The sequence below is a fragment of the Leptosomus discolor genome, chromosome Z (assembly GCF_034619465.1).
Source record: "Leptosomus discolor isolate bLepDis1 chromosome Z, bLepDis1.hap2, whole genome shotgun sequence".
NCBI lineage: Eukaryota > Metazoa > Chordata > Aves > Leptosomiformes > Leptosomidae > Leptosomus > Leptosomus discolor.
The window spans coordinates 68,079,692-68,223,870 of NC_141419.1; the positions used below are offsets into that span (position 1 = coordinate 68,079,692).

The 144,179-nt window shown below is 41.3% G+C and overlaps 2 protein-coding genes across 6 annotated transcripts; both read left to right on the forward strand.

The window, feature by feature from the left end:
* The first annotated feature begins 16,163 nt into the window (after window positions 1-16,163).
* TENT2 (terminal nucleotidyltransferase 2) lies at window positions 16,164-63,759 on the forward strand. 4 transcript variants are annotated; one of them, XM_086480556.1, is made up of 14 exons: window positions 16,164-16,330; window positions 16,939-17,064; window positions 19,279-19,528; window positions 20,248-20,362; window positions 20,482-20,573; window positions 21,384-21,450; window positions 28,560-28,629; window positions 36,656-36,732; window positions 40,334-40,462; window positions 44,464-44,507; window positions 50,984-51,120; window positions 56,588-56,679; window positions 61,118-61,197; window positions 62,535-63,759. In XM_086480556.1, exons 1-14 carry the CDS (start codon window positions 16,170-16,172, stop codon window positions 62,607-62,609), a joined length of 1,515 nt encoding a protein of 504 aa, XP_086336682.1. In that variant the 5' UTR covers window positions 16,164-16,169; the 3' UTR covers window positions 62,610-63,759. The 4 variants fall into 4 exon arrangements, with proteins under 4 accessions (XP_086336682.1, XP_086336683.1, XP_086336684.1 ...); XM_086480557.1 differs by having other exon boundaries at window positions 16,948-17,064; XM_086480558.1 differs by lacking the exon at window positions 16,939-17,064 and having other exon boundaries at window positions 21,345-21,450.
* Window positions 63,760-69,557: 5,798 nt separating this feature from the next.
* CMYA5 (cardiomyopathy associated 5) lies at window positions 69,558-115,983 on the forward strand. Of its 2 annotated transcripts, none has more exons than XM_086479976.1 (15): window positions 69,558-69,721; window positions 77,536-79,777; window positions 79,910-83,885; window positions 84,672-88,921; window positions 91,198-91,293; window positions 91,981-92,214; window positions 93,913-93,935; window positions 95,202-95,323; window positions 100,467-100,616; window positions 101,635-101,781; window positions 105,109-105,253; window positions 112,550-112,683; window positions 113,469-113,568; window positions 114,619-114,795; window positions 115,731-115,983. In XM_086479976.1, exons 1-15 carry the CDS (start codon window positions 69,558-69,560, stop codon window positions 115,981-115,983), a joined length of 12,213 nt encoding a protein of 4,070 aa, XP_086336102.1. The 2 variants fall into 2 exon arrangements, with proteins under 2 accessions (XP_086336102.1, XP_086336101.1); XM_086479975.1 differs by having other exon boundaries at window positions 77,536-79,740; window positions 79,873-83,895; window positions 84,679-88,921.
* The last annotated feature ends 28,196 nt before the right edge of the window (window positions 115,984-144,179 follow it).

The following is a 144,179-nucleotide window of genomic DNA, read 5'->3' on the forward strand; positions in this document are numbered from 1 at the left end:
GTAATACTTACTGTCTCTATAAAATGCTTAGTTCAAAAGAGAAAAAAAAGTTGGCATCTGTCTGTACCCCAATTTGGGGATGTTAATATATGCACAAACTTAAGTTAATGACTAAGTATTGCCTCCATATCCATTAACCGTATATCATTTTTTCTCAGCCACGGATAAAAACTGGGCCACAGTGAAATATCTACTAGACCTTTGTAACAATATTCAAATTCCTTCTTAAATATCAATAACCTTCAGGAACTGACATATCAGGCAAAGCCTTCAAAAACTTTACTCACTAATTTAGGACTTGGGGAACATGAATATACTTCCAAAAATACAATGGATTAAAAAAAAACTAAGTGAAAAAAAACAGTTTTGTAGAGTTGTGCGGAATTAATTGGCATCATCCACGGCTTTCAATCAAAATTCATGACCCTATTTATTTATTTTAAAACTTGTCTTTATTCACACAAAAAAGAAAATACTAAAATTTGGGAAAACCTAGAACTTAGACCTTCCTTTTAAAAAGTTGTATTTAAAGGAGTTTAATTACAAAATTTACAAACCCAAAGCATTAAAGTAATGAAATTACTAGCAAATATATTCATTAATCTAACCACTGCACAGCATTAACCGTTTATCACAACAGCCTTAATTCTCATCAAAACCAAATAGTGTATTTTCAACAGTACTCTAAAATGGCACAGGACAAACAACTAATTTGAAAAAGATAAAGGTATAATTCATATGTAGACATTCTTTTAGATCATGCCAAATAAAGATAACTGTAAATATATTTTTTGCTATAAATCAGCACAATAGATTTATAAAATCTGTATTTTGTAATTTTAAGTTGGAATTCATAGGTACAACATGCATGTTTGCATAGACACTTAACATTTTCATATTAATGCCTACGATACACTAATTATGTTTCATACTGTACAGTATACTACGTGATATGTAGTTACATATATAAAAATAGCATATTGAACTTAATAAATATATCAAGTGCTCTCTCATTTAAAAGCACTAAAGAAAGCATATAAAGGCATACATGAACATCACTGAACCTGGCTAAACATTGAACGTCAGAACTAGGATGCTGCACTGCGGGAAAAAAAAATACTGAATTTGTTTAATTAGGAACTTTATTATTTTTGCCTTCAGTATTTACTTGCTAAATTTTTGAATATTGCTTTTAATGTGGTGGATATTTACATGGACACTTGCCAGTCTTCAGCAATTGATTTGCACGTTTTTAATATTGTTTCTTAATGTATATCTAATTTAAGTTCTTTGTATTATTATTAAAATCTTGTATTGTTTTCCTGAGGAAAGCTGCTTTTTGCCTGGCACATAAAATTTATTTTAGACCTAAGTCTCTGGTTTGGCTTCAATCCCAGAATATCCTGATCTCTAAGTAAAATGCAAAGCATATCATACGGGTATCATGATTAAAAAGCTGCAGTCTTCATTGTGGAACCTGCACTGTATTAATCCCTGTTACAGCTCCATTTATTTCATTGCAATTACATTTCTTATTTTAATATACTAGCCATGTTTGCTCTCAGTTCAAAATATGAAAATGACATACTTAAACTGAAGCACTGTACTGATAGAAGTTTCATTATTTCAGACCTGGTCCTGGAGAGTAATAACATCATAAACGATCATCTATTACAGCTGGTTTTGAAACAGAAAAATGTTTCCAGAAAGTTATTTCCCAGTAGGGAAAGGATGAGTCCATGAGTCCATGTTTTTAATCACTCTCAATCAGGTAACACTTTTAAAAGCAGTAGTATCAACTGCTCTTTCATAAGGCTGTTTGCTATGGTAAAACACATTCTAACATACACCTAAACATAGGCCATATCTGGTGACAAGAGATGGAGAAAAGAGCCTATAGGCTTTTTTAGATTAGACAAAGATTTCCATAGAGTAATAGGGGGTTTTCCTTCATTTCTTCTCATTGAGTTGCTTTGACCAAACTTTCCAGCACTATTTATCTTCAGGCAGCAACTATAACCGGAGCACTTGAGCTCTAAAAGTTTCAGAAAATTGCAAAAAGCACCAAACAGGAACTTTAATGTTGCATAATTGTTTCCATTCTATGAGAGAAATTGCAGCTGGTTTATCAGACACCTCATTGCTAATGACTTCTGGAAACCACTTTCTTTTCTATCTATCAGAACTAAATATTATTTACAGTTTTTAGAGGCTGAATTCTGCCTCTGCTTCTATTATAGACCATAAATTTCCTTCATTGGTCATTCGGTTTCTTTGTTGTTGTTCCAATAAATTAGTTTCACAAACTCTTCTGTTACAAAAAGTACACGATTTTTATTCTAAAGCAGTATTTCTCTTTAGAGGCAGAAAAACAGTACTGGTCCTAATCCTGTTCTATTTTGGTGGCTCTGGAGAAATCTCTAGTGCTAGTTCTCAAATTCTTTGTTGTACAGTTGTTCAGTTGAGTATCTGTTGACCAGTGGTCTGATTCTTTGCTTGAGTGACTAAAACTAGAAGTAAGGCGTTGTAGGCCTTTTCTGACAGAAAAGAATCTAACCTGTCAACTTTCTGAGATCACAGTCAGAGTCAGGAAGTAAGAAGGCACATGCTGAAAAAAATAGAACAGCTCTCAGCATGTCAAAGCACAGAGATTTGTCTCAGAAGGCTGTTGGCGATTTGTAAAACATCAGGTTATTTCAGGTGCCTCACTGAAATGTGTAGCTATTTTGACAAGTGGATGCAGGTAGGACATGGGGAAAAAATCCTTAAGAATGAGCAGTCTGTGACAAAAAATTGGTTAGATTTAGTATCTAGATTAAGGCAAACACAAAATATCAGAGTGATTTGTGCCAAGGAATGGAGGAGAAGGAGACAAGGAAAAACACAGCAACACAAGTTACTTTAATCAGATAAAGGCATTCCTAAATCTTTTTTTTTTTTCCTTTTTGCTATATAGAAAATGTTGACAATACATTTCTATAAAGATTGCTTGCTACCAGGTATATGGATTGTATTAGGTGATATTTATTGTAGGTCCCATGGCAAATGTGAGAATCCTCAAAGAGTGACATGTTACTGGTTCATGGATAGACTATGGTGAGAAGAGTGGTCAAATCGTCCGGAGAACACCATTTGAATGGGCCAAATGGGGAACTCCAGCTATCAGAAGTTGTATCACTGACTTTAACAGTTAAGACACAAAGTTTCTGCTTTTAGCAGGCATTTAGCATGCACCGGAAAGTTAAGTTTTTGTCCTGGTTTGGCTGGGATAGAATCATAGGCCAGCCATGATAGGTAGGCTCAACCCAGGCAGGGCGGCTGACCTGAGTTAGTGACAGATGCAGCCCATACCATAATGTCAGGTCATTAGAAAGGGGGAAGGTTTGCTGAGGAAGGGTTGCTCCTCTGGGGGTCCTGCTGAGGTTCCTCCTGCTCCTCCTCTGGCTTCTCCCTGCTCCTGAGGATTGCTCTCCTGTTGATTGTGACTGCTGCATATTCATTTGGCTGAGTATAGTTTTGTATACCTCTGTTGGTATTGGTGCTCTTTCATTAAATCTGTTTTCAATTCAGCCCATGGGTCTCCTCACCTTTTCCCAGTTCCATTCCTGGCTGGTGAAGGGTCATCAGGTGACAGAGCAACTGTTATAGTTTAGCCCCAGGTACAGGCTAAATGCTGACAGTTCACTTGGCACCCCAACATTTTTCTGGGACCCAACTTGAATAGCTTACCCAGGAGAGTTGTAAACATTTAAGAGTCTCCAAGGGCTGAATTTTCAACAGATTTTGACTGAGTCATTACAAGCATTCATCATGTTGTGATGTGGGCAGGATGGTCACTGGGTGGAATCCTCTGGTACTTGTTTTTAGAATTGCTGTTGGAGCTGTTGGCAGCTTTACAACTGGCTTATCACTTTTGGGCGTAGGGGTAGAGGTGCCACTTTGCTGGGTAGTTTGTTGTTTGGTTATGGTATTATAAATTCTTTTGTAGTTACACCAATTTCTGATTTTTATGGCATGGTAATGGACAAATGGAAGTGGGAATACTCTTGGGATGCTTCCACTGCCATGCTCATATTATCAGTCCTTTTGAGTATCTTTCAGTTCTTGCTTGTGCTTAAAGTAAAACATTAGTATAAAGGAGGGTGCTGTGCAGCTACCTCAGCCCCTATGGGAAGCACTGAGGCTACCTCAGCCCCTGTGTAAAGCATTGCAGCTACTCAGCCCCTGGTGATAGGTGATGCAGGGACTCAACCAGTGGCAGTATCAGTTGCCCCTGTAGAGAAGACAAAATACAAGAAAAGAGCAGGTCCTGCAGGGACATTTTTGGCAGCGGAAGAAGAGGTGACAACTCTATCCCTGGGTGAATTGAAAGATAACCATACGGATTATGGCTGGGATGAAGGAAAGCCACTTGTTACATGGTTGCTCCAATGCTGGGATAATGGAGGCCATGGTGTTGACTCAAGTGGTAGAGATGCCAAAGAGGTGGGACCAATGTCAAGAGAAATGTGTATTGACAGAGGCCTTGGGAAAGAGGCCTGTGCTCTCTCTCTCTCTGGAGGCAACTCCTGTTAAGTGTAAGGAATAGGTATCCCTTTAGAGATGATGTCATATACCACCTGAGCAAGTGGACAACCACTGAGAGAGGTATGAGAGAGGTATGAACTATCTGAGAGAAACAGCTGTGTGGGAGCTGACTTCTTTCCCACCTGGACAACCTGCAGTCACCAGTAGATCCAAATGAACTCAGGCTCACCAGACCCATGTGGCGCAAGCGGGTCCTGAGCGTGCCACCCTTATATACCAACACATTGGCATTATTTAGTCGGAAGGATGAGGAGGCGTGGGTGAAATGGGACTGGCTGCAGCAATATGAAGAGAATCTCACTGCCTCCCTGTAGGCTGGTATCTTAACTGTAGAACAGACATCTGATAAATCCATGGAATTGCTTGGTGAAGTGTTAGAAAGATTGTCCCAGTTGGAGGATAAGTCCCACTCTATCTGTACCGACATGTGTCTCAGCTGTCAGAAGAAAGTGTTTTCCTATAAGGCCTACTCAGGAGAAATGGCACACCTCACGAGGTACCCTGTGGTTTTTCCTGCAGAACCATGGGGAAGACATGAGAAGACGGGATGGAAAACCTACCTTGGTCTTGCAGGCATGTGTGAATGAATTGCAAGGTAAAATAACCACAAAAAGGGGCCCTTACAGGAGAAGTGCTGCTCCAGTTTCCAGAGGGCAGCCCCCCAGAAGGCATAGATGGGCTTCGGATCCTGATATAAGAGATGTGAGTAACAGTGATGACAGTATAGTCCACACGAGCTGCTCGCAAGCAAATGTTGATGATGGACACCAGGGGAGGAAAGGGACAACCATGTGTATTGGATTGTGTAGGTTTGATGGCCTGACATATTAGAACCACAGAAATATAAGGCTTTAGTTGACACCGGTGCACAATGCACCTTAATGCCGTCAAATTACAAAGAAACAGATTCCATTTGTATTTCCAGAGTGATGGGAGGATCACAGCAACTGACAGTAGTGGAAGCAGAGATGAATCTGACTGGACAGGGGTGGAAGAGGCACCCTATTTTGTCTGGCCCAGATGCCCCATGTATTTTTGGTGTAGACTATTTCAAGAGAGGGTATTTCAAGGACCCAAGAGGGTACCAATGGGTGTTTGGTGTAGCAGTGGTGGAGACGGAGGAAACTAAATCACTGTCGACCCTGCCTGGGTTATCAGAGGACCTTTCTGTTGTAGGGCTGCTGAGAGTCAAGGAAAAAAGGTGCCCATTGCCACTACAACAGCGCACTGGTGACAACACCGTACTAATAGAGACTCCCTGATCCCCGTTCATGAGCTGGTCCATCAACTGGAGAACAAAGGTGTGATCAGCAAGACACGCTCATTCTTTAACAGTCCCGTATGGCCAGTGCAGAAGTCCAATAGAGAATGGAGACTGACAGTGGACTATCACAGCCTGAATGAAGTCACGCCTCCACAGTGTGCTGCTGTGCTGGACACGTAAAAACTTCAGTATGAATTGGAGTTGAAGGTAGTGGAGTGGTATGCCACTGTTGATATTGCCAATGCGTTTTTCTCTATTCCTGTGGTGGTGGAGTGCAGGCTGCAGTTTGCATTTACCTGGAGGGGTGTCCAGTACACCTAGAATCAACTAGGCCCCAAGGGTAGAAGCACAGTCACACAATTCGTCATAGACTGATTCAGTCTTCACTAGAAAAGGGTGGAGCTCCTGAACACTTGCAATATATTGATGACATTTTTGTATGGGGTGATGCAGCAGCAGAAGTTGTTGAGAAAGGGAAGAGAATAATTCACACTTTTCTGGAAGCTGGTTTTGCTATCAAAAGAGGCAAGGTCAAAGGGACCTGCATGGGAAATCCAGTTTCTAGGAATCAGATGGCAAGATGGGTGTCAACAGATCCAAATGGATGTGACTGACAAAATAATAGCTATGTTGCTACCAAATAAGAAAACTTGTGTCTCCTTGTTAGGTGTTGTGGGTTTCTAGCAAATGCACATTCCTGGTTACAGTCAGATTGTGAGACCTCTCTATGAAGTGACCCAAAAGAAAAACAGTTTTGACTGGGGCCTTTGAACAAATCAAATGAGAAATTGTACATCCAGTAGCCCTTGGGCCAGTCTGAAGAGGACAGGACATTAAAAATGTGCTGTATATCGCAACTGAGGATAGTGGTCCTGCCTGGAGTTTGTGGCAGACAGCACCAGGGGAGACTTGAGGTAAACTGCTAGGATTTTGGAGTCAAGGATAGCAAAGGCTCCAAGGCCAACTACACTCGAACAGAAAAAGAAATACTGGCAGCATATGAGTGAGTTAGAGCTGCTTTGGACATGATTGGTATTGAAGCACAGCTCCTCCTGGTGCCATGATTACCAGTACTAGGCTGGATGTTTAAGTGTAAGGTTCCTTCTACTCATCATGCCACCAATGCTACATGGAGTAAATGGATCATATTAATCACATAGCAGGCCCAAACAGGATATCCCAATTGTCCAGGAATCTTAGAGGTCATTACAGATTGGCCAGAAGGCAAAGACTTCATAATGTCACCAGAAGAGTGGTAATGCGTCCCACAGAAGCCCCACCATATAATCAACTACCAGATGACAAAAAGCAATATGCCTTATTTACTGATGGATCCTGTTGTCTGGTAGGGAATCATTGCAAGTGTAAGGCTGCTGTATGGAGTCCCACATGATGAGTCACAGAAGTGCCTAAGGGAGAAGGTGAAACGAGTCAATTTGCTGAAGTAAAAGCCATCTGGCTGGCCTTGGACATCGCTGAAAGAGAAAAGTGGCCAGTACTCTATACTGGCTCATGGATGGCAGCAAATGCCTTGTGGGGGTGGTTGAAACAGTGGAAGCTGAATAACTGGCAGCACAGAGATTAAACCAAATTGGGCTGCCACATTGTGGAAAGATATTGCTGCTCAGTTGGAGAAACTAGTTGTAAAGGTATGTCATGTAGATGCTCATGTATCTAGAAGTCAGACCACTGAGAAATATGGAAACAACCAGCAAGTGGATCAGGCTGCACAAGTGTTCCAAACAGACTTAGACTGGGAACACAAGGGTGAACTATTTCTACCCCAGTGGGCCCATGACACCTCAAGCCATCAAGGAAAAGATGTGACATACAAGTGGGCTTGTGACCGAGGGGTGGATTTAACTATGGACGTTACTGCACAGGTTATCCACACCTGTGAAACACGTGTTGCAATCAAGCAAGCTAAGTGGTATGGAGGATGATGGTCAACGTATGAGAGGCCTGGCAGATCAGTTATATCACACTCCTTCAAACCGCCAGAGTAAGTGTTATGTTCTTGTCATGGTAGAAGCAACCACCGGCTGGCTGGAAACATATCCTGTACCTCATGCCACTGCCTGGAACACTATCTTGGGCCTTAAAAAGCAAATCCTTTGGTACTCTGCAAAGAATTGAGTTGGACAATGGGATTAATTTCAAAAATGTCTTGTAGACAACTGGACTAAGGAACATGGCATTGAGTGGGTGTATAATATTCCCTATCATACACCAGCGTCTGGAAAAATTGAACGATACAATGGGCTATTAAAAGCTACTCTGAAAGCAATGGGTGATGGAACTTTTAAAGGCTGGGACAAGCATTTAGCACAAGCCACCTGGTTAGTTAACACCAGAGAATCTATCAATCAAGGTGGTCCTGCCCAATCTGACCTTTTACATGCAGTAGAAGGGTATGATAAAAGTCACTGTGGTGTGTGAAGGAATTTGTTGGGGAAAACTGTGTGGGTATTCCCTGCTTCAGGCAAAGGCAAACCCATTCGTGGGGTTGCTTTTGCTCGAGGACCTGGATATACTTCATAGATAATGATGAAAGATGGTGAAATTCAATGTGTACCTCACGAATATTTAGCTCTAGGTGAGAACACTCAATGCTGAGCTGTCTGATGTCAATTGTTACATAACACCAACAGTGTTCAATAAGTGTCTTTCAGGATAACGTAGTGATGATGACTGGAGGCTAGCCTCATTGAATGACATCCAACAACTTCCTTGAAATGGACTTGCAATCTGTGGGCATGAACTATGATGAATTTCATACCGTCTTTCCTGCCCTGAGAGCCTGCATTGATACATGGAATCGACAGTTCTGGACTGAATTAATTCAATGAACCTTTTGGAGAAATAACCCATGAACAGGGGGTGTATGTATGTATTGACAAGCAGGAAAGAGTAGTAGTGACTTGGGCATGATGTAAATGGTATGGGCTAAGGGGTGGAATGCTGTCCTGGTTCCGCTGGGACAGAATCACAGCCCAGCCATGCTAATCCGGCTGTTAGCAGTTTCAAGTCAGCCAGGGCAGCTGACCTGAGTTAGCTACAGGTGTAGCCCACATCATAATGTCAGGTCATTAGAAAGCAGGAAGGTTTGCTGAGGAGAGAGAGAGCTCCTGTGGGGTTCCTGCTGGGGTTCCTCCTGCTCCTCCCCCTGCTCCTCAGGATTGCCCTCCTGTTGATTGTGATGGCTGCATATAGCTTTGTATACCCCTATTGGTATTGGTGTTGTTTCATTAAATCTGTTTTGACTTTGGCCCATGGATCTTAACATCTTTTCCCAATTCCCCTTCCTGGCTGGTGAGAGGTCATCGTGTGATAGAGTAACTGTTAGAGTTTAGCCCCAGATATGGGCTAAACATAAACAGTTTTGTTTCCAAACAAATAGCATCTAAAAAGGGCTGAGTTACAGATGAAAAAGTCCTGCATAATAACTGAGCACTCATAGGATTCTCATGAAACTAAAGATTTATTATGCTACTCATCCTCTGTTTAAGCTCTCTCAAGACTGAACTCCTACACAGGGAGAATGCTTCCTTCATCTCAATACTTTCAATTTCAAATCCTTATCAACATTTCCTGCCCCCTGCCACCCCCGACAACTTACACTGGGACTTTGTAACATTTATAAACCATGTGCCTTACCCTAGCCCTAATCTTAACTATAGGATCACCTTAGCCAAGGACCCCAAATCGTGGCCAAGATTGAAAGGCTCTCAGGGGAGAACCCTTTGTCATGCACAAACCTGCCCTTGGTAGCCCTTTTGCAGCCTCACCACAAGAGGACCCTTCGGTTTTGTCTCTCTTTTAATCCTAAACCAAATCCCTGAAGTGGCCAGGTAGCCCTTAAGCCCAGAAAATCCAAACCATAGCACAGATGATAAAGTTCTCAGGAGAGAACTGGTTTGGCATCCCACACCTTCCCTTGGCAGTCTCTCTGCAACCCTGCTTCATCTAGGTCCCTAGGCTTTGTCCCTCTTTGAACCTTAATGCTAGAAGTGTGTAGAGCTTTAACACCAGACAGCCCTAAACTTAGCCCAGATAAAAAAGGCCCTAGAGAATTCCTTCTGCAACCCAGACCTTCCCTCACCAGCCTCAATCCAGCTAGACCCCTAGGGACTGTCGTCTTCTCATCCTAAATGTGCCCAGGGCCTTAACCCCAGGCAAACCCAAACAGAGCCCTGATTGAAGTCTTTGAGGGTAATCCTTCTGCAGACCCAACTGTCCCTATGCAGACCCTTTGCAGCCCCACCACAACTAGAACCCTAGGAACCGTCTCCCTTCTAACCCAAAAATTGCCCAGAACCTGCTTTCTGCAGCCCAAACCTTCCCTGGGCAGCTTCTCCACAGTCTCACTCCACCTAGTTGTCTAGGCTTTGTCTCCATCTGAACTCAGACTGTGGCCTTAACCCAAGCCATGTACAGAGCCTTACCCTAACACCTCAAATAAATAAAAATAAATAATAATAACTTTAAAAATGGCCCAAATAAAAAACAATTAAAGGAAATTTCTTTATGGGTGAACTTTCCTTGGCACTACCTTTGCAGCTTCACACCATATATGCTGCTTGGGTTTGTCTCTCATAAACGTAATATTAACCATAGCCATGGGCTGACTCTTATATCAGGATCCCAAGCCATGGCCACAATGAAAAACTCCTGAGGGAAGGATTTTTTGCAGCCCAGAACTTCCCTTGCCAATCCATTTGCAGGCCCACTTCACCTGGGCCCCTGTACTTTGTCTCTTTCTTATCCATGAAGTCCATCTATGAGTGGCTAGAGCCTTAAGCTGTGACAACTCCATGATCTATAGATCTTGGAAGGAGGGGACAGCCACTTGGGAGGAATATAAGACTGTTGTCAGAGGATGTAGGGAGGCAACTAGGAAAGCTAAGGCCTCCTTGGAGTTAAGCCTTGCAAGGGAGGTCAAGGACAACAGAAAGGGCTTCTTCAGATACACTGCAGGCAAAACTAACACTAGAGGCGATGTAGGCCCACTGTTGAGTGAGGCGGGTGCCCTGGTGACAGAGGACACAAAGAAGGCAGAGTTACTTGATGCCTTCTTTGCCTCTGTCTATACTGCTGGAGACTGTCCTCAGGAGCCCCAGATCCCTGAGGCCCCAGAGGAAGCCAGGGTAAAGGAGGGGTTTGCCTGGGTTGTTGAGGACTGGGTCAGGGATCAGTTAAGCAAGCGGGACATACATAAATCCATGGGCCCTGGTGGGATGCACCCGCAGGTGCTGAGGGAGCTGGTGGGAGTCATTGCTAGACCACTCTCCATCATCTTTGGTAAGTCGTGGGGAACAGGAGAGGTGCCTGAGGACTGGAGGAAAGCAAATGTCACTCCAGTCTTCATAAACGGCAAGAAGGAGGACCCGAGTAACTACAGACCTGTCAGCCTCACCTCCATCCCTAGAAAGGTGATGGAACATCTTATCCTCGGCGCTATCTCTAGGCATATCAAGGATAAGAGAGTCACTAGGAGCAGTCAGTGTGGCTTCACCAAGGGGAAGTCATGTTTGACCAACCTGATAGCCTTTTATGAAGACATAACCAGGTGGATAGATGATGGTAGTGCAGTGCATGTAGTTTATCTTGATTTCAGTAAAGCATTTGACACCATCTCCCACAGCATCCTCACAACTAAACTGAGGAAGTGTTGTCTGGGTGATCAGGTAGTGAGGTGGATTGTGAATTGGTTGAAGGAAAGAAGTCAGAGAGTTGTGGTCAGTAGGACGGAGTCTAGCTGGAGGCCTGTATCTTGTGGAGTCCCTCAGGGGTCGGTACCGGGACCAGTACTATTCAATATATTCACCCATGACCTGGACGAGGGAACAGAGTGCACTGTCAGCAAGTTTGCTGATGACACAAAACTGGGAGGAGTGGCTGACATGCCAGAAGGCTGTGCTGCCATTCAGGGGGACCTGGACAGGCTGGAGAGCTGGGCAGGGAGAAATTCAATGAAATACAACAAGAGCAAGTGTAGAGTCTTGCCTCTGGGAAAGACCAACCCTATGTACCTGTATAGGTTGGGGACTGAGCTGTTTGAGAGTAGCGTAGGGAAAAGGGACCTGGTGGTCCTGGTGGACAGCAGGATGGCCATGAGCCAGCAAGGTGCCCTTGTGGCCAAGAAGGCCAGTGGCATCCTGGGCTGTATTAGAAGGGGGGTGGTCAGTAGGTTGAGAGAGGTTCTCCTCCCCCTCCACTCTGCCCCGGTGAGACCACATCTGGAATAGTGTGTCCAGTTCTGGGCCCCCCAGTTCAAGGACAGGGAACTGCTTGAAAGGGTCCAGCACAGAGCCACAAAGGTGATCAAGGGGGTGGAACATCTCCCTTCTGATGAAAGGCTGAGGGAGCTGGGTCTCTTTAACTTGGAGGAGACTGAGGGGTGACCTCATAATGTTTGTAAATATGGAAAGGGCGAGTGTCAGGAGGATGGAGTTGGGCTCTTCTTGGTGATGGCCAATGACAGGACAAGGGGCAACGGGTGCAAGCTGGAGCATGGGAGTTCCACATTAACATAAGGAAAAACTTTTTCACTGTGAGGGTGGCAGAACACTGGAAGAGGCTGCCCAGAGACGCTGTGGAGTCTCCTTCTCTGGAGACATTCAAAACCCACCTGGACGCGTTCCGGTGTAACCTACTCCAGGTGGTCCTGCTCTGGCAGGGAGGTTGGACTAGATGATCTTTCCTTCCAACCCCTAAAATTCTGTGATACTGTGAATTCCAGCTGTCACCTGCTCTTAGCTGAGCAAGCCCTCAAGCAAGAAGCTCTCAGTTGACCCAAGCCCTCAACTTACCCCTTCTCTCTCTAAGGTGGAAGCTTCAACGGTTTGCCTGTGTGTGCACAAACTCATTGCTGCAGTACCTGCTCAATGCCAAGAGTTTACTTACAGCAATTGTCCTTCTCCAGAAGAAGAAATCAAACCTTGAGTTGGCTCCTATCTTCTGAGCTCTTGATCCTTCAGGGTGCAAGCATTTTAGCCCGCTCTTGACTTAGGATTCATAAGCACACCTACCATCTCTGGTGGCCAAATCCTAACCTATTTATTCAAATACTACCTTCTTGAGACACTTCTGAACAGTAGTTCAATTACAATCGGTCAATAACTTCAGAAAGCAAAATACCTGCGCTGTTGTTTCTATCTTTTGGCCTCAGTCGGAACGGCTTGTCAGTGAAGCACCGTGAGCCGTAACCTCTGCCTTTATTCCTCCGTCAGCACAGAAAGGCCGCCAGAGCTTTGTCAGACAAGCCGCTAGCGAATCACGACAGCCGGGGACAGCGACAAGACAGGCCGTGAGGCCGGGCTTTCGGCTTCCGCGTTTACAGGGACGCGATGCCATAGCAGCCAGAGCATACCGGCCGAGCCCGTACCTCCGCAGCCTCACAGGGCCACTCTCCGTCCAGCTCCCGCCCCTCCCCGCAGCGCGCAGCGCGCAGCGCACACCGCCTCTCCGCACCCCCAGCACCCCGGCGGGCACCTGCCCCGGCCGCGGGCCTGCCCGCCGCCGCTGGGCCGGCCGCCGGTAACCACAACCAGCCGCAGCGCATGCGCCGCGCCGGCCGCGCCCCGCCGCGAGGGGGGTGGGCCCCCAGAGAAAAGGGCGCCGCTGCCAGACGTAGCCGTTCTTTCCTGCCGGCGTTTCTGCATCCGGGTGAGAGGGGAGCGTCCAGCTGGAGGAGCCGCTGCCCACTTCCGGCACGCGCCGCCGCGGGTAGTCTGCCGGTCCGCCGCGCCCTGCCCGCCTCCCACCAGACGCGGTGTGAGTCTCCCGGCGCGGCGCGGGGCTCCGCTGTTGCTGTGGGGAGAGGTGCCGGGGGGGGGGGAAGTCCGGGGCCGAGGGGTGGAGGGTGGCCTCGGCCGCCTCCCGCTGGGCCGCCGGGCTCTGGGGCTGGGTGCTGGCGAGGCTCCGGCCGCCGCGGGAGCGGCGGGTGCGCTTGGGCTGGTCTACGCTGGAAGTGTACTGGCGTGTGCTTGCGTGCTTCCCCGAAAAGCACACGCCTGGTTGGAAAAAGCGCCCGCCCGCCCTTAGGGGCGAGCGTACCTGAGTTGTGACGGCTATGAAACTTTTTTTTGGAGAGCCTGGCAATTTCTGCCAACGTAATCGCTGTCTCAGTGGAGTCAGGGTAAACGCCGCTCTAGCTACGGTGAGACAGCGGTGTCATTACACTGTTTTGGTTTGGTGTTGGAAAGGTAACTCGCTCGTTGCCTTCCTTTCTGCTGTTTACAACTTCAGAGACTGAAACGAACGCGTGACTTTCGCATCTTCAGTTCTGACGCACGGTTCTGTTGCTGGTGAATGGTCTCCATAAACTGCTTGTGTGTGCTGTGTGTGGTGCTGAGAGTGCCTGTGCTGCTTAGAGGTGCATGAGCCGTCTTAACAGTTGTTACGTCGGCTGTCTGTACTGGAAATGGGAAGGTTTAAACTGCACCTAAATAGAATTCAGTTTAAATGTAAATGTTAGGTAACTTCATTGTCATGCGATTCGGTTTTAGTTTTTTTCAGTAGAATTGAAAGTAAACATCCCAGAAAACCTCTTTCATTAATACATAATACTTCCTCTCTCTCCCCTGCCCCCCCCCCCCCCCCCCCCCCAAAAAAAAAAAAAAAAGGAAGAGCCCGTGAGAGCGTTAATCTTGACGCTGTTCTTGGAGCTAGTGCAACAATGTCCATGTAGGTAGTACCAGGTTTTCACTAGTGCGGGTTGTCATCACAGGAAGTAAGGAATGAAGTCGAACCTGAGCAAATAAACTCGTTGGTGTTTATCTATGATCCGTGCTAGTGCTGCCTGCAGTGACAGTCACAGCTGTCTGAGGAGGTTAAAACATGACAACTGTCCGTAGTGGTAGGTGAAAGAAGACTTCAAGGCTGTGGTAACAGTGAGACTTCACTACAGTAAAGTTATAACTGATTTATTTCAGTGTATGAGAGAATGTTTATTAATGTAACTATTAATACAATGGTTATATATATGTGTATATATATATATTTAGTTTGGTAATTGAGAGAACCGAAAAGTGATACTTTAATTTTATTCCAAAGTTCGACTACTGTATGGTGATAGGTCCATGCATGCCCTGGCATGGAAATCCTATCGGCACTTTTTCTAATTGTACTACTGTAGCGTTGTGTTGATAAAGAGGCTTTTATGTAGTAATTAGGGAAATACTGCCATTGCTTTTATGACTTCTAAATGTTCCAGTTAAAAGTTGTTTGAAAGAACTTCTTCCTATTGTATTTGAATCCCTGTGTTGCACTAATTGGATACTTATATGCAGACTATTGACATCAGTCGTGCACCTCTGTATATGTCAGTGAGAGATCTTCTTTGCTTGCAGGGTTCTTATTTAAAACTGTAGTAAAAAAACAGATGAAGAAACTTTAAAATGTCAGGTTTTCACTGAAGCTAAGAGGTATATGCAGTACTGATAACTGGTTTTAAAAATCTTCTGATATGGTTTTTCCAGTGTAAAATCCAAACTCTTATTGTTTCCAACATGTAAGTTGAGGTTAAGGTAAAATACTGATGATTTGCAAAATAAATGCGGAACACACTTAACCTATTGTAGAGGCAAAGATTTTCTTTTTCATCCAACCTTTCTGTTGGTGTGTAGTGCCTATAATGATACAAGATCAAAAAGCAGTTGTGCCAGAATAATTTTTAAATTTAAAACACCCACATTTTTCTATCATAGAGTACATTCAGTAAGTACAAACATAAAATAACACTATATATATATGATATTCTTAAAGCATGAGTAGATTACTTTCCAATTGCTGTCAGCACTTGGCTGCTCCTTTGCATATCATGTAATGAAAAAAATTAATTTTACTTAGAGCTCATGATCAGCTGCATCTTCGTGTTCTTATGATGTAGTCAAGTGTTTCTTCTCATATATTGTAAGCCTCATTGTGGAACATTTGAAATAAGAAACATATTGCACTGTAATGTGTTACTTTTCCTTGAGATGAAAACTCTGATGTCTTGTGTCATGTAATTTTTCTAAAATTAAACTTAAAATGGAGGGGAGCAAATAAAAATTCACTTTTAAACATAAAATAAGTAGTAATTGTGTAACTTAAGAGTGTATAGTATTTTTATTTAGTATCTTTTCCTTAAAGGAAATAAAACTAGCCCACAATCACAATTCTTTTAAGCAATTTCTGTAAATGTATTCTAGATTATTTGAATTTTTAAACCAACACTTTAAAAGGTAACTAGTATTTCTTGTTGCCTAATTTCGATTTCTTTTTTTTTTTTCCCTAATGTAGGTAAAGGGGTGTATGTTCAATTCGACTGAAAATGAGCATGTTCCCAAATCACTCCGACTTGGGTCGTCCACATTTCCCTCCAAAACATCAACAACAGAATGGCTTCTTCAATAAGCTTCCTCTAGATATACCACCTACTCTTCTGTCTCAGCAGCAAATTGTTGGTACTGAGTTTAGGTTTCAAAACACAGTGTAAGTACAGTAAGATTCGATAGTGGAGACTGGGTTGAAAAAGGAGTTAACTGTCTTTTGAAAGAAGTATTTCTGTTTGTCAAGGATGTTTTTCATTGTTTTTAACATTAAACTTTGAAAACTAGGAATGTGTCATATGTAAAACACAGCTGTATCATTTCTCTTGGTGACCTGCAGATTTTAATGCTCTCTTGCCTTGTGCATAATGCATGGGATGCCATTGTACCGATTAGGGTTAATAATCCACAGTATTTGTTTACTGAGGAAAATAGGCATTAGATTAGATGGGGAAGAAACATTTATTCTTGGGGATAGATTTGAAGACACCATAATGTTCTTTAGGCTTTTAAATTTAACAGTACCTTAGGTTAATTTCTTTGCTAACCTTTTCTTACACGTGTGCTGTGAAGAGTGACTGTCTTCTATTTTTTTAATGAAAAATATATTATATACTGAAATGTCTCTTCATTTTGAATAGAAAAGACAGATGCTTATTGCTTTTAAGAAAAAAAATGACAGGACTTGCTGAGATTGATATTTACTTAAGAAAAACCTCAACCCATAAAAAGCATTTTAGTTATCGTATGAATAACAGTTATGGATGGTAGTCTTTCCAGGACTGTCTTGAGTGGGAACCTTGCAACTCTTCCGACTATTGCACTGCATCCAACAACTTATGGAAATGGCAGTCCGGTACATATATCTCATGCCCGCACGTCATTCCAAGGAAGAAAGTAAGTTCTTTGTGTGTGTGTGTGATTAATTCTGGTTGTAATGTACCCATGGTGAAGTGGTGAAGCATGTCTAATATCAATTGCTTGTGCAACTTGATTTTTGTTAGAAATTGCAATACTGAATAAAATGGTTTTTGATGAAACAGGCCATTGTGGCTCTTTAAAACGTTCATGTACCTGCTTTTGAGAATTTTAGTATTCATCAGTGACTTAGTATGTGTAGTTTTTCTCTTCCAACAGCTGTAGCCTTACAGTACTGTGATTTACATGTTTTAGTTTAATACTGTAATTGATCGTACTCTGTGTGTGCTTGACTATAAGAAGGTTTGTGTCAATAAACTGAGTGTTCTTTTCCTGTCAGTTTGTCCAGTTAAGACTGCACTCAATGTTTTATGGGAATTGTAATGTTTTTCTGATGACACACAAGGAGTTTCTCCCAATGTTCTTAATTATGTGATGCTTTATTTTTCAAATACAAAGTGCTAAATTCACGCATATTTAAGTTCTTTTTTTTTAAGGGGAATTTTATGGAAACATAGTTTTCCTACTTTTCAGAAAAACTAACCTACTTGAATTTACATAACTGCCTTTATTACTTTAGTTGCAACAGAAAGAAGAATTTCAGGTGAACATATGGTTTTATTTTCTTTTAACATTCTAGAAAAAAATCACTTATCAGTTCAGAAATACTAGTTGATATGTTTGTAATAATTCTGTGAATCAGCTGATAGAGAGGAAGCTTTATGTAATCTGTTTTCAGAACTATTTCCTGTATGCTGTTTCTCTTCCAGATTTAACAGATGAGAAATTAAGTCTGATTAAATATATGGTATTAAGTTATAGTTATAGTTGAGTAAATAATTATCACATGAACTAAAGAAGTTCCTGGTTTCATGCTGCATGCATGTTTTCCTTCTGACCAGTCTGGTTTGTGGAAAGCTGTGCTGTGTTACGAGGTTTGGAGTCAAGTAGTTATCCTTAGACCTTGATTCGACTCTTCTTAATGTATTTTTGCTGAATGTGAGTTTTTGCAAGTTGTTCTTGGTCAAAATAGGCTGAAATGACATTATGAGTTCCTTTAAGATTACAGGTAGGTGATGTTATCAGAAGTTCTCTCAGACTTGAAAACTGAAATGATGACTTGGGGTCTCTTTGGTTAAATTTTTATTATTAATAATACTATCTGTCCAGGTCCCCAGACTACTTTGATGCCAGCTTTTCGACTACAAGAACTGACTGTAGTTTTATTAATAGTTGGAACATTTGATTTCAAGCTTTTTAATTAAAAAAATGTGTGAATACCCCCATACTGGATAATTTTATGCAGTACTTGATGTATAAACAAAACATGAGTGTCCTTTCTTATTCTTTACTGTGGATGAACCACAGTATTCAACCACTGGTCAGCTTTCAGTCCAACTTCTTAATGAAGAGTTCAGATGCCAAGGGGCTGTCTCTAAGATCACTATATCTCTTCAAATACATTTGAATTCCTGTGACAAATGACTTAATGAGGAGATACAGACTAGTGTTCGAAAATGAGACATTAGGTTTATGGCCTGTGTAGCTTAATACAATCGTTAGTTTGATTTGTCAAATGAATAGTGTTTCTTTTTTGCCCAGATGACACAGTTTACTGTCTGTACAATCTAAGACACAAACAAATCCTATGTTTTGCATGGCTATTGTGATGAGCTGCTTTTTCTCACCTCCCCACTATGGAATTTCTTTTATTCATCACTGGGTATTCAGAACTCACAAAACTTCTCACTGCACTTAAACTGATTTGAAAGAAAAGTACCCTAACATAGTCTGTATGTATCTTTTTTTTAAAAAAAGTGTGTTGTCACCAAACTAGTATGACCGGTTTTCCAGGCTGTCCTGCTTAACTGAACTTGCCATTTGTGTTTCAATTGGTCAATACAGGTGCTCTTGTAAAGTAGTTGCATTAATTCACTTCAAGGCTAGCTGCACTTTTGCGGTTGTCTGTTCTCATTTCCCTTTCCAGGTTTATTTCACCTAATATCTAGGATGGACATGCCTTTTGTGCTGTAGAATCCCTGCTTTTAGTGAAATAGTCATGTAATTAAGCTTTAGTATTTGTACTTTATGGCAACTATCTCTTTAGTCGTAGGTCGGAGCTTGCAAACTAGATGAATATCTGAGTCGTTTGCTCTCTGCCCCTCACTCCCCCCTTTTTTTTTTTCTCTTTAGGAGGCTAAGTGGACAAAGAGTTCCATATGATGTCAAACGGCAGCGGCTTCATTCACATTGTTCTAAAACAACTGTAGTTAACCAGGCAGTGCCTTTACCAGAAGAACGTAGATACTCCTTCCCAGGATCAATTCAATCTCCACTGTTGCATGCACATTACATACCAGATTTAACTGGATGTCTCCCTCCATTGCCAGATACTTTATTTCCAGACCCTGTAGAAATCACTCTTCCTGTGGCCAAAGATAAGGTAATACCTTTCTGTGCCTGTGCTTTACATCTGCCTTCTGAGTAGGCATGGTCCAATGGTGCTGTGGGAGACCACAGAAATTTCGGCGAGGTTCTTTGGCAATGTCATGGGGTCTCTATCACTGAGCTGTCATTAGAAGGAATATCAATAAATGTAGCTGCCACTATGGTCCTATGTAGCCTCCTTGTGTGTTTGTTTGGGTTTGGAGCGTTTTTGGGGCATAGGGAAGATTGCCTGTTGATTATAGCGTGTAACAGTATTGTGAAAGAGAAACAGTTAACCTTCCATCCAAGATCTGACTACTTCTTTAATAGTTTATCTGGGATAAAAAAAGAAAGCTAACATACCAGTTTTAAGACTCATTTTTCTCCCTATTACTGGTAGGCAAATTGTTGACATTGGAGTCAGCAGAAGGTAATTCTGGTCTTTCACTGCCTGTTCCCTGAAAGGCTGCAGATACTCATGAGGCAAAGATTATTTTATGTGGATAGACATTCCGTAACAGATTGAACAAATTTAAAACTTTGCAGAAATTTCTTCCAGGGAGTTATTCAATATGAATTCAAGTGCAGTAAAACTATAGACAATGCAATAGGTCGTGGAAAATGATGCTGGATTTTTTTTTTTAATGAAGTCTTCTATGTTTGATGTAATTGTATCTCTGGCAGGAAAGAATGCTCACTTCACTGTATGTTTACTTTTTTAATATTTGTGTCAAGTTAAGTCAGCAGATTTTAGAGTTGTTTCAAGCATGTCAGCAACAGGCCTGTGATTTGAACAGAAAAGAGGTCTGCAGAACAGAACTTCAGAGAGAAATTCAGCGAATTTTTCCAAGTAAGTTTTGAATGTTATTACTCAATACCAGTTTAATGTTCTTCAGGTTTATGGTTCTTCCTTCCTCTTAAGCTATGATATGTCACATCATTTTTTGTTCTGTGATTCTTCTGTTACAGAGAGCAGACTCTTTTTGGTTGGTTCCTCACTGAATGGGTTTGGCACTCGTAGCAGTGATGGCGACTTGTGCCTGATGGTTAAAGAACAACCAGTAAGTAATTTAAAATATATATAGTTAAAATAAAGTCTAGTTTTAAAATGTATGTGCTTTTATAAGGCTGGATTCTAAAATGAGAAACAAATGGTCAGATCCTTTTAATAACATATTTGTGCACTCGTCATAGATGTGAACTGTGGCCCAATAATGTTGCGAATACAAATTTAACCCTATAAACCCTTTAAACCAATGAAACCTTCAGAAAATAAGCATTACCTTCATTCCATATGTGAAAAAAGCACAACAAAACAGAAAAGTAAATTGCCTAAAATCATGAAGAAAATTGTTTAGAGAACTCTAACTCATTTGAGATGCAGGAGCAACTTTTAATAAATACCGTTTTAAATTTCATTATTTAGATTCATAGCCACTAATTTTAGTGAGCAGGTATAAGAATGAATTTGATTTGCAAAATACCTAAGTATTTTTGGTGAGAGAAAATGTTTGAGTAGAATTTAGTTTGAGAGAAAAGATTTAACAGGAAAGAAATCCAAGTAGACCATAACTTTGAAAGAATTGAAGCATCATTGAAAAGGAAGAAAAGGACATTTTGTGAAGCGGGGCTAGATTTTCATCAAGTCCTATGATTTGTGAATGTCTTATAGTTACTTCACGTAATGAATACGAATTGTTCTATCTAGCTTTTGCTGTGTTAAATGTGTGTGTAGGCTGTGGAATATGATGATATACATGTTCATGTTGAATTCTGAGAATTAATTTTATTTGAAAAGTTAAGCACACTTACTTGGAACCTCTAAATGAGAGATAACAACTTTTTTCTTTAATTTTAATATCATATTTCAGGTAAATCAGAAGACCGAAGCAAGGCATATCCTCGGCTTAGTCCAAAAACTCTTCAGTACTAAACTCTGTAAGTTCCTGGCTACAGTTAGGTGGTAAGGTTACTGGCAATTTTGGAAAAAGAATTGATGCACAGTTGTAACTCATTTATGTGATTGCATCTTGTCTGGCTTCTAATCACAATATTGTTTGGAGAAAAGCTATAAATATTTAGTAATGTTACTTATCTTGGTGCTGATGCATAGTAATTAAAAAACCTAACAGTTGCCTTGCAAACTACTGGACTTCTAGAACAGGTAGCATCCAAAAAGACTTTTGAATTGTGGACCACAATTGCAGCGAGCGGGAAGTAATTTCTGTTTGGGAGTCCTCTGTTAGTGAACTCTTACTACTCTCTTAGATTGCAGTGCTTTCCTGGGGACAACACTCTTAAGAATTTGTAAAATCAGATATCGCTCACAGTAGACTGTGTAGAATTGATCTTATCTTTTGGGGGGGCTGGGGTGGGGGGTGGCCTTAATACCAGTGAAATAATTATCTAAGGTGCCTAGTGAAGAAAATACTAAATGTTGACAGTACCAGCACATGTAGGAGAAACGGGTCAGTTTGTAGTTCTTATAAGTTGTTGTCCAGACTCCCTTCAGGTGAAGAATTCACAGGGGTAGTTCTTGACTTAAATGTGAAAGCCTCCTACTTCAAACAGGCTTTTGTACCATCCTTTGACCTATAAAAGACCCTGTCATTTATTGATATCAATGACCATGTCCTCCTGCTTCTCAGACTCCTGATATATTCTTTAATACCGCTCCTTGTATTGCTGTTCTGAACAATCCTGCAATGGTAAATGGAACAAACCATAAATTTAAATGCAGGCTTAAAAATTTCTTCATTGGCAAGTGTGCATACCTGGATTTCAACAGCTCACTTGGAGAGAGACTTGATAGATTTGTCGCAGAATAGGCATCTGATATTTAATGTCTTATTAGTATTGTGTATTGAAATTTGTGTAAGTAGTCCAGAATTTAGTCTGGATTTGCCTAGGATGCAAGTTGTTCCAGTGCTTTCTGTGAAGCACAGTGATAAAATAGTTGTGGTTTCACGGATCAGAAAGGGAGTGTATAAACTATCACCTCTTTTCAAGAGGTTGTGTTCTGTGACTCTATTTAGACAAAATAGAGTTTGTTTGCCAGGGAAGATGAGTATCAGAAAGACATGATGGTCATGTGGGAGAGATCCCTGACTGTTTTTGTTTGTGCCATTACTCATTTTTGATGCTTTCCTAATTCTCTATTGTCTTGCAAGTGCCTTTGGTCAGCTTCATTTAGTCAAAATGTTCTTTGGAAGGTGAGGCAGGACAAAACAGTGCTGATATTACCGCTTCTGTCAGACTCTTTTAGCTGTGGTATGTAGACACCTTAGGTCATCGCTTCATAATCTTGACTTCACTATGGGCATGAATTTCTATACCTAGCCATCTGTCCTTGTGTCTGCATATGGATGTTCTGTGGACAGAACTGATAGAAAAAAGTTGTTTAAAAATGTTCACCTGATTCAAAATGAAAAGGCTTTGCCATGTAAGTCTTTCCATTTGGATTGAGTTCCTTTACAAACTGTAGCTCAACTATGCTAAGGTTCAGTACTTCTGAAACAAGGGAGTTGCCCAGTTATTTTGGTTAAGGCTTATTTAGGCAAATACAGTAGTTGTCACTCATAATTTCAGACTAGCTTGTGGGTTGATTTTTGTTGGGGGTGTGCCCGTAGGCTAGACTTCAGAAGCTAATAGATTCATATGCTTTTTCTTTGCCTCTGGGGAAACAACCATAGCAGTATGTGCTTCGGTGGTGTCCTTGACACTTCTGCAGGTTTGTGGAGTCAGGTTTACATGCTTAGAAATGGCTGTTCATTGTCAGCTCCAGATTGGCTGCTAAATTCTTTTTTAATGGAACTGCAGTTTAAGTGATTTCCTACCTTCTACTGTTTTCAGAAGTCAGCTGCTGCTTAATCATTGAGGATAGGATCTACAAGTACCTACATTTAAAGAAAAAGCCTACAGAAATTGTAATTCTTTTGAAACATTACTTCAGCTTGAACCAGAATTCTAGATTTGCAACTTTTAAAGGCTTAGCAGTGCACGTATGCTGCTGCTGTGTACAAGCAAGTGTAAGATTTGTCTGTACCAAGCTTCTTTAAGAACTGCAGTTTCATTTCTGTAAAGGGTTGAGGCTGGGCCAGCCACTACTGAATGACAGACGTTCTCTATTAACCCCTCCCCCCTCCCACAAGGGGAAGGGAGAGAGAATAGGGGAGAGAGACTTACAGGTTGGAAAAGAAAACTAAAATGGCTTTAATGAAACAATAACAATAAAAGAAAAGGTAATAAGAAAATAATGAAATGTATACAAATGTATACAAAACCGATACCGAGCCCAACTGCCCCACACCATACGTCACGACTGACACTGCAGGGCTGGCACTGGGGAAGTCCCAAGCTGGACTCGACAGCAGATGGGAAATGAATGCAGGAGCTGGACTCTGGCGCTCGATTCAGGGATGCATGGATCGGGATCCAAGACAGAGGAATGGATGGAGTCCTCCTCAGATGTTGGCCATCAAAGAAGAGGGCTTGACCCTCATGATCCCTCAGCTTTATACTGCCTATGACATATGTGGGATGGAACACTCTGTTGGTCAGGTTTGGATCACCTGTCCGGTTTGCTCTTCCCTGAAGGTGCAGCCTTTTTATGTACCTGCAACCCTTTTCACTTACAGCACCCCAACACAGAGTACAAGATCTAGCAGTGACCTTGGTGCTGTAGGAGCAAGTATAAGCAAGAGCCTTTCTGCATACCATTCCTTGGTAGTAACTATAAACATAAAGCGCTCTTGCTACTAGAAGCAGTCACTCTCTGGAAAAACATGCTGTTGACTTTAGAAAGTGCAGTTACTTAGAAGAGACTTAACTGAAAAGTAAAATCACTAAAACAGAATTAGTGCTATTTTAGCCCAAGCCAGGACAATTCCAACAGTATTCTGTATATTACTGCATGTGCTTTTTAACAACCTATGAAGCTTTATCTGATCATTGTTTTTAAGTTTTGTGCTGTCCAGTTAATACATATGGTGCTGTCCTGTAATCTTAAGGTAAATCCTCTTTAACAATACTAGTTAAGTATTTCCTTCTTTCTTCAGTAGAAGAAAGACTGCAGCATGTGGTCAATAAGTATGTGAGCTGCCTTTAAATTTATTCCTTGCTCCACAAAAGAGCAAGGAAATAAACATAGTTTGGACCACACATGAAAGCTAATCAAGTATGTGCCAATATGTAAGAGAAACAAGAAGCGGGGAGGAAAGATAAGTTATTTAAAATGAAGTTGCTGGCCTGGTTATGTGAGAATTAAAAGGCCAAAAAGAAATAAGGAAGAGATTTGTAGCATAGGTAATGTTCTAGAGCTTTTTTAACCTTTTTCTATATCACTTCTGTTCAGAAGCTTGGGAGAAGTTTTTTCTAGCTGTGTCTCTCCTAACATCTTTGTCTTTGTTCTTGTACTTTGATGTTTCTGTACATTTGAAAATAAGGGCTGTAAGAAGAGCGTGAATCTCTGCTTATTTCATCTTAATTTCATGATTGACTGATAAATTAGGAAGCATTTCAAGTGCAGATTAGATTGATCTCTTTCACAATTTGTTTTTCGAGTAAATCATCTTCAGAACTTTAAGTGCCATCTCTTTTATCCTTTATATACAGTTAACTGTGGTTGTTAGATTAGTGTTTCATTCTATGAGGTTTGGGAATAGAATTCAAAATTTATCTAAGCTCCAGCTTATTTCAGTTTCAGGCTTACAGAAGGTAACAAGTGTAAGCAAGGAATTTGAGCCCATCAGATTTACTCTTAGAGCAGAGGCTTTTCTGTGTTGTCATTTTGCTCCTAGAATGCTGATTGAAATAAAGATGTGTTCTTTTTGAGTAGTCTAGTCACACAGTAAAGTAGGAGAAAGCTGCTGATACTTATTCACTGTTTTTGTGGGACATGTTGTAGTGGTATGTACTGTATTTCTCCTGGACTAGAGAGATGTAAGGATAGCAGCAATATATCTTCTGTTTCAGAGACTAGCAGAGTACCTGTAACGTTTTGACTGACTTAGTTCAGATGCCTGCACATACCTGTTTTTTTATGATATTGGCTAAATTCCCAGAACTGTACACTTAAGCCAGTGTCTTTTAGAAATGTGAAATGTGAAACATGAATTTGGGGTGATAACGGTTACTACATGTTAAAGAGAGTATAATCCAAATGACTGAGAGTAAATGTCAAACTGATTACTCTTCAGATTTGTCTAGGCAGGATTCATTTGAAAAACAGCTTAGCAGTACTGTGTTGACTGATGTTTACCAGATGAATAAATAACAAACAGCTCATTTTCTCTTAGTTATAGAAAGAGGTGCAGTAGTGTTGAGACTAGGATACCGGAGTGGAATCTGCCTAACGGTTGTCTAGTAGGGAAAGTGCAACAGCTAGTACAAGCAAGGGAACTTGAACACAAATGAATGATCTTGAAGGGCTGTGTAGGTGGGTGAGTGAATTCCAAACATCAACAATTAATTCATCCTGTGCTGGATTGTACCCTCCTGGATTCTTCATGACTCTGGATTTAGACTTCCCTGTGGCCAGTTTCACTTTCTGTAGTATAACCCTATCAATGAAACCAAGCTACATGTGCAGGATGACAAAGATCTTTTTGGCATATACCATGTTTGGAATTAATATTTTGTACAATTGCTTAATCTTTTACTCTGTAAAAGAAAAGAGAGACTTAAATGGTTTAATCTGAAATTATGCATGAATAAGATATTTATAAAACAGTACATAGCCTTCTTTGAAGTGGTTATATTCTTTTTCACTAAAGCTGAAGTGGCATTTGTGACTTTTTTTCATAGACTTGCTCAAAACTGTGGAGCAGCTGTGTGGAATTCATTATGTGTATTTTGGTGTAACCCCTCTGGTCATAGCTTCAAGGTCAGATAGTCAGTTTACTAAGGCACTTCACTCAGTCTGTATGTATTTCAGAATTCCACACCCTGTGCTTGTGACTGTTTCTTCCCTTGTATATATGACAATCTAATGCACAATAAAGATTCTTCTAACAGTGGCACCAGTGTGAGCCAAGAAAGGGGGTACCAGCGGCAAGTTACTTCCTTCTAACATCCTCTTTGCTTTGTTTCATCCTGGGAAACAGACTGGGATTATGTTTTGGGGTTGTTTGGTTGGGGTTTTTTTCTTAGCCAACTAGTTCGTCACAAGCATCCGTCAAGTGTTGGGAGGCATTTGCAGAGAAGGTAGTGTTTGGAAGTGGATTGCCCCTAGAATGAGTTCAATTAACTTCTGAAGGGCACTTGAGGAAGGTCATAGTGAGGAAAGTTGAATTGCTGTGGCATGCAGATAGATACCAACTGTTGTCTAACCTGTGCTAATGTGCTGGGCATCTTCGTCATAAATTTGGTAGTGAAAGGAAAGGAGGCAGACACCTCTACACGCTTTATAGCTTTGCTTTGAGAAAGTTCTGGGATGCTGGAAGAGGGATGCTTGGGTGTGTCTACAGGTGCAGCTAGAAAGAGGAGATGCTTGTGTAAGTTGTACTAGATTGTACATTCAGTGAACATGGATTGGAGTTCTGTAAAGATTCTTCCTTTAAAATTAGTAAGTTAATAAGAGTATCTCTTTTTGAGTGCCAGTCTGTGTGTTGCTTAGGATCATATAATGCATTCAAATCCAGATAAAGGGTTACCTTAGGTGAAACCTGTCTAAATGTGCGTATCCATAAAATGCTTTCAGAAAGTCTCAAAAAAAAAGTAAAATGTGTTTTAATTTAATATCGCACAGTGGGGTTTTACCAAAAGTGGTCATCCAAATGCAATGGAGAGGACACTGTTTAATCAAGATTGCTATCCAAACTGGTAGAAATACCTTTTTTTTTTTCCCCAAAACCTGAAGATCAGCTTTTATTTAAGGTTATTTATAGTCTGCATTACTTCTAGCTTTGCCACTTATTTATGCTAGTTTGAGGTTAGTTTATAGAAGCAAGAGGAAAATGCGTGATAGATATGAGCAAATTCAAGTGGTCCTAGATTTTTGCAACAGAAGAACCTGCTAAAATCATGCCTTTTGCCCAAATTCATATTGTGTAACCTACGGGCTCTACTTTTCTTTGCCCTTTCCATGACTTTCTTGGGCGCATTTCTCATTCAGGATTAGTGCAACTACTAAATATAGCCTGAGGTATAGTCAGGAATAGTGAAATTGCAGATAATAGGACTGACACAACTGTTTGGGGACCCGAGTGCAAAGGTGCATTTGGTGGCATTGTATGAGTCTGGCAGAGCTTAGTATGTTTGGGTTTGGGTGGTCTGATGTTGAGCCTGTGTATTTATACTGTGTGGATAATCATCTGAGGTGCAGTCCTGTGACTGTATATATATATTGCATGTCCTATCACCATTAAAGCAAAAGGCAGATAAAGCTTATCCAATCTTTGATGGAAAGTGTTGTCCTGTTTTCAGTAACCATTTGATAGGAAATGTATTTCTTGGTATGTACTTTATCAGCCAAATAAACAGCTTTTAAAGGAAGTTTTGAGCATAATCAGTGCATAGTGAAGACACAGTTAGGTTAATATTTTTTGATCAATAAAATACATAATTTCAACTGTAAGCAAACTAGACATGATTAAAAAGTCGGTGGCTGATCATATGCCCATTGCTACAGTGTAGTGCTCGGCTTAAAGTGTCTGGCCGTCCTGGAGGGATATGTTCTTGCGCCCTTCTTTTTGAATCTTAATTGTAACTATTCAGGATTTCTATTACTACTGATCAGTGAAAGTGTTGTAGAACTGCATTCCTTATGTTAAAATATCTTGAATACACTTGCCACAGAAGAATCTTCCACTAATGTTTTTCTCTAATGTTTAGTACGGTGTGTTTTTTCCACATAGTTTCCTAGATTGTATTTTTTTTTGCAGTTGCTAAGGGTTACTTAGTTTAGCACAGTCCTTCTGAGAATATTTTTGCTAAATTTAACAAGCTACTATTTGCTATAAAACAGTGCATATGACTCCACTTTAGGATCTTTTTTTTTAAGATCAGCACCTTACATGAAACTTAATGCATCTTTTTCTCCCTTTCAGCCAACTACATTGAACGACCTCAGCTGATTCGAGCAAAAGTTCCTATAGTGAAGTTCAGGGATAAAGTCAGGCAAGTATTCTGTTCGACATCATTTTTTGCACTCTGACATGGGGAAGTACTCTACATATGTACTGTCCATATGAGTAGTCCTACTGAAGTCATGCTTTGTTTATTTGTGTTGTACTGTAGTTGTACTGCAAATTAGTACAGCTAGCATGCAGTGGCAGTCAGCTTACTACTTTGATGTCCTGAAACACCTCTTATGATTGAGATGCTGTGTAGTTTCTGTGATGTGAATTAGTAGCAGTAGATTATGTATTTCTATGGGTTATTTGTACATGGTGGCCTCCAGTTGACAAATGGCTCATGACAGAAGAATCACGGTGGGAAGATAGTTTTGCTTGCTATGCAAAATAACTATCAAGCTACTTAAGGACTAATTCACAACATTTACGCTATACAAACAGCACTAAAATGAACTTTAGTTTCTTGTGATAATGTTTTCTTGATGAAAAAAACTCTGTTAATTTTAGAAAAGTATATTCTGCTGTCTTCTAGGGAGATATTGTGTGTTTAACAAAACAGTATTGCATGTTCTATTCTCAGTGTTAGGTACTAATTCTATGGCTTTCTTTTTAGAAGAGGGAAGTAATTGGAGAGAAGTGGATGTGTTTATGTTACTGTATTCATTGTGTCTTTATTATGAAGACATGAAAAAGAATAATCAAGAGCAATGTACTAGGACAGAGCACAACGTATTATTGTGTATGATAAAAGTATCTGACAAAGGAAGAAGTTGTGCAGAGCACTCAAATTTGTTGGGAGTCTGAGTAATGTTCAAATCTTCTTAAGTTTATGGGCTTAGATTTTGCAAGACTTGTGTGTATCACCTTCATGTAATAACATAGTTTGACTATGTGTAGTCAGTGTAACTGAAACTAGCATTCAGTTGCTGAGGTGAGCAGCTCCAGTGCTGCCACAGTCTGCAGCAGAGTACTCCAGCACAGTGCACATGAGGGTTCCAGAACTGGGGGAACCTCAGGGCTAACAGAGACCCATTAGAAGCCTGCAGCTCACACCAGTGGCAGACAGGACCTGGGCAGTGCCAGGAGCAACAGTAGCCAAGCACTACCACCCCACCATGTATAAAAGAAGCCCTTAGGGAGCACTAGCAACTAGGAGCGCCACGACCAGGGTGGGCAAACAGGGCATGGCGTGTCAGCCAGGCTGTGGGGCAGCAGTTTGCGGGCACTGAAGCTCTGACAGCTTGACCAGAGAGCAATAGTATCCACCTGGCAGAAGGCTATGGCCTGTCTAAGCTCTGCACCCACCATGACTGATGCAGCTGCCCAGCCAAAGCTCTGATGGAAACATGCTGCCGCCCCAGTGTCAGGCTGCAGAGTGTGCCCTGCTCCTACGCTGGTATGGGTCAACAGCAGTAGGGAGGTGTGCCCAGCTAGAGGAGCTCCTCCACTTAGTGGCAGAGCTCTGGGAGGTGGTGAGTAGGTTGAGGAGTGTCAGGGAGGGCAAGAGAGAGAGACTACTGGAATCGCACCCTACCTTCCCTGAGACAGGCCCAACAGGCAGATGGGATGCATGATGTGGGAGATTCCCTATCCTCCCTGTCCTGCCTGGTGGAGCAGGTTTGTCTCCTTTGTGACCGCCTCACTTTCCCAGGTGCCCTTGCATAATAGCAGATATGAGGCTCTGCAAGTGGAACCGAACAGTAAAGGGGATGATGATTCATCTAGGTTGTCAAGGCTAAGTTGGCCTGTGCTGTGTGTCAAAACTGCTAAAGGAAAAAAAGACAGGTCATTGTTATAGGAGACTCCCTTCTGAAGGGAACAGAAGGCCCAATATGCAGACCAGACCCACTTCTTGAGGTGATCGGGCCCAGTCAGCATGCGTATATGAAAGGCAGGTCCTGCTTGACTAACCTCGTCTCCTTCTGTGACAAAGTGACCCATGTAGTGGATGAGGGAAAGGCTGTGGATGTTGTCTACCTAGACTTTAGTAAAGTCTTTGGCACCATTTCTCACAGCATTTCTTGGAGAAACTGACTGCTCGTGGCTTGGATGGGTGTGTTCTTTGCTGGGTTAAAAACTGGCTGGATGGCGGGGCCCAAAGAGTCGTGGTGAATGGAGTTCAATCCATTTGGTGGCCTGTTACAAGCAGTGATCCCCAGGGCTCAGTTTTTGGGCCAGTCTTGTTTAATAACTATGTTGATGATCTGGAGGAGAGGATCAAGTGCTCCCTCAGCAAGTTTGCAGACAACACTGAATTGGGTGGGAGTGTTGATCTGCTCAAGGGCAGCAAGGCTCTGCAGAGGGATCTGGACAGGCTGGATCGATGGGCTGAGGCCAGTTGTGTGAGGTTTAACAAGGCCAAGTGCCAGGTCTTGCACTTGGGTCACAACAACCCCAGGCAGCGCTACAGGCTTGGGGAGGAGTGGCTGGAGAGCTGCCCAGCAGAAAAGGACCTGGGGGTAGTGGTTGACAGCTGACTGAACATGAGCCAGCAGTGTGCCCAGGTGGCCAAGAAGGCCAACAGCACCCTGGCCTGTATCAGCAATAGTGTGGCCAGCAGGAGCAGGGAGGTGATCGTGCCCCTGTACTGGGCACTGGTGAGGCCGCACCTTGAATGCTGTGTGCAGTTTTGGGCCCCTCACTGCAAGAAGGACATTGAGGTGCTGGAGCGTGTCCAGAGAAGGGCAATGAAAGGCCTGGAGAACAGGTCTGATGAGGAGCAGCTGAGGGAACTGGGGCCGTTTATCCTGGAGAACAGGAGGCTGAGGGGAGACCTTATTGCCCTCTACAACTACCTGAAAGGAGGTGGTAGTGAGGTGGGGGTCATTCTCTTTTCCCAAGCAACAAGTGATAGGACGAGACGAAATGGCCTCAAGTTGCACCAGAAGAGGTTTAGATTGGATATTATGAAAAATGTTTTCACTGAAAGGGTTGTCAAGCACTGGAAGAGGCTGCCCAGGGAACTGGTGGAGTCACCATCCCTTGAGGTGTATATTTAAAAGGCATACACATGTGGTGCTTAGGGACATGGTTTAGTGGTGGTCTTGGCAGTGTTAGGTTAGTGGTTGGTGTCGATCTTGAGGGTCTTTTCCAACCTAAACAATTTTATGATTCTATTCTTTGTAAATAGGACTTTGAACAGCTTTCTTTTAACTATCTTGTCCTGCCTATACACTTCTAAAATTTTGCAACCCTGTCTTTGTTTTTTAAAAACAAATAAGCCCACCTCTGTGGCCTCTCTTTATAAAAGCATATCACAATATACTTTTATCACAATATACCTTTTTTATTAGGGTAGAAACATTGCTGTGTTAAAACTGAATCTGTCATGTTTACATTTTGAAGTAATAAATATCATCCATTTAAGCTTTTCTTGCATCTCTGATTATATTTCAAGAGGCTAGATTTTGAGACCTTCTAAAGAACTTGAACACCACCTGAGGAACCTGAAGGTGCACAAGTCCATGGGACCTGAGAGGTGAATGTGCGGTTCCTGAGGGAACTGACAGATGAAGTGGCTAAGCCACCATGCAGGAAGGTTTTGGGTTGAAGTTTTATTTTGTTAGATGCTGGAGGTCCAGCTGCGAGTTAGAACTTTGGTTTAGACCAATTTTTACCAATTCTGCTATTGGTACAAATACTTAATTAAACCAAACAACCCCAAACATGGTAACGAAAAGGAAAAGGGATTGCCATCATCACCGACAGCTCCTTATTGAATGAAGAGTGTGAGACTCTGTGATAGACTGTCTCTTTAGGATGGTACAATGATGCAGGTGTAAAATTGGATGAATATGGAGAAGGCTGACGTACTGAACAACTTTTTTGCCTCTGTCTTGAATGGCAAGTGCTCCAGTCACACCACCCAGGTCACAGAAAGCAAAGGCAGGGGCTGAGAGAGTGAAGAGCCACCCACTGCAGGAGAAGATCAGGTTTGAGACAATCTAAGGAACCTGAAGTCCGTGGAACCTGATGAGATGCATCCATGGGTCCTGAGGGAACTGGTGGATGAAGTGGCGAAGCCACTATCTGTAATGTTTGAGGAGTTGGAGCGGTGCGGGGAAGTTTCCACTGACTGGAAAAGAGCAACCATAACTCCCATTTTCAAACAGGGAAAAAAGGAAGACCCAGGGACTTACAGGCCAGTCAGTCTGATGTCTCTGCCTGGCAAGATCATGGGAGTGGATCCTCCTGGAAACTATGCTAGGGCACATGGAAAATAAGGAGGTGATTGGTGACAGCCAACATGACTTCACCAAGGGAAAATTGTGCCTTACAAATTTGGTGGCCTTCTACGATGGGGTTACAGCATTGGTGGCTAAGGGAAGAGCAACTGACATTGTTGACCCGGACTTGTGCAAGGCATTTGATGCTGTCCTGCACAACATTGTTGTCTCTGAATTGGAGAGACATGAATGTGATGGGTGGACCACTGTGTGGATAAGGAATTGGCTGGATGGTCACACTCAAAGAGTCATGGTTAAGGCTCGATGTCCAAGTGGAGACCAGTGATGAGTGGTGTTCCTCAGGAATTGGTATTGGGACTGGTGCTGCTCAACGTCTTTGTTGGGGACATGGACAGTGGGATTGAGTGCACCCTCAGCAAGTTTGCTGATGACACCAAGCTGTGTGGCGTGGTCGACATGCTGGAGGGAAGGGAGGCCATCCAGAGGGAGCTTGCTAGGCTGGAGAGGTGGGCCTGTGCAAAGCTCATGAAGTTCAACAAGGCCAAGTGCAAGGTGCTGCACCTGGGCTGGGGCAATCCCAAGCACAGATACAGGGTGGGTGCAGATTGAATTGAGAGCAGCCCTGGGGAGAAGGACTTGGGGGTGCTGGTGGATGCAAAACTGAACATGAGCCGGCAGTGTGCACCTGTGACCCAGAAAGCCAATTGCATCCTGGGACTCCATCAAGAGATAGGTGGCCAGCAGGCTGAGGGAGGTGGTTCTGCCCCTCTGCTCTGCCTCTGGTAAGACCCCACCTGCAGTGCTGTGTTCAGCTCTGGAGCCCCCAGCACAAGAAGGGCGTGGACCTGCTCAAGCGGGTCCAGAGGAGGGCCACAAAGATGATCGGGGGCTGGAGCACCATGCCCATGAGGACAGGCTGAGAGAGTTGTGGTTGTTCAGCCTGGAGAAGAGAAGGCTCTGGGGAGACCTTATAGGGGCCTTCCAGCACTTAAAGGGGGCCTACAGGAAAGGTGGGGAGGGACTCTTCGTCAGGGAGCATAGTGATAGGATGAGGGGTAACAGTTTTAAACTAGCTAGATTTAGATTAGGTATGAAGAAGTTCTTCACTCTGAGCAGGGTGAGACACTGGCACAGGTTGCTCAGAGAAGCTGTGGCTGTCCCTTCCCTGGCAGTGTTCAAGGCCAGGCTGGGAGGTGTCCCTGGGGTTGGAACTAGATGATTTTTAAGGTCCCTTCCAACCCAAACCATTCTATGATATAACACTTGATAGTTTTTTTTTTTTAATTTACATCTCATCCCATATTTACTTCTGTATACTTGCCTACATTTTAGAAAATGGAATTATTTTTATCCAGTAACTTTCTCCTCTAACGGTTCAGCTAGAGTTTCTGAAAGTATTAAAGTCAAGCTAAAATTTAGCTTATATGGCTTAGCTACATATAACGATGCTAGTGTTTTCATAGATACATGAAATGGTGAATTCCTGGTACAGCTATTGAATAAATAATGGGGTTATAGGAAGGATATTTTTTCCCAATTTAAAATGAGAAAATAAACTTTACAAAGAAGACTTAAGTATGAAAGTGTTATGACAGAAGATTGAACTCTTTTTGTAGGCATTTAAAATCTATACTACAGTCACTTGCCAAAAAAAAAGTAGCTGTCATTATATTCATATACCTTACAAACAGGATTTTAAAAGTTCTTTATTTTCTACTAAATCAAAGTATAATCTTAGACTAGAAGCTACCCATTACATTTTTCAAAGAAAAATACCTGACGTTCACCATCTGGTTTCCTGTGTTGTTTTTCTGGAAGAGGAAAGCGGCAGAAAATGACATGACTTTGAGTTGGGGAGGGTTTTTTGTTTGATTGTTGGGTTGGGTTTTTTTTAAATTTTGTCTCGCTTTCCAGTGTTCTTTCCTTTAGTAACCTGTTGCTTCTACCCATGTTTTGTCTTTTATTTGAGCATCTGTCTCTTTCCAATCTCTTACTGGCCTCTGTCTTTCATAGGCTCATACATATACATACATGCAGACTTGTTTATTTTTTCACAGGGGTTTTGAAAAATGGTCTGGATAATCTGTACCCAGGGCACTAAGCTTGTTTTAGCCAGAACGAGAAACTAAATATGACAAGTTTCCTGTGTAAGCCAGTCTTCTTGATGCCTGGCTGCTGGGAGAAGATGATAGAGTTCAATGGGCAGTACCCCTGCATCTGGATTCGAATGTGTTGCCAACAGTCCATATATACCTGAAAATTGCCAATTCCCACTTACTTTGATTTGGTGAAAGAGAATGCATTCAGTTTGTGTTAGTTCTCCTTTTTAATCTTAAAGGAGTTTTTTAGCACTATAGCAGTAAGGGAAGATCAATTGTACTTAAAGACTCTTGTTTTTTTCGCATTTCCTAGGAAATAGTTCCAATTCTGGCTCTGCTACCAGACAAGGCTTTGATTAATTAACAAGATTTCTGTACTATGGAGGATGCAAAAGCTTCCTCTGCTGCTACATTTGATGTGCAGTTGACTCTCTTTTCCTCTCCTTTAGTGCTTTTAGTAGAACTTGAGTCCCAAGAGTATAAAACCTTTTTCACATGCTGTAATTGCAGCATCTATTAAATGTGCATGTTAAAGTACAAAATAACTGCAATAGAACTTGTTTGATCAGCATCTGGTAAATAGTAATCTTATCAATTGGGGTTAATTAGAATTACACATGCAGCCTGACGTACTTCTTTATTATATTTGCATGTATAACTAATTCTTATTGGTGTTTATGCTTATTTTTACAACTGTCAAGCAGTAGCTCAAGCTTGTTTTTCCTCTACTATTATGTACTATGCTTTTAAAAAATCTAAAAAGACATGCTTGATATTAATCCAGATTTAAAATTATGTAATACTTTTGATGCAAAGAATGTTTTAGTGTAGTTAATGATGTCAAAAAGCTTTTGTAGGCATCAAATTAATGTGGTTTATTCAGTTTTATAAATTCCAGGTCCATCTTCCCTTTAAAATAATTCAAGAAAATCCCAAGGAATATTTAGGCAAACAAAAGCTATGTGAATGAGACTTGGATATATAAAAAGGAAATAGCTGTACATTGCAGATTGCTACTTCTTTGTCAATGATAGGCCGCTCTTGTTGCGAGTTGCAGTATTGCTATAGCTTTTGACTATGTATTTAAAATCGTTCTTGAGTACTGTGGGTAGTTAAGCTCTGTATGCAGTATGAAATTCAGACTTTGGGGCATGGTGTGATATAAATAAAGTAGGTAGTACTTGTTTGCCTTGTTCTTATTTGCTGTTAACAGCATGAAACAGTTAAAACTGTTTTATCACAATACCTGCAATGTTTACTAATAAACAGTTTTCATTTCAAAGTGCTTGCAAATTATCTCTACCCATCATTACAGAAAAGAGATTCTTACCTTTTGACCTCTTCCTATTCTCCTCAGTTCATTGGCATGATTTCCTTAACTAATACCTCAGAGAATGCTTCCTGTCATCAGAAGTTGTCCATACTAAATCATGTAGTGCAAGTCTAGTTGGGAGGAAGATCTGTTAAAAATCAAAAAAATATTTGATATGAAGTTGTCCTAAGATCTATATTTGGATCTACATGTATTCTCTGTGTAAAACAACAATTACATTTTTGTAACAATTGAATTCAAGTCTATAAGTAATTCAAGTACTATAAACAACAGAGTAGAAATCACAGCATTAAAACTGTGTTTGAAGAAAGTTTCTAGAGTATTATCTTAAAGTTACATGTTTCCACCTCTGTCACTAAGTAGGTAATTCAAATATATTTTGAATTTTAATATTGAATTGAAATTTAGTATTATGATGCTTGATACTTTTTCTTTTCTTCTCCCCAATAGCTGTGTGGAGTTTGACTTGAATGTAAACAATATTGTAGGAATAAGAAATACATTTCTTCTGAGAACCTATGCATACAGTAAGTTTTTAATGTCTTTTCTTATTTCTATAAACTTTGCTTTAAAATTCAGTTCAATGTATTAGGTTTTTATATATAATTAACTAATTAGCTGCACTAGATAGCTTTAAGATAAATTCTTGTTGCTCACTCTATATATGGAGAAAACTGATATGTCACCTATGTTTTTAATTTAATATTGTAATATTCAGAAGATAACAAAGATTCTTTATATTAAGTTCCACGCATTACTACAAGGGCTGCTTCAGTATTCTGCAGATAAGATCATCATTATACTAATGATTATCTAGTGGTACAGTCTTCAGTTTCTTTTATTTGCTTGCAGTCTCTGATAGGATGTGTAACTGATAGATAACTGTGTCTGTGTGCTGTTAGAGTCTTTCCTTGGAAAATTCAAAATACTGCTTCAGTATACTAACCTCAAAACAAAACTTTGTGTCTTCTCAAGAGTTTGCGTTTTAGGGAGAGATTGTGACACAGACTTCTGAGGGAAAGTAATAAGAACAGCACTCTTAGTGCTAAGCTAAGGTTTTCTTACTTAGCATCACAGTTTCATTTGGTGGATAAATACATAAGGAGTAGACCTCAGGCTGGTGGTTCTTGTCCATTTTTGCGGTTGTTCCTTTACCACTTTCTTTAGTTCTTGCATACAGGAATTCCTTTCTATTTAGGATAGGAAGTTAGCAGTAGAAGTTAACTTTGCTAGTTAATTTTTACTAATATTTCAGAGTAGTTTCAGTGTTTCATATTCACATTACTAGGAGAGTTTACAACTTGTCCTGAATCAGTTGATTAACTGGAATTTCTTCATGCATCCAGGAAGGCATATTCCTGTAGAAGGATTTCCTCCCAAGCTTAAAAATGTTAGGGAAATAATCTTTGTCATTCATGGCTACAGGTAAGAGGTCACTTCACTGACTAATGTTTATATAGTTGTTCCTAGCTTCTGCCACATATTTCCCTTGTTCCTCTCAGCAAATCACTGTAGGGCTGATGAGTTCAGATGTGAAAAGAGCAGTGGGAAGGGGTCATAGTATCCCACCTTTTCTTCTGCCTTGGTACCCACTTCTATAACACCAGCAAAATTACCTTTATGTCTCCTGATGAAGGATAAATAGTTATTTTCTTAAGGTCAAGGAGAGACTTAATATCTAAGGGAGGCTTGTGATTGAAAAGATCATCTCCTCAATGTGCTAGACCTTCCTAAATAGGCAAACTGTATCAAACGTAGTCAGAAAAGTCTCAGGTGACATTAGGCAAACAAAAGTAAAAGGAAACTTTTATCAGACAATCTCTTTACATACATACTCTTATAAGTCATATCAACCAGGGTGGATAGCCTGCTCACTTAAATTGGTGGGGCTTCACCCTGCATGGGAGGAAAAGATGGGGGGGGGGGGGAAGGACGGGGGGGGGGGGGAAGGCCGGGGGGGGGGGGGGGGAAGGAAGGACGGGGGGGGGGGAAAGGACGGGGGGGGGGGGAAAGGACGGGGGGGGGGGGAAAGGACGGGGGGGGGGGAAAGGACGGGGGGTGGGGGAAAGGACGGGGGGTGGGGGAAAGGACGGGGGGGGTGGGGGAAAGGACGGGGGGGGTGGGGGAAAGGACGGGGGGGGTGGGGGAAAGGACGGGAGGGGGGGGGAAAGGACGGGAGGGGGGGGGAAAGGACGGGAGGGGGGGGGAAAGGACGGGAGGGGGGGGGAAAGGACGGGAGGGGGGGGGAAAGGACGGGAGGGAGGAAGATACCAAATTACCTCTCATGTGGAAGATGTATGGGTCTCTGTTCCATTAGAACAAATTAGATGCTGAGGCAAACAAGGGACTAGTTATCTTACTGATCATGATTTTTTTAAAAAAAAACAACCTCATATATATTTCTGTGGATGCTCTTCTTTTTTTCAATCAGCCATTCTATGTTGGTGCACAAGTGCTGTAGAAAACATCAAATGTGATATGGCAAAGTGAAGCAGAATGTCCACGGAAAATGTAGGTAGATTCAGCAGAGCTAGAAACTGAAGTCTATGCTGTTATCAGTTATTTGCCTAAGGAGGCATGTCTGCAATTAAATCAGCAATTGATGGTAGATATTTTTCAGTTAGTGCAAGCCAGACCTTTTACTTTTGAGCAAATGAAATTACTGAGCATTTTCTTGAGGGGGTAGCTTGTTGACTGATGAAAGAGTATCAGGAAAAGTTTACTGGCAATGTTGCATGCTAACTTTGTCATATACTAATTACAGGCACTAGCAGACAGAAATCTTGTCTCAGAATAAGGTCAACTAAAAAAGAGATCTTTTCTACTGTCAAACACATGCACAGATAAGAGTCCTGTTTGGAATTTGAGCCTATTAGCATTTCTATCTCATGGAAAAATCCTATTTCAGTTGATGCATGTTCACATGATGTCTGTACAGTAATTCTTCTGCATCTCACAGTTAGCGTAGCAATGTATATTTTTAGTTCAGCCACCGGTGAATAATATTGGGAATGTAGTGACTGGTGGTAAGGAATTTTGTTGTTTCTAAGAGGTCTTCCAGATCTGGGACATTCATTCTGAGAAGAGTACCACTTACAGGGGCATGTGTGCTGAACCACTCTGAACAGGTTGTGAGAAAATGATATGCTAGATTGGATTTTCAGAATAATAACTGGTGCTGTTGTAGGATGTCTGTTGTTCTGGATGAAGTGATTACCTATTGATATATTGCTGTCCTGATATGCAGAATGCAAAACTTTGCACAATGATGTCAGGTTAGAAAGGATGCTCCAGAACATATGTGACATTGTAAGGCCATCATAAGGCCCTTGACTGAGCTGATGATCTGATTCCCATATCTGCAAATAATAAATTAAGTACACTGCAAGGTCCCTAAGAGGTGGTGGTGAGTGACATCTCCCTATAACATATTGCTACCTTAATTAGAAGGCTATCTGTATTCCCCAGAAAGCCAAAAGGTCATACCTGGAATATGGCTGTATTTCTGTCTTTCCTTACGGAATATTCGTCTTGATGTAATGCATTACTGTATCTAACACCTTATCTACATAAAAAGCTATTGAGGACAAGGCAAATTTAAAATGCATGTTTGTATGCAGAGGTTACTACTTTCATGCATCCTGAGGAAAACTTAAGAATGACCTCTGTGTCCTCCAACCAGGAGAATTCTTTTCCCTGACTTCAAAGTTTACATAACATAAATATATAAAAAAATAAAAATATTACATGTGGTCTGTCCTGGCAGTAAGTTAATTTAGGGAAAATTAGTACAGTGCACTGGAGAGAACTTAAAAGTAGATGTGACACTGCTACATTGACTGATGCATCCAGTTTTGTCTTATCTGCAAGTTACCTGGCATACCCCTTGTAATGTGTCTGTGGATCTTACTACTTGAAAGACTCTTTTCAAATGCAAAAAATAATTTTCTGATTTTTGTAAGATGGACAGGAATAGAATTACCAAGTAAGTTCTATAAAATGATTGCAAAAGGTAATCTTAGAATACAAGAGTGTCATGTTGATCAAGTAGGAACCAATGTTGATTGATTGCTGTCTAGTTAAATATGCCTTTTTTGAGTTTTATTAATTTATTTATTTTACTTGCAGTTGAGAATCGGGTTCGTCCATTAGTGCTTGTTGTTAAGAAGTGGGCAAGATTTCATGAGATAAATGATGCCAGTCGTGGTACTTTAAACAGCTATAGTCTGGTGTTGATGGTTTTGCACTATTTACAGAGTAAGTATGTTTTTTTACATGGTGAAACTCTCCGATTTAAGATCATATTTGTGTAGTTTTCCTCTTTTAATAAAATGAAACAGTGTCAGGACTAATTTTCCACACAGAAAAATCTGGGAATAAAGTGGGTTTACTCCATTTCCTTAGTGCTGCATTTTGCTTTAACAAGTGGATCTCTTCTCTGGAGGCAGAGTTACCAGCTTTAAAAAGGTGAAAAAACCCACCATTAAAAAAAAATTAATGTACCTGCAGGACACTGTATTACTATAAAATAAACTCAAGCACTAGTTAATAAAAAAAATCTGTCTTTTTACAAAGGGGAAAACCTAAACAACAGTTTCAATGGTTTGGGCTCTTTTTTTGGTTGTTGATGGTTTTGGTTTTTTTTTAATTTGGGAACTTCCAAAAAAATTCAAAGGGACAGCGAATGCTATGGTGTCATTTTTCTGTCTTCTGATGAGCGAAGGACTGAACACGGGGGATGCACTACCATGTGGTTAGATTTTTCCACTGATTACTGTCTTCTGTAAGGTGACATGTTGAAGACTATTAGAAGTTGGGATACTTGAGTGGCAGTATCTTTTCTTGTGACTTCAATATATTGAAACATTGAACATCTATATGTTCTGTATGCTTTACCTGAGAAACTAAGGGTCACTATTGAGAATTCAAGAAGCCTGTGCAGTTCTGGAATATTTTCAAGGAGTAGATCATAATGAGTTTCCCCCCTATTTCTTTCTTTCGTTAGAGGAAGTCCACGTTTCGTGATTTTTTTGTAGTTTGCAGTTCTTGCTTAAGACTCAAGGAATCATTTAAGAAATCGCTTATCTCAGTATGAGTTTCTTGGTTGTTTATTGGGAGATAAGTATCTTCAGAAAGAAATACAAGGAACCCCTGAAATGTATACTTTGAGGAGAAATATGCCTGTAGAAGTTATTTTCTTAATTCTTGTCAGTTCATGTATAGACTGTGTATTTTGCTGCTTGCATTCATTCTACATCTTAGTTTTAATTTTTTTGTAATGTGCTGATTATTGTTGTTTTGTTTTAATGACAACTGGCTCTTAACATTTTATGATCATACCTGTGGACAAACCATGTAGGCTCTCATTTTAGACTTTTTCTCTTTGTCAGTTTGTGCAGGTTTTAAATTTTTTTGAAATTGGGTAGAAACAACGTTTAGTTCCCCTAACAGCTTTTTTGGCCTGAAACGTAGATACTTGCTGTAGAGTAGATAGCCAGCTACTTATTTGTTTCAAGCTCATGCTACGGCCACCCTGTACTAGGGTGAAAGGTTTTTATGATAGTTGACTCAAGCTGGTGGCTTGCTTTCAGCTGAAGAGTATGTGTAGTAGAGGACCTAGGAGGGCCTTTTCTGTATTTGGCATCCAGTTGGCTGGGTTACTTCTGAGTTCTTTGGTGTCCATACTGTGTGCTTGTTGTTAATGTACAAGTCATGAGGACAGTGGGACATAAGCTAGTCTGTCTAGTGACTGTTGTTTTTCTCTGCATCTGCTATGCTGGAATTCCATAGATTTTGTTTGTTTGTTTCTAAGGAAAGAGAAGAAAATGTGGCCAAATCTGTTGTAACAGCTCTGAAACCATCCTGTAGGTGACTGCGTACGTCAGGGTAGATCCTTAATAAACACTGGGGGGAAAAAAAATCAAACAAAAATTTGATTTGGAGGAGATGAAATGACAATAAACTTAAAAATGCCAAAGTGATTATTAGATACAAGCTTGAAAATGTTTGGAACTACTGGATGTGAAGACTGCTATGCAAAGGTGAAGCACAAGCAAGAGCAGAGGGAAAGTGTCTTTACATGGCCTAGAAATTAGTGACCATCTTAGCAGTGACTTGATAAGCATTTGATGCTTAGTGTTACACTTTCGATGGAAACAGGCCTTTTCAGTTGGAAATTTATTCTCCAAATCTATTTTCATTATATGACAGTTAATCTAGAGATTTGTATTGGGTGCTATGTGCAGTCGTGGATAGCCATTTACTGAGCTGTGCATAAAAGTAACACACGAAAGGGAAGAGAGTAGGAGTTTCAAGGGAATATAAATGTGTAGGCTTGCCAGAATGTTAACAACCCTGCAAAGCCCCCCGTGGGGGCATTTGCTCTACTCATCTGGCATCTGCCAGAGCTGTCTAGGGAAGGGGAAGAAAAGTTGAATAATCCTTTTCTTGCAAAACTGTGATCAAGTGGCTGCCTGGGAAGGATCAGCAGTCTGCAAACCAAAGAGGAGCCTTTTATGTGTGCTTCATTGGCCTTTGCATCTAAGAAAGGCGGAAGTATGGCTCTGGCTGTGTATATAGCACCAGCTGTTTAGATTGTGGTGTTTTATTCATGCAGATTTTAACCTTTTTTTTTTCCGATTTCCACTATGTGCATGTGATGCTACTGAAAGTAGCTTGTATCCTAGTCATAGAATTTCTAATAGAGCTTTTGTTGATGTTACTGGGGAGGGAAAAAAATAAAAATAAAGGCTTTATTTTGCAGTAAATGGTGTCCTTGTCTTCACTAGGCAAACTTCTTTCCTTTGCTACTTAGTCTATTTCCATATTGTTATACTTGTGTGAATGTCTTTGGACCTAAGGTTACTGTGGCTTGAGTTTATTTTGTAGATACATCAGTGTCTTGTACCTGAATTTTCATCAGGCAATAGGTCCACCTATCTTGTACAGTAAGAAAAGGAAAACTCATGTGGCAAATGCTAGTGGTAAGTGTAACTTTTCCCCTTAACTCCATCCTCTTAGTATAGCTTACAGACACAGCTAAAATATCTTGATTGCTTGTATTGCTCAGATTTTATTGTCTTTTATTTTAGTGTGTCATAAAACTGGAAATTATCCAAGATGTTGCAAAAATAAGATGCTCTTACATATTTTTAAACACCCACAAACAAAATAAAAGTATTGTTAAAGCAGCTGTGATTATATTCTTAGTAGTCCTGCTAGTTAATACAGTATACTCTTTGAAGATAGCCCAAGCACATTCTGAGAATTCTGCTCTTCTGATTCGTAGTCCCTATGGAAGAAGGATTCTGTACCATCTCTTCCCTTGTGAGACCTTGTCTGAAGGGTGAATTAAGTCCCAAGTCGAAGTCCTGTGTGCTGAACTTAATTATCATTTTCCCTAGTGAATGATGTAGACTAGTTGTTTAAAAAAAACATGCTGAAGACATGATGTTAAAGTATGAGGAGAGTTCTAACAGTTCCATATCTGCTGTAAGGTTTGAACGGGTTATGAATACTTAGGATTTTTTTCTGTCTTACCTGTAGAACCACCTAACCTGGGAGAAGTTTTTTTCCCCATTATTTGTGTTGTGTGATAGATGCTCTCCCCATGCATGACTTTTATGAAAGTTATAGTTTAGTTCATTTTGTGTTTGTTAGTATCATTAATGTCTGCATAATCTTTATAACTTGTTTGCCATTTAGTACACCAGCTAACAGCATTGGACTGTGCTTATGTATTTTATGGGAATTTTGCTAGCAGTGCCTACTAAGTGTGTTGGGCATTTTGTCTTTAGGTTACTTTCGAGGCTCAGTATGTAATACTTTGCAGATGAAGAACATGTACTTCTGCTGTATCTGGAGACTTCCTATGCTATGATTGAATCGTATGTAGTAGATGTAGGGAAAGAAGAGTGGAGCTCTGATTTTTTTCCTTTAGGGAATCTAGATGAGTTTCTTATAGCCATGAATTGACATGAATTTTAAAAGTGAAGTCATATGCAGCTGCTCTAGAATTTTTCATGTTTTCTAGAAATAGTAGTATCTTAGTAACAGCTTCCTGTAGGTGAACTAACTCCTTATATATATAAAATAGACGGTAATAGAAAGATTTGCTGAACTACTTTTATTTTACAAATGCATGAAAATGAAGTTCTTGATAGATATTTTTAAGATAAAATTTCAGTCTAACCCATTGGTATAGTTGATATGATCTTGTTTCCTGTGAATCACAGTAACTTTAAACTTTTTTTTTATAGCTCTACCTGAACCCATTCTTCCATCCCTCCAAAAAGACTACCCAGTAAGTGTTTCTTATGAATTTACTGCATCATACTTACTGCTTATCTAAAAATACATGAATTCTTAAACATCTGTAATGGATTGAGTTAAACACAGTCTGTAAGCCTGGTCATTGATACATTAAACATAAGTGTGAAAAGGGTTATTTGCTGCTTGTGATCATTTTTTTTTTTAGTGGAAACAGTCCCGGTTGGAAATGAGTGCTGAGAGCTGCTGTGCTGATTCTCTTTATGCTGGCCTGAAAAATATCCTTGTGTCATCTGTAACTTTCTGATTCTTATTTCTTAATATGTTAAGTAGTGTTTTTTCTATCCAACTGTGGTGTTTTGAATTCCATACCTTCCCACAGTTGTTGAGCTGCCCAATACTTCTTTCTGGGTGCAGAGTGTGAATGATACACGTTTACTAAGGAGACTCTTGAGACCTCACAAAACTGGGCTTCCGTCCAGCAAGAAAACACCTTTTTAGGACTCTGCTGTTGTGTCCAGATTGTACTCTGTTGATTTCCATAGAACTTCATGAATTGATATGTTTGATCCTCTGCAGAATTAGGACTGTAATTATTGAGACTGATTCTAAGGAAGATTACCTAGAACTAAGAACTACCCTCTCAAATATTTGTCTGGGGTCAAAAGAGATATTGCTGAATAATTCTGTGCTGTAACTTAGTTACAGAAATTCCTCAATTCCTTCCTCCTTATCTCTCCTCTGTTTTAAAATTTTTCTTTCTTCATAATTGCCATAGTTCAGTGTACCTATCTAAGTATTTTTTTTACTGTTGCTGATTATAGTGCTGAGGTAGTATGAGAAAGCCATTCTTTCTTTTGCATATATTTCCTGTAATGCTGAAAAGGGAAGATTTGATGACGCTGTACATTAGGGAGAAAATACTGTGGTGTCAGCCATTTTGAGTAGTTAGGATAATTGAAATAAACTGCGGTTTTATTTCTGTTCTATATACCTTCTAATTTTCTCATTGTTAGTGCTCAAAAGCATTTGAAGCTATTTTTCATTGCATTTATACTTAGCTTTATCTGACGGGTTTTTTGAATTGCTACATTTGCTAATTATGTTTGCTTAAAGCTCATATGCTGTAGTGTTAAGTTTTGTGTAGCACGTTGTTTAAAGAAAACAACTGTAAGAATGGGTAACTTTTGACTCCTTTGTAGTAATAATGCAAAGGTTTATGTTTGCAGTGTTTGACCTGTGTGAAGGCCTTCAGAGCACTATGCAGATATTAATGGTTTAAATGATTAAAGCAAAAGTAAACAATGCCATAAGCTGAAAAAGTGTAATTAATATGTACTAAATGCAAGGTTTTTTCTTGTGTAGTGTGAAAGTGGTAAATCACTTGCAGGTTCCTGTGTTTCTAGAACACAGCTGTAAGAACAGCATTTTTTTTACTCTGTTTCAACATAGATTTTGTTGTTACTTATCTTGCCTTTGGGGGATGGATTAAATATTCTAGGATTGCTAATAAAATAAAAAGTATATTTTATATGGGCTTATTATAAAACTAAATCAAAACTGTGGATTAAGAATTTTTTTAGATTACAATAGAAATTTTCAAATATGTTTTTGGTCTACTGCATCCATTAGAAATGTAATCACGTGTTTAAAAATTGTGAAGGTTAATACTTCTGAATACCAATATTGCAAGGAAATTTAAAATGAAAATGAGAAATACACCAAAACAATTCTGATCTTGTACTTTGCAGTAATGATTACAAAGCACGGGCAAACATTTATATCCAAAGCACCATATGTTTTTCTTGCAGTTGTAGCTGGTTGAAGGTGTGTCTCCCCCCTAGTACTACACATAAATACTGCTTCTCCCCTTGCGAAACAAACCACTCTACCTAAATTTTTCAAAATCAAATCTGTAGCTTTTTCTGCAGCCTGAAAATACTTCTGCACGTTGAAAGAAACTGTTTATTTTAAATTGTAGATGCTGTGTAAGAGAAACATGCTTAGCTTAAGTGAGAAACAAAAGGGAGATTCTGTGACTCAGTGTATCTTTACTGCAGATATAAAGGGTAAGAAGTCCTGAAAAGCCACAGATCTGCCCACCTGTGCATTCTGTTGCCATGGAGGAGTCTCCAACTGTTCTGAAGCCTATATAGACAGTGCCTTCAGGTCAGGACTTTTAGACATGGGTAGACTTCAGACTGGAGAACCTGTGGTGGCTTAGGCCATTATGGCTTCTGGTTTTCATAGAATCATAGAATGGTTTGGGTTGGAAGGGGCCTTAAAGATCATCTAGTTCCAAACCCCCTGCCATGGCAGGGACTCCTCCTACTAGACCAGGTTGCTCGAGACTCCATCTGGCCTGGTCTTAAACACTTCCAGGGATGGAGCATCCACAGCTTCCTTAAGCAATTTTGCCTGTGTGTCTACCAGAGGTGAACATTGCTACAACTGGAAATCGGAAGGAAATGTGTGCTTAAGTCTCCAATGTTCCAGAGCAGCCTGTCACATTAGCTTAAATCCAGATGGAGGTGGGTCTCCACTAGTGCTCTGGATTGTGAACTTTGTGGACTCTAGCATGAGCACACTTTTGGTTCTGCTGCATCAGCTTCATGAGCAGTCCTGTCTTGCAAAAAATGGGGCAGAAGGTGGTGCTTACTGTAGTTCCTTCACATATGGGAGTCAGTCCTTGGACAGACACAATTTGCCTTAGTCTTTGAGTTGCACTTTTTAAAAGTATAAACATCAGTTAAACGTTCATTTGTAAGACTGGGGAAGTGTATTTTATGTGTGCAAATATAGGTACCTGTCAAAAGTTGCGAGATACTATGCTGATGTTACCACTGTAAATTTTTTTGAAGGAAGAGTCTTGTGCAGTCAGAGTTAAACTCATACATCAAGATATCAATCTAAAATTTTTTTTTGATGTGTGCTTGTGTTACTTTCCAGTGTATAAGGTGAAATGAGAATATATGTAAGCATTATGTGACTTGAACATGGAGCATGTTGCTGAATGCTAGTGTTTCCTTGAGAAATCAGCCAACCAAGGTAAAGGTTAGAGATGCAGCAAAAAAGGAAAAAAGACTTTGGGGTCCCTTTTATCTGGGGTCCCTTTTATCTGGGATATTTTGAAATAATGGATAGCTCATTTATATTTATTACTCAGTCAGATCCTGAATTTGTTTTCCATTTCTTAAGGTGGCATGGGGCAAAGACACGGCAAGTAAATTGAGGACTAGTTTTAGAAGTGCCTGAGTTGTTTGCCTTCTAGAGCAATTTAAGAAGGTGAAGCTTACAGGGAAAACCTACTTGAAGCTAAGCTAGTTTGGGGGATTCTTTGTAATTCTGTTTTATTACCAACCTCCCTTATGTACAGAATCTATAAGCTGTACCTTGTTATGTTTATGTAGTTATTCCCCAAATTTCTCTGACAGGAAGAAAAGTACTGTTTAGCCCTGTTTTATAATAGGTGAATGGAGGTGGGTTGAGGATTATCATGGGTTGTGTGTGGCAAAGCAGAAAAAATAGCCTAGGTATCCTGTGGCTGGTCTGACCTCTGTTCACTGGACACTGAGTGGTTGCTTTGTTAAGAAATGATCTTAAACCAACAACGTTGTTAGTTACTGATCTATTGAATATTGGTATACCATGCATTTTTACTAAAGCACTTGTGTAGAATAATATGCGTTCATTTTTTGAAGGGAAATGCCTTTCTGAGTGAGGAAAACTTTAATTTGCCTGACCTTTGTGAGGCAAGTGTGGTTAATGTACATAGTAAAACTTGGACCTGCAAGTTTCATGAAATTGAACTTGATTTTCAAAAAAAAAAATAGAATTAAACATAGTAATTTTAGATTGAAGAATTGAAGAGTTTTAATCCTAATTACTAGATGAAGATTTAGAAAATTACCTTCTAATGCAGGTTAGGAATCTTATCTCATTTGCCATGGGTGAGAATCTTTGGAATGCTCTTCAAATGAGGAGTCTTTCAGTTTTATCACTGCTGCTTACATGGCTTTTGATCAGTTGCAAACTCAGTGAAGATAGTCAAACTAAAAATCCTGAAAAATGCCTTCATCTGGAGTATGCTTCTATCATAATCACGCTTTTCAAAACACAGATTTGTGATTCTAAAACTCTGGAAGGTTTTGTAACTTCCTGTTTCATTAACTGCTAACAAATCATAGTGAAAAAATCTTTGGATAAAATTGTGTTTGATATCCTTTTGCTGTTTCGTTTTTTCTGGGTGTAAGCATGCACACACAGGCATACATATATTCTCCTTTTTTGCTGTAAGTTGTATTACATCTATATTTTATATATTGTCTCTTGCTATAACTGTTGATTTAGTTTTCTTATTCAGCTTATGTACAAGGCCTAACGAAAGTTAATTAATTGTTATCAACATATAAAATGTACTTATGTTCAAGATTTATAATCATAGAATGTTTTGAGTTGGAAGGGACCTCAAAGATCACCTAGTTCTAATCCCGCTGCCATGGGCAGGAACACCTTCCACTAGGCCAGGTTACTCAAAGCCCCATCCAGCCTGGCCTTGAACACTGCCAGGGATAAGAAAAAGCAACATCCTCTCTAAGCTTGTAATAGTGCTAAAGAAAATAACTTATTTATTATTCTGAAAAATAATATTCCGAAGTCTAGCTTTTTAGCTGCTTAGGATGCCAGCCTCACTGTGGTGGCACATTTTTCTTGCAGTTGAGAAGTTCTCAAGCTTTTGAGATGAACATTCCAAGCATTAAAAACAAATAATCTTGTTCTCCTTTTCAGAAATGTCTGCTGCCTCCAAGCGTTTACTTATTAATCTTAGTAGCAGTCTGAGTAATTTCATTGCATTTCTGATTTGTACTGTTTGAAATTCAGAAGCCCTTGTTTTCATTTCTTTTTTTCCTCTGTGTCTATTTCCTCATGAGCTGTTACACTGCTAATACTAAATCAATTTGTTGTGACTCTTCTACAGCTTTCTGTAGGAATGGGCAAGGAGTGACTTTGCCTCTGGTACCTGTCTGATTAACTATAGGGTTAAAACTGTATGTACTGTGTAACGTAGGAACAGCTGTTCCCATTTTATGTCTTTGCGCTGCATATCTGCTTTTTATGTCTGTCTGTCTCCATGTTTTTGGTGTGTTCTGTTGAATTGTAAGCTGTTAAATTCTGAGCTCTGCTAACTATAACAATACTTTATATGCGAAGTTACATCAGGTGAGAACAAGACTTGACATTTTTCATAGCTGGAAGAATGGCCTTTTTTCCTGGAAGGTGTTGAAAAAGGTTCCAGAAAGTTTTGCTAGAATTGGCAAAAGAGGATGGGAGTGCTAGACTTCCCATTCCTACTGGTTTGATCACTAACCATACTTTTCTCAGAGAAAGTACTGCCAGCTGTGAACATGGAAATAGTATTACAGTGTATAGCGCTTCCAGTGGTTCTAGTACTATAAAGTTTGAGTCATGCCTGATACTACTCTTTAAAATAACAAAGGAGGGGGGGGGGGGGAGATACAGTAATGATAGGATAGATCCCTAAAATTACGTAGATCTATTTCTTGATGTGAATGTAAAGCTTACTCTTGTGTAACTTGGGTTCATTTTCCATAAAATACACGACATTGCTGTAAAATATAGAATCCTGGTATTACCAGGTTTAAAAAAAATTTTCTCTAGCAAGCAGAGATATGTTCTTTCCATGTACCCCAGTCTCTCAGAAGAACCTGAAGGATGCAATGGACACCCCAAACAGTATACCAGATCTAAACCCAGGTTAATTTAGTCTTATGTAGATTCCTTTTTAAGCTGGCAATTGTGACTTTTGTAGCAAACCTGACTACTTCTTCACCAGCCCCCTATAGAAAAGCATATTTCAGCTTATACACTGCATTCTGAGTATTCAGATTTTTCTTATAACTTCTCTTTATTTATTCTTTTGGATAGGTTGGCTAGAGGAGGTGGTGCTGCAGTCTTTGAACTCGTTATGTGGGAGGATGCAGGTTCATGTTAGATCCAGTGGGTTTCACAGGCAATTTTAACTCTGTGCTGTTGGAAAGACAAGTCAGGCCTTCCTTTTGGGTTGTTTTTGAACCACAAGTATGGGAACTGAGCAACAAGTGCATTAGCTTCACCTACCCTATCTCAGTTCAACTGCAGCCAGCTCAGTGCAGGCTACCTTACTCAGCTTCTGCTCGTGTGGTTTTACTAGCATGTAAATGCAAGTCCAAAGTCAAAGATTCTCCCACATTAAATTCTTTAGCAAACAGAAGGCCAAGGGTTGGTCTTGGACACTGCTATGCAAGGTGATTCTACCTGAGTTTGGGGGAGTAACTAGTATCCAGCAGAGAAGCACAAGAGCAAAAGAGCCCTTTGCTTGTAAATTGTGCTTGAACTCCTAATAAGCAAATGATGGGCATCTTTTTTATTGTGAAAAATATATGCACCTAGGTTAAAGCTCTGTGTGCATGTGTGTATGTATATATATACTCTCTGGTTTTATTTTGACAGGAATCTTTTAATCCTACAATGCAGTTACATCTCGTTCATCAAGCTCCACGTACTGTCCCTCCTTACATCTCAGAAAATGGATCAAGCCTTGGAGAATTGCTATTAGGCTTCTTCAAATACTATGCCACAGAATTTGAGTAAGTAATAAGCTCATCTGAATGTTTCAGAACATGCAAAACGGATTCCTTCTATTCAAGATATCAGCACTTTATAACCCGTGAAGAGAGAGAATAGCAGTAGTGCAGGAGTGGTAACTGAGAGAAAGGAATTTGGTGAAAAGAGGAAAGAACAGGAATGCTGATAAAGAATGTCTGACATCTTTTGCTTAGCCAAGCATCCTATCCTATAAAATAACTGCTGGAAGTTAAGAGAGCTTTCTCCTTTTAAAGTAGCTGGCTTTTGTTATATTACACTACTCTAAAACTGCCTATCCATGTGTGAGAAAGATCTGGTTTTTAGTCGTAGTTTAACGTATTGATTGTGATATGAATTCTTTAGACCTTAATAGCTGCGCTTGTCTTTATCACCCCGAGTCAATGGAGGTAACTGAGCAGGTGGCTCCTTACTTTGACTATAATATGCATCACTATAGGCCACACTTAGTGAAGAATTCTCTCATATATAGTTGGTTCACCAATCTTGTAGGTTTGCTAAAATCTGAGCTTAATTTTGGCATCTGGACTTCCTTGTAGAAAAGGAAGAGAAGGTAAAGTTGTGAAGGCACCTCAGAAAGCTGTTAGATCACAAACATTTTGCCCAATTGTCACTTAATATCTTAAAAGTGTTTGTCCATATAAAATATCAAATGGTTGTATTTCAGTAAGCTTAAATATCTTCTAAAGAACTTGTTTCTGAGGCAGTTGGTTCATACATGTTGCTGTCCTGTGTATGCTGTCCTGTGTATGTGCATTATCCGTTTCCTGGAAGGAGAACAAAATGTGTAACTGCTGGGTACTCGTAAGTTTTGAAGTGTTTGTATTTTACTTCAATGTAAGAAGTGAACAATGATGAAATCCGTAAAAGAAAACATAGCTGGGTTGTGCACCACATGTGGAATATGTAAGCTAAATCCATATGGCCTGTGGCAATTCATAAACTAATTGCACTTTGCGCATGTTTAAGCCCGATTCTGGGAAATTCTCACATAAAGGATTTTCCTTCAGTGATCACTGCAGATAAGGGGATGGTCTTTTGCCCTATAAGTTTCTCCTGAGTACCTGTCTTTTCATCTGGCAAGGTGCTGTTTGCTAAACAGGTAAATTAGAAGACTGATGGAGGTTATCCTCAGGTTCCTAATTTGTGGGACAAAAGATGCATCCTTTACTGCTTGTCTGTATAACAAGCTGTTAATCTTCTCATATATGAAAGTAAAAATCTTTTTGGCTAAATAAGTTGTTTCTGGTTTGCCTGTGGGAGCTAGCAGAGAAGATCTTGTTCAAATGCAGGAAAAATAACTAATTTGACTTTTCTGGTTTGGATGCTTGTAAACAGAGTCAACAGCAGAAAGAGAACCCCAAATTAATGCCCACGCAGGGGAAGAGGTGGGCAGAACATGGTGTTTAAACATTTTTGTGTGTCTGATAGCCCGCCAGTGAGAACAAGTACAGTGTCATGCTATGCACCGTATCTGTTACCTTTGCTTTGAGGTTGCTGGTGGAAACAACGTTATAGGTGGGAATGAGGATAAGAGTTAGATACACACAACACAGGGCTCTGTTAGTTCTGCCTTTTGTGGAGGAACTAATACTTTACTCCTGAATGTGATGAATATTTTCATTGCTGTAATGAGTATTTCTTTTCAGTGTTTGCTTTCCCTGTAAAACATTTACTAGTGTTTTTATGCACAGAAATTTTGAGATTATATTTCAGATACTGTGACTAAGTTAGGTCGCATTTAAATGACCTGTGCTGTGCCAGTGACTTTCACTATTGAATTATAATGTGTTTGATGAAAAAATTACTAAAGAGAATACTACTTCAGGTTTCATAAAGGTGGCTTTTGTAGATTCCTGTCTATAGAGTAGGGCACAACACTGACAGGTTTGATACACAGGATCTGTTTTCCTGAAAGAACAGCATGCCGTCAAGAATGATCAGGTCATGTGTGAAGATCATAATTTTGGACAGAATGAGTCATTGATGCCATCTGCCTGGAATGCTTAACTGATCAATGATTTTACATGTGTTTGTCAGGAAGGTGAAGGGAAGATGGAGATACATTGTTAGACTTCCTCCTCAGTATAGCAAAGGCCAGTAGGTATTTCAGTTAAAATCTATGTTTTATTTTACTTGATGTAGACAATACCATTTAAGGGCAGGATGGGCCCAAAGAGTAGTGCATGAAGAAAGAAACAGGACCCTTGCATGCTGTGCAGCCATGGATAAGCTCATCTCTTGGGCTGTGTTTTTTGTCCTTATGCTTTTAATCTGCTTTGTTTGTTTAGACTATAAGGTGTTTCAGAGAACTGTTGATTACCACGTATTTATATGGGGCCTGTTCCACTGTCCTACTTTAGGATTTTTGATACATCTGTAAGACGTGATTTTTATCCTCCTTTATAAGTTACCAGAAACGTGATTTGGAAATTACTGCATATATTGGACTTACACACTACGTGTGGCAAAGCTTGATCTGCCAACATGGTTGTAACAGTTAGCTTGTCTTAAGAGTTCAAGTCTGCATAATGTTGCTCAGGATACAGCTAGCTAAAAGTATGCTTGTATCTCCATTTTAACTTTTAAGTGTTCCAATCTATCAAAGGTCTGCTGATCATGCAGTGAATGTGACCAAGTAAAAAATGTATGGAGGTGTTCTCAAAAGAAAGTATTTGGAAACTGGTCCATGTTTATCTGGCCCTCTGAAGAGAGTCTCCAATTTCATTTCTGCAGCTGTGAGTGAAGGCAGCAGGTTTTCACTTGGCTGTCTCTTTACAAATCGAGACCTTGAAGCAAGGCCTTGCTCCCCTGAAGTTACTGCTAGGGAACCTAGAGATTGTCATTTGGGACTGTACTTCTCTTAAGTTTATTGTTTCAAGTTATTTAGCAGTTGTTTAAGTTAGCTCACTAAGTTGTGTTTGGTGGACATGATAAAAGACTAGTTACATTATCATGACAGAATATAAAATACAGTTGCACACAGCTCTCTTCAGGGTAGAATTGGTCACGTAATGAAAGGATCATTTTTTAATAGCATATTAGATTAAGTATGCTTGCAATTTGTACCCGTTTTAGTATGTTTATACAGATGCCTATGGCTTGTAAGAATGCTCTGGAAAAGATAAGCTTTTTAGTCTATTTGTAGTGTATTCATAGACACTTACATTTGGAAATGCCTGGTATTTTTCTTTCAAATTCTTGCCTTCTCCAGGAGGAACACATACCCAATGTGGGCACCAGAAATAACTGATAACTGAAATAGCTGTTTAAATGGTTATTGTTAACATATGGATTGAAGTTGCTTATGTAAAGAATATTTCTTTGTGTTGGAAATAATGTTATTGTGTGCACACCAAACTGGTTAAAATTGATAAATGAATCATTTGCTATTGGTAATTAATTCCTAATTCAGGCTGACTTTGGTACCAAGGCAGGGTTAGTGAAGGTTTAATGAGACTACTAGATAAAGTAGTTGTTTTCAAGTCTAAATGGAAAGCTATTTAAATAGCTAGAAATGTTACTTTTTTGTTGGTTTTTGCTAAACCACTGTATTATAAATGCACTTAAATTTTGCTGGGGAATCAAGCCAAGTGTAACCTAGAGAAAAAGTAGTCAAGAGAAGAATTACATGGTTAAAGTGAAACAATACTGCCTGGTTTAACCAAACACAGATCAAACACTTTGTGTGACTTTTAAAAAAGCTTTTAGAAAAAGCAGAAGAGTTGAACTGTCAGCTTTGCTCATGACCGGTGCTCTGGAGCTGTAGTTTAAGCTTCTTTGATGCCCCAGTCACTTGCATTTTGTCATTTGTCTTTTTGTGTTTGCTGCTTTTGAGCAATTCGTCTGAATTTCTTGTTAAGCTTGTGTTGATGGTAGTTTATTGAAAAGACATGATAGGAAACTACTTGTTGCTTCACAGTATTTCCAGTTGTTGCAAAAGTAATCTACTATGGGAATTGAGGAGAGAGAGAGTGATGGGTTAAAATGAAACCTTTAGTTTGCATTGAATGCTAGAAATGATCATCACCTGTATGAACTTGCTAAACACTGTATAAAGAGAAAACTAAATATACACAGCAGTGGGTGAATAAGTAATCTGAGGTATCCTGAACTATGCTTCATATGCTGTGCCTGCACCTTTTTGAAATAGGCCCTATTCATATTCTTAAATAGAAGAATAATGTAAGTGTTCTGTGGAGGTACAGTTATTCAAACAGCTGACTTCCATAAGGGCTTTAATCATAAGTTGTATCCAAGGTAGCTTGCAGAATTACAGGCATGGATTTTTAGCAGTGTAAACTGTCTTATCACCACTGACTTAATGGAGTTATGACAGCTGATCTGTGCCCTAGGGAGAACAGAGTTCTTCCAAATTTAACTGATGAATTACAGACTGTATTTTGGCTTACAGTTGATATTTACAGATTTACTGCAGGTGGTTAATGCACCCAGCCAAGCTCCTCTCTCTTTGCATTATGTCAAAAGATCGATTCAGTCAGGAGATCACATCAGGTGTACGTAACACCAGTACAGGTAGCAGCATGCTCCCCAGCTACGTCTAAACCCCATTCAGTCAGGGTGTATGGTGACATGTTGTTGGTGATCTGTTTTGCTGATACGGTAGTTCCCTGGTTTAGTTAAGAGCAGCTGAAAACTGGCTGGGTAGACAAGAACATAAAACTGCAAGTGGTTGCTTTGGCTTCCATTGTGTTTGGCATGTTGCTGTGCCAAGCGTCCTAAAGACCGTAAAGATGCTTGGCACATCGTAAAGATCGCTCTGTAAACTGCCTGCTGTTCCTGTTTCAGTGTGATAATTTCCTGTGATTTTGTTGCAAAATTGCATGCAGAAAGCTGTAGAATATCTTCAAAGACATGTTTGAGTTGTTACTCTCTTGTTGCACTTGTAGGAGATCTAAAATTCAGCATATACAAAGTGTCAGTGCTTTCTAATAATAGGGTCCTTGCACCAGGAATGCTGGCTTGTAAGCAGGCTGTCTTTATATATCTTTATACTTTTGAGTAGTTTTTTTAAGGGAATGCAGTGTGTGACTTCATCTGCACTTAAACTCCTTAAACTTCCTTTTCTCACCACAGAAAGATAGGTATGTGGCTGTAATGTCTTTTGAGCTTAGAAATAAATGTAGGTGTCCATACTCAAGTTACACTTTTTTGAAAAAATTCTTCTGTCATGAATATATTTACTTATGGATACCTGTGGTGTGTTCTGTTTTGCAGATGTTTCTGTAAATAAACTTCTGTTTTTAAATTTTTCTTGTTTCCTACCCATCATGCCTTACGCTTATATGGTAAATTATGAAGATTAGACTGTTACACTAATTTACTCATTATAATAAAATGCTGTGTTATCCAGGCTTACGAGATAGCAATTCCACAATTTAATTAAACTGTTATTATTATTTGTTTGCAAATTGTTTTCCTTTTTCTTAGTTGGAGCCATCAAATGATTTCAGTTCGTGAGGCCAAAGCTGTTCCGAGACCTGATGGTGCTGAATGGAGAAACAAATTTATTTGTGTAGAAGGTAAAATGTTACGCTGCATTATAATTTTTAACTGTTAAGACACTAAATACATAAATCTGTCAATTATACTTTACCTTGTTTCTCTTTTTAATAATGCACATGTGGCGTATTTATGTAGAAAATTAAATTTAACTAATATAAATAGTTTTGGAAACAGTAGTGAAAAGCTTCCTTCTCAGATGCTTTTAAGTTCTATAGCGTATAAAAATAGTTCTCCTGACCTTTTCTTTAAGAGCACTCATTGCCTTGTTACTTTTGGAACCAGGATTAGGACTTTGACAAGGAATGGCCTTTATGATAGTAGTGAGTGTTTTCCTGCTCTGCAAAAATAGTCATCAGTTTTGCTGAGATTGAGGTTCTGAAAAAAACACAGCAGGCGCATATTCAGATTACTCTCTAAGAATAAAATGCTCTGGAATCCCAAGTCCTAGTAGTGACTAAATTATGTGTGTGTCAGTCCCCTTGTGGCTACTATTTTGGCTGGTTTGTGAACATACAGTTTCTACAGAGACTGTATGATGCTCCCCAGAACTGCAGGGTAAACCCAGGCCACCTTTTGGAGTTGGGTCTTGGCCTTAGTGCCAACTGAACTGGGCAGTAGCATTATACAGGGAACCTGCTTCATGTGCTCTTGATGCCTTTCAGCTGCTGTGGGGAATCTCCATGGAGAAGATGAACAGTTAGCATGCATAGGAGATGAAGCTTGGACCAGGGAAGGAGAAGAATAATAGACCAAGAGGTTTGAGAGGTTAGGAGAATGAAAAGAGAAGCAGGGAAGGGACTGAGAGGCGCTGTGTAACTGGAAACAGTTAACACGAAGAGATAAGAAGGAGGAGTGAGACTCAGAATGAAGCAGGTGAAGGGGAATTGGTTGGACAGGGGACCGAGAATAAGGAACCAAGGCCTAATAGAGCAGAATTAGAAGTAGGCAGTTTGGGACACTGGGGTTGAAGAGGGAAGGTTTGAAATGGGAGAGGTGGCCTGGGCCCTGGCTGTGAATAAATGGGAGGCTATAATAGGGATCAGGGTATCAAAGGTTGAGGTTTTAGGATAAAAGAGGACTAAAACTTGGGACAGGAGCCAAATTATATGGAAAGAGATGTTGGAGATAAGGAAAATTTTGCTGGGGAAGCAAGAGATAAGGCAGAATTCCTGTGGCTGGACAGACGTGCCTCAAGATTGCTGGGGGTGGGAATGCACCCATGTGTGTATGCATGCAATTTCCTGCGTTTGTGCTGGTCTGTGCAGAGAATAATTACCTACTGATGAAGTTAGTTATTCTGCGGCCCAGCCCTCACCAGCTTGGCCGTAATCATATTGATGGCAGTGTGAAGCCAAATGAGGGAGATTCTGGTTCTTTGTTCGACTTCTTGGGGAAAAAAAATCAACTATCAGTCATAAGGAAGAAAATACACTGAAAGACGACTGCACACTTGACTCTGGAGTATCAGAGTTGAGAAATGTGAGAATTAGGCTATCTGCTCAGCTGAAATGATTCGGGATGGCATAGTACAGGCATTGCCAAGGCTCTGGACTGAATATGGGAGGTGGGAATGCTGGGCAGCTGTGTCTGCTGCTGTCACATGATGCTGATCTGCTGTGTTGCAGAGGGGCTGTGTGTTTCAAGCTCTCAATTTTTATTTTTTTTTAATGACATTATGAAGTGGTTGAATAATTAGGCTTTCTTTCTGTCGGGTTAGAAGGTAGAATATCAGCATACAAAACAGACACTTTAGAATTTATGAATGGGATTGAGTACATACAACTCTTCCTTAAGAGTGCATTTTGCATTTAAACTATTAAAAAGGCAAAATTATCTATAGGTGGCACATCTGATTCCTTCCTGTTACACTGTGCTTAAAAGACTTTTAAGAGTGGGGTTTGGCCTCACATGCCACATATTTACTTCTAAATTGGAAGTGAAAAGTTAAACTCCCTATCTCAACTCAAAGTAGGCTTCGTGTTTGTAACAGCTGTTAAGCTGAACTGGTTTAACAAAGTATGTAGATAAACTTCTGTGTACTTTGAGAAGAAGCTTTTAAAAGCTAGCTAAACATGTCAACATATTCTGGTTTCCAAGTCTTTGTCAGATTTTCCAGTTAGTGGACTAAAATCTCAGTACTTGATATTATTGCATATATTTTTTAGTATTTTGAATATATTTGTTGATAGATTACACAAGTCTATGCCTGCATTGCAATAATTCTGCATGTAGCACTGTATTTAGGCTTGCTCAAAGAAAAGTGTGTTCTGTTTTACTTGGCCTTAAGACTGATTCTCATTTGTATTTCTGCTGTTAGAGAAACAAATATAGTAGAGGTCCTCTTTTCAGACAGTTTAAAATCTGGCAGGCTATTACCATTATGGGGATACAGAGAACACTGCTTTTAGCTAATGTTTGTGAACATTGCTTGTCAGAAGCTTTAAATTGCTAGTGACTCTTCTGGTTTCAGTTTAAATCCTGTCTATATCAAATAATACTGTACACTCTCTGGTTGAAAAAGACACAGTTTGGAAAAGCTAGAAACATGGCAATTTTGTGAGACAATTAAACTGATAGTCATTTAGGGAAACTGGATCAGAAGCAGTCTAAGCTGCACCTGATTCATGCTTGTACTTCTAAGTCTTTCAGATCCACATGTTAAAAATAATTCTAAAAATAATCCCTCAGGGCTTGGTTTGCAGCAGTTCTAAAGTTTCATGATTTCTTGTATTTTTATTTGGAAAGGTGATTCCCTTTAGCCTTTACTTCAAGTATCAGTGTTGGAGTTGTATTACTTTTTTCTTTTAATATTCTCATCTCTGTGTGTGAACAAAATAACTTATGATAGATTCTTACTGTCTTGATGGTCAAAAGATGTAGTGGTGTAAACAGTATCTGATTGCAAAATTATTCTTGCTCCAGGGAATGAGTTTGTCTTTTGACAGCCAGTAAATATGGAGCAAGAATAAAGGGGAGATGTGAGTCAGATTTTGTGACTAGAGTACCTTTTTTTCCTGCTAATGGTTTCAGAAGATTGTACAGCTTTGCTCTTGTTGCTTTAAAAAATACGTATCTCTTGATTCAACGTAAAGTATGTAAAGGTCCTAGCATTAAACAAACAGTTAACATCACGTTTAAGAGACGTAAAAGAAATGCTGTACTGCTTCACATGGTAAGGGACATGGAATTCTTAGTGGCAGTAAGTCGTTGTGTCAAATTATACATGACTGACTTTGGAGGAATGTGTACCTTTTTTATTTCATTGCCAGGTTTTTTTGTTCCAATCTAAATGTATGATGAGTTCTGAAGTAACATAAATGCCTGTAAACATCCACTGAAAACTTTATAGGTAGTTTGAAGAGAAATCCTTTAGAAACCTGCCAAATACAGAAGTTATTGTGTGAAACAATTTCTTTAAATAGCTTGCAGAAATAAAAACCTAATGCCATCGAGGATGTTCCAAATTTGGAGTCCTGGTCTTCATAATGTCATAAGCCCTTCTGATGTCTGTTTAATGCTTTATTTTACTATATGTCCCTATCTGAATAAAAGCAATTTGTAAACAAAAAAGCTACCTGATCTAGCAAGTATTTCTGTGGTTCTGTGTCCCTTTAGGACTTTCATACATTCTGCCAGTTTGAAATACACCATGTTACTTGAGCAGTTCTCTAGTAAGGCAAAAAAGGCTATAAAATCTGTTTTGTAGCTCATTGTCATGCATAGTCTCTGCATCATAATTTTTTAGTAGCTATTGCTTTAATATTAGCAACCCTATCAGTAACAAGGAGTACTTTTTTAATACTTCAATTAAAAGGGAAAAAGTTCCAAAGTATTAATTATGTTAGCAAAAAAAAAATATAATGGTAAAACATCACATAAATTTGTAGTCTGTTAGAAAGTGGAAGCCCCAAATTGTTAACTTATGGATACCTATTGTAGAATAGGTATGAATTGATAAAATACAGTTTTACAGCAGTTGATACATTTTATATAAAAAAGTTGAGTATGTATTTTACTGTATTAACTATATTTCACTGTTGAATGGGGTGAATCTGAATTGATCAGTTCCAAGAGGCATGTGTAGTAAGTTTCAAAATATTTTAATATGCAAAATCATATTCTGATAGGTCATCACAGACTATTAAGCAGTAACAAACAATTACTGATGCATAAATTCAGCAAAATCATAGCATGCTTCAATAGATGTAACAACCTGACTGTATTATGGACTATACACCATTAGAGCATTCAAGGTTTGGGGCTTTTTTTTTCTTGATGAATGTTGTGTTAGAAATAGAGATTGCGAAGCAAAGTGGAATTATCCACTTAAAACACTTTTGGGAAACAATGATATGTTGACCTTTCTGGATTTTGTCTTGATTACTTAATCAGTGAAGACAGATTAGTTCTAGATTATTTTTTTAACTCTTCTAATGTTTGTGTTTGATCTTGCAGAGCCCTTTGATGGAACAAACACTGCTAGAGCTGTACATGAAAAACAGAAGTTTGATATTATCAGAGCTGAATTTCTGAGGGTAAAAAATACATCTCATTTAATTTTCCAGGTCACTTTGGTTTTCAAGATAGTTATACAAATGCTAGTCATTGAACCTACCTGTTTCTGATGTCTGTGTTGCAAATATTTGCAATGTTTTCTACTATATAATTAATAGAAATTTTTTTCAGTTTTGTGGAAAACTATTTAGTAAGAGTATTTATTAATGTCTGCCATTAAGTGTCAAGCTTAAGTTGAAATGGGTGCTTGGAACAGTTTGCCCAGAGAGGCGGTGGAGGCCCCATTCCTGGAGACATTCAAGATCATGCTTGACGGTGCTTTGGGCAACCTGATCTAGCTAAAGATGTCCCTGCTCTCTGCAGAGGGCTTGGGCTAGATGACCTTTGGGGATTCCTTCCAGCTCAATGCATTCTATGATTCTAAATAGTAAACCCTTTGTCTTAGATTTTCTTGTGTGTCTAAAATTCTAGTGGTGGTAATAGGTTTAGAATTACAACTTTATCTTCATTGTTTCTTCCTACATGAATCTGACTGGTCATAAACAATGTTTATATTTCTTACTATCCCTTGTTTATAAATACCACCACCATTGGTTTTCTGCTGGTTTTGACAACTCAGTTAAGTTGGTACTTTTCTTTAGGGAGACCACTTAGAACATGAGTAGTTCAAACTGCAGCTTTCACTGTTCCAGTCAGTGGAGGAGGCAAGGACACTTTGAAGCAAGCCATTCTAAAAATCCTTGCTACCGACTCTTTTATGCTTGTCTCCTATCATGGGCATTGCATTTGGAGTTGCAGCTCAAATTCTATTTTTTTTTTTGAGATCTCTAACTATTCATAATATAGTTAGTGTGCAGAACTGGCTTCCAGCTTTAACTAGTTAGAGGACCCTGCTATGCTGTCATTGGAGGCTCCTGTTTACTCCAGTTAATCAAGTCCTTAATTCATACTGGAATGCAGAAGAAAGTTGAAATAATGTATTTTAAAGACACAATTAAGTTCTGGAAGTGTCTGAGTGTAACATACCGTATCAGGAACTTTGACATGTGTGAATTTGAGACAATTATTTTGCAGTCAGAATATCAATTTAATGCTTAGATAATGTTAACATCTCAGTTTCCACAAATACACTCTCTTGAAAGTCTGTACCTTCCTCAATAGTTCATTGCATTTTGTGTACCTTTTGGATTTTTTTCTTCCCTTAAAAGAAAATGCAACCCCCAAATCCCTCCCTTTTCAAGAAGGGGAAAAATACCTGTAGTTTTGTGGATCTTTGAGGCTTGCTGCTTACAATGGTATTTAAGTATTAATGGCAAAGATTATTTGGGCTTTTAAAACCTTGTACTTTTTTCCACAGTCCTGGCAGATATTACAAGACAGGAAAGACCTGAACTGTATATTACCTTTAAGAGCAGCCGTACAGAAAAAATAACCAACTTCTTTCACTTTCTTCTCATTGGATCCTGCTGAAACAGAGAACAGTATCAAAATCAAGAGGGAATTACCCCATGTTTTCTACGACATGTTTTTCTCTGTAAACTTTTGTTAAGAAAATGTTTATAAGAAAGATGGCATATTTTATTATTGACATTTGTTAATACAGCTGTTCACTTAAAGGTATGTTTTCTGGAAATGTTTGCATTGTTGACTTCCAGAAGAAATTCAAACAGCAAGTCACGAGAATAAATCCATTTTAAGGGAAGTATGGGAATATACTGACTTGTTGTTTCCATAATCTCTGTAATGATTAATTTAGACACATTTACCCATTTAAATGAAGACATTCAGGGCTAAACAATGTGTAAGTAATTATATCCTTAAGGCATTACGCACAATACCCAGTTCTTGATGAACAGACAGCCTGTGTGTGTTTAAGTCTGCTTAATTGCAGTAAGCACTTTTGGTCAACTTGGCGTTTTCCCGTTTTATTTCCAGTTTACATGGAACAACAAGCAACAATTTATGAAAGTTAATCTAGGTTATCATTGATAGTGTTCTGGATATCAAGTATTGTAATCTAAACTGGAATTTTCAGGCAACAGTTCTACTACAAAGGAGTTGAAATAAAAAAGGACAAATCAGTATATGTGAATGTTTCATATTCACACAGAGTAGGCAAGATACCTTTTAGTGCTTCCCTTTACATACTTGAAGTAGTAATGATGTCTGCTTGGAGGAAAAAAAAAAAAAAACACCACAAAAACCCAGGACAATGGCCAAAAAAAACCCCTCACCCCAAAAATCACGAACAAGCCAAAAAAGACACCCCACAACCCTGCCACTGCTATAATAACTTGGGCTTCTGTTTTGAATTTGTGTAAATATTAGTAAATTGGTTGGACACAGTAAATTGAATTCAATTAGGTAAACTTGAAAATTTTAGCATTTCAAAAATAAACTTGTGGACCCTTCTTCAGACCTTCTGTAGCACAATTTCTACCTGTCTTATGTTTGTTATTGAAGACCAATTAATTCTTAAAACGTTATTTACCATTGATGTCAAATTGATATTTTCATTTTTTAAAGTTTAATATTTTGTATGGTGTCCAGTGGAATAAAATTTATATATGGAAGATGCAGCTAATTTTTTGAGTTTGTATTATTTTGTACTGCATATTTAAAATATTTCATATATTTAAATAGAAAAGGAAATGCCCTATAAAGGTAAGGTGCCTGTTGCAAATAATAAACTTCTACATGGGTATTCTGCGCTGTGTCTGTGTGTGGGTAAAAGTTTCATCTATTGTCAACTCAGAGTTAAAACCCTTGTAACTGTGTAAAATAAGAAGCATTATCTCTTCTTCCGCAAATTTCTAAGTTCTAATTTATTTCAAGTTTTACAATTTAGAAGTTCTAGAAAGTGTAAACTAGTTACCTGTTGAGAGGTTACTTACTACAGACTTCATCATGATCTAGTTAATGTAAGATGTTGGCTTCCTCCTTGAAACTGCTTTCTTCTGCAATTTAAACAGTCTTTCATTTTTCATCCGTCTCTAGCAATCCATGAAAATGTTTTCCCTTCATGTGTATGTTCCCCTCACTGCCCTTGCTCTTTATAAGATGGTAGACTTGGTCTGACAGACATTCATTTTGATGTGCTCTATGTAGAATGGAAGCACAAGTTTTTAGTACAGGATGATGTCTGGGTTCAAAGATGCTCTGCAAGCCCTAGGGGAGAGAGGAGGGCTGCTCTTTTTTTTTTTTTTTAAAGGTGCTGGCTCTCTCTTTGCCTAGAAAACTTAAAACTTCCCCAATGTAGGGTAACTAAGAAGGGACATACATGTTCGATCTTGGCAAAAGTTTATTTTGGGGGAGGTGGATGTGAGGCACACAACTTCATGCATGTCTGTCTGTTATGAGTTTGCATTGCATCACCTAATGTGTCCACATACCTCACACCTTAAATTACTGCTTTATGTTTGAAACTACTTTTTCCTAATCTCTTTAAAATAGACAACTAAAAAACTTGTGGTACTTCTGTGCAACTCCGTAAAAATTCACCCACCAACTCTGTTCTTTTTAATACAAGCCAAGATCTGTAACCACAATGACCTGTGTCTTTGAAGAATCCTTTTCCGTTTTTTTTTCTCAAGTTTATGTACTTTTGTTAAGCAACATCTATAAGCAGAAATATGAAGTCTAGATGGTAGTTTTCCTCAGTTTTTTGGAGACAAGCTTTTGTCGCATCCTCTCTTAACAGAAAACTCCCCAGTAATTTACTGTGTTAGCTGTGCAAGGTGGTGTAACTTGGTTTAGCTGATAGCAAAAGAAGCTAGTGGGTAATCTGGCAAGAGCACAGAAAGTAGCCATGCTGTCACACATTAAAAAATAGTTGAAAGATCTGGAAAACAAATTTCACCAGGTGTCACATTATATTATTCTCCTGTCAAGGCAAACAAAAGCAGCACCACTTTGCATGAGTGAACGTAATGATATTTGTTAAATGATAGGCTGCAACTTTCATCAAAAAACTTCAAATAAAATAGCACAAAATAAATGTTTTGGGGAGAGTGAGTAGTAGCTGAAGTTTAACTAACTTTGGATTCAGTTCTGTGTGGTCTAAAGTTGTTTAGAGGTTTAATGACCTGGATTTTCATCTACTCTGGGCAGGTATCCAGAGCAAGAAATCCACTAAAGGCTATCATAAATCTTAGTGTTGGCATGTTTTTCCTTCTCCTCAATTTCGGAATAAAAACCTTCACACGCCTATCCCTTGGCATATACCCTAGCAGGAATAGCTTTTCTGTGAGACCTTCAATAAAAGGTGTTTTTCGTGGCTGATCAAGGCTTCAGCAACTGTGTGCAAGTTGCTAACTTCTCTGAGGCTTCTTGCTGCTTTGAAATAGAAATGCTTTAGTTCAGCTCTGTTTGTTATTTTAGGACTAGTTTTGACTGCTCATTTTGGCAATGGGTTTGCCTGTCATTTCTCACTTTATATGATGTCAGAAACTACATCTCGGATTTTAGGAAATCTCTTTAGTCCTCTAACAGTGCTTTTAATTAATGAGCTCAGAGATGCACAGAAGGACCAAATGTTAGCAAGAGCTTTCCATTCATTAACTCGTGCCAGAACTGGCATAGGTTATATACAGTGAAACTTGAAGTTTCTCTTCTAGCTCTCTTGCTCTCATTTCTTGTAAAATGTGATTGTGTAAGTGTATTCCCTGTACCTTAACATGTTCTGACAGTATGAGAAGTTATTTTTAAGAAATCCCTTACAAAGAATTCAATATAAACCAATTTTAAGACTTAGATTGAAGGATGACATGGTTATTTGGAAGAAATGGGCAGCCATGATAAGAGGATGTGGATAGGATTTGTAGATAACCTGAAGTTAGCATTTGTGAATACCATCCCAAATGCTTATTTGGAACCTGTACTTTACTTGAACTGGACTCAATTCACAGTGTATTTGGTGTTAAGTCCATCAGCGAATGTCACTCTTAATTTAATGGAGTCTTACTTGTTCTGGGTTGTCTCACGTGTATTTTGCAGTGTTTATGTTTGCCTTGTTTTCTCTAATCCTTGTGTGATTTGATATAAATCTTTCCCTCACTGATTTTACAGAGTATGGTGCTTGTAGGAAGGGCATGAAAGAATATGCTATTTTGGTCAACTTAGGGGTCAAATAAAGTTGTGAGAAGTACAAAAGGGAGAGTGCTAGGTCCGGAAATCATTTGAAGGGCTTCTGGTAAAAGGGTACTGACCTTCCTCTTGCTGTGCTGAAGACTGAATCAGAACTTGTGCAGGATATATATGCGCTTCGTATATAAGCATTTCTGGAAGATTGTAATGCTTTTGTCTTCCACGTGTAGAGAATGACAAGTCTTCTACCTTAAATTTCATTGCACTGTGTAAATGATCCCTGTGCCTATGATAAAATGTAGAGTTTAAGTCAGTATATGTTTCAAGTACACTCTGAGAAATTATGTTCTGACCTTGCAAATTGTGTACCTCTGTAGGTGGGTCAAGAGAGTAGACAAGTTTTATCTGTACATCCCATTTAGAAAATATTTTACTTGAAGGGAATCTGTCTGTAGAATTTTAATTTAGCATTGCAGAGAAAGCTTGTACTCAGAAATACCTGCTTGAATGTTTCTGTACTTAACAACGCAAGGAAGAGTTCATTGACTGATTTTGTTGCTGACTGAAGCAACACAGCCAAGCACCCACAGTCCAGGAGGTTTCTGCAGAGCATTGGTGATAACTTTTTGACACAGGTGTTGGAGGAGCCGACAAGGAGAGGTGCGCTGCTGGACCTTGTACTAACAACCGAAGGAAGACGGGTTGGGGATGTGAAGGCCCTCAGGAATCACAGACCTTGGAGGTAGGGGAGCAATTCTGGAGAAAGGAAGACTGCCTCTTGGTCAAGGAGGATTGGTTAGGGATCTTTTAGGCAAACTAGAGACCTGCAAATCCATGGGCCCTGATGGGATGCACCTGTGAGTGCTGAGGGAGCTGGTAGATGTTATTGCTAAGCCACTCTCTATCATCTTTTAAAGGTCATGGAGAATAGGAGAGGTGCCTCAGGACTGGAGGAAAGTGAATGTCACTCCAGTCTTCAAAAACGGCAAGCAGGAGGGTCTGGGTAACTACAGACCTGTCAGCCTCACCTCCATCCCTGGAAAGGCGATGGAACAGCTCATCCTGGCTGTTATCTCTAAGCATATGGAGGAAAAGAGGATTATCAGGAGTAGTCACCATGGATTCACCAAGGGGAAATCAAGCCTGGCCAACCTGATGGCCTTCTGTGGTGGCATGACTGGCTGGGTGGATGAGGGGAGAGCAGTGGATGTTGCCTACCTCGACTTCAGCAAGGCTTTTGACACTGTCTCCCATCACATCCTCATAGGGAAGCTTAGGAAGTGAGGGATAGATGAGTAGACAGTGAGGAGGATTGAGAACTGGCTGAAGGACAGAGCTCAGAGGGTTGTGATCAGTGGTGCTGAGTCTGGCTGGAGGCCTGTGACTAGTGATGTTCCCCAGGCGTCAGTAATGGGTCCAGTCTTAATATATTCAACAACCTGGATGGGGTGACAGAGTGCACCTTCAGCAAGTTTGCTGATGACAATGAACTGGGAGGAGTGGCTGACATGCCAGCAGGCTGTGCTGCCATTCAGTGAGACCTGGACAGCTGGGCAGAGAGGAACTTAAGGAGGTTCAATAACAGCCAGTGCAGGGTCCTGCACCTGGGTAGGAATAGCCCCATGCACCAGCACAGACTGGGGGTTGACCTGCTGGAGAGCAGCTCTGCAGGGAAGGACCTGGGAGTTCTGGTGGACAGAAAGTTGACCACGAGCCAGCAATGTGTCCTTGTGGCCAAGAAGGCCAGTGGTGTCCTGGAGTGCATTAAGAAGAGTGTGGCCAGCAGGTCAAGGGAGGTTATCCTCCCCCTCTGCTCTGCCCTGGTGAGGCCACATCTGCAGTACTGTGTCCAGTTCTGGGCCCCCCAGTTCAAGAGGGACAGGGAACTACTGGAGAGAGTCCAGCAGATGACTAGAAAGACAATGAGGGGACGGGAGCACCTCTCCTATGGGGAAAGGCTGAGAGACCTGAGGCTCTTTAGCCTGGAGAAGAGAAGACTGAGAGGGGACCTTATCAATACTTACAAATATCTAAAAGATGGGTGTCAAGAGGATGGAGCCAGTCTCTTTTCAGTGGTGCCCAGCAACACGACAAGGGACAATGAGCACAAAATGGAGCACAAGAATTTCCACCTCAGCATGAGGAAAAACTTTACTTTGGGGGTGACAGAGCTGCCCAGGGAGGTTGTGGAGTCTCCTTCTCTGGAGACATTCAAAACCCACCTGGACATGTTCCTGTGTGATCTGCTCTAGGTGGTCCTGCTCTGGCAGGGGGGTTGGACTAGGTGATCTCCAGAGGTCCCTTCCAACCCCTACCATTCTGTGATTTATAATCAGCTATTTATATGAAGAACAAAAAAAAAAAAGGGGGGGGGGCAGGGGTAATTAGAGTTATACTGTGCATACAGTGTTTTATACTGAAATACCTTGGAAGTTCTTTATTTATAATCAATTTCAGTGCATCTCCCCCTCTTCTAAAAATAATTTTTAGAAAGTCGTTACTTTGGCTAGTACAGTTTGGAAATATTTCCATTTTGTCTGTGAAAAGTACTGCATTTTATGTGAAATGCAGAATAATAAAGGGTGAATCTAAACCTTATGTAGTAGTGTAGTTTGTCTTTGCTTTAAATTAGAATTGGTTCAAGTCCACTCAAAGAGGAAACCTGAAATGTCCTGTGATTTAACACATCAACAGATTTGAGGGTTCAGATATATTCCATGTGTGTTGTTAAAAACTACAGTGCATCTGATACCTCTTACGGTATGGTATTAACTATTAAATGCATGTGTCCTAGGCTCATCCACTAGTAATTGTATTTGACCTCTCTAGCTCAGATGTCAGGCACTCTGAGTATGCTCAGAGGTGGACCTTGCTTTTGAACGTACTAAATGCACCTTTGTTTGGGGCTACTCTCTTTCTACTTCATCTGTGCTGTCCGCCCCAAATGCAGTAGAGGTGGCTTGGGAAGGTCTGCTGGGACCCCAGCCCCCTCCTCCCCGCTACTGCCCCATCTCTGCTGTAAAAACTCTGCTCGTCAGCAGTGGCAGGCAGGTGAAAGGGGAGAGCAGCCAGGTAGGTGGCTGTGGGTTTTGCCACGGGTCCTGCCACCCGGTTGGTGCTAGGACCCAGGGTAGCACCAGCAGCGCTGGCGCTGTAACTTCACTGCCTTCTATTTAAAGACTGCCCTGAGTCAGGAGAAGCGAGAGCTGCTGGGGATGACAGTTGCTTCAGGCAACCCTGGGGAGGACAGGGTTGGGGGTAAAAATCAGCAGTGAGGGCCTGAGCTGGGAAGGGCATGGAGGGGTACCGTGGCACCGAGTGTGACAGAGTGTCTGAGACCTCGTCCTTTGTAGAGGATGAAGAAGAAGAGGAGGAGGAGGAAGAAGAAGAAGAAGAAGAAGAAGGAGAGGAGGAGGAGGAGGCTGTGGACCCAGAGGAAGCGGAGGAGCTGACTAACAGGTACTGCCTCCCCAGGGACTCACAGCCTTGGGGGGAGCTGGCAGCTCTGTCCCAAAGCACCGTCCCTGGGGGTTGTGTGTACTGGAGCCTGGAGCTGGTTTTAGTGCCTTTCCCCCTTGCCTTCCCCAACTGCTGCAGATAAAAAAAAGGGGGAGGGGAGACACACCTGTTAATGGGGTTTTTTTTAGATGGGTCTGGCTGTAATTAAGTTTTGTGCAGTAAGCGCCTGCCCTGAGTTCCCTGAAAGCTTTTCTATATAAAGATACTCTGGCTTGCCAGCTCAAGTGGCATCTGCCTCTGCTCCTCCCTCTCTGGCTGACTTTGTCACATATCAGTCTTGAATGCTCTGTGGATTTGTTTGTCAGGGAGAAAATGGTCAGAGATTGTAATGGTGCATTGAAATTTGTTCCTTTTCATTACCCTTTCTTCCTTGCTGCTTGTCCCTCCCTCTTCAGTCTCTTCTTCCCCAGAAAAATGAAAAACTTGCTGCTACGTACTCACCACCACTGGTCACAATTTGTGTGGCTGATTTTTGGGGCGCAATGAGGAATATTTTATCACTCTGATATTTTTTTTTGTTAACTTATTTTTTTCTTCATAACTCTTACACAGAAACCATTTCTTGTCCTAATACTGCTCTCTTACAATCAGGAAAATAATGAGCGAGACAGTGGCCCGGTGCCCAGCGCGTGGCCCTGGTCCTGCACAGGATGTGGAGGCGTCTGCAACCCAATCGGCGCAGACGGACTCCTCTGGCCGTGACAGCCCTGTTGGTTTCAAAAAGAGACCGTGAGGCCCGAGAGTCCCCTGGCGCATATTGGGTTACAAGATTTCTTTTTGTCTTGAGTAAAGCCTGTCAGTTTTGGGTGGATAATATAGGAAGAACCAAAGACATTGAAGCTGACAGTTTAAGGTATTTCCAGAAAATGGGTTTTTTAAGCAATTTACTTCAAACGGTTCCCCAAACCTCAGTGCTGTGGAGCCCTCCAGCGTTTACAAACCAGTCTGGGTATATCACAGTTCAAAGTGCTTTCTGACCTTGCTGATGGTCGCTGGGAGAAAGAAGACTACAGAAGAGAGGCAAGGGGGCTCTATGCAGCCTAAGCCATCCTGAGTCCTGCAGCAACAAAATCCAAACAGGGAAATGTAGCCCAGGACTGTGGGAAAACCTCTTTGCAGAGGGAATAGAGAGCTAGTTTTCCAAAGTGAGGGGACACCCCCGGTGTGTAACGCTGCTTTTCTCCTGAGGGAGATGTTGGCTTTTCAGTCCTGTGCTGGCAGAGAGAGGGGTTATGTGCTGTTAAATTCTGCTTGCACATTGGTGCAACCCTATGAGAAAACCAGCTGAAGATGGTGGAGCAGAGCTACTCACTGCAGACAGCTACAATCACATAATCACAGAGTGGTAGATGTTGGAAGGGACCTCTGGAGATCACCTAGTCCAACCCCCCTACCAGAGCAGGACCACCTAGAGCAGATCACACAGGAACGTGTCCAGGCAGGTTTTGAACATCTCCAGAGAAGGAGACTCCACAACCTCCCTGGGCAGCCTGTTCCAGTGCTCTGTCACCCCCAAAGTAAAGTTTTTCCTCATGCTGAGGTGGAAATTCCTGTGCTCCATTTTGTGCCCGTTGCCCCTTGTCCTGTCGCTGGGAGCCACTGAAAAGGGCCTGGCCCCATCCTCTTGACACCCACCCTTTAGATATTCGTAAGTGTTGACAAAGTCCCCTCTCAGTCTTCTCCAGGCTAAAGAGCCTCAAATCTCTCAGCCTTTTCCTCATAGGAGAGATGCTCTAGTCCCTTAACGAAACTGACTCATTATTTTTTAATGGAACCTGCAATTAAATGGCTAATAATAAAACTCAAATTGTAAAACATAAGTGGGAATGGCTAACTTTTCCCTTAACAGGAGCCTCACAGTTATTTACTGCCTGTGCTGGGAGGACTACTTCTCCACAGGTGCCTGTTAGCAGCTCCCCACAGCTGGATCTTGCTTCTAGCTGACAGCCTCCGCAACGCAAACTTGGGCATTGCATCTTGCCACTTAATTAAATCACAGCAACCATTCCCTTTAGCTTTCTGTTACATTAAGCATTGCAAAGTTTGTCTCCATCCTTAACTGTCTTACTAAAATGAGAGGTCAGAGTCTACTGGAGAGGTTTTTAACAGCTATGCTCAGTGGTAACTGAGTGTGTTTAAGTCCATTTGCTTAGTTTAGTTAGGTTAAAGGAGATGTAAAATTTTGGGTTTGGCACAGATATGGTAACTGCACCAAGCGCTCAGTAATAGCTTAGTAAAGTTAAATAAAACTGACTTTTTAACTGCTTACATTTTGGTTTTGCAAATGTCAGCATTGTTGTTGAGCTTAAGGTCTTCTCCTGCGCCCAGTGCCTGGGCAGAGCTCCTGGGAGGTGCTGGCTAAGCAAGAACAGCCTGACCGAGCGCCTGGGACAGATTTACTCAAGCTGTAAGCTAATTATTTGTTGACAAAGAGGTTTTCAAGCCCTTGTTGCAAAACAGATTTTTGTGTGTGTGTGCTGTGTGTGTGCTTTGCAAACATAGCTTTAGAGGAGGTTTAACTAATATGCAAACTTGGCTGAAGACAGCGTGTCCTGGCCCCTGCTGTCATCAATTTATTTTTAACACCACCATGCTCTCTGCTGCTTTTCTCTTCCCCCTCTACATGCAGTTGCACATCACCTGGTCATGCAATGTTGCAGCAGTGGGAAATTCCCCATTTGTTCATATTTCCACCTTTCAAGCACGCTAAGTATTCACATACCTATTTTATAACAGTTATGTAGCAAGATGGCTGACCCAAGGTCAGCAAATGCCTGTGTGAAAGAAGCAGAAAAGCCCTGGTGTTCCCCGGGATACCAGCCCCTCAGCCCTGACCGACCCACTCTGCTTCCACACCCGCTGCAGCAGCCGCGGGGAGTAAAATCCCAAAAGCTACAGCAGAGCTTATGGCCTACCCCAAAATTATGATGTGTGCACATAAAAAGCAGAAAAGTTTGGGCTTCACACCTTATTACCCTTTCTAATGTAATCTTTAAATAATTTGGTTTCCTAACACAGGTTTTTATGCAAGATGAGACTAGCACGCAGCATCAGTTTCTCTAACAACTATGTGATGGGTGAGCTGCTCTGAAACAGTTCTGTTTCTTGGACCATTTCTGGCTGATTTCCTTTTGCAGTGGAAAGGTCTCTGGATGTGTCTGTCTGCAGGGCTTACACAAAAATGGCTCTGCAGACAATTTATATGCATTTCCTGGTAGCTGGTTTGCCTGGAATGGGTATAGGGCTCATTTTCTCTATTACTTTAGTTGTGACCTAAGGCCAGTAAATAGGAAGAAAGTCCTGGAGTTCTGGAATTATTTATTAATTTTTTTTTTTTTTTTTTTAATGAAGCTGTCCATCCACAGAAAGATCAGAGGTGTGTGAGCTTTAGAGCCAAGTCTAGCTTAGAATTATTGGAGAAGTGGGTGAAAGGGGAAGCACAGCGGAGAAGGGGACTGCCTGCCACCGGGGGAATGACACAGCATCCAGGAGAGTGAAGGAGTGGAATGATAGCAAATGGGATGGTAGGAAGGGGACTTCTGGGGATTTGTCTTCCCAAGGAAAAGCTTGCCAGGACGTCCTCAAAGCAGAGAAAGATGTGGGGAAAGGGTGTGTGATTTTAGTTCCTTAGAGGAGGCAGCGTCTGCCTTGAGCCAGGCTGGCAGGGCTGTTTTTGGCAGGCGCACATGTGAGGAAGGGCAGGGCAGCGGGAAGTGGAGGCTTTCCATTGCCCTGCGCACACAGTTTCAAACGTAGCGGGACGAAGCAAAAGGGCGCCGGTAGCAGCTGAACGGGGTGAAATGTTGAGGTGGGTGCATTGCAGCAGGGAGCAGTGCAGCTGGCAGCCCCACCGCGCATCCCAGTGTCCTGCTGGCAGCTGCAGCTGGGCACTCCCTGTTTTGTTTCTCTTAAGGCTTTTAGATGATAATAACAGAGCCCTTGATAAAGGTCTGCGTTGCAGTTTGGATCTAAAATAACACTCAGACTTGAAGAAGTTCCCCACTAGGTCTCAACAAAAGTGATTATATCACTGTGTAAAGGAAGCCTCCCACCCAGATTGCCACGTATGTTTGGTAGTTGTGCTCATACCACGACCTGTTCGGTGAAGAATCCAGAGTGTAGTAGCAGGGCAAACCTCTGGGGCACAGAGGTGCTGTTGTTTCTCAAGCAACATCTGAAGCTGCAACTAGCAGTGCCACGAATCCATGCCATGACCTGACGTCTGGAAAAGAGACGAGCACCGCAGAGGGTTGTGTCCCTTCCCAGATACTTGCAAGTGTTGGGGGTAGAACAGAATGTGAGAGATGGGCCCAGCTCCTGGCTCCCAGCTACTGTTAATAAAATTCAGCTTTGTAACAGAGCAAGCAGCTGTCTTACTGCTTTTAGATAATTATTCATTTGAATTTGGACAGATGCATGAGCCTCTGTGTTGCCAGAAGGGGCATCATTAACACTGAAGGAAGTTAGCAGTAAGTTAGCAAGTGAAAGGCTGGGTTCAAAATAATGACTTTCTGTAGCTCCTAATTCTCTCGCCCTGAAGAAGGGAATGGACAAGCTATAGCCCTAGGAAATGCAGAGCAATAGGCAGAGACCTCGCTGAGTGTACTGATTGCTGTAGAGGGAAAGGGGCAATGTGGTAAAGGCAGAAACTACAGGAATGTACAGAAGAAAAACACAAACACAGAAAAATAAAGTGTTTCCTCCAACGGGGAAGGCAAGCTGGCCAATACCAGTTTCTACCTCCCCTGCACTGTGGCTGCAGGGCTAGAGTAGGAGCCTTCAGGGGATGCAAAATCTTGTCAGTGCAGGCTACTGCCACAGCTTGACATCTCGGTCATTTTATCTGGGTTGTTTTCAGCTTGCGGGGTGTTATGCAGCAAACAGCAAAAAATTTTGATGATACCAGGAGTGTCAAGGTCTGATGTGAAGAGGATGAAGGGAGGCTCTGGAGGATTTTAGAAAGCTGATGTGCTGGCTGTGCTTCTCTGTGATGGTGGTCGTGTAGCACAGATGGACAGACCTCAGTCAGTGTGTCTGAACACGACAGCTCCGACAGCTGGGGAGGTGAAAACTCTTCCCTAGTATGATATATAAGGGAATGTGTGCCCAGCCTGCCGGGCTAGACTAGAAACCTGAAATCCCTGTGGAAACAGCATGGGAGTTGTAGTCAGAAGCAGAGGGCTGTGAGAAGCAGGAGGAGGCGATAAGAAAAATCTGGGGTTGAGCTATTGTGACAGGAAGCACAAAACTGGTTGTCAGTGTCCTCAAGAATTATAAAAAGTTGAGTCGACGTCCTAGCAGGGAAATAACAAACTGACAGCACCCATGCCAATACGATTTGGTGGAAAAAAGGCAGAACTGGCTTTTGTCCCAGGAGGCATTTATGGAGATGAAATATTGCAATCGTCTTTTGTGCAATGGCAGACACTTGCTCTGACTAGAGAGGGGTATTTCAGTTACTACTGGGCAGCATGTAAGTTTTATAAAAACTAGGGCAGCAGGTATATTGGAATGAAATGCTTTACTTAAGTGTCTTTCATCCTGGTCTTGAAAATATACAGCACCACCTCGTCACACAGTGGAGAAATATGGACTGTGGCTGCAACCTTGGAAATGAGACAATGACATGAATAATTCAAGTTTTTGAATAGCCAGGGCCAGGGCAGCCCATTCTTATTCACTAATATCATCTGAAGTGGGAGTGCTGCTCTGTTATGCATGGGGTTTTGTTTAATAATACCAAGTAGTGCAGAAAAATATACGAGGGTGATCTAGACGTTGAAAAATGGTAAAAAAATATTAGTCATCTGTTATTTTGGACTCAAATAAGACCAGAAATCTTCCTTAGTACTATTGATATAGTTTAGTTTATTTTAATTTACTTTGTCCAAGTCAACTTAATGCCAAGCCATGAAACTGGCAAAGAAAAAGCTAGCAGCAAAGTTGGTACAGATTATTTTTCTTTGCCTCTTCCTCCAACCTGTAAATTTTACCTTACAGAGCTAGCATTACTAGAGAGTACTACATCAAGGCAGGTAATCAGCTGTACATCCTGGTTTTGTATCTGTTTGAGGGATGGTTTGGGGTTTCATGTTTTTTTGCTGAGATGTGGTTATTTAGTATTGCAGTCAGACTCACTTTGGCTTGTGGGCTTTAGTCCAAGCTGTCCTGCTAGTCACAGTCTCCAAGCCAGCCCAGTAACCACAATTGGCTTTAAGCCCTGTCACTGGATTTTGATATCATGTTGTCCCGCCACTGCCTGGTCAGGCTGTTGTCCCACAGGGTAACGTCAGTCTTCAGTTAGCACTGAGGACATCAGAGATGAGATGGTCTGTCCATCAGTCTGCATAGACCTCAGCATGGGCCAGCCCAGCTCAGCCCTTCTTGTTCTGTGCTCTGGAGAGCAAGTTTGTGGAAAGGTAAATTCAGCACTGCTAGTATCAGGATTACCTTTTTGTTTCCAGTAGGTACTGAGCAATTTTGCTGAGCGCTCTTTACCAAAGCCTTACAGTTCAGAGTGTATGCTTGATGGAGGATCCATCTCAGGATTTCCTCTTCTCCTCCTTCAAAGACCTCTGCCTTCTGCCATGCGCTCTGGACCAGTGCCAGCTGCTCCTCAGTGCTGTCCCCTTGCCTCTGCAGGAGGCCGTGTTTCCCATGGTCAGGATCAGATTTCTTCATTCTGCTGAAGTGCTTTATCCTAATCTCCTGGAAAGTGATCCTTCCCTCTGTTCAGTGGAAGTAGGATGTTGTGTGGCCACAGGTTTGCGTCCTTCCATGGGAGTGACAGAGACTTCACCACTTCTTCCACTCTACTGAAGCCTCTGCCTTTGCCAGCAGATACTCTGCCTTTCTTCCCATCAGCTACTAATACCATTTCCGTAAATGAACTACTGTCTACTCAAGAAACATTGGGGTTGAATGTTTTGATTGCCTTTATTATGCTTTGGTTTTAATAAATATTGCAACCCTAAAAGCACTTAAAAAAATTAATATTATGTCTTTTAATTGATTTTGCTGTTCTTTACACTTTTATTTCTAAGACCTTTTTTTTCTAAAGCTTCCCAGAAAACATTTCTCTACGGCCTTTTTTTTTAACTGAGAGAAATTTGATTGCAGCGTATGACAGTGTGCTGATTGCATATCCTAAGATTTAAAGTTAGCTTTATAAAACATGGTTATTTCATACGGGGAGGGCTCAATACATTTTTATTGTTTAATATATTCTTTTGTTAAACATGTAGAGTTTAGAGGATGAAACCTATGAGAAGACGGTAACAAAGTAGAGGATACATTCTCTACTCTGTTGAGCATTGTATCGTCATTTATGCTTGGACAAAGCAAGTGTGGGTGTTATTAAAACACTGACAGTACCTTATAAGTGTTTAATGCAAGGTTTAAGTTATACTGTGAGATAACCACAATCTGGAGAATAGCCCCAGAATCAGCTCAATCTCACTCTGGCAAAACAAGGTCAGATCAAAGTCTTTTTTTCCTGCATTGTCATGAGCATTTAAACACCTTCCCTTCATTGAACTACCCTTGCAACATGCAGCTTTACAGAAATTTAACTACAATACATTTGTCAGATGAAATATGACTTTGCTTCTGCTGATGTTTCAAAATCTATGCAGTATTTTTATAAACTCTGAAAAGTATTTTTACTTTAATGTAAAGCAATAATTTAATTTGTTGTGTGTTTTTACAATTTTTTCCTTTTGTTCTTTTTTTTCTTTTGTTCTTTTTGTTTCTAGTTTAAAAGATGTTATCCAAAGTGAAGATGTGAAACCCAAGCTGCAGTACATTATGACTAACCCTTCCTTTTCTATGGTAACAGTTCAAAGTGAAGACAGTGGGATAATGTGGGAAACTAGCTCGAGCAGGTGTTCTACTCCCTGGGCCTCAGAAACTAGTACAACTTCTGATCTTTACAGTATGGAAAGTTCACCAGTAGGTTCTCCTCCAGGAAAAATAATCTTTATTATGGATGAGGGTAAGATAATTCGGAAACGGAAGCGCAAATCTTCAAATAGAGTGCTGATGGCTACAAGCCTGAAGGGAGGCCAGGGCAATAAAAAACGTGACTCTTCTGGAATGCAGAGGCAAGAACCAAGAACTGTTCTAGGAGATGTACACGCCTCTGTGTTGAATGTTGAACAGGTGGAAGCACAAGACACAGATGAGGAAACGCTGGATGACAAAGAAAATCTAGAGAACATCACAGAAGAGCCAGTAAAACGTGCTCCGATAAGATCAATATTTAGAGAGAGCAGATTGAGAAAAGTAGGCCCGATCCTTGGAGGACCGGTGCAAGCTAGAATTCAGTTGTTCAATTCAATATTTGGAGGGACTGAGCCAGCCCCTGAAACATTGGAGAAAACTAGAATCCAAAGAAGTAGCTCATTTTCAGGAGATTCAGAACAGTTCCTTGAGACATCAGTGAAAGAAAGATTGCAGAAGTTCAGTTCTTTTTCAGAGGCAACACATCCAAGACCTTTCCAGAGAGCAAGAAGCAAAACTCTTGAAACACCATCAGAGGGAAGAAGGGAGCAAAGACAACAACCCACAGCACATGCAAATCAAAGCTATTCTTCACCAATAACACGTGCTGAAAAACAGCTTACTAATAAAGATGACGTTTTACCTGAAAATATGAAACCCATTAAAATGAAAGATAAACCAAGAAGATTTTCAAGCTTTGGTGCAGAAACAACTCTTCAACATGAAGACAGAAAAGACAGACAATCTCTTTCGGAGACTCCAAATCCGGTATCGGGATATTCCCTGAAGTCATGCCCTCCTGAAGAAGCCAGAAAGCAGCAAAGTTATTCACCTGTGGCCAAAAGGTCAGTAACAGAGCAAATGACCTCTATTTCATTAGAGTCTGATGATAAATCAGAGAAACAAGTGCCGCTTGCCTCAGATGAAAATGCAAACAAGAAACCAGACAAATCCTTGCTGACAGCATCAGATCATCTGGATGAACTGAAGGAGCAGGAAATTCAGCCCAATTCTGCGCCACAGTCTGTTTCAGCAGATTTTGTTAATGAATTAGATAGACAAAGTACCCAACCTGTTTTGCCTACAGCATCCGCGTCAGAACACCCTGAGAGGGAAGCACAGAAGTCAGCAGTTCATTCTTCCTTACCTAGTGCTCCATCAACGAAATCCAAATATTCCACTGTATCTGAAATAGAACAGGAGGATATTATTCTTCAGTCACCAGAAACTGCACAATCTGCATCTGAACATGTGCTTTTACCACAATCTGTAAAAGAAACAGAAACGCAAGATACTGAGCGTCGCTCATCAACTACTGCACTGTCAGAAACTGAGCCTTTGGGTCTATCGTATTCTGCTGAAAAAAAAGAGTATCAAAAGACGCCACCACCAGAAACCCGAAATGTTCACTTAGAGAAGCAAACAAAGTCTGAAGAAGACTTTTCCTCCTCCCTTCAGGAAACAGAGGAGCAAGTAATTAAATTAAATTCACCTATTCCTGAAAAGATAGAATCTAAATATTTCAGCGTTTCATATCCTATTCATACAGAAACAGAAAAAACTCAGAAAACTTCAGCTATACATAAAGCAGCAGATTTGCATCCCCCTGATTATTCCATTGAAAAAATTAAACAAGCAGAGGGTGCACAAATTGCGATGGAGGATCCAGATTTCTCATATTCCAGCAAAGAAACTGGAGAATCTGAGAGAACACAGGTGGAGACAGAGCATTTGGATTTTTCTTTTTCCAAGGAAGAAACAGAGGAATTGGAGGGTGCACAGATGGAGATGGAGTATCCAGACTTTTGTTTTTCCAGGGAAGAAATGGAAGAACCAGAAAGCATACAGCTGGAAACAGAACATCCAGATTTCTCATATTCCAGGGAAGAAACAGAAGAATTGGAGAGTGCAAAACTCGAGACAGAATATCCAGAATTGCTTTTTTCCACGAAAGAAACAGAGGAATCAGAAATTACCCAACTGGAGACAGAGCATCTAGATTTGTCCTATTCCAAGGAAGAAACAGAGGAATTGGAGAGTGTCCAACTGGAGACAGAGCAGCCAGATTATTTGTATCCCATGGAAGAAATAGAGGAATCAGAGAGTTCACAATTGGAGACAAAGCAGCCAGAATTTTTTTCCAGGGAAAAAACAAAAGAATCAGAGAGTACACAGCTGGAGATGGAGCATCCAGACGTTTCTTTTTCCAGGGAAGAAATGGAGGAATCGGAAAGTGCACAGGTGGAGACAGATTTCTCATACTCCAGCAAAGAAATCGGAGAATCAGAAAGTGTACAACTGAAGATGGAGCAGCCAGATTTCTTATATTCCAGAGAAGAAATGGTGGAATCAGAGAGTGCACAGCTAGAGATGCATCATCCAGACTTTTCTTTTTCCAGGGAAGAAGTGGAGGAATTGGAAAGTGCACAGCTGGAAACAGAATATCAGGAGTTTTTACTTTCCGGGGAAGAAACAGAAAAACAAAAATCTGTTCCTTTTGAACTGGAACAGCCAGAGCCTTACTCGCCTGAAAAAGCAGAGCAAGAAGAAACAGCACAGCTTGTGCTAGTACCTTCAGAGTTATCATATTTGATGGAAGGAGCAGAAAAGGAAAACACTGCAGAACTCCAGTCGGTACACCCAGACACACTTGATTCCACCAGAAAAGCTGAGACACAGGAAACTGGTTATCTGGAAACAATACATTCAGATTTACCATATCCCACAAATAAAACAAAGCAGCAAGAATTGGTACAAGCAGATTTGGACAACTCTCTTATGTCATATTTTGGTGACAAAGGTGAAGAGCCACAGCCTGTACAGCAGGATTCACAGCCTGGAGATAAGAGGTATTCCCATGCCAGGGGAGTGCAAGGAGAAAATACTGAACTGCAGTCAGAGCATCCAGTTTTGCCACACTCTATTGGAAAAGAACAGCAACATAAAACCTCACACCTGAGCACAGAACAGCCAGAGATAGCACATTCCACTGGCAAAACAGAACAACGGGAAATACTGCAACTGAAGCTGGAAGAAGCAGATTCACTATATTTCCAGGGAGAAACAGCACAAGAAGCTGTACAAAGAGACTTAGAAGGTCCAGAGCCATCATGTTTCATTAGTGAAGTGGAGCAACATGAATATGTACAACTAACTTCAGAAAATAGGGATTTCTTATTTACCACTGAAGAAGTAATGCAAGAAGGAGTGGAGACAGGATCTTTGGGGTCCTCACATTCAACTGACAGAGCAAAACCCTGGGAAACAGCACAAATGGAGCAGGAGCAGCCGATTCCCTCTTGTTCCACTGCTGGTAGTCAGCAACAGGAAACAACAGCGTGCGATGTGGCCCAGCCAGATATATCATATTCCTTCGACAAAACAGAAAAACAAGATTTAGTACAAAGAGGGCTGGAACCAGCCCAACAAAAAGCTATGCAAATAGGAATGGAGTATTCAGATTTGTCAGAAGCCTGGGGGCAAGAAAAGCCACAGGTCATAGACCAAATTAATTTGGCACAGCAAGAAATATCTCAACCAGAGTTAGTGCATCTGTCTTTGCCGTATTCTTTCAGTGAACAAATGCAAGAAGAAATGCAAACAGAGCCAGCATATCCAGAACAGACATTTTATGTAAGTGCAGAAATGCAGGAGGAAATGGCACAACACAAATCAGAGCAACCATTTCTGTCACATTTTACTGGCAAAACAGAGCAACAAGAATTATTACATCCAGAGCTGGAGCAAAAATTTTTGCCATCTTCCAGTGGAAAAGAAGCTCTACTGGAAATGGAAATAAGTTCCGAATATCCAGATTTCTTTCACAAAGATGAACAAAAAAAGTTGAAACATCCAACCTTACCGTTTCGTTTGAAGCAACAAGAAACTACACCACTGGTGATGGAACATCCAGATTTTTCATGCGACAGTGGTGAAGCAAAACCAGGCAACATCATAAAGCAGGAGTCAGGACACCCAGAGCTCTCGTACTCCATGGGAGAAACACAACTACAATCAGAACATTTGGATTCACTGGGAACACTATGTGAAGCAGCACTAGGTGAAAGTGTGGAAGTGGAATCTAAATACACAAATTTGTCATATTCTGTTGTCCAAAGAAACCAGCAAGAAACTTTACAATTGAATTCAAAATATCCAGAATTATTTTTTTCCTTTGGTAAAGCCAAAGAACAAGCAACTCAAGAGTTTGAGTTTAAACATCAAGAGTTGCCTAAAGTGGCCAGAAAAAGAGCTTCTCCAGCAACTGCACAAATAGAGTCAAAATATTCAGATTTTGCATATTCTCATGGCAAAGCAAATGAGCCGGAAGTTGCAACGTGGGAAATGAAGCGTCCTGATTTGTCACATTCCACTGATGAGACAAACCAACAAGAAGTAATACTGTTGGATCAGAAACACAGAAAAATTCCTCTTGGCAGAGAAAAGCAGGAGCAAACCACAGAACAGAAGCTAGAGCAAGAAAAGTTACCATATTCTCCTAGTGAAAGAAAGCAATTACAACATGCCCAGGAGGACTTGAAACAACCAGATTTATCATTTTCCATTGACAGGCTGAATGATGAAATGGCCCCACCAGAGGCAGAGCAGACTGATGTGACATATCCTCTGGACAACACAGAGGTGCAACAAAGAGTACGACAAGAAATGGAACAAACTTATCCTTTTGGAAAAGCAGAACAGAAAACAGTTTTGGCCCATTCTGAGGGTACAGTAGAAGAAGAAAAAGAAATGGCAGAACCAGCGCAGGGACATCCTGACTCACCTTATTCTGTTTTCAAAGCAGGAGTACTGCAAACTGCACAGCTGGAACCCGAACACCCTGGTCTAGTATGTTCCCTTGACAGAGCGCAGGAAACAACCTGGCTGGGGTTGGAACAGCCAGATGCATTGTATGTTCATGACAAAACAGAGCAACTCCCTCCTGCCCAGCTGGAGCTGGGCCACACAGACTTGGCAGCCCCCGCTGACAAAGTGGGTCAGCAAGGGATGCAGCACACAGCCTTGGGACTCCTTCATGAGGGACAGTCTGTCAGCAGAGCAGAGTATCCACAAGCTGCAAAAGAGAAACTAGGAGGTCCAGATGCATCATCTCATAGTGAAAAGGTGGAGCAAAGAGAAATGGCAAAACCAGAGCCAAAGCACCCTGATTTGTCATATTCCATTGATAAAACACAAACACAAGAAACTACACAACCAGTATTAGGAAAACCAGATCTATCATCTTGGCTTGGCAAAACAGAGCGAGCACAAACTGCTCAAGAGGTGCAGTCAGGCTTCTTGCATTCTTTCAAAAAAACTGCACAAGGTGAGGAAGCACAGCCAGAATTGGGACATTCACAGTTGCCTTATTCCCTTAGTGAAGAACAAGAAACTGCAGATGCAAAATCAAACCCTTCAGATTTATCTGCTGGAGGATTTGAACATCGTGAAAGCATAGAACCAGAGGCAGAAATAATGGATTTATCATGTTCAACTGGTGAAACACAGCAGCCTCAAACTGCTGATGTTGATTTGGAGTATCCGAATTTATTACGTTTCACTGACACAGTACAACAACAAGAAAAAGTTCAACTAGAGCAGGAACAGTCCAGTGATTTTTCATCATCTTTCATCAAAGAAGAGCAATGGGAAGCCGCAGGAATGCAGGCAGAACACCCTGAGCTGCAATGTGCTATGGGGAAAACAGAAGGACTGCAAAATTTCCAAGCAAAATCAGAATATGTAGATTTGTCATTCTCTGTTGGCACAGCAGACTGTCATGAAATAACACAGCCAGAGTTGAAAGAACATGATTTTTCACATTCTTTTGTCAAAACAAAGCCATCATGGGCTGCCCCACTGGAGTCTGAACACCCAGATATCCCGGATCCCGTGGGCAAAGTATTGCACCCTGATTTGTCCTCTTCTGTTAGTGAAGAAAAACAAAGTGCACAACTGGAGGTCAAACAGGAGAGGAGAAGCTATACATTACACCCAGAGGAAACAGTACAACAGAAATGGGAGCAACCAAAGTTTTCAAGTCCTTGTGGCACAGCAGAACAACCAAATAGGGCCCCACTGGAAGGGGAATTCCCAGACTTCTTGTATTCCTCTGGCAAAAAAGACAAACAGGAAATGGAAAAACAAGAGTTGGAGTATTCAGATTTATCATATTCCACTGATAAAACACAGCAACCAGAAACCACACAACCTGGTTTAGGACAACCGGATTTATCATCTTGCCCTGGGAAGACAGAGCAACCGCAAACTGTACAAGTGGAAGCAGAGCATCAGGACTTGCTGCGTGTCACTGGCAAAACAGAATGGCGAGGAACAAGACAACCAGAGGTTGAGCATCCAAAGCAGGAACTTCCCAGTTTACCACACTCCATTTGCAAAACACTGTCACAAGAAGCAACACAAATGAACTTTGGGCAACAAGATTCAACATATGCCCTTGGTAAAACAGATGAAATGCAAACTGTGCAAGGTCAAATGGAACATACAGGCTCATTGTATTCTTCTGGTGAAAGAGAACAAGAAATGGTATTGCCAGAGTCGCAACATCCGCAGGTATCTTACCCTTTTAGAGAAATAGAAGAGGAAACTATGTGCCAGAAATCAAACTATCCAGATTTGTCATATTCTATTGGCCCACAAGAGCATCATGAAATTGAACAACCAGAAGTAGAAGAAATGGATTTATCCTATCCATCTGGCAAATCAAAGCACTCTCAACCTGCCCAAGAAGTACGGCAACAGGCAGAGCTTTTGGAGTCCCTTGGCAAACTAGAAGGACGAGAAGCCCAGCCTGGCTTTTTGCACTCCCTTGGTGAAGGAAAGCAGAAATCAGCTTCACAGTTAGGCTTAGTGCAACCAGGTTTATTGCATTCACTTGGCAAAACAGAAAAACAGGAAACTGCACGAGCAGGGTTCATGCCTTCTAATTTTTCATATTTCACAGGAAAAGTAGAGGACTTGCAACAGGAACAACTAAAATCAAAATGTCCAGATTTGTCATATTCTCTTGACAGAGCAGAGACTTGTGGAACGAAACCACCAGATTTATTGTACTCCTATGGCAAAGCAGAGCAAGCACAGTCTGCCCAGCTAGAGCATCCAGAGACATCATATTTCACGGGTGAAATGGAGTGGAGGGATGGGGCCCAACCTGAACTGCAGTGCATTAATTTGCAGTACTCTGTTGTTGAAACAGAGCGACAGGAAACATCTTCTGTACCAGATACCTTTGGCAGAACAAAGGAGCAGCGAACTGCACAACCAGACTTTGAACAATCAGATGTATTAAGTCCTACTGACAAAGCAGAAAAGCATGAAATGGTCCCTCTGAAAGCAGGACATTCAGAGAAGCAAGACACTGGGGCTACTTCATCTCTAACTGCTCAGCTGGAAACTGAACAAGATTTATCCTTTTCCAGTGAGGAAACAGAACGCCAAAATATTCAACCGTATTCATCTGTTATTGAACAAACAACATCTGTACCTTTGGGTGTTTCATGCTCTGTCTCTGAAACAAAACCAGAAAGAAGTCCAAAGTCTTCACCTGTAACTAGAGGCCTGTCCCCCAAGCACTTAAATTTATATTACACTCACTGTAAAGCAGAGCAGTCAGAAACTGCCCAGCCTGAGTCAGGTTTCTTTGCAGGAAAAGAAGCAGAGAATACAAAAAATCATTTACATTTGCATGTGGCTGCAAAGTCAGAAGCTGAACATGTAATTTTACCTGAAACAGAGAGAGAACAGACTCCACATCACTTCCACAGAGCTGAGCAATTAGAATCTGAACAATTAAATTTATTATATTCTACAGATAAAGCAGAGACTCTAGAAAATGAAGATTATTTAACTGTACCTTCAAAACTGGAGTCTGAACATTCAGTTACATTTTATTCAGCTGATGGAACATGTCAGCAAGAAATTCCACCTTATTCAGAACCAGCCTCTGAGTATTTGGTTCCCACACGGTCCCTTGCTGAACAAGGAACACAAAGGATGCAGTCACTTATTCCCCAGTCTGCACAATCAGAGTATAAACATGAAATTCCACCACACGATGAAAAAGATTTGCAAAAAATTCAGCTTTGTTCACCTAAACCAGCAAGCTTGAAGACAGTGCCAATGGAGAGTATATGTCTAATGCACACAGGAGGACAAGGCGAGCACGAATCTCAAGGTCATTCACTGGAGTCAAAATATTTGTCATCAGAGCAGCTAAGATGTCCCCCTAAATTCACCACTGAGCAGGACAAGGAAAAAATGCAACCTGATGTGCAGACAATGCCAAAGCCGGGGACCACAGAGTCAAAGCTGACTGCTGTAGCAGATCAGCAAGCAATGTCATCAGATTCATTTGTACCTTCTCATACATTGCCTGAAAAGTCAGTATCAGTGATTTTCACTGAAGATGAAGAGAAACAAAATATTCCATCATCTTTATCCAATGTAGTAGGGATGCTTGGAAAGCAATCTAACATAGTTTCAGGCATTTGTACTGAAGCAGAAAATAGACATGAAATGCAACAGTATTTTGCAGAACAAAAGCATATATCCTTAGAGCATCTAGGAGCTGTTTCATCAGATCTTGTTTATGAAACTGTGACACATGAAAGTCAGTGTTATTCTGGTGAATGGGACAGCCTTTCTTCAGCACAGATGAAGTCCATTAGCTCTAGTTATGATGACAAGCAGGATCCAGGTATTCCATCTTTTGGGCTAGCTAGCTGGCTGGCAGAAGAGGTGAAAGCTCGCTCAATTAGTCCAGTAAGAGCTGCAGATGTAGACAGGCAAGGAATTCAACTTCCTCCAAAGGAGACTTCTGGGTTTGGATCAAAACCATTCCCGGCTAGAAGTTGCACAGGACTTACAGTTCATGGTGCTACAAAGAATAAAGGACATATGTTTAGAGTTTCTGATTCAGTGTCAGATGAAATTTCCCACAGAATATCCTCAGACACTAGTCACAGGATGCAAAGGTATGATTTACCATCTATGGTAGGACATAATCCAGGGCCAGACAAAGTTCCTGAGCATGAAACTAGCATTGGAAACCCTACAAAAATGGAAGCAATGAAACATCCGGAGGTAGACAAAGGGTCTGAAGTGACTGAACATTACCTGAGAGGAGAAGAGGAAGAAATGGAACATGCAAGTACTGCAGAAGACAGTCAGCATACTTCAGAGACTACTGAACAAAAGGATCTATTTAATATAATTTCAGAAGGTTATGAAATACTCAATATTCATACGCCTACACATATTTCTTCTGTTGATCAAGAAGAAAGTAAACACATGCCAGATAAACTAGAATACTTGGAAACAAATCCTTCATTTAAAAGACATTTAGCTGATGATGGCCATAGAGCCCTAGCTTCTGGAACAACCACAAAAATTTCAGAAAGCTCAGTGTTGGGAAAGCCTGTAAGCCATGAACTAAGAGAGTTGGTTAGAAATGATGATGTTGAGGAAAGCAGAGAAACACAAGAAGGAAATCCTATGTTGCCAGAAAACAATAATAATGTAGTGTTGGATCCTGATAATGGTATGGCTGATATGGATTATTTTGAAAAATATACATTGATTGATGACAAATCGCCAATTAAGCCACATTTTGAAAGACCAAGTTCATTGTTTCCTGTGTCAGAAGTCCCCAATGAACCTGAGGAAGAAGCAATGTCTTTTAAAGAAAGTACTGAGGTAGATACTTTGGAAGAGTTTTCCTTGCTTGAGGATCTGGATGAAGTCTTTTACGGTACTGTGAAAGAAGAAAGCAAAATGCAGTCCTCTGCATATGCTCCAAAACATTTAACTCTGCAGAAATCAATTGATACTAGCAGTAAAAAGGTTACATACATAGAAGATGAACAGAAGTCACCAGGGACCCCCCTCTTCGATTCAGAAGAAGGAGTGCTAGAACGATCTCTGTTGTTCCCTACCACTGTTGCTGCAGTTAATCCAGAGCTTCTAGAGGAGCCACCTGCTCTATCTTTTTTATACAAGGACCTCTATGCAGAAGCAGTAGGAGAAAAGACAAAGGATGACACTCACTCTGATGAGGAAAGTGGTAATTCGAATGCATCTTTCCCTAGTAGAAATTCAGACACAGATGATGGAACAGGAATATATTTTGAAAAATACATTCTTAAAGATGAACTTCCAAGTAAGGCCACAGGGCCTCAGAAGGATCAGATACCAGAGGATGAGTCCTTTAGTGGAGGAATTTCAGTTCAGAGCTCAGAGGACAAATACGAGCAGGATTCTGGTGATGTCCAACGTGTCAGAACTGAGGTTCTGCCAGAAAGGGGTGTTTTGGAGAGAGAGAAAGTCCAAGTTGACAGTGATATTCAAGCAACAATTTGTAAACCAATGCATGCCATTCCTTTTGGAAGCAAAGTAATTCTTTCAGGTGCAAGATCTGATACCACTGAACAAAGAGAAGAACAAAATGTACCTGTAGAAACAACTGAGGAGTTGCCAGAACAATCAAGTCATCAAGCTTATAGACAACCAGTGGATTATCAGGGAGCTGCATATCAAGAAGCTGGTAAAACCCAGGAAGAACAGCATGACATAACAACAGTTCCTCAAATGGAAAAATATGTCCCATATGTCAGGACTCCTGTTGAAGATAGTGAAGATGATCAGTATACTCAGGAAAATCTTTCCTGTGTCCCTACCATTCAGCAAACAGAGAAGCCAGACTTGCAAAGAGAGGAGCAGCACCCTGATGTTTATGAAGATTTCGCTGAGTCTATGGACTATGATGTGATTACACAAGAAGAACTTCTGCAAGACGAAATATCATCTCAATTAACACATGAGGAGCTATTATTTGAAGACAGGGACTCTTTTGAGCATGCTGGTGATAGTTATGAATTTGTTAATGAGCCAGAGGAAAGAACACCTGTTGAGTTTGAAGATTCAGGCTTTGTGGTGATGTATCCTGAAAAGTCAGCAACAAACATGCCTCAAGTTGAGAGCCCACAAAGAGAACTGAAGAAAGTGCAAGCAGACACATATTGTTACCTCTGCAAATGCCCAATATCTGCTATTGACAAGCTTTTTGGAGACCATAAAGACCATGAAGTCACAACACTAGATGATGCTGCAACCAAGATGAAGGTAGGAATTAATTAATTTGGGTGAGGGAAGGAACTACTGAGGCTAATTTCTCCAGACCTCCTGTGCTGTCAGGGGAGAGGCTTCATAGAGCAGTCCTGAGGCTATGTCACAGTGTCTATAAAATAAAAACTGTTCCTAAACACCTGTTAGAGATCTTGAAGGGAGATTACCTTATTAAGGTATTCTGTGGTGTCCTAAGCTTGCTAAACTGATATTTTCACTTGTTCAGAAGTTTGAATGTCCTTGTTTACATGTACTGTTACCAGACTTTCCGTATTTTAGCCTTCTCATCTGTTTAAGTTTGTTCTGGTTTGTATGTGTAGGGGCAGAAATGGGAAGAGTATTGGTTCTGTGAAAAGAAAACTTTATAACAGCAGCCTATTTCACTTGATGAGGTACAGAAGCCTCCATATGTGGAGACCATCGTAAAGTGTTTTCTGTCCCAGTTACATGTGTAGGTTCCTCAGAGATGTTAAATGAGTTACACAGTTGGCACTACAAGTTCTGTGAAACGATATCCTCATTTTCTGTTCAGTTCATGTTCATCTGTGCCAATACTGGTTTATCTGTAGCATAGGTAAGAGTTTAGAAAGTCCTACTTCTTCCCACTATCCCTAAGCTGTACCACTTTAAAAGACAGATAAAAAATTACCTCCATTTCAGTAGCCTAGTCCTTTGCTATCAATACTAGTGAAAACACTTTCATTTCTGTGGAAGGTATTCCTTATTAAGTTGCAGTTCTGCTTGTGAAAACAACATGCATGTGATGTCTCACTTTCCCATATCAGATTTGTTCATGCACAAGTATACAGATATTCCTTTCTTGGTTACTAGCTAGTTAGTCTCACCCCAGTATCTGAAAGGTGAAGTCTCTTTCCTGGCCCATGTTCGCCTGATGGTAATACAGACTTTGTGTAATTTCACTGAAATTCCAGAAGGGGTTCTCTTAACTCATGTGCAAAAAACCAGAAATTAAAAGTAGGAGTCAATGTGGCAGTTTCAAATACCAGTATTTACAAACTATCTCTATGGTGTGCAGAGGTATGACAGCAGAGTTGCTTTTTATATATGGCCATTCATGCTTGACTTAGAGGTGATAATTAGCCACAAGTAAGTCACTAATAAAGTCACGGACCCCAGCCATCCCTCAAATGTACCTACATTGCAGCAAGTCAAGTTAAGCCACAAATAAACATCCCGTGATATCACTCCCTGGCTGTGGAGCATGGACATGAAGCTGATATTAAATCTGGCCACAACACAGGCTTGGCTTCACATGATTTCTAGCAGTCAGGGCTCAGGTTACTCTGAGATGGCATTTATATGTTTCTTGTTACTTCTGTATAATTACTGAGAAAACATTGAGAAAGCAAAATGCTTGTTGCCTGAATTTTAACTGTAGAAACAGAATTTCATAGTAAATGAAAAGAGCTATGGATGGGACCAGTCAAATTTTATAGGTTATCTTGACAAACAGAAATTTTCCTCTGAATCTTGGTGATTGGCCCTAAATATTTATGAAGTGAGCTTTCAAGTGTACAGTCCAATGTGACATTTATAATTCATGGAAAGTCATATGCTAGTTTTCAACAGATCTATCTGTAGAATTTTGCCATAATAGGGAGCTGTTACCAAAGGAAGTTGATTTTCCTTTTAGATCTATGCCAGCTAATTAAAACTAAGTATTTTTATAAATTATGAATTGCACCTGGGCAGATGGCCAGCTTGCTTTCCCAACAGGTCAAGAAGGACTAAGAAAAAGTTCTGAGACATCTCTGATGCCTGTTTTCCCTTGAACTGCTATTATTTCCACATCTAATTCAACCAGTGATTTTAATGAACTCTGCTTTATAGGGAATGTCTTTAAAATTCTAATTTAAAAAATCATGACACTGCATAATCTATTAACCTCATAATTACCTGTATTATCTTCCTATTTATGGTCTTGTTCTTGTGATCTCTTGAGCACCTTCATGAGCCTCTGAGTACTCTCAGTCTCTAGCAAAGCTGCACCGGAATTTGTGACGTTCAAAAACTTGCATAGACACTCAGCACCTTGTTGAACCGAGCTCACATTTTTGGTTAGGCAACAGTTTTGTGACTGTTCCAGTTGCTATTTCTGTGCTTGTCTTTGTAGCCAGGGCGATACTTGAACTTAATTTAGCAATTGTTCCAATGGTGGCTTGTGGCAAAAAAAAATATTCACCAAAATAAGTTGTGTGTAAAAACTTCCAAAAAATAACATGCTTATGTTACTGAAACATTTTAAATTTTAGGATCAGTTAAGTGAATTGCTAATAGCACTGGAAGAAAAGTCAATGAAGATTGAGGAGTTCGTGAGTGATATTGAATCTCTATTTAACTCTGTTGAGGTAAGTCTAGTGTTTTATCACACTAGTTTTCTTTCCTTCTACAAAATTACTTTTAAGATATGCTCGCCTTGTTTTATAGTGTGTTGGCTTCACTCAAATGGGCTGATTCTCCAATCCTCAAATTGACTTCTCCCACTGGAAGGTGTTAACTTTAGGGGAAGAAAATATTGCGCTTTTTTGCACATTATTGAGAGTGGAATATGTGACTGTCAAGCACAGGAGGAAAAAGTTCCCTTAATTTTGTTTATGCTTCTAAAATACTCATGCTGTTTATGTCTTTATTTAGAATCCTGTGTGAAGCATCTCAATATCTCTATGAGTTGCCCAAAGTCTTAAGTTCTTAATGTCCAAGTTCTTAGGCCTTGAGGACTGTATTAATTTCAGTTTAAAGTGTGGCTTTTTAGCTATTTGTAGTTAGACTTCCTGTCTCAGTGCTTAAATATAGAAGTTTAATTTTAAACACTAACAGAAAAAAAAAAAAACAAATCTGACATTGTTTTTAATGTATTTCTCTAGTGTTATTTCTCCCAGATGAGCTTGCTTACAGAAATAATATTCTGTTATTGTCAGGATGCCAGAAGGATTCTAGTAGATAGCGCATGTATGAGTAACTGAGAATTTCTGTATATTCATTAAGTGTTGTAATTTTATTCTGCAGATCAATTTACATCTGTTTTTATTTTGCAGGAAAACTGTAAGAAAAATGCAGAGTTATTAGAAAAGCAGAATGAAGAGATGCTTAAGAAAGTGGTAGCACAGTATGATGAGAAATCAGAAAACTTTGAGGAAGTGAAGAAGATGAAAATGGAGTACTTGTACGAACAGATGGTTAACTTCCAACAAACTGTTGATTCAGCAAAGGAAACTTTGGAGACGACAGTAAAAGAAATGGAGGAGCTGGATGGATTTGTCTTCCTAAATGTAAGTAAAAATGGCTTTCATACTGTAGCTTTTATGATACTAGTTAGGAAAGCACTTATACTGTACCTACGCTGAGAATGACTTCTTTACCTTGCTTTTTTTTTAAGATAGCTAAATCCTGCAAGCTCAACTATTCCACTCTGAAACTGCTAAATCATTTGCTTTTGTTATATGAACGTTCAGAGAGAAATACAAAGATGATGCACAAGATTAAAACATAACTTATGCCATCAAAATTGTGAAGAGAAAGCTAAAAGACAGTTCAATAATTTATCTAGAATTAATTGTCCACTGAGGAGTAAGAAATGTTAGAATAAAAGGTACTTTACTGTGTGAAAAATAAAGGTGAAATAAGAAAGTATAATTGAAAATTATCCAAAGCAGAGGTGTTGTTGTGTTGTGGGTTTTTTGTGGTTTTTTTTTTATATGAGCAGACACGGACAGTAGTTATGCACTCAAACTACCGAGGCTGTGATAAATTTTTACAGCTGAAAAACTGTGAGTGGCTATGTGGCGCTTAGTTGCAGGCTGAGGTTAAACCACAACAGTGGGCTAGGTTTAGCAATGTGCTTGTGAGGTGCACGTCTATAATGGTCCTTTCTGGATTTAAAAAAACCCCCTTGTGAATCTGCATGACTGGAGTTATCTAGCTCATGTAGTAGTCAGTTTTAAACTGGTTTCAGAGGGTCTTGCAGGTTAATCATTAATGACCTGGGTCCTCCAAAATTGTTCTTGTGCTGCAAGACTTGTCTGTAAGTCAGCTGTGGTACTTTCACCTCTATAGAAGTGTATCAGCAGTCTTGAAGAGGACAATAATCTTCTCCCATTATGGAATTAGTCTGGAAGTTGCAGAGAAATTATCCTGGGATGCAAGAATGAAAAGTTCAAATTACTGTCTAAAGACTGATCATTCATGCAAAATAAAAGAGCTTTCAAATACAAGCCCCCAGCCCATATACCAGCAGTTATAGAAATGGTGGAGCAATATTTGGCTTTCTCCCCTGCTCTAAGCTACTCAACGTCTTTGTATCCTGTAACCAAGTGAATGCTGTTGTAGGCTGGTTATTTCGGGATGCACAAAAATTAACTTATTTTCCTGAACTTTGTTCAGGATCAGTGGTTTGGCAAAGAGATAACTTTGTAGTCTGAAATTCTTTTGTGGGATGTGAAAATTACTAGATTCCCTGCCCCCTTCTGTTAATGATAAAGGACAGGAACTTTTCTGTCCATGGACCAGGGAATGTTAGCTGAAGATTCATGGAGCATGGAAGAAACTCTCACTCCATGAAGTATAAATCTTACCCAGCCCGTAGTAATGAGTTATGAAGGAGATTTCAGCCAGAATTTGAATTAAAGTGTTCTTAACATGCAGGTGATTTCTTTCTGTAAAAGCCTTGGTTTAAGAAAGTATTTCACTGTGCTCTGGTCCTTAAACCTGGATATCGAACTCTGACCCCTCAGGAGCTTAGAACCAGGTTTAGACTCTAACAGCCTGCAGAGCCAGAGCTTTGAAGTGGAATATTCTTAAGGAACCAAATTCTCTGTTGTATGAATGAGCAGCATCCCAGACAACATCAAGTCAACAAAGCTGTGTGTATTTTATGTCTGTGGAGAGCGGCAAGACTGTTAGAAGAGTGACTCTTCAACACTTTCAGAGTTTTGAAAACTGTTAATACATTTCTTTTTTTCCTCCTCTAGTCATCAAAAGAATTGAATAAAAGGTATATGAAGTATGGGTTAAGTGCACTGTAGTGAGTACTAGGCCTAGCATGCTGGATGCTTCATTTAGTGTTTGCAAGCTTTGAAAACACACTGCTAATATTCATAGCTACTTCCATAAATCTTGCAAATAATTAAATTAAGGGAAGAGGTTATATACTTGTTGCTGTAACTGACTGGTTTTGAAGAGTTTTGCACAGGTCCTGTAACACATCAGTTAAACAATTAGCATTTTAAAACGTCACCTGAAGAATAGATCTCTACACAGATGTTTTTAAACAGATGTTCCTTGCAGTTACTATTATACACACATAGACTAAAAAACCTTTTGACCATGCTTTCATCTTTTAGACTTTTCACTTTTTCACATCACTACAGATTTGGACTCACCTGTTTTAAGTCAAAATGTGAGAGTCTGGTCACATACCTGCATGTAGTTTATTGCATAAGAATAAAGCAGGTATAATGGGACAAAGCAATTTTCCAGTGCTTTCTGTATTCTTGGTCTTTACTTATTTACTTACACATTAAACTTAAAATTGATTCTATTTTGTGCATGTGTTTGGTTATTACTTTACTTTGATAATACCTGAGTTGTTAAAAAAGGTTAAGAAGTCTGTATAACAATGCATGTTTTTCTAAAGAAACTGTATTTCATAGTCATTGTGTTTTGTTAAGATTACACATAATTAGCTACTTCAGTGACTGAAAAATAAAGGAGAGAAAGGTAAAATTCAGTTGCCTTGAAAAAAAAAAATCTTTAATTTCCTTAAAGCTGCTTCTGCCTCAGAGTTAAAAATATATTGGGTTTTTTCCCACAATGAATTCAGCAAATATAGGCTGATTAAGTGGAATCTATCTCCCTTCTCATGTTTTTGTTGCTTGCCACAAGCAGTTGCTTTACATTACATCTCTGGAGTCAGCTGCTGTATATTAGCTCTAAGGTTTGTAACCTTTAAAGGCACTGCACTAGTATGTTCAAACCCCCCTGTGCTCTTGAGAGTCTTACTGTGAACTTCAAATCCTCACGTTCTCACGGGTCAAGTGTGTACAGACCTCATGCGCTCTCACTGTGCTCCTGACCCGAAATCGCAGTAGGCTCTAAATGTTCAAAATCAGAGAAACAGCGTCTCCTTGCATGTTGTCCTCAAATTCGTGGGAAATATATAGAGAAGCGTACATTGCATGGTCTTTGCTTCTGGCCTTTGGAAAACTATGTGATGCCACAAGGGATTTATACAGACAGCTATGTGTTTTCTTCCAAATAGGTTACTTTCTGCAATGGACACTACCCTCTCTTTAGAAAAGGTACCCAGTGCTTTTTCACTGTTTGAGCACTATGCGGACAGTCCAGGACAAAGCAACCAGCACTCCTTAAAACGTGTGGCTGGTAAGAATCTCTGAATATTGTCTTTACAAAAGCTAACATTTTGACAATGCTTTGGAAATTTAAGGAAGATAAAAACAGGATCTATTTGAGAAGTATAAATTTGCAAACCATGTAATTAGCAATCAGAGTGGAGTATAAAACGAAGTCTAATTGTGCACAAGTGTTTAGCTTATAGTGGCACACTAAGATGAGCAACAGAGGGAAAAGTACTAAAGTGGGGGATTCTTGCATCGTTTCAGTCTGTACCTCAGGTTAGCAGAAGGTGTCTATCTGTAAATCTCCAAGGGGTAAAGAAGTTGCTGATCCCTTGCAAAGTAGAGGCAATCAAAGGGTCTCCTGAGCTCTCTTCCTCTGAGCAAGGCAGCCCCAGCATCGCTGGTGTGGGGAGGAGAGCTGGAGGCTGGCTGATGGCCAAGGTCCCTCTGCTTGTGCCAAGTGAATGGAGGCACCTGAAACCCCATGGGACGTGAAGGGAAAGTGGTTAACTGTAGCTGGAAACAGCCTCTGCTTCAGAAGGAAGCAGTGAAAATTGCACATGATAAAGGTGTTTATTCATCTCTATCTGGTATTTCATGTCCCGTGAAAAACCTGCTTGTGCAGGATTTCTGCTCTGCCTGTACGGGTTTTCTGCTCTGCTTGTATGTACACCTATAGAAGTTATCTGGATCTGGACAGCTGTCGATGAAGACTTTGTCAGCACTCATTTGTGGATTCATCTTCCTTATAATGGGATCTCACTCCAGTGTTTCTTTCTCAAGAGAAGGGTTGTTTAGGGATCTTGCATCTCACTGTCATGCTTTGTGACCTCCCATTCACCATCACACACACCACCTCCATTGTAGTCACTTTCTGGCTTTTCAAACAAAGCCTCTTTCTCATGTGTTTTGTTCCTGAGCACTGGAACTAGAGCATCAATTTCGCTAAGGTGCTTTTTTTTCCTGGCTGAATTGTCAGGTGCCTAATGAGACATGAGAGAAGTGACGTCTTGCACAGACTCTCTGATGTCTAATAAATGCTGAGTGCACTCAGCAGTGTCACTATGGGGAGATCCTCTCAATCCACACCACTACTTCTATTGCACTTAGAAGAACTAACGTCTTTGAGACCTTAACTTCCTTGGCAGATTTATATGAATTTGCTGCTGCATTCAAAGTTTCTCAGGTGAAGTTGGACAGGCACTTGTGCATGCAGTGTTATCTCAGTGTCATTTTGGGGGGAAGCCAGATAAAAAGATCTTTTTTGTAACCTACTCTCAGTCAGAGTTAACCTAGTGGTGCAAATGTGCTGTATGTCTTGGTTTAGTTCCTAAACTTCCTCTTGCAGTTCCATGGGTGCAACCATTCTTTCCTCCTGGGCTGCTACCTACTGGAAAGATCATCCAGGACAGACCCATTTTGTCGTGCTGTTTTTCCTTTTCCCATAAGTCACTCCGACACGTTTTTCCCTAAACTGCTGAGATCTGCTTTTCAGTTTGGTTTGCATTAGCTGCTGTGTTTGCCGAACACCAATGTCTCCAGACCAGTTTGCTTTGACAAGCTGAAAATGAATGACTGTCCACTAGCAAGTGACCTTCAAAGCCTCTCATCCTTTACACTTTCTTCTCTTTCTCTTTTTAAAATACCTGGTTTTCATTCTTCACTTGCACTACTATGTATTTCACTTGCTGTTGTGATTTTTACTATGGTGAACAGTAGAAAATCTTTTTTTTTTTCAAGCTTCCTGAAGGAAAATACAAGTAAATGCCTACACAAAAGTTTATTTGGAATTGAATGGCTTGAGTACATCATTTATCACATACTGGAGGCAAAATCATTCAGAATTTTTTTAACTGAAGAAATTTGATGAAATAATGTGAATTTGCCACATTTCTCCAATCCACTTTCCTTCAGAAAGTGTTGTCTTTTACTGAACAATTTCACAGAACTTTATTTTCACCACTTCAGAAACTTATTTCCTTCAAAAAGCCCTTCACTTCCAAATTTTCCATATCCACTTATGGACAGACCTTTCCCTCAAATTATTCCTCCTTTCATGTAAGCCACCCTCAATAACAAATGCATAAACATAAAAACCCTTGAAGCATGTCATTGAGCATATCAGAACCCGGGTTCTGCCACAGGAAGAGTGGGAATAAATTAAAAATAGAAAAATTATCATTTCCAAAGCCTGCCATGAGTCCTGCCCTTTTACACCCGAAGGTGAGGACCTTTGCTGATTGTAACAATCTTCCACTAGTCACGGAGGAGTGTAACTGCTCTCCTTCTTCAAGTCCACAAAGCCAAGGAAATGTTATTTCTCATTACATTGGAAAGGGGTAAATATCCATAAAACATTTGGGATTATTCTCCTGGGGGCTGTGGAGATTAAGTAGCATGAAGGAAAAACTTCCTTACCCCACACCACTCCAATGAAAACTGAACTGATGAGAAAATGTCACATTTTTCTGTTGAAAAATATAATTTAGCGAAACTTGTGGTGCAAATGTTTAATTTCTTTAACTAAAATTCATTTTAAAAGGGACCAGCTCTTTGATAACTCATAAATGTTCTGTTCCTGAAGAGAATAGTTCGACTTCTTGCTTTAAAATTGCTTCCTTTCAAAAGTTTGTTTCCTATTATGCAGAAGGAAATTAGAAATCAAATGTTTCTCAATGTTACCGAACTGAATTTTGATCTTTAACTTTTTTTCAGCAGTTTCATTCATTAAGCTAGCTTCTGCTCAGATTTGGCATAATAATAAATCTTGCAGTTGTGGGGTTTCTGTGATCATAAATAGCAGTTTCTAGGCAACTACACAGTAAAAAAAAAAAAAAAAAAAGCTGGTTTCCCCAGCAGTCCGCTGAAAGGAAGTCTTTTCCTAAAGATGATCAATTTTTAAATTGACCAAATCTAGATGCAGTCAAATGACAAAATGTGGATTGTTTTTAGCAATGAGAAGGATAATTTTCTTCAATGGGAAGCAGATGTAATGCTACTGTACTGGTAGCTCTCTGTGTAAATCATAAGGAAACAGGCTGCATCTGCATTTGCCTTGTTCATGCCACAGGGAATCATCATCATTAGTGTGAAGATAGCTGAAAAAAAGCAAAAGCTTTCTGCTGAGATTCTAAGAGAATTCATGCAATATGGAAATTTACTGGGTGAAGAAATAGAACCATATATTTTCGTTCCCTGCAATCACATAACAATGAACATCTTTCAGGGCTTTTTGCTTCTTTCTCTCCCCTCACTCTCTTTTAAAACATAATCATATAGGGAAACAATATCTTATCAGGGATGGATTTGTGCTCATCAGGAGACAAAGTTAATATGAAATTTGAGGACCTTTGGAGGTCTTTGAAGCGCTCTCTGTGAGGGATGCTCCTGGTTGTCCCATGGGCTTCAGGTGCTTTGGCAGAGCTTGGGCTCACTTGCGCACCAAGGATTCTCTGTCCACTGGGTCTGTTGGGAGATGACCATGCCAGGCATGAGCACCTAGCTATGCGCTTGCAGCAGGAGTCCACCTCTCGGCAGGGGAGGACCCAAGGCCACAGGGAGCCTCTTGCTACCCAGTGCTATTAGAGCCTTCCTTTACCTAAAGCACATCCGTGCTGCTGTTCATACCAGTGGATTTGATGCACTGCGTGAATCCCTTCCTGGTGTGGCAGGTCCTTCCCCTGCACACCTTTCTCGGATCAGCTACATACATGCATCTCTGGAGGAGGTTTTCTTCTTCCGCAAGCTCCCTCTCCCCATCAGTAAGCTATCTTGTGCTGTTTGCTACAAACAAGTGCTTTCAGTCTCCACTTTCATGGGCATCCTCTTCATAGACTGTCTTCACCTCTTCTGCCTGTTCTGCAAGGCAAGGTCAGGTAACGGAGAAGGTAGTCACCCAAAGGAGCTTGTGTTAGGCTCCAGGGTCTTCCGGCCTTCCTGAAGTTGTCAGATATCTCTTGGGGTTTCATCAGCACATGTGCCTCAAAGTGGAGTGCAGAGCTGGAGAGCTCTCCGTGTGACTGAAGGGAGCAGGTCTCTTGGGGAAAGGAGACGGATTGCTGGAGCTGTATCACAGAATCACAGAATCACAGAATGTTAGGGGTTGGAAGGGACCTCGAAAGATCATCTAGTCCAACTCCCCTGCCAGAGCAGGACCACCTAGAGTAGGTCACACAGGAACGCGTCCAGGTGGGTTTTGAACGTCTCCAGAGAAGGAGAGTCCACAACCTCTCTGGGCAGCCTGTTCCAGTGCTCTGCCACCCTCACAGTGAAAAAGTCTTTCCTTATGTTAATGTGGAACCGCCTGTGCTCCAGCTTGCACCCGTTGCCCCTTGTCCTATCATTTCCCATCACTGAGAAGAGCCCGGCTCCACCCTCCTGACACTCGCTCTTTAGGTATTTATAAACATTAATGAGGTCACCCCTCAGTCTCCTCTTCTCCAAGCTAAAGAGACCCAGCTCCCTCAACCTTTCATCTAAAGGAGATGTTCCACCCCCTTAACCATCTTTGTGGCTCTGCACTGGACTCTTTCAAGCAGTTCCCTGTCCTTCTTGAACTAAGGGGCCCAGAACTGGACACCATATTACAGATGCGGTCTCACTGAGGCAGAGCAGAGGGGGAGGAGAACCTCTCCTGACCTACTGACCACACCCCTTCTAATACACCCCGGGATGCCATCGGCCTTCTTGGCCACAAGGGCACATCACTGGCTCATGGTCATCCTGCTGTCCACCAGGACCCCCAGATTTCTTTCTGCTACCACAGCCCTGGGAGCCTCCTTGCTGGAGGTCAGAAACAAACAGTCGTGCCGTGATTCATCTGCACGATGGTCCTGGGGAAGGACTCCAAAAGCTGGGCAGGGCATAGGCACACATTTAGGTGCTGGGTTTGGGTGGTCCCAGTACTAGGGCTGGATCTTTTTTTGCCCAAACTGTGAGGGAAAAGGACAGATTCCAATGCCAAGCAATTACTTTTTTCTGTTCCTAGTTTAGGAGGACCTGTTGCTCTAAAACTGCACCAGTATTCCATACTTCATGTACTTGCTGTACTTGTTCTGTGGAAATAAGAAACCTGAATGAAAATAAGCAACTGGGTTGCCTCACAAACCTGTAAGTAATTTGGCTGAAAAGACAGGAGCATGAATAACAACAGGAGACTTTTTTCTCAGTCCCACAGACACCAGCTGTTGTACCTCAAGAACCAAACTCGGCCACCAGCACCTCTATTGCCATCTACTGGGCTGTGAATGACGGGGACGCCATTGACTGCTTCCAGGTCTACTGTATGGAAGAGCCACAAGCCAGCAAAGATTCAGGGGGTGCGTAAGGTCTTGCCTTCACAATGGCAGAAGGACTTTCTGCTCTGATCTGAGGTCAGCAGAAGAGAGGCCAAGCTGCAGGGGAGGGCCCAAGATGCAAAGAGAAGAGGGGTTGTGAAGACATGCGTAGGAATAAGGATAGGTAACTGTAGAAGAGAATCAGGTCCATCTCCTTCCTTTTGTCCCCCAAAATGCAAGATAAATATCATGGTCTGTAAAGTGCAGGGCAGTTGTTTGCAGAGAAGAAGCAACGTCCCTGTTGAGGTGCCTTTTTATGAAGTGGCCTAACCTTCAGAGACAATGTAACCATGCTGCCCTGTGGGTATTCATGGGGTTTATAGACAGAGCTCACAAAGGGGCAGGCTTCATTTGGTTTTCAGGGCCCTGCATGTACTTCAGAAACTAGTCTTAATAAAAAAAATTACAGGAAAAGTATTTCCACATGTAGATGAAGATTTTTTTCAAAATGACATTAAAATATTTCAAACGTCAAATACAAAATTGAGAAAAGAGTATTGAAATACTCATTCATTAAAAAGCTCAGACTGGTCATAAAGTCACTTCAAGCAACTGGGCTCCGCAGAAATCCACATGGGCATGTGAGAGTGTGTGTGTATGTGTGTGCATACTAAAGGATGCTAAGGGCTTTTTATAATAGCTAATTTATAGCTAAGGGCTATAAAGTCCACTACGAGAAATTGTTATGTCATAGAGTGGTGAAACCCGTGTCAATAACTGCTGATTGTACACCCCAAATTTGCAGTCTAGTCCTCAGTAGGAGTGAGGTCTATAATCTGCCCTTGCTATCAATGGGGTTTGACTGCACTCAACTCAAGGGCGTGTCAGAAACTTTCTGTAAAAACTGAGTCAGAGTAAAATATGGAGATCTTGGCTAGTAACATTTTCTGGATTTTTTTTGATTGACTGTTTTTCACACGTTAGTTGAGATGCACAATCGTAGGCCCTACCAGTGCAACACATGAGTGTGGCGTCCCATATGTCTGTGTGTTCCTCCTAGATTTGGTGGAAGAGTACAGAGTGACGGTGAAGGAAAGCCACTGCATTTTGGAGGACCTGGAGCCAGATCACTGCTACAGTGTGTGGGTCATGGCTGTGAATGGCACAGGCTGTAGCTTACCCAGTGAAAAAGCCACTTTTAAAACAGGTGTGTACATATTTGGCATTTGATTATTATAAACTTCAGGTCTTTAGACCAATTCTAGTCCATAGTGTTACTGAAACAGAAGAAACAGCTTCATTTAACTCATCTGACAGATAGCAGGAAAGTCAAAGTCATTTCTCTTTTTGATGAGAGATAATGGCATAGTTGCTGCTGAGAGAAAACTTGGAGGCATTCAGACTTGAAGACACTTCCAGTCCCAGCCTTGTGACTCAGGTGTTGGGGCAGCACATTATGAATTTCTCTTCTGAGTGCGCTGCACTGCTCCAGGGAAGTGCTGGGAAAGCTGTCTGGCTGTTCCCTACTGCTGCTGCTTCTCCTGTGAAAAATGAAGGTGATGGCTGCATTTTTTGTCTCTCTGCCATCCTCCTAAACACATCTACGTCGCATTGATTGAAATTATTAACTTTTCAAGGGAAAACCTGTTTTACCGAGGTTACATGCCACATCGAGCTCAGTTGGACACAAATCTCAGGTGTGGCTGAGAGGCTCTGCTGCTGTTTAAGTGGTATGAATTAAAATGAGTAATTAGACAAGCATTGTTTATGTGCTTAATTTGACTGATTAATTTTTCTGATCTTTAATTTCTTTAACAATTTGTGTTGACAAAACTATGGCTTCTTGAATTACAATCAAGGTGAAGCATCTTGTAACAAAATACAGGAAAGAGTATTTAACAATTTTGTAGTGAAATAACTCTGTACAACACTGAGTGTATTGTTGAAATCACTTGGCAGCAAACACAGCTTCAAGCCTTTTGCTTAATCCACTACATTTCAAATTTGCTGATAATTCTCCTTGATATTCGATTTGCTATTCTTATTTTCAGTAAAGATTATTTTCCAGAGAATTCAAAGTAGAAATTCAGATTTTATGGCCTCAACAGTTTAATTGTCATCATGGTGCTGAATTCCTGCAAAATGGCCAAATATGTTATTACTAGCTAATAAATCATAATTTTAAAAGGTGTTCTCACCCCTCTGAAGCCATTATTTTTAAGAACTGTCTTTGCATTTTGGCATCAGGCTCACCATTATTTTTCCCAAAACAGAAGCCTTCTGAAGAAGTTAATTTCCTTGAGTCTTTGATGCCCTGCTTCGGCCTCTTTCATTAGGAAAACAAGTACATTAGATCAAATACAGTCTCATTAAACACCTTCACTCAAGCTGAGGAGAATTTCCCTCTGGACCACTGTGAGCCCCAGATGGATTTATGGGTACACTGCTGAGCACTGACTGATGCAAAACCACTTCATTCCCTTAACACCAATGGTGGAAAGATGACTGCCTGTAACAGAAATCAGTTCTTCAGTGTAAGCCCAGCTACTTTGATATAAAGCTAGAATGGTTCTTCAAGTAGGCCAACAAATTCAGAAGCAAGAATTTAGAGTCTATTTTTAGTAATTCAGATTAAAATTTGGCACATACAAGAAAATAATTTGTTAGTATATGCTGTTACGGGTTATGCATTAGTAGCGGATCAAAGCTGTGCCTCTTCCCGGTGTTGGAACACCCACAAGGTTCCTCTGTTGGGATTTCACCCATGGAGATGGCAGTGGGCCTGAGGCCTTGTAGGGAACACAGGTGGATGCTGCTGCAGCATCCCCCCAGCACCTCCTGTCTCCTGCTTCTCCACCTCCCAAACTCACAGCTTGTCCTCCCCTCCCCTGGGGAACATACGGTTTCCAAGCAGTATTTACTGTAAGGGAATGGAGCTGAAGGCAGCAAGTATCCCTCTACCCCGCTTCCTCCTTGTCTGTCTGAATCTTATCTCTAGATTAAGGCTCTTTGCAAACCTAAAGACATAGGAGTGAATGCACCTTCTTCTGTTGTTTGAAACCTGTGTCATTCTCACTCTGTATCTGAGGGACAGAGAAAGATCTTACCCTTTTTGGCTCTTTGCCTCTTATAAGATCACTTATATAGCTGCAGTTAATTTGTTAAAAAAATCTCAGAAGCACAGTAACAACTTTTTCTGGTATGCTCACTCCACCTACTCTTTAGACAGATAATTTAAAATAAAATTAAAAACCCCTTAATATCTTGTGACATATTGTTTGCACATACATAGATATGGATATGTGTGTCAGTTGCTGAGTGCAGGTATTAGTGGATTTAGTTATTAATTTTTCAGTCTTTAGGAAGAGATGCATTTAAAAACAGACAATAATCAAATACATCAGAAGAAAAATAAGCTATTATTGCTAAGTGATCTACACAGAGATGTATTACTAGATGAGAATCTATCCCACAGATTCATTGTTCTGCTGAATACCTAGATTAGCTGTTCCTGTAGTAAAACATCAAGTACATCTTTGCCTGAACTGCTAACCTCCTGATTTTCACTAAACCAGAAAATCGATATATACTTGTGGGTGTTTTTCTTTCCTTTTCTACTAAACCCAAATTATTTTTCTTACAAAACATTATGCATCTGGAATGCTTGTTGCAGTTCTATAACATTATCCTGTCATAAAATTGTCTAATTCCTACTTTTGTCTTAGGCCTCCTATTTGGAACCAAATCCCTTTAAAAGCAAAACAACTTTCTATGACCTTTTTTAATTAATAACCTTTCTTTTAAGTATTAGTATTAAGACTGTTCATGTAAGTTTCAATCACGGGTTGTAAGGTTCATTTATGGTACTATTCCCTGGAAGGGGAAAGTGCAAGTGAATACAACTACACCATTTTCAGCCTATGATGTCAGATGTGCAATTTCATACAATAGCTTTTGATTACTTGCATTCAGTGCACTATTTTATATTCCATTTTCTGTCTTGCAGTTGGGCCTGCAGTTCTTAAATGGAGGCTCTAAAAAAGGGAAATTACAGGACCAAATTTTAGCATTGCAAAAACAAACAGGACATAATTAAGCAGAAAGTCAGCATCTCCCTGTCAGTTCTGCAGCAGTATATTTGTTTGTGACGCAGTTCATGCAGGGACTGCTGAGGACAAGATTGAGGTGATGCAGGGAGAGCTATAGGCAGTACTGTCTTGGTCCTCTGCTCCTTGAAAATTGCCGGAAATGAGGAAAATGTGCTTGAGGAAAGGTATAAAAATCTACAGGGACATTCTAAGGATGTGCATAAACGCACAAATATTCACAGTGACTTTCCCAGCATGGGTGTTTTTTCCCATCATGTAGCCCTCTGCCATCGAAACTCAAACAAGCAAAAGGTCACTGCTGGATGGGCAAAACTAACTACCCTGTGGGGTTTTGGGAGGTACCTCTTCCTTTACCTCGTGAGCACCCCCCATCCAGCCCGTGGCATGCTCCTCGCAGTACGGCTAACATGTCCCTGTGTCCCCAGCACCTGCCACCCCCACCATCAAGGCGGAGGACTGCACAGTGTGTTGGGACACGGCCACTGTCCGTTGGCGGGCCAGCTCAGCATCAGTGGAGTCCTTCACGCTGGAGTACTGCCGACAGCACTCGCCAGAAGGAGAGGGTCTCAGGTCAGTGCCATGGTCACAAGTGCTGCTCAGTCATATTAGGCAGGCACCAATGAGCATCCCCCAGACAGCAGGCTGTTACACAAGAGATTATTCTGCCTTCAACCGCGCAAGGAAGAAATCTGCTTCTGCATGCTGAGGAATTTACAGGACAGACACTAATCTATGAGATTAGGTTGGGACATAAATATACTTCCTTTTTATTTTGTTTAACCTGGCAATCCCTTTCATTTGGGGCCAAAACCCTGGAATGTTGTGCTGCCTGTAATCAAACAGAAGTTGCAAGGCTGTGCTGTCTGGGAAAAAAAAAACGCTGCCCTGCATCTGCCACAGCCCCAGGCAGGGCAAAGGAGGGCAGCTGAGCTCCATGGGAAGGAGTGGGATGGAGCAGCCTGGCCCAGTTTGCTCACTGCTTCGTGGTGAACAAGATAGGAGCTGGCTTGGGGCATAGTGAGGATGACACGAGTTTCCCAGTAATACTGGTGACCCATCTGCACTGTCTGGATGTGCAGGCAGATGCCTCCCAAAGCACAGCTGAGCTCAGCATTGCCCGGCTGTGCAGGCATGCCATAGGGGTCAAAGAGCAGCCCAAAGAGCAGCTTTGAAGTTGGGGGTGGTGTGTGCTTATGTCAGACCCTCTCTGATTTCCCTACTCTAAGTCTGTGCTGCATAGAGGAGAGCGTGAGGGGGGACATCGGCACCACTGAGCCATGAAACCATGCACTGTGTTGAAATGCAGAGAGAATTATCTGGTGCTCTCAATGTCCTTGGGGCTCAGGGGTTTTTGTTCATTTGTTTTTTAAAAACAATGACAACAATATTCCAGCAAAATACAGTTGCAAAAGTCCGAGAAGCTTGGGGAGATGGCAGGGTGACTTGCTATATGAGACCCTGTGGAAGAGCCTCAGCCTGGCTGAGTTTGTTTCTTCACCTCCCAGGAAGCCTGATTAAGGTCTTCACCCAGGGACTAGTTCATACGGACTTCATGGAGACGTGGCAGAGAGGGGAGAGCTCCACCCTCTGCAGGCAAAATTAGCTAAGTGGGCTAAAGTGTTCACATGTTTCTAGTAGACAAGTACAACCGTGAAAATTTGTGCACCTTGCTCCCTACAAAAGCAGGCTAAAAATTGGAATAAAAAACTTCCGCTGGGTTGGGAGACTTTTTTTTTCATGTAGTACCAGCATGCTGCATTAATGCAGTCAAGGAGAGGTCTTGCTCTCCTGCCTGTCAGAGGGCAGCCGTGACCTGCTCTGTTTCATATGTATTTCATGAGGCCATCAGGTCCCTGTCAATCTACCAGAGTTGCTTTTGGTCAGGGATAATGTAGCTGCTCCCAAAACCTGTGCTGTGTGTTCGCTTTTGCTGTTAACTGGAATGGATCCATTTTGTTAAAACTGAACCAGAAACCATGACAGCTTCTGTAATCTGTCAGCAAGGTGTCAATAAGACCAAGCAGTTTTGCTTGTGTGCTGATAACTGTGGCAAAAAGCTGCCAGAAATGACCCATTCCCTTTCTCAAGTGACTTTGTACAAAATCTAACATGTTTCTAAATATATAGAGTCTCATTTAACTTTTAGGCCTCCTTGTGGGTAGAAGCTGGCCTTTTTCTTTGACAAGTGTGAAAAATTCCTACAGGACAAAATAATGAATTTTCTCAGAATTGCTGTAGTTAAATTTCTGTATTTATAGAAGGACTCTGACCCTTTTTACAGTGTCAAAGACAATCTCTTACCACTTATTTTCCCTCAAAGAAACACCCTTCTTTCCTTTTCCAAAAGCAACCCCCTGAGACTGACCTGGAACGCTTCTGTAATGGCACAAGATGCTTCAGTGATAGAGAATTTTTTTTAAGATTTCTACTCAATTTTTTGCATAAGGCCAAGGAAAAAAGAGCCCATTGGTAGATGGAGCATACTGCCTATATTGCTCCCATCCAAGGCCCCCAAGGTGCAAGTTAGGATAGAAATCAATTCCTTATGTTGTTGCTACAGTGAGAAGCTGCCTTCTGGAAGTGCCTCTAGGGAGCTTAGCATTCCTATGTTAAGTACCTGTATCAGGTGGAATAAAACTGTGTTTATACATACCTGGCATTTGGGCCTGGAAATGCTGTTGTTTCTCCTGGTTGCTTTTCTTGAAAGCTTGGAGTTTGTCCTTCTCAGGTTTCCTAAGCAACACGCATCTTGAGGACCAGCCAAATATGGAGCCCTCTGCCAGACAGCCTGTACCTCTCATGTTTGCAGCAGCCCTGTAGCCAAGTGATTTCCCAGTCACTGGGTGGAAGTTTAAACGCATTTCCCATCAGCCTTGGAAAGTTCATACAGTTGCTGCTGAGGGCACAGCATGAAAGCAGAGGCTGGGGAAGGACATCCAAAGGAAGCCCTGGAGAAAGTGGCATGGTCCCATCCCACAAGGCTGCTTTCACAGATGTCGTTCTGGGAGCTCATCCAAGGCAAAGGAGACCACCAAGGGAACAAGCAGGGAGAAATGCCCCTGTCAAGCAGCTGGAGACAAGTGGGGAGCCTCTGATCTGGGCCAGAGCCCCCATAGCCTTCAGCACATCACAGAATCACAGCATGGTTGAGGTTGGAAGGCACCCTTGAAGGTCATCTGGTCCAATACCCCTGCTCAAGCAGGGCCACCTAGAGTTGGCCCACGAGGCTTTTGAATATCTCCAAGGAGGTCCTTGGAGCAGTCCTGGAGCAGTCCCAACTTCCCAGGGAGAGAATTCGAAGTACATCTGGAAAGAAATCCTCATTAAAAGTTTCCTTCTAAATAGCATTAAAAATAAAATAAAATAAAATAAAAGTCTTTCCCCTCTGGGTTCTCTCTGCTTGAAAGCTTGCCACCTGAGGGACATGGTTTCATGTAAAACCATCTTAAATCCTCTGCAACAATGAATCCCTGGCCTGCTGCTGTGGTTTTAAAGCTCCTTCCCAGGTTGATTCTTTTTCCAGAATCTTTATGAGGCTTTGAAGTGTTTCTATTGGTTTCCAGAGCTCTGCTATTTTCTTGCCTTTCAGCCTCTTTGTGTTGAGAAGTCAATGGAGCTGTGGGTGGAAGATGGAAAACTGCAAGAAATATAGTCCAGGGATTAGGTGTGTAGGCTGTTCAGATGGAAACCATGTTTCACATCATGAGAAATCTGTAAGACTCGGGGAGGTAGAAATTAGTACAGCATGCAGTGAGTTCATAGAAGTAGAAGTGACTGTCATGCTCTCCACCAATGCAAGACCAGCACTGCTAGCGACCAAGATTTTCTGTCTACTTACAGAGCAGGTCTAATGCTGGAAAAAGGAGAGAAAGCCTCCCTCCTGTTGTGTTGCCCACATGATTTTCCTGCCAGCTCATGAAAGGTGTGGAAAATAGGGAATCTTCCTCCTCTCTGGCTCTGCTGGGCTTGCTATCTCAGATGGCAGCGAGGACACTTCAGGTTGTGCTTTGGTGATCTAACCCCAAAACAGCCAGAGCTGGGACAGAGGAGACAAAAAGAAGCATCTAGCACACCTGGGAGCAAACTCAGAGCTGTTCATTCTTTATTTTTAGATTCAAGACCTTTTTTTCCTCTGACAGTGCACCCCTTCTGTATGCTTCTACATGTGTCTTGAGAAGCTGGCACACTTTCAGCTCTAACTCCACATCAGTGGTATCAGCACAGGTCTGGAGGTGCTGTTTCAGTGGGATCTCGGGGGTGGAAAAACAGTTATGGCACAGAGGGCGTTCTGAATCACTGCAAGGCATATCATTTTCTGGGTTCATGCAGTATTAAAAAATATCTTCTAGATCTGTTTCCTTGAAATAAGTGAGGATGCTGATGAGAGAAACATGGATCAAAACACAGCATCAGATTTCCCTAAAACCAGGGAAATCACAAATTTGACAGACAACTGCTACTATAATGTTCCTTGGCAATTTAAAGGTGAAGAAACCTGTAATTCCTTTCTGTTCTGCTTTGAATAGCATGTACCTAAACTTTGGAGACTGGATTTCGAGATTCAAAGATTCCTCATATAAAGAGAAGGATTAAGAGGAGATACTTAAAATATTTAACTTCAAAGGTTTCTTGAATTTCTATGCACTGAATTTTGTATCGTGATATCAAGACATTGTGTGGACGGTGTAAATACGATAACATTTAGGCCAAAGGCCAGGATGCCTCATGCTTTGATAAATAACATTATTACATTTCAAATGATCTATAAAGTGGGCAGGTGTATTTAAAATAGAAAATAGCTGACATTGGAAATGTTGTAGGTGGATTTCTCTTTCTTTCATGACCACGGTTACATAGGTCAGTACTTATGGTGAGCTTAGGGAAGATCTAGCTGCAATGATTGTTGCAAGAACTCAGAGATGAAACAGGCTTCCCCCAACACAGTGAGGATGCATTTTTCCCTTCCCTTCTCCTGCACATGACCTGTATGCTGTAAGCTAAGCAGTAATCATACCTTCTCCTCATCCTTGCTTTTTTTATCACTGATTTCAAGGTCAGCCTGAAGCATGACGAACTACAGTGATTGCTGGGAAGCTCTCGGTATTCACTTTGCCCCTTCACCCTATCCTCTAGACAGAAGGAGAGGCAATAGCAAGACCCATGTCTTCTTTGCACGCAGCCTGTTGTGAGCTTGGACCAAGCTCAGACTGTTGCAAATGAAATTCCTACTTGTTGGCGTATTCTGTTTCATTAGTTGGCAGCAGTGGGACTGTTTTTTAAGCCTTAATCATTGCTAAAATTGATGGGCTCTTATTCTTAGGCAGCTTAAAGCTGGCTGAAATAGATTACCAAGCAGAGAATGCTATTCAAAAATCTGATCACTGTTTTAGTGACCAGATCTACTTAAAGTCCAGACTTTCCTGTCTGACTATCACAACTGAAAAGAGGTATGCTATTGCTCTCAGATTTATACATGCATCCAAATGCTAATTTGGAGAATTTCAGGTTTGAGAGAGACCCAAGTCTGAACTTTGATGGCTGACCCTATTTTGCAATTGGCTAGACCCAAAATCTTCTCTGCATACCCAGGCACTGCGATCCAGACTCCGGAATATGAATACCCCAGGTCTACTTATTACATCAGAATGTACCTGTCTGTACTGGGATTTAGAAACAATTTTGTGTTTCATCAACTAATCATCAGTTAAACAGCACATAGTGAAAAAGATCTCCCAATTTCTTTGTGAGGATACAGACTTAAACAGCATTTTCCAGAAGACAGAAGGAACCATATGGAGGGCATCACTGTGCTTAAGACATGTTGATCTACATGTTGCCACAAACAGCTTCCAACAAATAGCTTAGCATACCCACTGTCTTGCTTGCAACTATTTGCTTAAAACTTCTTTCTGGTGGTCTGTGTTTCAGATTCACATCAAAGATGTCGGGATGGTGCTTTTAAGGAATAGATTGGATGAGACTTGTCTAGGAAGCATGGATGAATTTCTTCAAAGCTTAGGTGCCCACTTCTTTTCCCCTGCCTCTGCTTCCATCCCAGTTTTCCTTTCTCTCATTGCTTTTATATTTGCCTCCTTGCTCAGCCCCGTCTTGTATTTTTCTTCAAGGCATCTTTCTTCTCTTGTCCCCTATACTCAGACAAGACTTCTTCCTCTTTAAATCAGTTCTAGCATTGATATAACACATTTCCCACAGGTGGCATGGCCCCATGCTGGTCACGCAAGAGCCCCAAACTCTCTGAAATTCTTTCAAATTAAAAAAAAAAAAACCAAACAACCAAACCAAATGAAACAGGTCACAGGAGCACCCAGTAATTTTTCTCAATGCTTTCAGTCACTTTTAATGAGAGCTATCACTACAAAATACCTTTTACAGACTAACAAGTATGATGCACCAGTCTTTCCCCAGCACACCATCCTCCTAGATACAGAGCTCTACGTGGTGTTAGCAGGAAATTGGTGTGTGTAGGGCTGTGGGATTTTACCTTTATGTGATAAATGCAGGAGAGGCAGGCATGTGAAAAATCCTGATGGATGAGCACTGATCATTCTTCAGATTGTACTGCTCTCTGGTGGGACATATGCAGAAAACCAGTCACTACAAATGAATAGCAACGATCTGATCTGACTGCTGACTTGCCTGCCTTACCTCCTCCAGGGTGATTAGTGCTGGAAAAGGTAATTTGTTTAATCGAGCCTTCCACAGAGACGTTACGTGCAGGAGGGAGACCTCAAACCTGAGGTGGAAGAGAGAGTTTCTTGCACGCTTTCCAAAGGCATATCTCCTATTCATTAATTTAAATACTTGCCTTAAAGATTCCTATAAACAGTTCTGGGAGAAAATTATCTACTTTATACTGATAAACAGTCTACCTGCAGGCATACAATGCAGTGGGTATACACTGTCTGTCTCTGCTGTTATCACACGGGGCAAAAACGAGGAAAATCAGGATCCAGCATATGAGAATTTGTTAAGCCAATCTTTCATACTCCTGACAATACAGAAAATAAAACTGGCATCTTTCTAGCCATCCAAAGTACTTTCACTGGCACTTCAAAGTGCCTGTGAAGCAGATTGAGTGGGTGCTGACTCTTGCTTTCCAGCAGTGTGTCAAGACATCAGTGGTTGATAATGTGAGGGCTGGAGCTTTTGAGGCACCACAAAGGGGAGACTTAGTCAAAGCAGGACACTGTGCAAAGGTAGTTCCCCTGCTGCTGCCTCTTGCAAAATCAGCCTGTTAGAGTGCACGGCACCATGAGAGAGACACAGCCATGACTTTGTTGATGAACAGTTTGTGAACAAGGAGTTCATAATAAGAAGTTTATGGTTTCTGTGCTGTCTCAGATAAGGGTATTCATTCTTTTGGATCTGGGGCATGTGCCCAGACAGTACAAGCACAACAAGAGCATTCACTTTTGTGCAACTAAACGAATTAAAAGGGGTTTTTTTTTCTTCAGAACTTGTTCGTTTTGTAAAGCAGACTTTTCACAGAAGACAGACAAGAATTTGATTCTGTGCTGCTTGCATCTTATATGAGGACTTAATTTATTAATTAACATAAAGTAATTATTACACCAAATGACTGCAACAAGTAGGAAGGTGGTACAGGAACAAAGACCTGAAAATTTGTCTGACAAAGTAAGGAGGATTATTCAATTAAAATGCCCAAGTTCCTACATGACCTGTGAAAACAGTGTTCGCCTTTCCGATTAGGAGTTTCTCTATGGTGCCTGCTCTTTCAGTAGTCAACAACACTGTTAGGTGACTTAGCTTTTTGCATAAATTAGTCTTTCCTAGTTTGGATATCTGCATATATTTTCAAATATGAAAAATCTTCAAATTTTGCAGATCTTTTGCTAGTATAAAAAGACCTGAACTGAAAGTATCCCTGGAGCCCAATGTGAACTATTTCTTCTACTTGAGGGCTGTCAACCCATTTGGGACAAGTGAACAAAGTGAAGCAGCTCTCATCTCAACTAGAGGTAAATCATCATTTTCTGATGTCAAAACCGTGGGATGGAGGGGAAAAGCAGTCAAAAATGGCATTATCCTTTGGAAATCATACCTGAACTTCCCTATATGGGGGTGAGAAGGTTATTGAAATAAAAGGGACCATATTTTATTTGCTTGAAAATAACACAATCAGGGACTATTTCACTTTAAGTTTGTATGTTTCTGTCAATGTAAAATTGATGTGAGCTCTGAAACAAAAGCGTTGAATTCTGTCAGAGGTATGAAATGATTAAATATTCTTCAGGGAGCTCAGTTTGCTTGACTTTGGTAGAGCACATTCTGATAAAAGATACCATGACCTTAAAGAAAACCCTCACAATTAAAACCTTATGGACTTTAGGGTTCAGGGATGAGGAAGCATGCAGAGCAGTTTTAAAATGTAATGGATAATTTAAACTTTAAGGTTTCCAGATAAATACTGTTAAATCATGTATGGTTCTTCCAGCCTCAAAATTCAAATTTGCCATTTTGAAAAAAAAACTGACTGAAAATTATTCAACCTTCTTGAACATTGAAGTCTTCTTTATCACCTAGCTACATTTCTGAATATTAAGCTGTTGTCCCAATTGGGCACACCTTGGAAGATTCCTTGCATTTGCACCTAATTTTCTGTCACTCCTATCAGACTGTGCCAGCAGACACAGCTCTGTCCAACTAAGATGTCAGTAATTGTTGCTTAACATTTTCCGACTCATCTCATGTTAACATTGCCAGCCTCTCAGAACTGGTATTTCTTTGTCATGAATTGTACCAGGAACTCGATTTCACCTGCTGAGCGACACAGCCCATCCTGCTTTGCAAATCTCCTCCAATGCAACAGTGATCCGTCTTCCTGAGAAAACCAAATTCACTGGGTGAGTAGCAGCATGACAAGCACGACCACCCTGCAGGGTTCAGGATAGGTCCCTCACTCTTATTTTTGCCTATAGGTAGCTTTCACATGGTGCTAACTAATTTTGTAGAACTGAATCATTTCAGTCATGCAGCCCCTGGACTTTGTGTGATTGACCCCCCTTTCAAGCACTGCAATATCTCAATAAAGCCAGTAGCAGCATTGATGTAAGCGCTGCAAAGAGTTCAGTGTCACACTGAGGAACCACCAGAAAGTCAAACGCAGTGGTACCTACTGGGACTGCTGGGTTTGCCTCGGTTCATGGTTACTGCTTAATCCTTCAGAGCACTTCGGTCTCAAAGCAATTTGTTGCTGCCCTGAGAAGGCCAGATTTGTGGGTTTATTTTTTAATATATTATGGCTAGAAGTAATCCACCTTCCATACTTTGCTCCCCTACTGAGGGCATTATTGTTAATATTTTCCAAAGCACCTGTGGCCTTGGAAACTAGGAAGTGCTCCTGGGATATGTTTAGATTGGTTGTATCAGGCTAGCTCCATCCATTACAAATGTGATTTTTTATTTTACATGCTGATATCAGTCCCATCACAAGCACAGGGCCACTTGTATAAGTTGTGCCATGCTTACACGGCTTCTTAAAAGGTATTGAGGTATTTCTGGTTTAAGCACTTTTTTTACTGCTACAGCTGAATGCACACAAGACGTTTGTCACTGTATCTACTTAAAATAGCCATCCTTTCTAGTCTGAACAGGCCTTCTAAATTTGAGGTCCATTTTTTTTGCCTCTAGAGTCACCTTTTCCACCTTTTGCTAGCTTCATGTAATTTGGGGTAAAGTTGCACAGTTTTTACTCCTTAAGATTAATCCATCTCAGTGCAAAGATGAAATCACTCTCAGTAATAACATTCAAATCTTTGATAAAACCCTGCAGTTAGAAGAACAGAGTGTAGTCCATTAGTAATTTTAAATGCTGCAACATGACTGTAAGAAATATCACAATACAGTTGATCTACTACCACATTCACTTTACTGCATGCCTCTGCCACAAACAGGTTTCCTTCAGTCCTGGGTGAACTGCTGCCTGCTCGGGGACATCATTACTGGGAAATCATTGTCTCTGCCTGCAGAAGCTACAGGATTGGGATTTGCTATGAGGCAGTATCACGGAGCAACATCCTGGGGCTGAGTGATACCTCCTGGTGCATGTGGTGCTGTCCTACACAAACCAGGTAAAGCTGAGTCAGACCAGTTGCTTAGGAAGTTACTTGCCCTTCACATAAATAAAGCTGGCCAGCTTCAGGGATCACGACAGCAGAAAGGATCCGTCTGCTTTCTTTCTGCAAGTCTGAGTGATAAGAAAAGGACAACAACAAAGGAGCTTTAGACCTTGTAAAGCAATTTAAAAAATAAAATTAATCTCAAGCAGACCAGTTTACTGCCCTTTACCCAACCAGTAAATAAAACTTAAAAAAATGATTTGCCACTGCTTTGTCATTCCAGGCTAATATCCTGAAACACTTCACAAAATCCCAGCAAGTGTATTTATCAAGTGTATTTATTTCCATAAATGCAGTCTTTTTAGAATCTATTTCCATCTGCAGGAGATGTCAAGCCTTCATAGGGAATGTCTTCTCCTGCCTTGTCCTTCACAGCAATAGGCACCCACCTGCTGCTGTGGCAGGACTGCAGGACCTGGGGTAGTCTTCAGCAGGCCAGAAGGCTTTTAAGGCATAACCCTGTTAATGGCATAAAGGAACTCTTGATCTAAACAAGTGTGCTTTTCTTAGTGTGAAATCATATAGATGCATGAACATAACTACCTAAACAAAACATCTGAGATGCAAAGGCTTTTGCCAAAGCAGAGCTCACGCTTAAATCCCCACAAAGACATGTAATAAGAGAGATGTAGATGAATATGATTACAGCAAGTCTGCTTTTATCCTGAGAGTCCAAAGACGCCAAGGAAAAAGGCTTATCAGCATGCCAGGCAGGGCTTTGAAGCAATGCCACATTCGGTTTGCTTATGTACTAAGCAAAATGCTGTTGCCACGTGATATGCTGCTGCATGCAGCCACCCATTAATAGGTGGGAATTAAGCCGTAGGTTATTTCTGGTAAATCACTATGAGGAGGCTCAGTGTATTCTGATTTCCATTTTTCTGAAGCTCTCTTTACAGATTTCTTCACACCGGTGTGATGAGTGATGTCCATGTGACAGAACACCCAGCCAGGATCGGCATCCTGTTGGATTACAGTGGCGGACGACTGTTGTTCTTCAATGCAGAGAGAGGACTGGTGCTGTTCGCCATCAGGCACAAATTCACAGATGCTGCTCACCCGACCTTTGCCCTGGAGAAGACTGGAGCACTTATCCTGTGCACAGGCATGGAGCTGCCGGAGTTCGTGAAGCACAGCTAATCCCCTGCTTCACAATCTCAGGAAAACTGACAATTACAGCATCAGGGGACAGGGAGGGGAAGGAGGGCGTCAGTGAGGGATGTCTAGTCTTCATCGATGAATGCCACACACAGAGCTCTCCCTCACATCATCAGATACTGTAGTTAGTGCTCAGCCACATAATCACCCTGAGCCTGGAGAGAAAATCGACTCCTTCAGATAGAGCATGCACCTAGCGACATACGCAGAAGTAATTTTGAGGGGAAAAAAGTTTTGTTAGATATGAACATTAAGAGGGGGGGAATGTACTTTCCTTGTAAAGATAATGACAGTGCTAGCTGTCTTTTTAAAGTTGATGATGAGCCTGTGTATAAAATAAATGCATCTCTCACTGCAATACATGAAAGCCATCATTTCTTCATTTGCCAGGACAATCAGATCCTGATTCCAAGATGATACGTTTAGAAAATGTGCGAAAATTTCAACAGCTGAAACATTCTGCAGGTTAATATATCTTGTGTTACTGTTTGCCAACTCTTTTCTTTAAATGCACAAACTGAGAAAACTTGGAAACTTAGAGATCTGCACATTTCCAAAATAAGTGAGTCCCAGATCAGTCTTCATATCAGTCATGTAAAGTTTGAGTATGCAACACCTACCTACCCATCTCGCAGCAGACTAACAGACAGATACCTGACTTTTTCAGTAAATATCTGTGCCTGTAAATAGGTACTCACGAAATACATGTATAAGGAAACTTGATAGTAGTGGTAAAAGTCTTCCCTATGTTTTTCATCCTCAATTTGTTAGCTAGGTGGTTTCAAAGATGAAGGGAAGGTTGCTACCTGAGACCTTAGAGAAGAGTCAAAATGTCAGCAAATTTCTTGCAGATCACCGCTTTTCCATCACTGCTTTTTACTTTTGCACTTACCAGTTTGATGCTACTAATTTCGGGCTTGTGGACATTTTCCTGCATTTGTTCTGCTCCCTCCTGACCATCAAAACAGGCAGGCTAAAAATGGCTGGTGCCAGCAAAGGAATAGAATGCTGATTTTCCCCCTTGGCTTTTTCAAACCATTTCCAAGAACTTCACACATTGGTGTACAGCTGTTTTCCCACCTGCCCCAAGAGCTGAATGCATGAATGCCCGTAGTGCTGAACTCCAGTGAATGCTGGGGGACATTAATCTTAAAGCAGGCAGGCAATGCTTTTCGTGCTGTGTCTGCTCTGGAGATTTCTGCCACAGGGGACTACGCTGCCAGACTCGTTTCTGAGCTCAGCTGAAGAGCTGTACTCCTGGAAGTAAAGCAGATTCCAGGAGTCTAACTGAGAAGGTTTGCTTCTGAAGAGAGGACTTAAATGAGTTACAGGGAGGCTTCTGCTTTATATGCTCAGAGGAGATGCCTGCTGCTGCTGCTGTTTTATTTATGATTTAACACCAGGAAGGCATGTGCTTGCTGCTTTAGCCTGCTCTATGCTTGGTGTCCCAGAGGAGCCACTCCACACTGTCATAGCAGGTTTGGGTGTGGTGGTTGAGGCAAGATAAACAAGATCCTGTGACTATTTATTTTAAGATAGAGCTCTTTATGGTATTTCAATTAAAGAGTGACAGTTCTGAGTCCCTGCTGGGGAGAGAGGAGAATGAAAAAGCAAGGTAGTGCCCTGTTGGCTCAAGCAAGTGTTTTGTAGAGATGTCAAGCTTGGTGAGAAAAAGGTCCAGGATTAACCAGGAAAGAAAGACAGAAAGGGTATTGAGGGTAGTGTTATCATGAAGGCTGAGGAGGAGACAGCAGAAGGCAGGCTGGTGGTGATAAGCAGATGGTGATAAACTGAGAGGTACATCAGTGGCATCAGCAAGGTGTATTCCTCAGGCTTCCACAGCCAGTGAGCTTGCTGGAGGTCTGGCTATCTCCAGAGCTTAATGTTGCTCTTTGATCTAAACCTGAAAAACCCTGGCACTGGGGTGATTTTACCTTCATTCTGCTCACTCTGGTCGCTGATGACCCACATGCGGTATTACTTCGTGGACACCAACATGATGTATTGCCGAGGGGACAGCCAGTGAGGAGAAGAGCAAAACTACGTGAAGTTATTTGGATTAATTTTTCCGTGAAGGCAAGAAGCAATTGCCTTGTCAAAGATGGAACAAAGTGCAGACTAAACAAAAAAACAATATACAAGAATTAAGATTCAGTACAGGGAGAAAATTCGTATTAGTGAGGAAAGTAGGCCCTGAAAGCCACAACTAAGCTGCAAGAACTTATAACACACAGTAGAAATTCTCCTGGCCTTGGAAGGCCTAGATGTACTTCTACTGCAATCTTTTACTTGCCTAATGGGTGTGAAGTGGCACCAAGTTCAGGAATCCAGGAAGGTACCTGTCGACAGATGCTTGAATGTATGGTGCAGTTCATATCACTTTGCATTTAGATGAACTAGATTTTGAGGCTTGTTGCATCCATTATTTTCTGGCCATCATAGTTGGCCATATATATACTAGATGAGAAAAAACAAAAAACTCCTAGTTACTATATTTTTCTTGCACTTGATGAATTCAGCATTGAGAAACACCTCAAAACCAGCATGACTTATTTTTCAGCGAAGGATGTTAGTTAGCTTGGCTTATAGTAACTAAGACTTCATGCAAATGCTGATTGGATTGTGTGGTATGTGTGTACAGTCTGGTCATCATACCATACTTAGAATTACATAGAAATACCTTTTAAGAGTTACACAAAGAACTGTAAAAGATTTCACCAGTAATATGGGGTTTATTTTCATCTTGAAAAAAGATGATGCCTAACACTGTAAGTATTGTTAACAAATATTTGGACTGATCTGAAACACATTGGATTAAAAGGCATGATTTCTTTCCACTTCAGCAGGATTTAGATTAGGCTCATAAATCCTTGTGCACTGAAGTGAGAGTATAGGCCTGACTGTAAGAAGATAAACATTAATTTCTACTGTCAAAATAGTGCTGAACTGGAATATTGCTAATATCAGTAGTATTGATCCACAAACCTCACGCAGGTCTTTCTGCTCCAGAGTGAGTTTAATGCTTCCATGAGTCATGAGGCAGAGGAACTTGGCAATGTGTCTGCAAACTTGGCAATGTGTCTGCAAACCACAGCGTTCACGGCATGCATGTGTGCAGGCACAACTTTGCTCTTGTGCTAGCTCTTTTTGAAAAGTGAAATGCCACAGAAATACAACTAGTTTTACTGAAAATGGTCTAGTGACGCCTTGTTTTAGAAACAGGTACATTAAAACCACCTTCCCCTCACTACTCCTGTGGAACTTAATTACATGTTATCACTAAGCCTGTTGTAAGACATAGACCAAGTAAGGCACAGTACCAACATGTTGTTGCTAAATCCACAGTACTGTGATATTGTCTGTGATATAGTTGTGAAATATGATTCCTATTAACACTGCATGGTTTTGAATAGGTATGTGAAGATGGATTAAAGAATAATATGAAATTATGATCTTTTTGAATCATCCTCACTTCAGAATAATAAATAGGACCTCTCCTGTGTTGAGGTTTAAATTGGGTTTGAAAAATCACTTTCTGTGGTGGTATCACAATTGCATTACTGTCATCTTGCTGATGGATTTACTAGCTATCAAGGAGCTCAGTATGCTCAGATGGTCACACAACCAGCCGGGAAGTGAGAGCATCTCTTTAACTTCCAGCCACGTGCTGCAGAAGAGAGACTGAACTAGAAAAGTACCTTTGTTTTCCGTGTTGAGTTTGTCTGATTTTCTGCCATAGTGGAAGGCAGCAGTTGCTGACCAGAGACTACTCTGCACGACAGTTCCTACAAGAGCACAACCTGGAAGGACATAGAATAGATGCCCACCCCAGATTCTACAATGGTTTTCTCAGCAGTTAAAAAATGCATAATTTCAAGTGCAGTTCCACTCTGGAAAATATCTGTGCAGAAATTACACTTTGCTTTTTGAGACTTGTAATACAGAGACACCGTATTTCTAATACACACTCTTCTCAACCCCGACGAAACAGTTCTACAAGAAGAGATGGCAGTCACCCATAACGCTGTTAATGCAGTGGTCAGTTGAATTTCAACCTGCCATGCCATTACCATGCTACTGAGGAGTGAGGGATGGAGAGCTGGACCCTGGTCACAACAGGTACAGGAAAGTGTAGCTTTTAATGCTGGGGCCAGCAAAAGGAGACCTTTATCTCAGCATCACTTTATATAGCTCAGCCTTGTGAGGTAAAAGTCTATCTCACATCACTTCATAAGCCCGGCTCAGGAGAAGTAATCTGTATCAGTATTTAATGTACCCAGTGAGGGCTTTCCTTTCAAAGCAAAGAATGTGTGTTGAGATAAGTAAAGATTTTTCTGTGGTTCAGTCACAGCAGATTTACACACGGGCACTTATTAATAGCCTGCCCTTGTACAGAAAGGACATTACTTTCTAGAGTATAAAAGCAGATTTTGGAAGTTAAACTGGGGCATTTCTCGGAGTTTAAAAAAAAAAAAAAAAAGCCCATTGTGTCACTGAGCCCAAGTTAAAAAACTGCAGTTTTTAGTTCAGGGCCATATACTGCTGTTACATGCTTCTCCAGCAGAAATTGATGCTATGCTCTATGATTGCAATGCAGCAAGACTCAGCTTCGCTGCATGGCACTGCAGTTATTTTTGCCCATGTTCAGTAAGTTCAGTGGTGTCTGAATAGGTTGGGCTTGCTTATCATATGTGGCTCATTTGAGCAACTAAAGAGCAATAGATCAGACAATTCCTCAAAGCATGTGATTTCACACCTGCATATCCATGGTGGAAAAATGTCATCAGCCTTTCTTCCAGTTATTCTTCCACAGCTGCTGGACCCTGGAAATCCTCACAGACAGAGCACATCAGTTAGAGTCTATCTGAACTGCATTTCTGCTGAAAGAGACATTCATGCTGGAAAGGCTTACTTTGGGCCTTAATCAAGCCTGAGGTACACCTTCTGCTTAAATTAACAGGACAAAGGTAGGTAGGTCACATTCAATTTACCAGAAAGAAGAAAAAAAGAAAAAAAAAATTCTGTTCTCCAATTACTCCACCAAGTACCATGGGGTTGTGGCCCTCTGTGAGGAAGCATTCGTTATTCTGTTACTGAACGCTTGCTTTCCAACTACTTTGTAGTGTATTCCTCATCTATAAAAAAAGTAGCATCTCTGCCAACAGCAAAACGAGTTACAAGAAATCCCAAGCAGTTATACAGAGCAAAAAATTTAAATTGTTGTTTTTCAAACAAGACTGGAAATAATTTAAGATCTTCACATTAGCAAAATTTTTCCCTCAATTAATATAGGTTTGATATTGAGTTAAACAGGTTGGCTTTAGCTGTCTAAGTTTAAAATAGTTATCTGCCTTTTATAGACACGCATCTGTGTTTTAAGGGGAACACGTGCTCTGCTCATATACCATATTGAAACTGCAAGGCACCTCTATTATCTGAGGTGCAGTGGTTATGGAGAACGCTAAAGATTATGAAGTAATGGGTGAAAGAAAAAGGCATTGTGGCTGTAACCCTCAACAACATGCTAAGAAAACAGCAAATCCATGACTGGCACCACCCGTGTGTAGACAGCAGGATGTTAGCATAGGGAAGCAAGAGCTTGGAGATGTTATGGAGTTGCAACCCAAGGAAGATGTGAATGCTGAATTTACTGCACCAAGAAAGGAGTGATTAGGCAAGAAAGATATGCTAGATGTTAGGATCAGTGGCTTATTTTTTGTCAACCTGTAACAGACATGTAAGAGCATGTCTAACTCCTCTTTTTAATGTACAGTTGGTTAGACTGTGCATGAACCCAACAGATCACATACATACCTGTTGGAAAAGCAACCGTTAGATCAGATTCATGGCACTGAAATTAATCTAGAGTTACAGTTCCCACACTGCAGCATGACGTAGTCTGGTTCCTTGAATACCTGCCACAGCTGAGAGCTGTGGAACAGCCATCCTCGATTCACCACCTCCTTCAGCTGAGACTTCCAGTCTGGTTTGTAGACAAAGGAGAATAAAACTGAAGAAATGAGGCTAACAGTGAGAAGAAAGACAGATGTTGCCAGCATGGCCAGCTTCCTCAGGACTGCCACCAAGGGGGCCACTGAAAAGGACCGTGATGCTGAAGTGCAGTTGCACTTAGCCCTGCAGAGATGTAGCAGAGTGAACCGTTAAATCACCCCTCTCAGCCCCTGGCTTCTACATTCAGGGGAACAAAATAACAGGAATGACAGAATAGCAAGTTTCAAATCAGGTGGCAGAAAGAGTACAGAATGTGCTGGCGTGTGAAACAGCTGATATCCACAAAGCCATAGCTCGTAACTACAGCCAAAATCGGTAGCTAAGTGTGATGTGCACTTGACTTACAGCAGTTTCACAGCTACGTGTCTCTTGCTGTAATTCTGGAAGAGTGCAACTATTGTTCTGCAAGTCTCAGTGAAATTTGCACAGTCCAGTTTTTGACTAGTAGGCATTTTTAAAAATGAAAAATGGCTTCATAAGGAAATTCTTGTCTTACCTTGTGCAACTAGCACTCTGTAATCCGTTCCATGAGCTTCCCCATTCTCTTCAAGGAGGGTGAAGGGCTTGTAACATGAATCCAGGCCAGATCTGGTATGGCATCAGATTATATCATCCCTTCTGAATGATGCCTGCCTGACTAGCAAAGACTATTTGGTTTTCTCAGCAGTATGGTAAGCATACTAACATCTTGTTCAATCACAGAATCATGATCCAGTACCTGGGGGGGGCCTACAGAAAAGTTGGGGAGGGACTGTTTACAAGGACACATAGCGATAGGACAAGGGGTAATGGTTTTAAACTAGAAACAGGTGGATTTAGATTGAGTATTAGGATGAAGTTCTTTACCGTAAGGGTGGTAAAGCACTGGCACAGGTTGCCCAGGGAGGTGGTGGAGGCCCCATCCCTGGGGACATTCAAGATTAGGCTTGATGGGGCTCTGGGCAACCGGATCTAGCTAAAGATGTCCCTGCTCACTGCAGGGGGATTGGACTAGATGACCTTTGGGCGTCCCCTCCAGCCCAATGCATTCTATGGTTCAGTGATTCTATGATCATAGAATGGTTTGGGTTGGAAAGGACCTTTAAAGATCACCTATTCCAACCCTCCTGCAATGAACAGGGACATCTTTAGCTAGATCAGGTTGCTCAGAGCCCCATCCAATCTGACCTTGAATGTTTCCAGGGATGGGGCAGCTACCACACCTCCAGGCAACTTCCTCCAGCGTTTCAGCACCCACATTGTAAAATATTTCTTCCTTATATCTGGACTAAATCTACCCTCTTTTAGTTTAAAACCATTACCCCTTGTCCTATCACAACAGGCCCTACTAAAATGTTTGTCCCTAATATAACCTTCGTTTCATGGATTAGCCAGTATATGATTGCTTTTTTAATTTTAAAATGTTTATATCCTTCTTGCAGTATCCTTGCACTCCCCAGAAGTAACATCTACAAGTAAGCAAACTAGCAGCCATAGCAAGTATCACATTTTCTCTCCCATTTCTCCTTCACCCTGTAGTGACAGCACTGATTTCTGTTTTTGCAAGTGTCTAATTCAGTGACTGCTGCAGTGTGAGAAGCGCTCTCACTTTCTCCTACGTTAGTCTACAGAGTCAAAGTATGCATGTGTGGGAGTACGTCATGCAAGAATGGCTTCACAAGAAGGACTAACAGATTTTTAAAACACTGTTTTCTCTAATCTCACTCCTGGAATGACTCCGGTAACCCCAATGCAGTCACATAAAACTGGGCAGTTTTATGTAGCCCACCAGTTCTTGTAACTGAGGTTGAGGGGAGAGGAAGAGTATTTAGTTTTCAGAAAAATGGGCTATGTGGAGCTTCCAGGGAGAACACTGGAAGATAAAGTAATGTTTCTGAGCCACATAATTCTGACTTAGTAATTTGAACAAGATGGGTCTATATCTTTCAGCACATGTGCTGCTTTGGAAAACAGTGCCATTTCCTCTTGAATCCCCCAAATCCACCAATCTAAAAGCTCCATCACCTGAATCACAGAATCATAGCACATTTGAGGTTGGAAAGGACCTCTGGAGGTCATCTTGTCCAACTCCCCTGCTCAAGCAGGGCCACCTACAACTTGTTGTCCAGGACAATGTCCAGGTGGATTTTGAAGAGCTTCAAGGGTGGAGACTCCATTAGTTCTTTGAGCAACCTGTACCACTGCTCTGTCACCCTCAAGGTAAAAAAGTGTTTCCTGGTGTTTCCTGCCTCCCAGCCACAGCCACAGTGTTAGGGGCTGGAGGAGTTGGGCTGCTGTTGTAGAGAAGTGGCACGGAAAGTCTCAGAGGGTTGTGACCAGAGGAAGACAGAGGGCCACTTGTGTGCGGATGTGCCATCAGGAGGACCCAGGGACAGGGCTGTCAGCATGGCCTCTGCCCATGGCACCTCGCTTCAGGACAGGGGGCCCAGCAGATGCTCAAGGGAGTTTGGCAGCTGTGCCCCAGAGGTTGGAAGGTGGAGGCAGGGAGGTTGTAAAGCATTCCTTGCAACAGCTTGTGCTTTGGTTTTGAAAGAAACACACCCCAAAAGCTTCTGACTCTTTATTGAATTTTCATGAATATCACCAGCTAATCTCTCCGCTCCAGCATGTTGTAGCCAGGGACGTGTCCATCCACTGGGCTGGACGGGCGCTCCCCTGCAGCCTACTGGGCAGAGGCATTGGAGCGCCCTGGAGCTGTCTCACCCCGCACCCCTTGGTGCCTCCGCACAGGCCCCCTTCTCCTAGCAGTGCGCGCACCGTTGGTGGGCCTTGGGCGCTGGTTGTAGCGCCGCTGCGGGGATCGGCTGCGCTCCCGGGCCATGGTGCTCTGCTGGCGGGCAGATGAGCCGGCCGCGTACTCCTGGTAGTTGATGGTCACCCTCACCATGGGCAAGACGCAGCTGAAATGGTGCCTGCAGAGCGGGCACGTATTTCTCACGGCAGCCCACAGACAGATGCAGTCGAAGCAGAAGACATGGAAGCATCCGTCGAGGTAGGCTGCGTTGTCAATCCTGTCCAGGCAGATGGAGCACAGGTCTTCTGCCACTGCTTCCTGCTGCCCTGCCTGCTGCAGCTGGCTGACAGTGGCCCTCATAGCAGAGCCGCTCTGCTCCGGAGCCTCCTCAGCACCCGACGCCATGTCCTGTCATGAGAGATATTCAAAGTGCCTGAGCTTTCCCGGTGCTATGAACAGAGGAGCAAAGAAAGCCCCAGAAAGCAGTGGGAGAGGGGTGGAAAGGGCCTCCCAAAGGGTCTCCTTGTGGGCTGAAAAGTGGCAGCAGAAGCAGGTGCACGGGACAGCCAGCCCCAAGGGCTGCCCTCCCTACCTGCCTGTCCCTGTTGGCTCCCCCCAGGGTCACTGTCCCCAGTCCAAGACCCCCCACCCCCTCTGCTCCCCCCAGACCACCAGCACAACTCGAGCTAGCACAGGCTACTTGAAGGAGGCAGTCAGGGAAGGTGGAGGACTGGCTGAGAGCCTTCAGTGGTGCCCACAGCCATGGCACACGTGCCATGCAGGATCCACGGCACCCCTGCCAGCCAAGGTTTGGCACAAAGGCAGCATGCCAGGTGGAGGTCCACAGTCCTGATGGACCACCAGGACCTCCAGGTCCTTTTCTGAAAAGCTGCTTTCTAGACAGTCAGTCTCCAGCATATGCTGGTGTTTGCTCCTCCCCAGGAGCAGGACTTAGCAGCTCCCCTTGAATTTGATGTTGAATTTCACCCTGTATCACTAGCCTTTCAAGGTCCCTCTGGATGGCAGCCTGACATTTAACATATCAGCCACTCCCCTTGATATTGTGTCATCAACAAACTTGCTGAGGGTATACTCTGCCTCATCATCCAATTCATTAATAAAGATGTTGAACCATGTTGGACCCAGTACTGAGCCACTAGTTACCGGGTTCCAACTAGATTTCATACCATTGATCATCATGCTGAATCCACCTGCCCAAGCTCTCAACAAAAGTCTCCCTTCAAAAAAAATATTTTAAGCTGGTGCAATAAAATTAGCACTATATAATGGAAACTTTACATGTAATCACATCTCAGTGGGATGTTTGAGCTTCACCATGACACTCTGGTGAGGCAGATCCCTGAGATTTTGTGGAGGTCTAATGCCCACACAGTTACTGCTTAGCAACCAAGAGCTTCATGAGAAAGCAAATCCTTTGCAGCCTGGGAGTTGGTTGCTGTGACTTCCATCCAGGAAGGAGGAGGAGAACTGAAACTGTAAAGTGAGTGGCTCTCGGCACATTCATCTCCAAGAAGATACCAATGGCTTTATTCCTTATACCACAATCTGTGTCACTATCTGCACCAAGCAGAGCTCAGAGCCAACCTTACAGACTTCCCCAGTGCTCTGGGGACATAGCTCACTTCTTTCCTCAATAAGATTGTTGCTTACAGGCCTGCAACAGGAGTCCAGCTATTATAACCCAGGCTGTTCTGAAAGTCTGTCCTCTTTTACACACTTCAGTGAAGTTTACTCATTTCCTTATCCCAGCTAGCATTGATCCAGTCTTGAGAAACACTGGCCGTGCACCTAGTGGGGAGCTGGGGCCAGTTGAGGCTCAGTACTTGCGTGGTGTAGCAGGAATCTGCCCCCTCACCTGCAAAATTACCATAGGAGTCCTGCTCCATAAGGTGCACTGTCTACTGATCTTCCAAAGTCCTAGAACTGGCCTTGCAGAGAGACAGTTAAAGGAAAGGAGCAATTGCTGACTGAGACTGGAAGCAAGAGTGATTTTTCCAGTGAATAATGGGCATGCCCAGAGATGTCTGACACAGTCCATTCAGACTACACTCTGGCTGCAAGATCACTGGCAAAGAGATGCTTCTCCTCAGTTACCAATGCTGCCTGAAGTTGGACTCCCACTGACACTTCTTCTGGAGAGTAAAGAATATGTGCTATTTCTCTTTCCCTCTTATTGCATCTTTCCCTGCTATGGAAACAAGACACAGTATATGAAGAGGAGACAAAAGGAAAAAATATATTTCTCAGCTGTGTTTCAAATGTTCTGTATGTTAAAACTGACTCTAAATTTCTCATAGCATCCTATCTAATGTATCTCACACTTCTTAGTTTTTCTATTTTCATTATCTTTTAATAGGTCAATTCTGATGTGTGATTTACATTGCTCTGCCACTTCTTAGGGTTCTTTCTGTAAACATTAAGAAATTGCCTTGGAGCTCCTTCTATAAATATTAAAGCAGTCTTAACCAGCATCTTATATGGTCTCTGTGGCAACATTTCAGAGCTATTTTTAGGCCCACAGTCTTGAAGGCTGGTGTGCAGAATTCATCATCTCTTCACTCCAGGAGGTTCTCTTCTCCAACAAGATTTTAAATTCTGTAACCTCTCTGACAAGCAATCTGGTACTTGATGTTCCTTGTGGCTCCAGATTTTTTCCTTGTGCCAAATGTAAATGTTCCTTGCTATGATATAGAATCATAAACCGATAGAAAGTATTGGGGTGGAAGGGACCTCTAAAGGTCATCTAGTCCAACCCCACTACAATAAGCAGGGACATGTCTAACTAGGTCAGGTTGCTCAGAGACCCATCATCCTGTCTGACAAATTTGGTAGCTTTCTACCATAGCGCTACGGTGATGGTGGATAAAGGAAAAGCAACCGAAATCATCTACCTGGACTTGTGTAAGGCTTTTGACACTGTCCCACGTGACATCCATGTCTCTAAACTGGAGAGACAGGGATTTGATGGATGGACCACTTGGTGGATCAGAAACTGGCTGGATGGTCGCACCCAAAGAGTCACGGTCAACGACTTGATCTCCGAGTGGAGACCAGTGACAAGTGGTGTTCCTCAAGGATCGTTACTGGGACTGGTGCTGTTTAATGCCTTTGTTGGCAACATGTACAGTGAGATTGAGTGCACCCTCAGCAGGTTTGCTGATGACACCAAGCTGTGTGGTGCAGTCAACATGCTGGAGGGAAGGGAGGCCATCCAGAGGGACCTTGACAGGCTGGAGAGGTGGGCCTGTGCAAACCTCATGAAGTTCAACAAGGCCAAGTGCGAGGTCCTGCACCTGGGTCAGGGCAATCCCAAGCACAGATACAGGCTGGGCGATAAGTGGATTGAGAGCAGCCCTGGGGAGAGGGACTTGGGGGTGCTGGTGGATGAAAAACTGAACATGAGCCAGCAGTGTGCACCTGCAGCCTAGAAAGCCAATTGCATCCTGGGCTGCATCAAAAGAAGCGTGGCCAGCAGGTCCAGGGAAGTGGTTCTCCCCCTCTACTCTGCTCTGGTGAGACCTCACCTGAGCACTGCATCCAGCTCTAGGGCCCTCAGCACAAGACAGACATGGGCCTGCTCGAGTGGGTCCAGAGGAGGGACACGAAGATGATCAGGGGGCAGAAGCACCTCCCCTATGAGGACCAGTACCCTGATCCACCAGTACCCCCAAGTCTTTTTCCACAGGGCTGCTCTCAAGCATGTCTTCTCCCAGCCTGTATTGATACTGGCAGTTGCCCTGGCCCAGGTGTGGTACCCTGCACTTGGCCTCGTTGAACCTCTTGAAGTTCACCGGGGCCCACCTCTCCAGGCTGTCCAGGTCCCTCTGGATGGCCTCCTGTCCCTCTGGCATATCGACTGCACCACCCAGCTTGGTGTCATCACCAAGCAGTCACCTCTCACAAGTGACATGCAGAAAGATCTATTTCCTTGCAGTTTGCAAATACTTTTTTACATCATTGTGTCTTTGCTCAAATCCAATTTTTATTCTGTTTTCTCAGAAGTTATATTTTCCCCACCTCTGAACAGTGACTTTTCCTTCTCTGGATGCTCTTCCACTGGTCTGCTCTTTTTGCATTTTTTTTTCTTACATCTTCTGCCTAGTACGAGAAATGAAGGCCACCTAGTACTGAGTCAAGAAGAGTTTTTTCCCTTAGGTCTAATTTCTGTTTATGTATTCCCACAAAATATTTGCCTTTTGTCCAATAGCACAATGCTGTTCAGCTTATGCTCCAGTGAAACCTGCAGAGCTATTCCTGGAATACAGCTGCAAAACAAATTATTCCCACCTTATGCATATCTAACTATATATTCTTACCTGAGTTCAGGATTTTCACCCTCTTTCTGTTGTTAGGGTCACTTGCAGCTCTGCTTCTGCTTCCAACAGCCTCGGGTCACTGTGACTGTCACCCGGCACTTGCACGACTCCTGTTCCAGCGTCGAATAGCCGTGGACTCACAACAACTCTCCTGCCCTCCCCTTCCTAGTTCTTACAGTAGTCCTTCTTCTATCTGGGTATTTTGGAGATAAGAAACACATATTTTGTAATAAACTTTTATAAATAATAGGGTTTCTTCAACAGTCCATTTTGTTGACGTCTCTGATCACCTGTTGTCCATAAGAGGGCAATATATGGCAAGAAGAACAGAACTGTTGAACTGACCAGAAAATGTTGTCAGGACTCGAGATAAAGTGTATCTTTGCTTTTCCCACCAGACTGTCTCTGTTTTTCTTCATCTGCAAAGAATTTGAAGGATCCCAAACCTACAATGTTATTGTTTTCAAAACCAGTATTCTGTCTGAAGGCTGTTGAGAAGCTCATTTGATTTTGCACAAACACGGCCTTCAGTTAGGACAGATGTGCTGTATTTATCTTTTGCTTTCCTGTAAAGGGTGAGAAAAAATTATTTGTAAGAAAACAGGGCAGTGTTTTTTTCCTTATGGTATGCCATATCAAGAATTAATACAAAAATACTGTTCAGCTGGGGCCACATAATTTTGGAAAGAGAAGTTTATCTTTTAATGAATGAGATTAGTGGAGGAATATCCTCTCAGTGGTATTGAAAGGCAAGTACCACAGGCAACTCATCCACCGTTATGCTCTCATGCAGTACTCTGTATAGAACTGGGAAAGGAAAAGATAATTTTTCAGGTTATATGTGACTTTGCCATTCTTGGACCAGTGTGATCCTTCACATAAAATAAAGAAGCCTTGTGGCCAGGTGCCATCAATACCCAACAGTTGGGATTAGCCAGAAGATGATGTTCTAGCCATACCCTATTCCCTTTACCTTTGCTGCAGTCTTGGAGAGTGCACCGTCAATAACATTTTTCCGTAAGCAGCACGCAGGGTGTCTGCCTATGCTAGACAAGGTTTGCTATTTTTTTGTGGTGCAAAAGTGGTAGTCTGGTCCTGTGTGTGTCATGGTGGTATATAACTACTTTACATTGTTCTCTGTCAGATGACAGCAGTGATCATTCCCCATCCTGAAAAGCATGTAGTATGTGATATGCAAGAAGAGACGCTGCTTGATAGTTTCAAAAGGAAAATCGTGCAGATGAGACCCTGGCAGTCTCACCCTCTTTTCTGTTAGACACAGACTGAAAGATCTGAGGTTTAAGTCGGTATCCAGATCTGCTTAGCTGAGTGATTGTGAACTTGAGGCCAGGAATTACACCTGTTGAGCGAGTCTGTGCTAGGTTTTAATAGGTTCCAGCTGCTGTCATCTGAAAGTGCAGTCTGAGCAAATTGTACTGTTTAGGCATTTTGGTGGTATGGTAACGTTTCTGAATGCGTGCCAGGAACAGTAGCAAAAAATACCTTCACTATGCTAATGACTAAAGTCGTTAGTTTCTACAGAGGCCAGCTTCCCAGTTATCACTCAAATATCAGGCAGTCTGAATCAGTCCTAATCATCTCTTTGGGAAATCAAATTCTCTTCTTTGCCAAAATTAGCACAAGAGAGGAGTGACCTCACAATTACCCTGCCATTCCACAAGGCTGGGGATCTTCGTGCAGAGCATAGCATATCTTTGCAAGGTTTGGGATGCCCCATCTGGCAGTCAACTCTTTTATGCCTCAATGCTGCAGGTGTATAAAAAGATATTTTTGTCTCCATGTTGCTGTCCTTTTACCTCTGTGCAGCCTAAACCAATCTTTTTGGTTTTGTGCCCCTCTTCCTTTCTAGGCAGCAACAGTCACCACCAGTGGAGCGCTGACTTATTTCTCCATTTGGCTTTTCTCTTGTGCCATTTGTCATTAGATGCTTCAGAAAATCCAGGCCAGGCTCTGTGGAGATGATGGATTCATGTTTGTACTGCCTAGACTGGACCTTTAGGCCCAGTAAACCATTATGCAGGTAGCTGCAGCTTCTTAGTTGTCTTTGGATATGGTTACACACATGTTCCTGCCTCCCCCTGGGATCTGAAACTCTGGGCCTCAGGAGACCTCTGATGGGGGTGGTTTTGCAAACCGCCCCAAATCACACTGCCGCTGCTATGGCTGCAGCAAATGAAAGCAGAATGAGCACTAAAGGATTCAGGTCTGAAGGTGTATCCTTAAACTTTAAGCACATACCATCTCCCTAACTGGCCACACAACTCCTTACTTCAACACACTGTCTGAATTTTAAGATATCTTCAAAATTAGAACCAACAAGAAGACTAAAAAAAAACAGAAGAGGGAGATAAAGTGATATAAAATTCCAAAACTGAAAAGATTCTCTTATGAATTTGATATGCAGAACAGATGGTCCTCAAAAAAAAAGGTTCAGGCAGAAGAAAGGAGCCTAGAATGAGTCTGTATCCTGCTCTCACTGCACTAGGACCATGAGCAACTGAAAGGCTAATGCAATTATTTATTTTGTTGAATGGAAATATCCATCCCTTAGTGATTCTGTCTGCAGAGAAAACAGCTCTGTTTTTTTAATTCATAGTTCCTTCTTTTCATTTTTTTCTCTGTAGCCAGCATGCTGCAAAATCACATTATGTGACACTGAAACACACTGTCAGTTGGAAACCTTAGCTGGCCTTCTTGAGATACATTTTCATTAATTTTTATTTTAACCTAGGTAAAAGGAGGCTGAGAGAAGACCTTATTGCTCTCTACAACTACTTAAAAGGAAGTTGTAGTGAGGCCGGTGTTGGTCTCCTCCCAGGTAACTAATGACAAAACAAGAGGAAATGGCCTCAAGCTGCACCAGGGGAGTTTTAGATTGAATATTAGGAAAAAATTCTTTACTGAAAGAGTGGTTAAACATTGGAACAGGCTGCCCAGGGAGGTGGTGGGGTCACCATCCCTGGAGGTGTTCAACAGGTGGTGCTTAGGGTCATGGTTTAGTGGCGGGCTTGGTAGTGTTAGGGCAGTGGTTGGACTTGATGATCTTAAAGGTCTTTCAAACCAAAATGATTCTATGATTAATAATCTATTTGTGCAAGAGCTAGACAATTTCTCTGTAATATTTGTAATTGGATTGTTCCTAAGGTAAAGTAGTGAAGAAGAAAAAGCAAATAAGAAGACCTCTTATTTTCTTGACTCTAAAATATATTCTGTTTCGAGCCCTCCAGACATTTGCTTAGCAGGTCAGTGTGTTTCTAAACAGTCAAATTATTCTTCTCCAGAGACTGATCTGTAAAGATCAGTTGTTGTTAACCAAAACCTTAACCTCTGAAATGTAAAACTCATTGAAATGCGTTTGACCTGTAAGAAATTATTTGTCTCCCTCAAAAAACTAATATTTGTCTTTCTTCCCCTTTAATGGTGCACAAGCAGTAGTTGAAGGATGAGTAATTCCTTCAACTCTCTGCTAAACTTCTCTCGAGAAGTCAGTGTATTACCTGCCCTGATGGGCATCAAAAAATTTGTCAAAAACCCAAACCGTCTTGTTTTCTTTTTCTTCTGTATTCACAGCTGTCTTAAGCTGCTTTCTAACCACCTGGGAATCATTTTGGAAGTGGAAGCCAAGGAGGTGGTTCTCCTGTGGTACATTTTTATTGCAAGTAATCGGGTTGTTAGCAGTTTATGCTGGCTTGGTCTCTTGCCATTCTTCTGTGGCAGGCCTGCGACCGTATATTTACGAGGAGGGTTCCTTCTAGAACCAACATTCAAAGCCCATTTCAGATTGAACTGGTTAAAACCTTAATGTTTACCACATGTCAAATAGAAAATATTTTGAGGCATTTCCTCCTAAATAAGGGTTTGAACCCCCCATCTCACAAATCAAAAGATGCTTCCTCAAAGCAAATGCTTTCTATTTCAGCTTTGGTATTATGTTTTGTACTCTCCCTTCAACTTGTTTCATTTGGCAATACTGTAATTACAGGCCAGCCATGGACATGTGTTCAACTGAGGCAAAGTACAGAGAGTGAAGCACAAGAGTCTGGTTGAATTTTCAAGAAGCATCTTTCATGGGTGATCATCCTGTTCTCTAAGGCTAAAAACTCAGGGAAATGACAAACCTCTGCTTTTTCTAACTGCTTCTGAGACACTGATCACAGTCATTTTAAAAGGGGAATAAAATAGAACAAGTTTGCTCCAATCTAACTACAAACAAGGGAAAGAGCTCACAGTTTCATCTAGAGGGGTATCTGCCAAACTCAGACTGCAGCCATTACAGAAATAGCCATTACAGAAATAGCCATTCAGAAACTATTCCCTTTCCTCTGCAAACCAGTCCTCTGACTGCTTATATGCCCTTCATGCCATTTTAAGACTTCGGCTTTAATAGACTAGCTCTGAGTTTATCCCCTTGTCAACAGTAGACCATACCTTCCCGTGTGTTCATGCATCCAAGGTAGTGGGAACAACAGGAAGTGCAGCAATATTAAACTATGAAAAATAATTAGAAAGCATCCTATTAACAAGAGCTTTTCCCCAGAGGCAGAGGTAGAGGACTCTGGCTTTGCTGAAGAATAGCTTCTGCATGTTTTGTGGTTTTCATCCTTCAGCTGCTCCAAGTACATATTTGGAAAGGGGTTTTGTGCTGGAAATGAAGTCTTCCGAAACTGTACTTCAAAACACTATTGCAAAAAGTTTCTAGATACTGTAAATGTTCCCACTCTGTATATATACTTGCTGCTGTTACTGCTTTGTGATACTTCTGCATGAGGAAAGACCTTTTTTTGTAATTAGACTTGAATAAAAATAACGCTTGAATGTGAAAGGTATTCGTTGGTTTTTAGAACATTTTGATTTCTGGAAACAGACCACCTGCTGCGTAGGACCCTTAAGTGTCCTAGCTAATAATCTTCTCTCCACTTGGACTAATTTTAGCTATTGCCACTTGAAACTTTTAATGGTTTCAGCCACCTACTGCCTTAATTCTACTTTTCCTGCCCCTCTCTAGCCTGCCTGTTCATATATCTCAGGATTATAAATAGTTTTATTTGGAAAATGGTCACTGGAGATGGAGGTGGAGAGGCAGGAATCATCTGAGAGTAAATAGATTGTTAATTCCCTTCTGAGCACTGAGCTGCTGATTCACTCCCAATCAGTTCCCACACAGCCTGGGCTGAGTCAGCCCAGAGGGTGTTGAATAGTCAAGAGCAAAGACGATTCAGAGGATAATGGTTCTGCAAAGACCAAAACAGAAAAGTGATTCAGAAGAGGGAACTAAAAGAAGAAAAACACATACTGGAGGGGGGGGGGGGGGGGGGGGGGGGGGGGGGGGGGCGGAATCAAAAGGGAAATAAAAATAGACAAGCAACCCCTATGCTGCCACCTCTGCGTGGGAAACAAAGGTGTTCAGGGAGCTTAGAGAAGAAACAGAGGTGAATGAAAGGAAAGAAGTGGATGGAAGAGAAAAGACATTAAAAACCAAAATAGTATTGGAGTGAAATCATCAGGGAAGAGCCAAAAAGGAAAAGGGATCTAGGCAGAAAATGGGCTCAGAGTAAGGACACTCTTCCAGGTGTGTGTCAGCCTAGCCACTGACTTCCCATCTATGTGAGCACACACATAAAAGCTTGCATCTATGAATGTCATACCATACATATCCATCAGAAGGAAATAGCTGAAGTGGGGCCCTACAGTCGAGGATTTTCCATCCTTTACAGATCAAACAGCATGAGAGAGAAAAAAACTTGAGGTTTGTATGAGAAATGGGTACTCCAGAGATAGGTGAACATATTGGGAAGCACTTTCACCCAGATTAAAGCCAGGATTCTCCCTTTGAGTTTACTGTCAATTCAGTGAAGAGAGTGAAGCCTCTGACCTGGAAGCTCTGAATCAACCTGTGGGACACTTCTGCAACCTTTGGTTGTTCTACCACTTGAAAAAAGTGCCCTAAGCCTCCTCAGTCCTCATACTGAAGTTCTCTTAAATCTCAAGCTCAGTGCTGCAGCCTCTGGGAATACTTGGGCTCAGGACAGAGACTTGCCACACCAGAAAGCGTCTTGTTTCATGTCTTTTCCAGGAACCTTCCCTCCTTGCACTTTGCTCATATGAAAGGCAAGTAGCTGCTACAGTGCTGCACCTCCCACAGCAATGAGCTGCCTGCTTACATTCAGCGCTGCTGAGTATATGTTCTGCCCTGGTAATACAGGCTCTGATTTCCATCTTCTAAAAGCTACTAGTTTTAAAATAGTTTGTATATCTTTAACCCATGCTAGTTTAAGGAGACCATAGGGAAGGGTTGTCAACAATAACACAAGGAAATTGTTAGCAAGAGAATATATTGACTTGCATCTGGCAGGTTGAATGTGCAGTAATGGTTAAGATTTAGCCACAAATTAGTGATATTTATCGCAAAGCTTGATGACAAGCACTTAAAGGCATGCACCTGGATACATCACTACTGTCTGTACAGAGCTGTATTGATGATGCAAGGCCCACTCGACTGAGATGCCTAAGTTAGAAGTGTGTTTGCCTAGGGATATGTGTGGGGTGAGTGGAGAGAGGTATCAGCTGAGAAGATGATTCAGCTTTCAGTTGGGCCAACTTGTCCTCTGCAGGCTCCCCTCGGTCCCCTGAGTGAGTCAAAGAGCATTTGTATTCCCAGCCCTATCACCTCAGCCTCATGACTAAAGATAGGAGAGGATGAGCCCAAGTCTACAGCCCCAATTTAGGCACTAGGATAGGTGTTCAAGTGAGACTGTGCGAATTCCTCCAAGAGTTTATCGATTACTTATATGTGAAAACGAGTAACAAGCGACTGTGATGTGAATCTTTGCAAAAAAACAATTCCATCTCATTTCTCCAGGGAGCTGAGATAGACTTAGAATTGCATCTGAGCCTGCAGTGTACTGCTCTGACACTCAAACACTTTCCAGAACAGATGAAAAATAAAATTAACAGTTCTGGTATATTGTTCATAATGTCACCCTCTTTGACAAAGGGAGAGACTTGTATGACTTTAGTTTATTGTCTGGTGAGTTCTTGAGGCTTGTTTAGAGGAGGTTATTTTGCTTTGGATTTGCTGTGTATTTACAGCAGAGAAGGCAAAATCTGAAAAACGCTCTTCACACTGTGAGTAAATACCGTTGAGCTTTGAGATGCTCCCTAGCTCCTGGCATGGCTGAAGAGTAACTTCCAGGGCCTCAGCTCCTGAGAAAGTCATATCTCGTTTAATGAAGGTAGTTATTATAGTTCCAAGGCACAGAAGTAGGCCTCCAAAGAGAATATTCTGACCACTGACTGGGAAAGACTATCATGAGGCAGCTACATCCACGGAGTAAATGACTATGTTGCAGGACCTGAAAATGGCTATGCCTATCAGCCTAGAAATGATTCTTACCAGCTGTAGATTTAATAAGCATCTTAGTGATTTTCATTTTATTGTCAAAGAAGCAATCGATTTGAGCCCATGAAAGAAAAACAATTGTGTGGGGGAAAAATATACATACAAGGTACATATGATAACTTTGGTCTGGTAATGAGAAAGGAAAGTGGCGAGTTTTCCTGTGCCACCAATACAGGCACTGTGCACTGCACCTGCCCTCACGTACACCTGTGTTTCTTCAGCACGCTGCTCAGCGCAGGAAACTAGTAGCAGGAAGAGAGAATCAGGGAGGGTCTAACACAGGATGAACTCGGTGGTCCTCTATATCATGTTTTGCTGGTTAAGTGGATAAAACATAGTCTACAGATTTAAGGGGACGAGACATTTCCCTCTTCTGAAAATGAGTAAGACAATAAAAAGCACCTTAAGCAGTTAACATAAAAGAAATCAGTTTTGATCCTATCATCCCATTTTTAACTCTTGGTAAGAACATCAGCTACGTCACAAGTTCTCCCGTGGATAAAGTAGTGCAGTCAAATTCTCCCACCTCAAAAATATCAAAGTGAGGAAATAAAGCCAACAAGACATGGCAAAGAGAAAGTAATGGATAAGAGTTGTATCTTTTTTTTTTTTTCTCTAGTAGGTACTACCTTTTACTGACATAAGAAAAACACATTTAAAATGAGTTAATTTTATGTTTTGATTAAAGAGTATTTGGTTCAAAATGCCTTATTCTGCTCACAGGAGGATTTCTGTCAGGTTCAGGGCTTTTAAAGCAGTGAATTTACTGTACTTCATTCTGGTGCCATTTAGTAGGTCACTGATTGATACAATAAAGGACAGCCCCAAGAAATAGCAGTGCTGTAAAGGCAGGCAGTAAAACTATCTGATACAGCAAATGTTACCTATCTTTAAATGTCTGCTATTGCATTTAGGATGAAGCTGCCAGAATGAATCACTTCAGGGAGAAAACGAAAACTTTTGGCTCTTCTTTGTTGAAAAAAAAAAAAAAAAGTAACACCTACTTCACTCATTTTTTACAAGTAAAAGATATGCAGGGTGGTACTGTTGTTCTCAACTCTGATTTGATGTCTGCATCCCCCTTTGGGGGAATGGATATGGGCAGGCTGCTAGCGTGGCAGTACAGAAATCCTATAGGCAATCATGATGCCTGTGTCAGGACTGACCAGACTGCAGAGCCTGCTGTCGGTGGTGGTGAACTCTGCAGGGTCAGCCTGAAAGCACCTGGCTCAGCCTGGCATTGACCAGAGTCACAGCTGCTCCATAAGCCCTTCTCAGCTCTGCTTGTCTTCTTCATGGGCTGGAGGCCTGAAACCTCAGTGAGAAGTATATGCTGCTTATCTCCAAAGTCAGACAGAGCTCTTTGTAGAGTACCCTCTTCATGCCTTACCATGCTACAGGCTTAGGGCACTCCTTGCTCAACTTATTCTGATACACGACTGGCTCAGAGCCACAATGGTAAAGCAAGGGGCCCCAAGCAGATGTGAGCCCTGGGCACATCGCTTCTTCCACCATTACATTGTGTGCTTTGCACTGCTGCCTAACACCCTGCTCTAGGACCTGTAGCGATTTTCTTTGCTGCTCTCCCTACAAGGCCATTCTGAGTTGACTTACCATTAACTAACAACACCGTAGCAGGGACAGCAACAGAAATGGAAAAGCTACAACAGTAGGAGACATGTCAGCTTGAATTTTTCATTGTTTCAGAGCGCCTTTGGCTTTATAGCTCTTACGCTGAACATGACATGCATTTTATAATTTACACGCTTGAGCACATGCCTAACTTCAGAGGATTGTTCCCATAATTGGAGTTAAGTCTGTGTTTAAGTGTGTTGCTTAATCAGTGACCGAAGGCTGATGCAGAAACATTGATTCATTATATAATAAGAATTACTAACACCTTAACACACTAATAAACTGCTAATTGGTTTCTGCCTATTTGCACTGATAGGATTTAAGACAAAAACAGTATACTTGCAAAACAATTTGTGATCCTTATTAAGCAGAAATGAGTGGACTTGCCTTTACTCATTATGTTTGACTGGAAAAATTATGTTTGTTTTTACTGATGGTGTAATTAATTGTGTCCAGGTTAGGTGGAAAGTTTTTTATATCAGCTAATGCCTTAACGCATTAAGAAAATTTTGAAAGCCAGTTTTTTCAACAGCTCACTCTTCAGTGACATAGTTTTGATCTGTGTGTATGCTTGACAGGTGTGGACCTGGACTATTACTAGGGTTTTCTATTGAAAAAATAATAAGAAGGAATGGCAAAAAGTAGAATATTTTTTTATATTCTGCCAAGAAGGTAAAAAGATTTTGTTTGCTGAAAGCATTAATTTTCTGTTCAAAATGGGACATCTCAAGAGTTGAAGGAGTGGAGATCCCAAAAAGACCGAGTGGAAAAAAAACACTCCTCGGGGAAAAAAAAGGAAAGAGTGACATAGAAAACTAAGGCACAATCAAATTAACAGAGTAGTTCGTTAACATAAGCCCTTGTCTATTAGGAGCCTTCATTTGGAAGAGGCCAAGTTCAAACCTGTTTTCCACAAGTATATGGCTTGGGATACATTTTAACTCTGTTCTGTGGGATGGGTTTCCTTAAGCAGGGAGTGTGTCTTATGACCTAAGGTAATACTTCTTATTCCTCTAGAAAATAGAAGATTGGTTTCTAGGAATTTGAATCCATTGTGTGCAGGATGTTGTATCATCTGGAAACTCAATCAGAGAAAAGAAAGTGATACTCCTCCTACAGCCTACTACATCAGTATGCTGGATACCTGAGGCCAGGTACTTCAGTTACCCAATGCCCCACTGGAGTTAAGAAGTCAGTTAGAGTTTTATGGAAATACTTGAAGGAGAAATATTTTCCTTCACTTTATTCACTGGGCTAAAGTCTTAGGATATTGAGCAGTTCAGAAAAGCAGAATAAACAGTAACAGAAAGCTAAGCTAAGCCTCCAAGTGTGAACACTGGATGCTCTGGGGATCAGACCCTGACTGAGCATCACGGCATTTGTCTGGATACCTTCAGACAACACGCTCAGACAGGGATTGCATCTGGAGCTAGAGTGCATCAGCATTTGAATAACCTTTCTTTTCCAAATGCTGAGCTCTGCCCAAACATTGTGCTTAATGAAGCACAGCATATCAATTAATTGCTGATGTACCCATCTTCCAACAGGAAAGACTGACAGGCTCAAGTGGTTACACAGTGAAGGAGCAAACTGCTCCTCCGTTTGACGAACTCATACAATATACAACAGGCCTTTTACAAAAAGATCTCTTTCAGAAAGCTGCTGTTCTCGAGAAATGGGGTGTGGATGTGTGTTTAAAAAAAAAAAAAAAAGTGACTGTTCTCTGTTGTAACTATTTATTTATTTGTTGTTTTCCAGCTTAAATCACACCAACATCACATCACTTTTTTTTTACCTGAGTGTTGCCCAGACTGGGTACTTTTTAACACCCTTCTTTCCTCAATTAATTGGGAGAAGTATGTAACTGGAATACATCCCAAGGGCAGATACTTAGGTTGGTCCTATTTCTAGCAAAGGTTTGTTCAGCCTGGAGAAGAGAAAGTTCCAGGGGGGACCTTATAGCGACCTTCCAATATCTAAAAGGGGCCTGTAAGAAGGCAGGGGAAGAACTGTTCACAAGGGTTTTTACCGATAGGACAAGGGGTAAAGGTTTTAAGCTAGAAAAAGGTAGATTTAGGTCGGACATTAGGAAAAGGTTCTTTAATATGAGAGTGGTGGATCACTGGAACAGGTTGCCCAGAGAAGTAGTGGAAGCCCCATCCCTGGAGACATTCAGGTCAGGCTTGATGGCTCTCTGAGCAACCTGACCTAGTTAGAGATGTCACTGCTTATTGTAGGGGGGGTTGGACTAGATGATCTTTAGAGGTCCCTTCCATCCCAATGCATTCTATAATTCTATGATTATATTAATGAGGCAGAGCTAAATGGGGACACCAGCCACTTATGGCTTTTGTTCTTCTCCCATTCTTGATGGTGCTGCAGGTTCCTGGAGGTTCCTGCTTTCTGCTCCTCAGATGCCAGATCTCCTGCTTGCCTCAACCTTGACACAAGCAGAAAAGGTCTTCTCTTGTGCATTCAGCCCCAGCTATGAGTGCTGGGCCACTAAACTGGAGATTTTATACCAGTTACATATAATCAAAGGGGAAAGTCCTCATCCCATATCAGCCAGGGCCCACTCGTAGCTTCACTTTTATTAAGGGTATCACACACCAGTCAGTGGAGCCAGAGGCCACTCAGAGGCTGTTCCTCTAAGAAGATCCTGCTCTAGTCGTACAGCTTATGAGTACTGCCACCTTTCTGCACTATTTTTCTTTCCAGTGGGAGTGAGGAAGTTTGGAGTAGGAAGCGCTGTGAGGGATCTGTGTGGCTTTGGAACAGTTTCTTCTTGCAGTGATTTAACACTGAGTTCCAGCTCTCCCACGAAGATAAGCCAGCTAACCCATAGCAGCCTGGATCAGATTCTAATCCTGCCACATCATCAGTCTAAACAGGGAGAAAACAGTCTTTATTGAATTGGCTAAGCTTTCAATTAAAATAGATGGGAAACTAAAACATTACAAATGCTTAAGCGGTAAAGTGAGGACAGGATAAAAATGAGTGGTTTTAGAAATCAGCACTGAGAGATAAAAAAGAGCTCTTAAAGAAACCCAAGAGCATAATACGTCATATCTACCAGGGAGAAAAATAAGCACTAGGAAAGGAAAACATATTATTATGATGATAAAACGAACTACGTTAGAGGCATTGTCTGCAGACTCCAACATCAAAATTAGACTAAATAATTTCTTTTCCCAGAACTGTGAAAGAGCCTTTTCCTCCATATGAATAATGTGTTTACCAAGTATTTTCTTGTGCTCTTCATTACTGAGCCATAGCAGAAAACAGCTCTGATTTTTTTCTCAGAAGCCAGTACTTGCCAAACCAACACCTGAGAGTTCCCATGAGCCGTCAGTCTGGAGGTCTGTACATTAGTGGAGAAATCATAGCCCGGTAATACTCCTGGGCTTGCAGAAAGCTACAGAGTGTTTCCTCTTTGCATGTGTTCCCTAATGACTGACCTTCATAATACATAGAACAGGTCACTCTGAGCTAGGAACTCATGCTGGGGAGTAAAGATGATTGCTCTGTAGCAGCACAGTGATGTAGTAGCCTCAAAAACAGTTGTCTTTTTTCACGGGTTTGTAGTAGTCAAATGAGAACACCCAAAGGAAAACACTTAAATAACTAGTTCTACAGACCACTGAATATCCCCTGCCCAGTAGAACAGTCTTTGAAGTCTAGACATAAATAACCTGGGTGGCTGAACTATACTTGATGTGACTGGATAATCATTTGCATGTGCATGGTAGCACAAAGTGTGGATAGCTCTTGCTTTTGGAAAGCAATTTGAATGTATCAATGCTTCTGTATCACATACGAAGCACTGAATGGCTGAGCCCAGAACAGCAGCAAAGACGGAGGAGCAAATGTGCTTGAACACCATTGGCTCCCAGTGTGGTCACCGAAGAAGACACACTGGAGGCTCTCCAGGGAATGAACAAAGAGAAACTGCCTGATGAATGGTTGGTGAGGTAGTGGGAGAGTGTCATAGTAAGCATGTTTAGCACAAAGTGGTTAGTCTGATTAGCTTGTGAGTACTCTTGTTTTAAATAACTCGTTGTGTTGGATTAGACTGCCCCAGTGTCCTTGCTAAAACCTAGAACTGCTTATCTTTTTGCCCCTGTGGTCTGACAAAATGTTGCAACCAACAGGTCTCCTCTGAGTGTGAGCCTCTCCTTGTGCAGAGAGCTTCCTCGCTTCTCTTTTCTACCTCTGCAAAAATGCATCCCCTTTGTAGGCTTAATTTTTCTTTCTTTCTTGGCTCTGATTTGTGCCAAGAAAGACGCTCTCCTGCTGCAAACCCCCTTCTGCTGCAGATCCTGCTGTGGTTTGCCCTTACTCTGTCACATCTACCTAAGCCAAGCAAAAGCAGGAATAGAGGAATGGGATCATGCAGACTTTCTCTGCTGAGTCAGCTTTTAGCTGTTACCCATCTGCTTGATCTAGGGGGTTGTTGTGGGGTTTTTAGTACCATTTCACCATCCATGATAGGAAAATATTCTGGCCATAATTTGCAATTAAGAGGAAAGGAGAATTTCCATTCCACTTTGCAAACAAGCAGCAATAAGCATCTATCTGGATCGCCTGTTACTTCTGACACCAGTCTAATGAAACCAGAATGTTCAAAATTATGACCTGCTCTTCACCTGGTCTCCTGCTCTGTGTCACAGCCAGCAGGTAGTGGGGTCTGCAGGGTACCTTTTTTCTGAGCACAAGCAGGGAAAACTTGAGCCTGAAAATTGAAATACAAGCCTTTGCACCACGGAAAGAGCATCAGCCCAGGCTCACATTATCTGGAATTCGTGTTAGAGTTGAGCATGCCTAGAGGTGTTAAGATCAGCATCTTGTATTTGTTGTTCATTTAGGACAGCCATAAATATGTTTGGTGTCTAGATTTCAACCTTTTTTATTCCGCCTTCTGAGGGCATTTTGACTAAGCCTTTCTCTTCAGGAATGCTACAGCAAACTCAAGCTCTGTCCCATCTCTTAGTTTGCTCCCTGCAGGAACGTTCCCTTCTCTCAGCCACCAACCAGTTGCTGGTTGGATTTCTTGCCTTTCCCATTTTCTTCTTACCGTATTGAATCCCATCCTGCCATACACCTTAAAAATGTAATGTGTTAGTGTGTTAGGTGTCTTTATACCACACAGAACTTATAAACATAGGACTTGGATTTATAAGCTGTTAGAGAGAGAAGATAAAGTAGTATTGGAAAAAGGGAGGTCTGGGCAAATAGAGAAGGAGGGAGTTATTCTGGGCCTTAAATATGAATGGGTTTTGTCTTAAATAGCAACCAGTCTCAATTTTCATTGAGGTAGTTTGAACTGATTGTTAAGGAGAAGTAGAAGGACTGAGAAACAGGAAATTTTCAGCAATTCAGATTTGTTAGACCTGCAGAAGACATCAGAAATGTATAGGAGAAGGAACATTTTTTGCACTTAATATATTCTATAAAGAGCTTTTGTACTAGGCTTGAGAAAGGGACAGAGCGGTCAAGAGACTCTATAACAAGAAGATGCAGGAACTCCTCAGGAGGTCAGGTTCTGCTTTCTTACTGGTAATGGATGCATGAAAAGGCTAGATTTCATTGCATTTATGTAGCTGAAATTTCACTGTGACAGTCTGACAGCACATAAAGCATGTACCACAAAAGGCTATGCCAGAAAGATCACCAGTGAGAATTCCAGACACTACAAGATGCTAGAAAAACATGTATCATCTTTCAGGCTTAAAGCAATAGAAATTGCAATTTTATATCTGGATATCCTCTCAGATTCCCAGGCTTTATTTATAGGCACCTAGTGGAAAAATTGGAAGATTACCAAGACTGTGGTCTGGAATTTGCTGAGGAATTAGCTGGAATTTAGCCATAATATGTCTTACTTCTCGATAATGACTGCAGATGTATGATATTCACAATGGGTGCAGTTAGTTTTGCTCTGTTTTTTTTCCAGTTGTCATGAGTATGTTGTGGATGATAGAATATTCATTATTTTTAAAAATTACCACTAGAGACTCAGTTCCTGTTGTAGCACATACAT

Bases quoted from the DNA above. Each gene is read 5' to 3' on its own strand.
- TENT2 (XM_086480556.1), top strand. From the start codon at position 16,170: ATGAGCATGTTCCCAAATCACTCCGACTTGGGTCGTCCACATTTCCCT. The intron at 16,331-16,938 runs GTAAGTACAGTA...TATGGATGGTAG, and splicing joins TTTAGGTTTCAAAACACAGT to TCTTTCCAGGACTGTCTTGA. The intron at 40,463-44,463 runs GTAAGTATGTTT...TTTTTTTTATAG, and splicing joins GGTTTTGCACTATTTACAGA to CTCTACCTGAACCCATTCTT.
- CMYA5 (XM_086479975.1), top strand. From the start codon at position 69,558: ATGGAGGGGTACCGTGGCACCGAGTGTGACAGAGTGTCTGAGACCTCG. The intron at 105,254-112,549 runs GTCAGTGCCATG...CAAATTTTGCAG, and splicing joins CCAGAAGGAGAGGGTCTCAG to ATCTTTTGCTAGTATAAAAA. The intron at 114,796-115,730 runs GTAAAGCTGAGT...ATTTTTCTGAAG, and splicing joins TGCTGTCCTACACAAACCAG to CTCTCTTTACAGATTTCTTC.